Source organism: Chaetodon auriga, chromosome 16 (genome assembly GCF_051107435.1).
Source record: "Chaetodon auriga isolate fChaAug3 chromosome 16, fChaAug3.hap1, whole genome shotgun sequence".
In the NCBI taxonomy this organism is placed as follows: Eukaryota; Metazoa; Chordata; class Actinopteri; order Chaetodontiformes; family Chaetodontidae; genus Chaetodon; species Chaetodon auriga.
Window position 1 is genome coordinate 6,608,541 of NC_135089.1, and position 143,576 is coordinate 6,752,116.

General features: G+C 42.1%; 6 protein-coding genes across 9 annotated transcripts; 5 read left to right on the forward strand and 1 right to left on the reverse strand.

The window, feature by feature from the left end:
- Window positions 1-5,608: 5,608 nt before the first annotated feature.
- On the forward strand, window positions 5,609-8,466 carry psmg3 (proteasome (prosome, macropain) assembly chaperone 3). Its single transcript, XM_076752886.1, has 3 exons — window positions 5,609-5,729; window positions 6,491-6,719; window positions 7,800-8,466. The coding sequence occupies exons 2-3, from the start codon at window positions 6,501-6,503 to the stop codon at window positions 7,950-7,952; spliced, it is 372 nt and encodes a 123-aa protein (XP_076609001.1). The 5' UTR covers window positions 5,609-5,729; window positions 6,491-6,500; the 3' UTR covers window positions 7,953-8,466.
- An 810-nt stretch (window positions 8,467-9,276) lies between these two features.
- tmem184a (transmembrane protein 184a) lies at window positions 9,277-28,357 on the forward strand. 2 transcript variants are annotated; one of them, XM_076752521.1, is made up of 9 exons: window positions 9,277-9,715; window positions 9,903-10,105; window positions 14,034-14,199; window positions 15,062-15,152; window positions 18,245-18,320; window positions 22,225-22,316; window positions 23,733-23,902; window positions 23,984-24,181; window positions 26,770-28,357. In XM_076752521.1, the coding sequence occupies exons 2-9, from the start codon at window positions 9,905-9,907 to the stop codon at window positions 26,997-26,999; spliced, it is 1,224 nt and encodes a 407-aa protein (XP_076608636.1). In that variant the 5' UTR covers window positions 9,277-9,715; window positions 9,903-9,904; the 3' UTR covers window positions 27,000-28,357. The 2 variants fall into 2 exon arrangements, with proteins under 2 accessions (XP_076608636.1, XP_076608637.1); XM_076752522.1 differs by having other exon boundaries at window positions 9,277-9,668.
- A 1,938-nt stretch (window positions 28,358-30,295) lies between these two features.
- On the reverse strand, window positions 30,296-39,854 carry mafk (v-maf avian musculoaponeurotic fibrosarcoma oncogene homolog K). Of its 2 annotated transcripts, none has more exons than XM_076752525.1 (3): window positions 39,705-39,854; window positions 33,365-33,443; window positions 30,296-33,280 (listed from the first exon to the last, which is right to left on the reverse strand). In XM_076752525.1, exons 2-3 carry the CDS (start codon window positions 33,407-33,409, stop codon window positions 32,843-32,845), a joined length of 483 nt encoding a protein of 160 aa, XP_076608640.1. In that variant the 5' UTR covers window positions 33,410-33,443; window positions 39,705-39,854; the 3' UTR covers window positions 30,296-32,842. The 2 variants fall into 2 exon arrangements, with proteins under 2 accessions (XP_076608640.1, XP_076608641.1); XM_076752526.1 differs by having other exon boundaries at window positions 39,700-39,854.
- Window positions 39,855-45,235: 5,381 nt separating this feature from the next.
- On the forward strand, window positions 45,236-61,932 carry ints1 (integrator complex subunit 1). Its single transcript, XM_076752568.1, has 48 exons — window positions 45,236-45,376; window positions 45,766-45,894; window positions 45,994-46,284; window positions 46,369-46,565; window positions 46,953-47,090; window positions 47,171-47,330; window positions 47,442-47,547; window positions 47,744-47,930; window positions 48,302-48,447; window positions 48,526-48,667; window positions 48,824-49,000; window positions 49,096-49,204; window positions 49,293-49,413; window positions 49,509-49,586; window positions 49,672-49,829; window positions 50,124-50,220; window positions 50,303-50,394; window positions 50,489-50,549; window positions 50,634-50,831; window positions 51,213-51,342; window positions 51,445-51,624; window positions 51,782-51,931; window positions 52,012-52,191; window positions 52,282-52,386; window positions 52,500-52,667; window positions 52,840-52,951; window positions 53,034-53,192; window positions 53,283-53,429; window positions 53,532-53,630; window positions 53,778-53,902; window positions 54,101-54,355; window positions 54,451-54,610; window positions 54,690-54,821; window positions 55,089-55,257; window positions 55,953-56,076; window positions 56,184-56,299; window positions 56,410-56,497; window positions 56,633-56,883; window positions 58,318-58,447; window positions 58,873-59,006; window positions 59,110-59,302; window positions 59,424-59,548; window positions 59,675-59,784; window positions 59,889-60,002; window positions 60,088-60,158; window positions 60,250-60,341; window positions 60,481-60,590; window positions 60,798-61,932. Exons 2-48 carry the CDS (start codon window positions 45,840-45,842, stop codon window positions 60,908-60,910), a joined length of 6,555 nt encoding a protein of 2,184 aa, XP_076608683.1. The 5' UTR covers window positions 45,236-45,376; window positions 45,766-45,839; the 3' UTR covers window positions 60,911-61,932.
- Window positions 61,933-68,737: 6,805 nt separating this feature from the next.
- LOC143334542 (uncharacterized) lies at window positions 68,738-71,377 on the forward strand. Of its 2 annotated transcripts, XM_076753370.1 has the most exons (4): window positions 68,738-69,203; window positions 69,548-69,693; window positions 69,991-70,148; window positions 70,867-71,377. In XM_076753370.1, the coding sequence occupies exons 2-4, from the start codon at window positions 69,669-69,671 to the stop codon at window positions 71,287-71,289; spliced, it is 606 nt and encodes a 201-aa protein (XP_076609485.1). In that variant the 5' UTR covers window positions 68,738-69,203; window positions 69,548-69,668; the 3' UTR covers window positions 71,290-71,377. The 2 variants fall into 2 exon arrangements, with proteins under 2 accessions (XP_076609485.1, XP_076609484.1); XM_076753369.1 differs by having other exon boundaries at window positions 68,738-69,693.
- A 2,701-nt stretch (window positions 71,378-74,078) lies between these two features.
- Window positions 74,079-84,522, forward strand: micall2a (mical-like 2a). Its single transcript, XM_076752967.1, has 17 exons — window positions 74,079-74,221; window positions 74,595-74,643; window positions 75,894-76,035; window positions 76,193-76,359; window positions 76,545-76,675; window positions 76,765-77,268; window positions 77,411-77,595; window positions 78,309-78,366; window positions 78,821-79,014; window positions 79,391-79,496; window positions 79,672-79,738; window positions 79,921-80,044; window positions 82,210-82,312; window positions 82,621-82,694; window positions 82,768-82,882; window positions 83,006-83,052; window positions 83,141-84,522. The coding sequence occupies exons 1-17, from the start codon at window positions 74,079-74,081 to the stop codon at window positions 83,218-83,220; spliced, it is 2,289 nt and encodes a 762-aa protein (XP_076609082.1). The 3' UTR covers window positions 83,221-84,522.
- Window positions 84,523-143,576: the final 59,054 nt, after the last annotated feature.

The window sequence follows — 143,576 nt, forward strand, 5'->3', positions numbered from 1 at the left end:
AAGGTTTTTCATGGCTCAACACTTGCTTATTTCAATGTCCTCCATTGTTGAGAAGTTGGAAATAAATGGTAAGCAGATGGGAGCATGGTCAAGCATGAGAATTTGTTGTTGTTTCGTTGGAAAGTGATCTTCAGTTATTAATTCCAATCAATCACCGATTCTGCTTCTGAAAATAAGCTTACAAATCACCGCTTTGATTCTTCTTTTTCTCCCTGAGTTTGAAAAACCTGACTGGATGAACGAAAACTGGAAGAATCCATAAAACCAAAGTGAGTGTGTGGGTGGGCTGCGGGCACAGAAGGTAAATCACAGCCTGTTAAGGCTTTCTAACAATGGCCCTGAACATGTTGTGTTTTTCCCCCTTGGTTTGTCTTTGCCTGTATTTTAAAAACACTTAATGGAAACTAGCTCCAGTGGTTAATCCCACGTGGCATGAGTGCAACTTTCAAATGTCATACTAAAGTCGCTTTTGAGCTCTATCTGTAATACAGCACAGCACTCTAGTGGCCACAGGGGTAATATTTGTCTATGTGTGTTATGTGCGTGTGTATGTGTGTGTGTGAGTGTGAGAATTTGTGACCATGGAGTGATACTGAGGCATGAAGGTGCCTTTTTGCCTCCATCCTCTTCTATGAGCGTCTCTGATTTTACAAAGCAGCTGTGAGGAAAGTGTTTCCACCCTGGCTGCTATGTTGAAATCACTGACGGCCTAACGTTGAGGCAGTTATTATTCAAAAAGTGTAAAGAGAGAAAAACGAGCTTGCATGATATGTATTCAGCCTGTACCAAAGAGACTTGATGAGACAAACACAGCATTGCAGCTACTTTGAAAGTGAAGATGAAATGCAGGGTGGTGATGGGCAGGAACTTCCTCATCCAGCAAATAAGATATTTTCAACTGGGATGACATTCTGACACAGAGAGTCTGCGAGTGAGACAGACAGACAGACAGAGACAGAGAAAATGCTTGACTAGTCATACAGACAGAGATGGGATGTGCTTGTAAAATTGAGAACCCTTAAGCACCATCAACTCTTTTGGAAATGTGTGACAGTTGAACTTTCTTTTTCTCCGTGTGACGCCAACGCCTCAACTTTTGCGATGCAGCTGGCGTTTGTTGCATTTTTATTGCCCAAAGAAAGATCATGAAAGAACACCTCGCAAGGATGTCTTCCAAGGCGGTTTAAAAGTGCATCTGGTTCTTAAATTTGACACGTCAAAATGTCATCCAGAGTGCGTGCTGATGACTACAAATCTATTTACACAACCAACAACTAAAATTAAACGCCTGCCCGGCTTTGATATATAATCAGGGTTCTAAATTAACACCCGCCAACCCGCCAAATGCGGGTTAAAATTCATATTGGCGGGTGTAAATAAAAACTTACTAGCCAATTTGGCCGGTAATGCATTAGGCAATCATGTCAGTCAGAGCCGCTCTACAGTTCTTGGTCATTTGTCTCCCGGACAGTCCGTCCTACATTTCCCATGAACACGGTCGTAATGCTACGTGATGACGTACAAGACGCCCATTGGCTGTGCGCAGGCACACTATAGTTTGTAGTGCAACCGGCGCGAGAAACCACGGAAACACAAAGAAGAAGAAGAAGAATGAACGGCGGCGTGTAATAGGAGACTGAGCTAGCTAAAAGTAAAAAGTAAAGTTAAACTAAATGCGTGGTTGGGACAGACGTCTGGGGGGAGAAGAGGAAGGAGGCAGGGGATGAGAATGTCGACAAAGCGTGCGAAACGAAGAAAAGAAAGTTTAACGCTAAATGGCTGACAGGTCGTGAATGACTTGTGTTTGATCACGAAAATGCCGTCATGTTTTGTAACGATTGCCGCATGTACACGAAAGAAAAAAACAAGACGAATAATTTTGTGGTGGGGACTAATAATTTTAAAGTCGAGGCAGTAAAGGACCATGAGAGTGCCCGAAGTCATCAGGAGAGCCGAAGGAGTCTGCAATACTGACTGCTGCACTATTTGTGTTTTCTAGTTGTACATACATATATCAATTTATTACCAATGCAATTTTTTTGCAAGTGTTTAAGTCATGGCTGTTACTTATATATATTTCTTATTAAAGAAGGAAAGCAAAAACACTTTAAGTTGAAAGGAAAAATACATTTTATTAGGAATGTAATGATACTAAATACTTACTGGAAAAATGTCTTTTATAAAATAATAAATCTGACAGCATTTTTTATTTGTATAAATTAAATGTTTGCACTTTCTGTGTATATTTTGTTTCATGTGTTGTACTTTCTGTGCATTTTTCAAAAATGATCAAATGCATTCAGTGGCACTCATAATCTCTCTTATTTTCACCGGGAAAAAATTTGGCTAGTGGAAATTCTGATTGGCTGGTAACTTTAGAAGGTCACCAGCCACATTGGCTGGTGATCAAAAAAGTTAATTTAGAACCCTGTATATAATCCAAAGATTGTGAAATCAAAGCCCTCCAATGCGTGTGCACGTGCTACAGCTGCAAGGCTGCTATTGTTAGATGATTTTGGAAAAGGTTGGTGCAGCAAGTAGGAATGGAAAGAAGGAAAAACATTCATATAATTATTTTCAACCAGTGCTATCTTCATATGAATCGCCTAATAATGAATTAAACTAGTCCTCATTTTTCCTGGAAACAGCTCAAGGACCCTTGAACCCCTGAAACAGCCACTGTAACCATTAATGTTAGTCTACTGTAATTCATTATGCAAAGCAAGGCTTTAGTAATTCACAAGAAAATATTACACAGACTGAGTAATACAAAGTAGAACTCATTACAAAGTCTCTGCTGTGTTTTCCATTATAAAAACCCGCTGGATAACCTAGTGTGTGCTCTGTTCCTGAACAGTGGCTGACATTCGTGAATTTGGCAATGTTCAACCAAAAGCAGTGAAAAATGAGGGCAAGAAAACAGATGCAACATGTTCGAAACAGCTTCACAACACACGTCTGTGTTCTCATGCCAAACCCAGTGTTAATTAGAATAACAGGGGTCACTGTTACTGAACTGATATGAACTAAATCTTCACGTGTCACCTAACGTTTATGAAGCTGTTCCCGTGTGCCTTAAGCTAAAATGTTTAAAAAAGACTGAATAGCATGCCTCATGTAATAGCGATGCATATTCATTGCCAAGCATGTCGTAATGTCATCATTAACCAAACATTTTCATGACCTTGCTGTGGCCTCATTTCAAAAACATTTTTGTCCGTCACTAGTTGACACGGACACGTTTTCTGCCTCACTCCTGTCATTTTCAGAAATCTAAAACCTCACCTTTGAAGCACGCCCATATAAAGCGTGACCTTTAATTAAAGCGAAGAGCGTGAAAGGATTTCTCACAGAGCGCTACAACGGAGGTGTCGTCTGACTGTGTAAAGGATGACAGGCCAAAACAAAAGCACTTTTTGTGAATGGGACAATGAAACCCCTGTTGGCCAAGAACTTGAACAGAGATATTCTGGAGATGACACACGGTGATGGAATAATCTGAGGCTGCTTTGTATAATCAGTCTGAACTTGCACACCCTCAGTATTGATTTTTATGTGAAATTGGGAATGTTAGATCTGAATGTAGTTTCCCTCTGTGCTTTCAAAGGTTTCCCCATCTTTCCTCTTTGACTCTAGCTGCACTATCATCCCACCACAGGCTCTGCCATGGTATAAATGTGCATTACACTGCATTATAAGCCATGCTGAAATATTGTATATTGATATTTGTATCACTGCTTTGTTTTGATCAAAGTGATCAGTCAAGGACACAGATGGTCAGCCAGAGAGTATAGGGAGCGGTCCAACCAATTTCATACCTACTGCTGCCTACTCAGAGTGCATAACAATTCCGCTGAGCCGGCTCTATTTGACATTGTGGATGTGCCATGTTCAGGGATGGCTCCTTTTGGATCAGCCTGATGCAGCACTCACAGACTTCAGTGGAGTCTCACATCCACCTGAAAAAAATAATGTCATGCAAGCACTTTTGCGAATAGTGAAAATTCCTAAACTGCTCTTGTAGCGTTAAAAGCAGATGTGACTGCTGCAGTTGGCCAGTGTACAGCCAAAAAGGAAAAGTCCTACTAAATTATCCTTGCATAGCCTACACACAGCATTTAAATACAGTTCCCATATCAGGTCATTGGCATTGCTGGGTACTGAAAATAGTTTCCATTTGGTTTTCATCACTCATGAGCTAAAAATTTAAGCAATGCATGGACTATTTAAAATCTACACCATTTGTCAGTCATAAAGTCTTTGCCCTGTCCCCTCCATCTACTGTTTTTCCCTCATGTCATAGCTCCATGCACATTTTACATCTGTCCCAGTAAACAAAGGGTTTATTCAGTCTGTGGTGTAAAGTGCCACTATTTAATAAAACTTGCTGCTAAAGTAAAAATAATATTAGAAATAAAAAGCTGCTGCCTGCTGCTAAAACTAAAGCTCCATTTACTGTTAATTAAAAAAGCTCTTGCTTCTGTGGTTTCTTGCTTTGGAAGAGTTGTTTCTGTTACTTAATATTGATTGAAAAGTACCAGGGCAGAGGATCGGCTTATTTTCAAAGTTAAAGGAAGTCACTCTCGATAATACTTCAAAGTTCAGTTTAATTATCCTCACTTCATCACAGCCATTTCTGAGGAAAATGACAATGCAGATTAAATATAGTAATGCATTGCGAAGCCTTGGGTAACATTTATGAGAAAAGCAAAGAGAAACACAAAGTGCACTTAAATCTGTTAATTTTCAAGTCTCTGTAAACTTCAGGCAAGAAAAAAATTAATTAATTAAAAAAACTGAACATTTACAGTATTTCATTACTATGAATTTGTGGTGAACCTGTAAGGAAGGTTTATTGTGAGGACAATGCCAAGGACACACACACACACACACACACACACACACACACACACACACACAAAAAACATAAAAACACTTTAAAAATAGATTATTAGAAGAAAATGAATGGCAACAGTTGTTCCTATGAGTTCAGAAGACAAACTAAAATACAGTGTACAAAATACATTTACATTTATCAACTCAGATTCATTGAGTATTTTCAAACTTTGATTCCGTACTCTCAAGTTTTCAGTCATTTTTATCCAGTTAGACATTACTCACTTCACTGCCGGTGAAAGAAAATGATACAGATTAATGTTCCACATCATAAAAGCTTTGCATAAATCTAGAAATGGCAATTACAAAATAGCCATCAAAGAGGGAGTCTGATTTAGTTAAAAACAAACAAACAAACAAACAAACAAACAAACAAACAAACAAACAAAAAAAAACCAAAAAAAAAAAAAACAGTCACTTCTATCAATATGGTTTTATTCAACAGCATGTATTACTTGACCACCGAAATGCCTCATGGGAGCTGTAGTTGTCGTATTCGAACAAAATACTCGAAATCAGAGTCAAGTTTGCCAATCTTGCCGACACATGAAACCTGAAATGTCCTGTTTCAGCTTTTCATGGTGACATAATGATTAAAGCCTCTCATTTTTATTTCTTTGTTTAATTATTATTTTTAATTGAGCTGGAACTAACCCGGAAGTGAGGCGTGCCTACCTTACGTCATCACGCAAAGATAACCGCTCTGACGCTCAACAGACCGAAGCACGTTTGTTGTTGGTGGAGGGTGAATGACAGGGCGCTACCGAAGTTGCTGAAAGTGAAGTACACCAGTAGAGAAGAAGCTTTACACTGTGTACACACGAAGAAACGCGGTGAGGAGACTTTATTTCACACAGTCGCTGAAAAATCTGTTCATTGTAACGTCAGCTGTGGAGATTACAGCCGAAGCTAGCATCAGCTATTAAGCTAACGTTAGCCTCTGCATGCCAGTCCGAGCATCGCCTCTCTGGAGCTTCTCTCTCACTACCCAGCTGGAAAGTAACAAAATAACCCTTGTTAAACTTATCTGCAGGTGGTGGGATGTGGAGATTAGTAAGGAGACACCTCTCAAATAAGTTGCTTTTGGTGTTTGTTTTCTTTACTTAGCTGCTAACAGTGTGCTGCATCAGAGCTGACAGTCCCACTTGTTTGAATCGTAAGTCACCAGTGAAGCGTATTTCCACGTGTTTTGCAAATAAGTAAAGTGATATCTGACTTCTCTGAGGGATAGTATCGTCTTAAATGTATGTGAGTGCATAACAAACCTTCACCAATACATAAATGTTGGACGCATTGTAGTGCCATCACTTCGTCATTAGAACAGAGATGATTAGTCAATTGATTGATTAGTTGTTTGCCAGAAAGTTATTTTGAAACAGTTTTGTTAACTGTGGACTTAAGTCATTTTACTAGAAAATAATCCCCAAACATTTTCTGCTCCTATGTGATGGTAATTTGGTATGAGGGGAAATGTTGGAGCTCTGATTATCACCTTGGGCCCTGGGCAATATCTTCACTATTTAGATTTATTTACTTAGATGGAGCCCTACAAATAATCGTCATGTACCATTTCCTGTTTGTTTTTCTTCCCCAGGATTAACAAAATGTCTTCCGCCGAGCCCATTATCAGATCGAGACAGACGGAGAAAGAAGTGAAGGGGATTTCAACGCAGGTCGTCTGCACAGAGTTCAGCAATTACATTTTCATAGTTGTCACTCAGTACGGCAAAATCGGAACACTAATATCCATCACACCTGACTCCAGATCCAATGATATCAGCACTCCAACGTTCTCCACCAAAGTACTGCTGGGCAAAGACGAGGTACACTGCAGGAAATTGTTCAAAACATTTTGTATCAATGTGATATAGACTTGTTCACAGGACGTCAAGCAGACTTGTTGCAGCACAGGGTAACTCATCTCCTGCTGTGAAAGGGCAGATGAGATTGCTTCTGAACTGCTGCGGTAGATGGGGAGAAATAAAGTGTGATAGAAGAAATGTATTTCAGCTCTGCATTAGCATGTTTTTTTCTGTTATACAGTGCCGCGCATTGGCTCATCAGTGGAGAAATGAATGATATTTATGTTTGCTTGCGGAGCTATTTGGCTGTTTTTTTTTTTTTCACTGTACGCGCTTTAAAAAGACAACTTGCTCTTCATTCCACAGCGCATGGTTTGAGAGTCGAGGAGGGCTGCAGTGTTGAAGTCACACAGGCTGAATGAATGACTGTGATTGAATACGGTTATGTAATATAATGTCAACCACAGAGTCTTCATCTCTGTTATTGTCAAGTTTACTGGATTACACCGCAGCCAGATAATCTGCTACAACCACGTTAGGGGTTTCATTAAAATAGAATCAAGTTACACTGTAATACGTGCAAACGCTGCTTACTTTGGGAGAACTTCACAAAAATGAATTACGTTTCTCATGATTCGTGTGGAATGTGGCCCAATCAATAATGCTGCATGGCAGTAAAGGCAAGTTATAACTATTTACCACATATGCGATGGCAGCAGCACAGAGTGTGATTGGAAAAGTATTCTCCTCTGGCCAACTTGTTCAGAGTGTGAAATAATTTGGAAAGTGAGCTGGTACCTGTAAAACCTCACAGCGTTTGAAGGTGTGGAAAAATCATTTGTTAAACACTTTATAAAGGAAAAAAAAACTGGTTTATGTGTTAACAAGTAAGATTCTTGAGTTACATGATATCAAACATGAAGTCACGAGAAAGGATTGTGTGTGAGAAAAGGATGATTCCTTCATCTTATCAGTGAGGTTTCACAGTCCAGCATTTTAAAAGGGTTTTAGAAGTCGTTCATTCTCATTAATTCTCTTTCTTTTGATGTAAACAGCATTTCTATGTAACAATCTAAGGCTCGATTTGTGTTTCTGTTTCAGCCCCTCACACATGTCTGTGCCAAAAACCTGGCTATGTTTGTGTCGCAAGAAGCCACCAACAGGCCCGTCCTCCTGGGACTGGCACTCAAGGATTCCTCCATAGACGCCATAAAAGAAATGAAAGAGATCATCAAAACTTGTCGAGTCTGGTAGGACGTCAACACAAAGGACATGAAGCCTGAAAGCTTGAAATGCAGGCCGCCTGGATCCCCCCTAATGTCGCCTTTTTTCTTCAGCGTCTTTTTAAACTCAAAGGATTTTACTAAATGCCAATCTGTGATTAAAAAAAAAAACTCTTTGAGGCTGGTGCTGCAAGACAGAAGTGTATAAATCCAATTTCATTTACCCTGATCCTTTTGATTTGTTGAGACAGTACGGAATGTCTTCTGGAAAACACAATTTAGACTTTATCTGGTTTTAAAGACTTATTTTCTGCAAGCCGGTGTGCTCTGAAAAACTGAAGGCGGTGCATTGAAAAAGTTATATCTTGCAAAATGATGGCCAATAGCTCCAGTTTCAGCCCTGTACCAAATATGCATCAGTTACTGTTTTTGTTTTGTAATTTGTAATGCTTAATACTGTCTTATTTTTGTATTTTATAGTGCAGATGTTCTAAATTGTTTCAGGAAGAGAATGTAAAAATAAAACTGGTCATGTCTAAAACTTGTATTTGTTTCTGTCATCTCATCAATCATCTCATCCCCGGAGGGTATAAATATATTAAGCATCTCAAATATTCACATCCAACTGGAAAATTGCTCTTGACCTTCTTTAATCTGCATTTTTAATCAATTCGAGCTGTGATACACTGGAAAAATGCAGTAAAACATCATTTAGAGTCATTTTCAACATATTTCAAAGTGCCACAGCCTGTGCTTGCAGTGTTTTACTGCAAGTGTGTGTGTGTGTGTGTGTGTGTGTGTGTGTGTGTGTGTGTCAACAGCAGTTTGCGAAACCATTTTTTAAGAGCTGAACTATTTCAGGTCTTCAGCGGCTGTAGTGAATATTGTTTTATTGTTTTAGCATCCTCAGAATTTTGTAATTCTGTTAAAAGTAATAAAATTATTTTTCAATATCTGGAACTCATTCGGAACGTTTTATGAGAGCTTGGTTAAAATAACAGCCTTAACTCTGAAGAGTAGATTTAGTGTCTCAGAAGTTCTTGTAACCTCTGGCTGTTAAAGCGTGGATATACAGCATCACCTGCATACACATACAGTATCTGTTCTGAAGCTTATGTTCCGTGTTTGACTGCTGGGAGAAGTTTTCAGATCTTTTACTTGTGTAGAAGTACAAGTAAAAGTACTCATCATGCAGATTGGCTTAATTCTCTTACTTCTGACTTGACTTCAGTATTTGATTACACTGGATCACAGGTAATGTACCCGTGGCTGAAAGACGCCAACATAAAGGCAACGTGATGACGCCATACGTGCAGAGGACACGTGACCCATCCACCTGCGCCCAACCTGTTTATCTCTGCCGCTCCGCTGACTCGTCGCTGAAGGATAAATTCAAATCCGCGTCGTTTACACGCAAAGTTTGGCTTTTCACTGGTTTCGCAGAGCAAACGCTTCAGGCTCCTGCAGTACTTTGAGGTTTGTTTGTTTGTTTATTTGTTTGTGAAAGGTTTTGTTTGAGTTTTTACTCGTCGACTGTGTGGACTTCGACCTGGGCCAGGTACCTGTCTCAAACAAGGAAGTCCAGTCCGTCGGACCCGTCGTCGGGGAAGTCGATGGCCCGTTAATAAATGATAGTAACCGGGCTCGGCTGGCTGTTCTCACGGGCGCTTTTATCCTCCGTGTTGAACCTGTAACGTTTGGACAGAACCGTCAACACGGGACAAAGCTGCCCCCCCTCCACCGCGAGGTGAGCTGTTGCCGGTGAGGGAGCTGCTCCTGAAGACACTTTGACCAGTAAGACAGTCTGCCAGCTTGCTATACAGTAGTGCATTTGCTTACTTTGTTAGTATAATAACATTAAAATGTAGGTTTTGTTTGCCCTGAAGGCAGCATCAAACCCACAGGTGACATGTTCCTACACCTCACCTGTCAGCCCTCCTCTGACTGTCTGTGTTTTCTGTCTGTTTCTCTTCTCTCAAAGACATGAACTCCTCAGCCGCAAATAATTCCATTGTTCACCTGGCTGCACCAATTCTCCCAGACCAGTCAGACATCTCCAACATGACCATCATTCGGACGGGGAACGGCTCGATCATCGAGGACCAGATGTTCTTAAACACTGTGGCTGCTCAGGCCCTCTCAGGGATATTTGTCTGGTCCGCCTTGCTCATGACATGCCACCAGGTGAGTTTGTCATCTCACAGAAGTCCCAGACGAGAACACGTCTGAATACCTGTGTTTGAAGGAACTTAAATCACTGCGCCACATGGCGCTCAGAGTAATGCAGCTTGAAAGCGTCGCACACTCGGTGATGTGGTTAGAGGAGGACAGATTGGACCTCCTTTGCCAGAGGACAGAAACAAGCTCCTCTATCCATAAAGGATTATTACCTTACAGGACTCGCAGTGAAGTATTTCTTTCCGGGCTTTGTGCTTGTGCTGCCCCGCTGCATTGTGGGAAACCTTTTGCTTACTTTACAACTGATAGCGAGGAAAGTCTTTTAGCTGATTATAGGACTGTGGATACACACGGAGCTCGCTCTCCATCTGAGGGGGAAAGACGGTCAGGAAGAATAAATGACTCAACACAGCCCACCTTTACCCAGAAATCATTTCACTGCCGCTGTAAATGAGTGTCTCCTCGCATGTGGGTGAGGTGCCCACTGCGAGCGGATGATAGCTTATCATTATGGCTTTATCATTTGCAGAGAATGCGGTAGGGTGCAGTGTATTATCAGCAGGGAAATCAATTGATATTGAGATAACATTTACAGTGTAACAAAGGATGAGGGTGGTGTTTTCGTGTTTGCTCTTGTGTTAATGTTGTGCAGCTGCAGTAGCTCACAGATTTAGTCGATCGAACATGCTTCCATCCAGCATTCCTCAGGCGTGCACCTGTAATTATTAATGACACGCTTGTGGTCGGGTAACTTTCCCGGCTTTTCAACATCCTCACAAAGCGTTCACGTGTTGCTTCCTGTGGTCTGAAAACAATCCTTGTTTAGGGATTTGTGACTCAATATCCAGCAAATTGGTTTCTATCTTTTTAATATAGTGCTTGTTCGGCCAAACACTTGCCAGCAAGACATTTTAATTGAACAAATAAATAGCAAGTGTACCACAGGGAGAATGGAGCTGGCATCCCCTCTGTCACACAGGGAGAGTCAAATGGTCTGCAGGACTATAGTGTTGCAATGCTGGTGGTGTTTCATCTGACTTGGCTCCGGAGGATTGCTATAGACCGTTAAACTCCCATTCTGAATACTAAACACAGATAGACAATGACCTTAGATCCTCTCTGCTGTAAAGTCGCCAGTGCTTTTCCGACCGGTAATCGGTGGAGTGTGGCTCATTTTTCTTGGTGGGTTTATTGGTCCCTTTGCAACTCGAAGCATTTGGGATTGAGAGCGGCCGAACACACTTGTGGCGAACTGTATGTATGCGCCATGTTTGGCTCATGTGCTTCGCTCGGGCTTGAAGCCATTTTCCAGGAACAATTATGAATTACTCTCAGGTTGGTGTTACAGAGTCAGGAAGGATGTCGGTTTTTCTGGCTTTTCAGGCAAATGGAGGACATCAGTCTGCAGTCTGCTTCCCTTCACATGCAGCGATGGCCAAATGAATCACACCCCCACCCTCACAGTAATCAGGCTTTAATGTGCAGCCTCTAATGTGCATTTAATCAAGCCCAATGCGTCAGACAGAGTGAGACTCTCAGTGTTGTTAGGCGTGTTCTTCCAAAAGGAGGTTTTTTAAAATTTCAAAATGTTCAGACCCACTGAAGTCAGAGTGCTACAAAATGACGAGGAGCGACGATCGGTCGATTCATCGATTGACAGACAGTTAATCAAGGCAAGAATTCCAAACATTTGCTCCTCAGATGTGACGATTTGCTGATTTTCTTTGTCATACCTGATGATCTGAATGTTTTTGGGTGTTAGAGTGTTGGTCAAATAAAACAAGCAAGTTGAATAGATCGTCTTTGGCTTCAGGAAATGAGAGCTGGCCCCTTTCACTAATTTCTTAAATACGTCACAGTATTTGAGTTTGCATACATGCATGATTAAAAGAACAAAATGGTTTTATCTTTATTGTTCCCTCTTGTTATTTGTATGCTATTTTATGAGGAGAAAGTCCTTTAGATTGAGGAGCTGAGTAGTTTTCCTGACCCACGTTGAGATTTAGGCTGCAATAGATATTGATAAAATGTCAGAAAATCCTGAACGGCGCCTCAAGCCCAGACCGATGTCTTCGCACTTCTTGTTTCAGGCAGCCAGCAGAACTTTAAGATATTCAGTTTACAATCACATCAGGGGAAGAAAGGCTGCAAATCAGGGCATTAAGGAAGAGAATGTTGGTTTTAGGATCAGTTGATTACCAGATCAGTTCATCCTGTCAATGTACCGATCAGTTAAGTCATTTTTCAGCTGGTTGTCTGATGATCTAACACATGGACATGGTCGTGATGTGCTTCTCTGTGGAGTTATGCACCAGCTGAGGCTTGAGCTCACTGTGGTCACTTGGATCGTCACCTCGTACTCAATTAGCTGACTAATGGGTCGTGAGCATCTTGGCCCGCTTGTTTTTTTGAAAGGGTCTTTTTATGAAGAATGAGTCATCGGTCATTACCGGAGCACGATTGCCACATGTGTGCCATCACAATAATATTCACTGAAAATGCTTCGGTCCTTAATGAGCTCGACTCTCTCTCAGCTCTTTGTGCTCGACTGCAGGGGGACAGTAATCCTGGAGAAACTATCTGACAGACTTTCTTATTAAATATGCTAATAGTTTAGTTGAAGAGACCCCGTGAGCATTAGTCAGTTAAGAGTTATGTGAGGGGACGTTCAGTCTGCAGTATTATACTATTGACATGTTTCCAATCCGCGCTCTTTGTGGATGAGAGGTGTGATGGCAGTGTCCCCATGGCTTTATGTTGCAACGGCTTTGTTTTTGATTCGTTAACATTGGCCAACCTGCTGTCATCTGCGAGCATTAGCTGAGGTTTAACTGTACTTTACTTGCACAGTTGAAAGCATAGTATCTCCATCTGTTGACACACAGATCATACTGTGCTGTGTTTGCTTGAGATCAGATGGATAAGCCAGTCTTACCTCAGCCCCACTGCAGTTGCAAATTGTACATTTCAGTAGGCACTCAGACACTTAAACGCATCATTTGGATGTGTCTCATGGGTGTGAAAACATTACATCAGGTGTTAGTTTTATCTAAAAACTAAAGGTCACTAAAAAGAATGATAACCAGCTGTATGCTTTGTTTATTCTAATAATAACTGCACCACATTACCTTTATGGAGGCCATGTGGGGTCATGTGGGACATGATAGCTGTTCATTAAAGTGAGAGTCGGCTGATCTCTCTTCATTCGAGTCAACCGTGCTGCTGCTCTTTACACAGACGATAAGATGCAGCTATAAATAATATCATAAAGAACATATTTTGATTGTTAGCTCTCAGGTGGTTGATATGTCACGTTGATGCCTCATGTCACTTCACTGGCAATGCTGCAGGGAAATCTCTAACTTATTAGCCATTTTATAATCTGTATTTTTGTGAAACTTTCACAATTGCTATAAAGATGCAAACTGTCCTGTTGATTTTGTTAATTAAAGTTGTTTTCAGGCAAAACGGCTTCAGCTCTCAAAGCTGAGCCTTTCTGCCTCTGTTTGATATCATTGTTAACTGAACATATTTGAGTTTTGGACTGTTTATCAGATAGAAAAAGGTAGTTTGAAGATTTCACCTTTGGCTCTGAAAAATTAAAATGGGCATTTTTCACAATCTTCTGCTAAAAAAAGCAAATTATTTCACTTCTGAAAACCATTGTCTTCTCACGTTTCAGTGAAATCAGGGTATGTTTCCGTGGCAGAGCTTATGGGTTATGGGAAATACACGTGAAGGGATTTTCACATGTTGGCTATGTTATGTATTTACATTTTAATCTCACACATCATGTGCAGAAATTAAGCTCCCTAGTTACTTAATTCACAAGTCTGTTCTATGAATCTGCAACAGCATCTGCCCGCCAAGATAAGGGGTTTTTCATTTTCCTGTGAACTGCTGTTTTTCATGTGTTTTGTTTGTATTTTCTTAGATCTACACACACCTTCGATCCTACACTGTCCCCAATGAGCAGCGTTACATCATCCGCATCCTGTTTATCGTGCCGGTTTATGCCTTTGATTCTTGGCTCAGCCTGCTCTTCATCAGTAACGACCAGTACTACGTCTACTTTGATTCAGTCCGAGACTGCTACGAAGGTAAGTATCACTAGTGCTCCTGCTTAGATGATCTGTTCGCCTGCCCTCATAGTGTCAATGGCTGCCAACAAAGGTAACACAAGGAACTGCCCAGACTAGTTTTTCACACCAGCCATTGTTGACGACCTTATAATTTGAGGTGTCACATTTCTAGGAGTCCTTTTTTTGTGTGCACTGACTTTCAGTGTTTGCAAATGAGAGATTATGTCTATGATTTTTAACCATTTAATCTAAAATGTGCAATTCTGCGTTGATTTTCAATATTCCGATATTATATAAATCCCGTTCTGCGCATTGTATTTTAATTACCTTTGTACATTGTGATTACGTACTGAAGTTTTAAAACCAAAGCACTTCACCAATGGAAAAGGTGAATCATATGCAAAATGGATTACAAGTAATTTGAGAAAGGGAAAAGTAGGAAATACATTATTCAGGAGATTAGTTTCCAGTTTGCAGGCCAATTTTGTGGCTGATTGATAGTGCAGCGCTTTAGAAAGCGGGGAGAGCGGAATACCACAAGCGGCTACGACTAAAACATAATGAACCTTCTCTTGACTGGACACCATCTGCATTAGCTTCATTTAATCCCTCCTTAAATAGCAACAAAGGATTAGGAAGGGATTTCCAAGACACAGAACCCTTGGAAGCTTCTTAATGTAAGGACTGAAACATTTATTGTTCCAAAATGTAGGCCTAATTATTTGTTATCACATTATTCTCCTCTAAAATGATTTGACCTTTTTTTTTAAATGGAGTCATGTTTGAAGGTGATGAGAAATGAGTCTACAGCTGAACATCAAGCCGTGAAGACATGTATGGTCCAGGGTTTAAAGACGTAACTCTTCTCTTTCTGTTGCAGCGTTTGTGATTTACAATTTCCTGAGCCTGTCCTTTGAGTATCTGGGAGGAGAGAGTGCAATCATGTCAGAGATTCGAGGGAAGCCCATACAGTGAGTGCACTCGTTCCAGATGTGTGTTGATGTTTCAGGATTAATTTACGCCTCATGGATTTTCACTACCCGTTATCTTTTCATTTGCTGATCAATCAGGAAGCGGTGACATGTTCACAATTTGTCAGATTCCCGACATTTATATGACTGGATCTGGATCAAAGCAGTACAACGTGGTCCTTTTGGTAACAGCGTTTCAGCTGCCCACCCTGCATCTAAGGCTACCTGCATGTCCATACATGCATCCATACATTCATGCATTCACACACGCGCACAAACACACAACCACACACGTGTGAACAGTTGTCAGCTGTCCTTTGGCTCGTGACCAACCTTTCCACAAAATCTTGTACAAGTCTGGAAGTGTGTTTGGAAGTTATGTGCCTGTTTGCAATAGACGCTCCCATTGCCACACCCTTTTTTTAAGCCAATTGGCAAACACACACAGACACACACAGACACACACACACGCTTGACCTCCATGCCAAGTTTCAGCCAGCTTGGGTGAAACTGAGGCCGCAAAAAAGGGTGGGGACATTTTGGGGGACCGACTGACCAACAGAGGGATCTAAAGAGCTCCTGAAAAAGAAAATGTTTAAAAAAATAAGTTGACAGGAGGAGTAAATACGTCACGTTGCATCACGTTCTCTTCAGCTCGACTGGGGCTTCTTTACAATCGCAAAAGGTGCAAGGTGCATCTTGCTGCCCTTGAATTGGCATTAAATTTGAATGACGCAGTGAAAGAGGAGGCAATAAACGACTGCGTTTGTTAATCTGTGACAGTTATCCTTTATCTCGACCAGCCGTAGATGGGCTGTGTTTTATGGCTGACTCAGCCACGGGGCAGCAGCCATTTGCCAGCTTCTCAAGACAGTGGAGACACTAATGTTGAGCCCTTATAAATGATGGGAATTCTTAACACCAGCCTTTGGAAACAAGACATAAATTCTGCATCTTGTTTTTTGAAAACTCACTGCTCTGCCTTGCTGTTACAAGTGCTTTAGGATTTCCACAGACGTCCAGAGTTGATTAAATCATCAAATTCTCTCTGGAAAGAATTTCACATGTAGTCCTGTCTTTGTGCCTTTTATTTATTTATAAGGACAACACACATTAATCGACCTTTCTGCAATGTTTAATCTTGATTATAGCTGGTGTAACTCATACTTGACTGTGTTTTAATCAGCAGCATGGCAAATTAATTAGATCAGATCGTTCATGTATACGCGCCATTACCACGATCACAATCTGCATGTTAGCATGTCAGAAGCATGGTCACAGCATTTCAGTAGCACATTAATTCTGTTCCTATTCTAGTTCGCCTTGCACAGCAATATAAGATAAAGCTTAATATGCCATGTTCCCATTAACAACCTGGGTTAGAAGTGTGAACTGCCTAAATAATGCACCTCAGACATACGCAGGCTCTGTGGGAGTCGATGCAGAGAAGAGCAGATACTCTGCAGGCAAATCCCAATTTGTTTCTCAAATTCAGTTTGACTGAATACCCATGCTCTTATTTGCAAGTGATGAGAGTGCGTTTGAGTATCCGGGCATCAATTACCTACAGCATCTGTATTTCAAAGAAAAAGAAGAGACTATTTCTAACAATTGTTTAACATTGGAATAACACCTTTGAGCGGTCTGATGTTCGGAGCATGAAAAGCAGCTGAAGCGCCGTGAAGGTGCTCTGTAGACCGATTGTGAGCTGTTATTCAGGATGAGGTTGAGTTTGGTCTTAATCTTCCTCTCTGCTGCCTTCAGGCTCAGTCCCACAGGAGAGCCAGTCTTTCTCACCAGTTCTTTTATTCCATCTATACCCTCCCACATCCCCTAAACTGCACCAGTCACTTAGATTAATAATGCAATGAAGGAAGAATACTTATAAAAATGTAATTGCATACACTGAAACCAGAACTCTTCAAGAAAAAGTCTGATCTTTCTTTTTTTTTTCCGGCTCCTCAGCTGATGCTGTTGTTGTTGTTGATGTGCCTAAGATACATAACACCAAGAAGCCTTTAAATCCACTGTCTCACATGACACCTTGACCTACTGTACATGTTACATATGTTAAATAACAGCAATATTCATGTTTCCACTAATGCTCCAAATACCAGCATTCCCAATTACATACAATCCAAATTAAATTTGTAAGCAGCTTGTCTTCCAGTTTACATGATTGCTTTTTGAATAGCTCTCAGTACCTCCCAGTTGGGATTAAGTTGTGTAGGCAGCTTTGGATGAATAATATAGTCTCAATTTTTTCTCCATTTTGTAGAACTTATAAGTTGTGCTTGTGTTTTTCACACTTTTGCTCCTACGTAGACGTAACTGATGTGGTCAAATGAAATGTCTTCATGATCAGGCCTTGAAAGTCTTGGATAAAAATGAAAATGGTACCATCATTGCCACATTTTAAGTGAATACAAGATTTTAAATTATCATTTTACCAGCCTCTCTGGAAAAACACGAAGAGACGACAGAGCTGCAGCAGATCCTCTACAGCAGCTTCAAATGAAAGCTGTCAAGTTCCATTCAGAAAAAACAGTTTTTCTCGGACGGCTTTTCTGCGAAAGGTGCAAAGTCCTGGAACTCGTTATCAAACCTCTTTTTACGAGAGCTACCGAATGTGGGCTAATTCTGCAACAGACAGACTCATGTCTAGTTTCTTAAATGTAATGTTTTTGAGTACATCTCGCTGTACTCACTTTACTTTCTTTATACTTTACTACTTTAATCTCTTAATTTCATAAAATCCTTTTTAGGGACGGGTGTTGCAAATTAGCATCCCCTGTAAACACCTCAGCACTTGCATCGGGTAGCTGGTTTTCAATTTGTGTGTACCGTATCTGTCCCTGTCAAATAAACCATAAATAAATATAAACCTGAGAAAAAACAGCAAATCCTCACTGATACTGGAGGAGCTGGAAGAAGCACATATCTGGCATTTTGTTGGATTATACTGCACATGTTGGATTACATACTGTGTACATGTTTCTCACATGTCCCTCAACAAATATGTTTTCCATACTAGTGTGTGCGAGTGATATATGATGGTTAGTATAGCTCATTATTTCCTGTTGTCTTCATAGGTCAAGTTGTCTCTACGGTACCTGCTGTCTGGTTGGAATGAGCTACTCCATCGGCTTTTTACGATTCTGCAAACAGGTGAGTTTCAATCATCCCCTTATCTCAACTCCAGAGATTCTCCTTTTGACCACTGAAATAAATTTACACACATTGACAATTAGAATACATCAAATTGTCTTAAAAAACAATACTGCGCTGTAAATTGCCATTCTGTCCAGATCTCCAGCCTGCTTAAAAATGACAGCTGTTATAATTGGCTGTGTGCTTTTCAGAGGATAACATCCACTGGTTTCAAAAAAAAAAAGGAAAACAAAAGCAATTGAGTCCAGGTGAAAGCAGCTTGATAATAACACGGAGAGATGATATGAGCTGTCAGCGCAGAGCTCCCTTCCAGTGTCTTGGGATGCTGCACAGGCTCCCAGTCTAACACTGATGGAAATTGGAACGGAGAGTTATGTCTTCTCAACAAAATGAGCATTTTTTTAAATAAGCAGCGAGTGATAAACACTCGGCGTGTCTCCACTGGAATCCTACGTGAAGTGTTTTCAAAGGCAAACCTTCAAGTTCTCCCTGGTGGTTTATTGGAAAGAAAGCTTCATTATTTTTTGTGAGCGGGCTTGAAGACCAGCACAGTCGATTGAATAATTGTGCATTGTAGCATTGTGCTAAAACTCACATTAGTTTTGTTGGAGTTTGCCGGACTGCGTGCAGTAAAAGTGTTGGTCGAGAGCAAAGGCTTAGCTTTCTGCTTTTAAAGTCAGTCATTAACATTCATTCACCATGAAATCGCTATATGCATACACCGTATATGTATAATATATCGAACACTTCAGCCATTATTAAATGATGTTTTGCAGATCAGCTCCCACAAAGCGAGTGAGTTTAGCGGATTCAAAATGATAATAGATTACTAAAAAAAAAAAAAAAGATTATATTGATCACATGTTGCCACTTGGAGAAAGTCTTCAGGTGAGGCCTCTCTCTCATCACAGCCAAATACTAAAACCAGCTGATAGGCCCCCGACAGAGCGCAGGATCTGAAAGGCCTTGATCCCTTTTTAAAAGCATTAAAATTCTTTGCACAGTTTGGGGAAGCTTCAGTCTGTGATTAGAAGGGGAGTTAACAAATGAATCACTGATATGGAAAAGCAGCCTCGAGTTATGGTGGCTCTTGGAGATAAGGTTAGAGGATAAGCTGTTCATGCATCCAAAACTGTTTTTTGACATTTCAGTTTGAAGTCCTTTATCGTATTGTAGGACACTTTAAGGTCTTATTTTCCTGAAAGTGGGCAAAAGTGTAATCCTGTGGGCCCCCGGGCCAGCTTTTGGACTGATGAGGGCCACTGGAAAAACAAATAAATAAACAATAGAGAAGGTTTATGTGGCTGTGACCAATGTATTTTTGCAATTTTGGTGGCGTAAACCAGCTGAGACTACATTTATCTGCTATAATACATGTAATTCATTGTATGAGAAGAACTGAATCAGCAGGGGGGCCAATGGCCAATCGCACAAGCTCCTCTCATCCCCTTTAAAAGCAGCAGGTAGATTAAATGGACCAGGCAAACAGAGGCGACGGTTCTCTGTGGATCACCATGAAGTCTCAAAGCACAAATATACTGTACAACATTCACACATCCCAGTAGTCTTAATTGTAACTGTAATGACGCAACACCCACACTAACTCATCATAAAATAAAATATGTCTCTATTAGTGTTTATATGTTACTTATTTAGTCGTCATTTACAGAGCTCATCCTGTGGGCGGCAGAAAAAGGAGCGAGGACATTACCAAACATGTGCAAGTGCAAAACAATAGCCTGCCATGTGACAAATGTGCATGCGATTGCATTTATGCAACAGCTGCCTTTACAGCAGCACAGTAATAAGACCCTTGATACATCTGCCTTTCCTGCATTCTTTCACTGCCTAAATGTAATAATTTAGCAGTGGCAGGTGGTGTTTTTTTGTGATAGCAGCAAGAACACACAGTTTTATCAGAAAAGCCTCTGAGAGAGTTTCCCTGCAGAAATTAAAGATGCAAGAGTGGACAGCAGTGCATAGGCTGGGAGAAGAGTGCATAGATTTCCTAATTAAGCTGTTATCAAGTCGCAACCCTGAAAAGTTGGGATAAAGTTGGGATACAGTGCAAATAAAACAGAATTTGCAAATCCTTTTTGACATATATGCCATTGAAGACAGTACAGAGACAGCAGATTTAATGTGTTATTTCATCAACTTAATTGATTTTTGTGAATCCTTATTCTTAATTTGAAACAAGTTGGGACAGGAGCGACTAAAGACTGGGAAAGCTGGTTAATGCTCCAAAAACACCTTTTATTTAGGCTTCACACAGCGTCCAACTGTTCTGGAATCAGGGTTTGTTGAAGGATCAGCTTTGAGGGCCTGTATTGTAATACACAAAGTAGAGAGGTGTTGCTGTTAATTAGGACTCAGGAGAAATTTAAAAATCAGTTCTGTCATTAGTTACCAGCAGTGAACCATTGCAGTGAACTCTGAAGGGGAAAGAGAGAAAATGCTTGGGGTCATTTCAAGCTGTGGATTCTCTGTGAAACGTTATTCACTGTTGTAATGGAAAACACTGTCAGGTTGTGAACAAAAGGTGGGAGAAGTCAAATATGACTATGACAGATGTGTATGTTATCCTAAATTTACATAACCTGTTGGTGCACTAGTGTGCAGTAGAGCTGTTCAAGCCTCTAGTATGTAGAATTAACACGTCCTCTCATCCTGAACCTGGATCACGCAGTGTGCACTCACATGTCACGTTGTATTTAAAGGATCAGTGTGTACGCTTTATGAGCTTCTACTGGCAGATTATGGCCGGGTCCTCTTCCTCTATAGTAGCTCAGAAAGGACAAACTAAATACTGGCTCTAGAGAGCGCCTCTCCTATTTTTTGGAGTTTCGCAACCACAGTTTCTCCTGCACACTTTGAAAGGGATTGATGAGGCTGGTTATCAGTTGGTTGCAATCTGCAACTTCGCCACTAGATGGCACTCAATCTTACACACTGGCCCTTTAAGTTTATGACTAGGTCTGTATAGAGTCTGTGTGCATGGGTGCCATAACTAACTCACAGTTGAGCTTTAATCCACCAGCATTGTGAATGTGCACTGCGTTCTGAATATCGGGTCTATCAGCAAGTGTCATCCAAAATTCCTCACTTTCAGAATATTCAGAGTGACAGGCTGCCACCCGAACAGGCACAGGGCAAGCAAAGGCTGTCTGTCCCAAAAGCTTCAAAGGAAGCGAGTAATATAAATGATTATTGATGTCATTTTGTCAAGCCCACCACTGACTCCAGCCACCTCCCTCCAGCTACACTCCTGCTCTGTTGCTTTCAAGTGCTGCAGCAGTGATGGAAGTTTAGAGCAGCCTCTGTCAAATTGGTTGGTTCAGGCTTCAATACACAACACAGAGGACACCTGTCCTCCAGTCTTATATCGCATGCAGGTCTACATCCTCCTGCATCATCTGTTTTCACAGCCGGCCCTTATCCACGTCAGCATTAAGACGTCAGCACCAGATCTGACAGAGAGGCGGCTTTAACAAAGGCTGTATTCTTAGTGTTTTTTGTGACCTTTTTATTTAAGATCTTCTAATTAAATCAATAGTTTCCCAAAATGCCAAACTATTCCCTTAATTTGTAGCTGTTTTTACAAAGTAGGTCACAACATTTGTGGCTGAATAGCAGTCGCCTTATTTGTTTGGCTGTATACATAAAATTAAAAGAAAATCAGTGTATCGCTGTATAGCAAAGCGAGAAACGGCCACTGTTTAGGTGAAAGTGGTTCAGAGACATGGACTTGGTTGTCAGTGAGCAATTGAAGATCTTTTCCATCTAATTGGGTGTACAAACAGATTCTGAAGTCCTTCCTCATCCTTCATCCTCCTCCTCCTCCTCCACGGTGTCCTTGCTTGTTTGGGTGTCTCATTCTGAATTGTAATGTGTTCTCCAGGCGACTCTCCAGTTCTGCGTTGTCAAACCCATCATGGCAGTCATCACCATCATCCTGCAGGCCTTTGGCAAATATCATGATGGAGATTTTAAGTGAGCAGCACCACTCTTTCCATTTCGTTCTTTATGTATCTTGTGCATCCATGTCATTGCCAGCAGGCTTGTTTTGCTGTTTATGCGCACATGGAAACAATTTGCAAGTGGAGATAATTATATCACCTCGTCACACTTGGCACGATGAAAATGTTTGAAGTAAAAGGTTTCGTTCTCAAGCAGGAAAGTACGGGGTGGAAACTTTCCTGTGAGCGTGCAGGTGCTCCACTGCACGTTGTCCCAGTTGTGTCGCTATCCAAGCCACAATCACAGCCTCTTGAGTATTGTTGGTACCGCAAAGAATAATTGAGGGATTTTTGAAATATGGACTAAAGAAATTACGTCTCTTTATATTAAGTTTCCCGAAAAAGCAATAAGTGTTCTCAAATGAAGACCTTTAATTCTTATTGTGTGTTATACTCTAGTGAAGCACAGTGTTCTGAGGGAAGATGCATTGTTTCATTTCATACTTTTACTTTAGATGTCAAGTGATACAAAGACGAGGATAAATTGCAGACTGACAAATTTAATTTTAGTGTATTTCCAGTCGCAGCAGATGAGCCAATAAGGGTCTCAGCAGAATATGGAGAGGGTGATACATTCAATAAAATTGTCTTTTGCGTGTAATCAGAAGCTATAAAAGCAGCCCGTACATTCCGTCTGATTTATTTTCAGATGCTCTTCGCCGCCTCGCAGTTCGGCGTCTCTTTCTGAAGATTCAGCTGTGGCGACGCTTGTTTTTGAACTACTCAGGAGAAGCTCAGAGTTCAACAAGGGCTCGAGACAGAAGTTTCCAATCAGCTCCATATCATCACCCTCTTACTCTCAAGCTAAAAGATAGACACGATTAAAGTCATCCTGCTTATTTCTTCATATACTTCAACAGCAAAATTAGCAGGCAGAAATGATGTCTTTTTTCATGTCTTTCTTTAAGCTCTGTAGCAAGACCATGATGATTTACAGATTGTTTACTTTTACGCTTTCAGCGAGCCATGCACTCTATACTGCATGGCAGTAATTAGTGTAGTCACAGCTGAGTCCTCAGGGAGGCTGTCTGGAATGCAAAGAGGGTAGAAAGGCAGCGACAATGGAACAGAGACAAATCTGTGTATTGGATGCATCCTGAGACAAGAAGGCCATATGCAAACAGGCTTTATTAACAGCTTCAATAAGAGGACCAGAAGTCTGTATTTCCAGCTGCTCTTGCAATATGGAAGAAAATATCATCAAATTTAAGCTGCCAGCTATTTTTATTCAGCCCAAACTAATAGATTGATTCAAACTATGAGCACATTAAAAACCTTCCTGCATCGCCATGCGCAGCCTTGTCACATGGTCACAGATGGAAAAATGTCTTATGGTGGTGAAGTTGTCAAAATATGTCACCATGTTGCTTTTCCTACTGTTTCTGAGCAGCATAAATGGAGGATACCTGTACATCACAATCATCTACAATTTCTCGGTCAGCCTCGCTCTCTACGCGCTCTTCCTCTTCTTCTTCGCAACAAGTGACCTGCTGAGGCCGTACGAGCCGGTGCTCAAATTCCTCACAATCAAATCTGTCATCTTCTTATCCTTCTGGCAAGGTAAGTTCGCCCCTCCTGCTCGCTCTTTCGTATCAGCGCCAGCACATGAAAGTATAAACTGCAGATGAAAATGCTTTGTAGGAATGGTCCTCGCCATCCTGGAGCGCTGCGGCGTCATACCCAACGCGCTCTTCATCGATGGACAGGAGGTCGGCGCCGGCACCGTGGCGGCAGGCTGGCAGAACTTCATCATCTGCATTGAAATGTTCTTTGCTGCCATTGCCCTCCGATACGCCTTCACCTGCACCGTCTACCAGGAGAAAAAAAATGAAGTGCCAGGTGAGAGCTGTAGCCCGCGCAGCCGAAAGCTGTTGAGCTGATCATTACCTCTTGCCCTCGCCTTGAAAATATGTTGACATGTTCCGAGGCTAATTGGCCTTCTCCACTGCAGAATCAGGACCGACACAGGCTTGAAAGTGTGAGCAGGAACAGTAATTGCATTGCTCCGTGCATTTTGCTGGCACTTAGCCGAGACAGGCTGACTTTTAAAGTTAGATTTCACATTCAGTCGCTCTACTTCAACTGCAACACGAGCCGGAGTGTCTACATATTTACAAATGTGTGCTTACTGGATATTAGATGCAGTGCTGTTGGTATCAGTGTGTCAGTCAGGCCGGGAGTCATCAGGGACGTTCGGCGGTCTGAGGGCAAACATTATTACTGTTGGCCTAGAGGACAGTTGCCAGTAAAGCAATGTAGAGGAAGATGAAAAGGAATTCAAAGCAACGGTACAGTGACCAGCAGGGAGCGAGCGGCAGCCCTTTGACGTCAGTGCTGCTTCCAAGCAAATTACAAATACAAGTCATGGGAAAAGCAGCGATATCAATCATTTTGCCTTTTTCCCCCCCCCCGCCATAGGAAACCCCCTCCGTCCCCTCTGAGCTGCTTAGCATGCAGAAGTCCAGGAGGCGACGATGAAAACATTGCTGTACCCATTTATTTTTTCTAATCAAGATGAAACTCAAAGAAGATAATGGGATGAAATTACTGGTTTTCATCCTCGCCACTTCCTCCCATCCACATAGAAAGAAATCAATTATTCATCTTGCTGTCCAGTGAAAGGGTAATAATAATGTTGCTGTGTGACAGCTGATAATTACATTTCTTTTTTGTGTTTCGTTCTGTTGCTTCAGCCCTCCTGTAACTGAACCCTTTGGCACTAACACAGACCCTGTAGTTCAGCTCTGCACCGCTCAGCTGATTGCAGAGTTGGCCACGTCTCTGGTTTACAGTTCCTCTGCCGCATCTGCTTCAGCCCTGTGGAGCAGGCGGCCAGGCACTGAGAAGAAACTCAGCAGACTGTGCCTAACTGTCCTGTACCCCCCCACCACCACCCCCACCCACAAAATCCTTCTCTTTGCCACCTCCACAAGTCGATCCAGACGGCACTGTCAGTGACCCTGAAACACAAGGCTGTGGATGTCTGCCGGCTTTTAGTTCTGGGCTAAATTCAACCTGGCTCACAGCTGGGTGCTGAGGGACAATCAGTGGAGACTGTGGCTGTGACTGAATTCTGTCCAGTCCATTCATAGACTGCAGCTGGGAAAAAAGACAAGAAGACAGAAACAAATCAAGCCCGTTTGGTTTTTTTTTTTTATACTAATTGCTAAATATTACTGCCATGACTTCTCATGTTGGTTAGTTTGCAGTAGCACTGAAACAGGTAGGCAGTAAATCATTAGACAAAATTAATTTGATAAACCATGAAGTCATTTATTCTGCAAAACTGCAAAACCTTTTGTTGTTCTGGCTTCTGGAATATGAGCTTTCGCTGCTTTTCTCTTCAATATGATTATGAATCGAACTGTAATAGACAGGTTTTTTGCTTTAATGCATCATTATGAAGTAAATGTTAATTGCACAATGTAATAGCTATAGAATAATGACCCTATCAGTGTTTAGATTAGTTCCCTGTAAGCCTCATTGTCACTATGCAGTTTTGTCTGCCATCGGGTACCTTCTCCTGGGAAAATGAAGGCTGATTGGTGATCCAGTCCGACTGGCACCATTTCTATCTGCTTTCATGTCTCCATTATTGACTAATACTCCACACTGACGCCAGCCCCTGCTGTGCTTACTTGTTTGTGTGAAGCAGCACTCAAACTATGCTGTTACTCCATATGAAATAGTGACAATTTCACTTTGAACATGCTTCTTTCCTGTGTCTTATTTACAAAGTGGTGTTGAGCGTTTCGTCGTGGAAATTTGGAAACGTGGTGTACGTGAAAAGTTGTCTTGTTTCCACTTAGAATATCTTTGGGTTTGTTTTGACTGTTTGTTGGAAAAAATAAGTAATCGCCACCGGGGCCTTGGAAACTTGCGATTAACATTTTTTGTCGATGAATGAATGATTGAAATGATTGATCATTTGTTAGTTATGCACACTTAATTAAAATCATGAAAGCAGTGTAATTCTGGCTCATAGCATTTTACTGTGCTCTCTTTCTTTGGCCTTCAAGACGTCATATTACATTCTGCACTGAAACAGCACTATTTTTAATTCAGATGCTCAGATTTATCCCCTTGGTTCAGGATTTTAAGGGAATGTGCTTATTCACTTTCTTGCAGAAGGTTAAATTAGAGGCTACCCCTCTCACATCTCTGCCATAAATATGTAACTGGATTCAGCAGCTAGTTAGCTTAGCTCAGCATAAAGACTGGAAACAGGTAGCAAGCTCTGTCAAAAGGTAACAAAATCCACCTGTCAGCACCTCTGAAAGTCACCAGTTAAGGCACTATGTCTCATATGTTTCATTTGTTCAAAACCCAAACGTAAAAGCAACAATTCAGAGTTATATTCCTTTAAAACTGTAACACCGTCTGATCATGAATCTCCCAATGTCCTTGTTCTGATGTTACTCCCACAGAAAACATCCCACCTATGCAGAGCATCTCCAGCGGTCTGAAGGAGACCATAAACCCAGGAGACATGGTGCAGGATGCCATCCACAACTTCTCCCCGGCCTACCAGCAGTACACCCAGCAGTCCACGCAGGAGGTGGTCCAGCCCAGCGTGAACGGCAAAGTGCCCACAGGCAACAAGAGCTCCCGCAAGTCTGATAAAATCATGCTGATCACCTCTGATGATGAGTTCTAGGCATCTTTCCAGCAAGACCCAGGTGTTTGCGTCCTTGCCGCCCCTGTCAGTGACCCCCTGTGGAAACAGCTGTATCGCATATCGCACAGAGCTGGATGGAATCCAGGTGTTTAATTTTCATTATCCGAGTATTTAAGATGGACTGCTTGCTTGTGTCCTGTTTTAATGAATAATTTAAGCACCAAGAGTTTTTAGAATTGATAGCTCATTGACCAGAGAGCTAATGTGTCTCCATCTTGGCAGTAACAGTCACAGGCGTGTCACCTGCCCTCAGTCAGTCTGGAGCTGTGTATTTTCTGTAAATCAGGCTGCTGGTTGTGCAGCAGTGTCCCTGATCCCGATCCTCATTCTGTTTCTGTCATTATGTCAGTGCTCGGTCTCTGGCCGTCTGAAGTGTGCTCCGTCTGATTCATGTCGGTTTCAAAGAGGAGATGATTAATATGTGACTCCAGGTGGGAAGCAGGGAAGCCAGCGATGGCGGGGAATGACACTTTTCATGGACCGTCTCTCGCATCTGCTCGTTTGAAGAATTTGCTGAGCATTCCTCTGCGTGGCTTCCTGACAAATGGAAAGATTCGTTCAAAGACACATTCGTTTTGGAGCAGGCCCTTCAAACTGCAGACTATAGCACTTTGCAGTCCTTTGTATCTACCAGAGCACGGACAAACTGGATAAACCCGTCTCCTACAAAGTGGGAGTTTTATTATTCTCATTAATTTTCCCACCATGCTAAAGAGTGTAAATCGGTGCAACTAGCCAGCCTTTCAACGGGCGCTAACAGTCAGTCTCTTTGCAGCTTCTGCACTGTTGTAAATGCTTTTGGCAGAGCCTCGTCATGTTTGACACATTCACATCACATGTTCTTGTTCCAGGGATTATGAAGTATGTCCACCGTTTGATTGGTGTAAATTGTGGTTGTTTTTAAAATGCTCGATGTTTAATATTTGGATTATGAAGTGGGGAGATCTTAATGTATTTAATATGTGTAGCTCATGCGTAGTCAGACCAAACCAAAATCTGTGTGTGGGAAAAGAGGAACAGACAAACTGTGATTTGAAAGACTTTGTAGTTTCTTCTTCTCCCACTTTTTAACTTTCTACACACATTCGTTGTTGGACACCAGTTTTGTATATGAAGTCATAGGTTTTAATTTTGATACACTCTGTGCCAATGATAGCTGTCTTTCTGGGAAAGCAGAAATGAGTTCACAGTTGGGTACAAAGTAATTTCTGAAATTCTAGAAAGTAGCTGTCTTAGTCCTGTTTGGCACTCGTGGAAAAATGAAATTGTTTTTGCTTGTGTAACCTGTCGGACTGAGTCGATCTGCACTTCTCAATGAGGAAAAAGCTTTATTTGAAAATACAAAAACAGACACAGCAGACCTATTTGAAGGAATAATTTACCATACTTTAAATCAGAGCAGAAACAAATACAGATTTTATTTGTACATGAGGGTAGTTCATTGAGAAAACATGTAAATAAATGAACGTAAAATAAAAATAATTTAGGTGTCGTTTTTAATAAAATTACACAATTCAATGAAATAAATATAAAATATATATGAGCAGAGTAATGACAAGTTGTGAAGGGTACATAATCTGTTTATGCTGCCTTATTACCGTCCTCGTTTACAGTCACAATTGAGTCACTCATGAAGCCTCAACATGTTACCACAAGACCAGAACAAGGAAATCCATTGAACTCTAAAGTACAAACTTAACATAGAAACCTCTGCTGTTAAACTAACATTTAATGTATTTCACCCACAACCAAATCATCCATACACATGCTCAATTCTTTGCTTCTTTATGGAGTTTTTAGTCCAAACCTCTTCCATCTGCAACACTAAAACTGACTTTCCACATAGCTAAAATTAAATACTGTAGCTTGTCGGACTGGCGGAGCTTGTGTGTGTGAAAGCTTATTTAATCGAAGACATGTTTTCAGGAGGAAAATGTAGTCAAGATATAGGAGAAACCCTCATTTCTACACACACAGTTGCATTGTTATGGTTCATATTTAATGTGTAATATCTTATCATGTGTTGATATCTTTAACAGCTCCTTTACAGCTGCTTGCCTTCAGTCACATCAGCTGTGGCAAGAAAGAAGGCGGTCGAGAGCGTCCACGGCAGGTGATGTTTATGCCTCCTCACCCATAAACTTGTCTGCATTTCTGTGAAAATCTGATTTAAGAGTGATTTATGGAAGATATAAATTATGTCTGCACTTGTCTTTGGTAAGACGGCCAAAGAGAAGCGTGTTTGAGAGCATTCATGGACCTCTGCTTGGTCACACTGGATGTGGGATCAACGACAAAGAGTTTAATTCACCTGTAGAGAGGTTTGTCTTTTATTATGGCATGGTGTGGAAACACAGACTTTTACATTTTTAGTAGAGTATTATTCTTCAGGTGTGAAGCCAAAAAGCATCCACCTCGTATCCAAATACAGTAATAAGTGCTAAAATCAAACAATGCCTCGTTTTACAGCATTTTGTTTTGAAACTTGACCACAAGAGGTCACTGTAACGTCAGAAAAGGCTTCAAATACTATGTAAGATAATGCTCTGAAACATGACTTCTGTAAACATTTCCATTCCTCTGACTTAATCTGGACTTAAACAGACCTTAAGCAAAAGAGGTCTGGGTGAGCGGTCTTTAGCAGTGTCGCAGTTATTTTCCTAGAGGTTACAAAAACTTGTGCATCAATTGGCATCTTTAGAAAGATAGATCAGGTCAATCTGTGTTCAGAACAACTGAGCAGGTTCAGGTGTTGGTTAATCCTTCGACGCAGGAGCAAGTTTTTGATTTATTTTAAATGAAATATTTATTCTTAAACTAATGGAGCCCAAAACAGCCCAACTGAGAACCAAACATGTAGTCAATATCAGGCAGCTTTGAGTCTGATCACATCAGATCAGATCAGTGGGCTGTTGTGCTGAATTATGTGCAATTGTTTTGAATATTTCAGATCATTGATTTCTGTGTTAAAGTAAGTGATTGGCACAAACATAATGGTGCAGACATTATGTCGAATTAGTTGTCTTTTGCATAGATGGTTTGACTTCCAGCCTCTCACCTAGTTATTTTTTAATTTGTGCCTGTTGTGTCGTTCAAATGCTAGAGCAGATTTACAAGTTATGAAGTAAACATGAGTCTTTACTAATGATGTGAACCTGTAGTCAGGATGTCATTTCACTGTTTTTAAACAGTTCATTCTTGACTGTTAGCGATAATTAGCTGCAGCCTGTGTGTAACCCGAGTCACGGTCTGTCCAATTTGTGAATTTGACCGACAGTGAATATGCTGAGAAGAACTAATTCATGGGGTATAAATACTGACAAAGAAGACTTAAGTTATGAGAATAGTTGTCTCATTGTAAATGTGAATACAACTTTTTCAGAAAAGGGTCAGCATCAACATAATTAGACTTTAAAGATCGATTACATAATCACACCACTCCCAGGATAGCAAAGACATAAATATAGAAAAATATGTAATATATATTTATATATATTTATATACTGTATATGCATATAAAACTAAGTATCAGAAAGAGGACATAGGATGTATCAACATAGAAACCAAGTGAAAATACAAAATGAGAGTAAGAACACAGCAATGCCCCTGCTTAAAAATCACAGCAGGTTGTACAGCAGCAAAGTTCCCCATACTGTTCTTTGCAGCTATGGAACAGGGGAAGAACAGTCATGTCCTCTTAGCCAAGAGAAAATCCTGACATGAGCAATCTCTATCGACTTCACTCCAAATTAGGAATGGATCCTCGGTAAGAACGGCTTGATTTCAAGTGAATTTCATATTTAAATATCTCAAAATGTACAACAGGAGGATTTAACTGCATTTACTTGTCATGACACCGCTGTTTCTAGAGATGGGCGTCAGGAGTTCTCTTGCAGAAGAGTGTGTCAAAAGCAAGGTAAAGAGCTACTGTTTCAGAGTTACCAACACCAGCAGCAGCACTTCTCGTGACCCAGCAGTAGGAATGATTTCTGTTTGGACGGAGTTCTCAATGTAAAGTGACAACGGAGGCAGTGGGAGCTTCGTCATTTCGGTAATCTGTAATATACAGGAAGTAAGTTGAATTGCATCTCACTTGTAAGGACCTCTCTCATTATCACTATATCCAATATGGATTACCTACCAAAGAGTGGCATATATAAGAAAGAGGCACAACCAATCAGTGCTGCGGCATACGTATCAGAGAGTACACCATCCTTCGTTACGTCAGGCCCGTGCAGGAGGTGGTCACACCACATGTCATCACGCAATTAAGCCCAAGTAACTAAAGAAACGCAAGAACAGTTCCTGTCATCTTTTCCTATTCTAGGAAGCAGTTGCCCTGTGAATGATTTTCTTTTATACTGTGTCTAAACAGTCTCCTTTAAGTGCTGTATAATGAGAGACAAAGGGCAATGTCGAGTCCAAACAAATCCGGCCCAAAATGCTCCTTAATCACTTTCCAATTTTACATTTTACTGTCCCCTAATCTACCTTTTTAAATGAACAGCATTTCCCATCTGCAGAAAACGAGTATTCACTTCTTTCGCATTTCAAATTATTAGAAGCATTATCTGAGTAATTTCTCGAGTCAAAAGGGCCACAAAGATACAAACAGAGTCACTTGCAGCACCTGCACAGCACCCTCCAATGTCTCCAGCAACATGGCTGCACAACATTTTTCAGCCCCACTGACAAATTCAATAATTTCTCAACCAAACACGAGCACGTGTCAGGCCTTCCATGGATGAATCGCCAATAGAAGGGGGAAAAAGGCACACGCTGCCATCTTTGATAATATTTTACAGCGCGAGTCAATATCGTCCAGCAAGGGCTTGCATACAAATTCTGGCCTAATGGTTTGATTTTCAAATGAAAAATGATGCTTCAGAAGTGCCACATTAGACTCACCATCAGCACGTGTGTGGAAGCCTTTACTGGAGTGTCCTGACTGCTCCTCTCTAGTATCACCTCCTAAATACTAAAACAGCTGTTTGGTGTGACCGACCACCAAGTAAAAACTTTGCATAACCAAGACAGAACTATAAACAAGCAGAGCCCTTCAGCTAAACATTTGTCAGGTCTCAAACTGCATAATGCAGTGCTCTCCAAAGGGGCCACAGAGAGCCACGTGTTGGCAGGTTTTCACTCCAACCAAACACTACAACAGGTGATGTCACTGCTTATCACGCTCCAAAAGAGAAGAGGAAGTAATCAGCGAAAACATCTGTTGTTGTGTTTGGCTGGCACTTAAAGGCAACTGGTTGGAGACCACTGGTAACCTCAAAGCTGGAACGATAAATCCTTTGTGTTAAACTACATGTGGTACATAATAATTTGTATTGATCGCTCGCGGATCCTTTTAAGGCAACAGCTTCAAAGGCTCAATTTGCATTGAGACCCTTCTATGTAGATACAATGTGATTTGGCATAGGCTTTGAATCTTAAATCTCTGGTGAAGCGTACGAGCTGTCCTAGGCCAGTGCTGCCACAGCAAGGCAAATACGTTTCACACTGGAGTAAAAGCAAATCTCTGCTATCAGTCACGGAGGAAGGGTCACTGAGGTCCAATACCTTGCCGGTGCTGGGGGTCAGGGGAGGGAAGGGGGGGTTTGCACAGTGCACAGACAACGTAGATCGTGTAAGACAGACAGGCGGAGGGAGACAGAGTCGTGAATGCAGCATAACATCACATAGAGCTTGCAACCCCATTCCATCCCTCAGTCTAACTACTGAGCGTCCTCTCAGCACAGGATGAGTGGGTTCAGGCTGGGTCAGAACCAGGACGGACCAGGCAGGAGACGGAGAGCCCAGTCCTGTCAACACTAGGAGGGAGCTGAGAACGGGGTCGGGCTGGAGTTGTTGTGGTTGGCGGACTTGACGATGGTGATGACGCTGGTGGTGGCCACCTTACCCGGCGAGAGGGGCCCGCGGGTCACAGTCCGGGCGAAGCACTGCAGGGCCTCGTACTTGGCTCGCAGGGCGTCCAGCTCCAGCCTCATGCTGGCATTCTCGCGGGCCAGCTTGTCCACCTCCTGCTGCAGCTCTATCTTCTGTCTCTCCAGCTCCTCCTTCTGGGTGACGCGTTTGATGCGGCAGCTGGCGGCGTAGCCCCGGTTCTTCAGGGTCCGCCGCCGCTGCTTCAACCGCACGACGTCCTCCTTGGTCAGCCCACGCAGGTGCTGGTTGAGCTCCCGCACGGACATGGCCACCAGCTCATCGTCGCTGAGCGCCGGGGCATTCTCGCCAGTCTCCCTCTTGACCTGCGGGACACGAGCAGTGGATGAGGAAGAGCAATACATCTGGATAGAGTCCAACCAATCACCTCTCAGACGTGTCACGCTTACCTTTAAAGCTTTGCTCGTCTTAAAATGAGTCGTCATTCCCTGCATGCAGACAACTGGCCAGAATCTCACAGAAGACTCACTGAGAAGGAAAGGGAAAAGGGAAATAGTGTAAATATCTCAAATTAAGTGAACGAACATCATCACTGGTGCAAAGCAACAAAGTGCATAGTAACTTTCAACGGTGTTTGTGTGATTCCTCTCACTGCCAGAAGGGGGAGACAAACGCTCTGCACTGCAGGTTTGAGCACGATTTCCATTATATACAGCTGTACTGCACTTCTCAGACCACGATATTTATTTGACATCTTTAGCTACTTGTTACTTTACAGATTAAGATTTTACTCGTCAGTTTTTAAAATATGATGCATTAAAGATGAACCTCCCAGAAGTTGAGGGTAGTTTAAATCGGATCCCTTTCAACCAGCCACAACATTAAAATGCTACTTAGAGCTTCATGCATCAGTTATATTACTATAATATGTCATAATATAAAACTGCTGTAGAATTAGTATTTTAATTTTGGATATTTTAAATACATTTTTGCTTATAATACTTCTGTACTTTTAACTGGAATTTGAATACAGTAGTGATTAATGAAGTATTTTTAAATTGTGGCATTTGCTGTTTTTACCTGCGGACTTCTGCCTCTAATACATATTTCTGTACCTTACAGATACTGTGCATGTCATACTATTGGCACTCCTCCCTGTAAATCCACTTTCAGTCATCACAACAACATGCCAGAGTTCTGCCCTATGTCAATATTTGTGTTTGCATGTTAGAGCCTCAGATTCCAGCAGGGGGCAGCATGACACCATGAAACCCCCGCACTGGAGGGCCTATATTTACTTGCTCAGAAGGAGGGCCTTTACAATGTAGTTCACTAGACCAAGCAAGATTAGAAACAGGCAGCCAGTCTCCCTCTCTCCTCGTCGAGCTTCGTATTCAAGCTCTCCGCTGCGTTTAGAGAAAAGCCTGTCTGTGCTCATCACACTGACAGACACGGCCGAAACAAGCGAGAGCGCTGAGCTGAGGTCCTGTGAGAGGCTCACATCCCCCCAAGGCTCCATTTCAGGACCTGTGGACCAGCCTGACTTCCATGCTCGCCTGCTACCATGGAAACGCCCTGCAAATGGGCGTGGGAGTGGGAGTCACATGGTCACCCAAAGGGTAAACAAGCCTCATTCATAACCGCAACACAGCCTGCACATAGTAGGAAACCAGAAGCACTGACTTGTGCTGATAACTCGTGTCCTCAGTTCATCTGTGAGCTTCCTCTTTTTCCTGTCCCTTCACTTCAGTCCAGTCCTGTGTGGACTCTTTAGTCCTCTGATCTGACGTCTCTGGGTCTACAGGGACACAGTCAGTCCACTCTGCCTCCTCAGCACACATTAAAACAGACCCTCACATCAGCATAACATTTAGAGTTATGCTGAACTTTACAGGGCAGTAGATACGCATGTGGAAAATTCCTGGAGATAGAGTGTCACAGAGAAATAGTTTCCTTTATAGTCACTGATGTATTTTTGCTGTGAGACAATGTAGTCTATCGATTTAGAGCCCCGCGTCTCGCTGGTTGGATCCTCTTACACTGGGCTTTCCTGAGCTGCTCTATGCCCTTATTTAACTCTGCTGGATATATTTAGCTCACAGTGCTGACACAAATTTCTGCCAACTAAACAATTTAAGTGAGCACGCGATAAGTGATAGCTCAGTGAGAGGGCGAATATTCTCCACAGTCCTGTGCGCTGCAGCTTTCAACGGGAGAACATAGCCTGGGTGTGGCTGTTCTTTTGGGGATGTTTAGCACATTTTCACATGTTAAGGCTACATTACTAATGCAGGACGTCGCAGCTGTTGATTTACGGCTGCACACTGCAAGAAATAGCGCAGTGGACGTGAAAAACAGCCTTGTTACTCTCTGGCTTTGGTGGGACCTGAACATTCGTCATTGCTCTTATAATAGCCGTCTACAGAATGTGCTTTTGTGTTTTTGTCACCAGCAGATGAACCTCAAAGAATCCTGACATGGAAAAAAAACAAAGGAAAAATACATGTACAGACCAAACGGCTAAATCTAGAGGCACATAAACTCCCAGCTGCTGCTATCTGAGGTCATTCGTTCTGCAAAACACGTCGCACAGAATTGCATAATTGAGATTTCAGCAGCATCAAGTGAAGATGAAGGACTAAAACACGTCGTTCCTCGACAGCAAGTTGGCCTAAATAGCCTAATTTAAGTGCTGTTGCGTCAGAGGGGGGTCCCTGGGTTGATTCCTTACAAAGATCATGGAAAAGTGGTCTGGGGCCTCCCTTTTTTCATACAGGAGGCCTCCAGCTTAAACCAAGAGGCCAGGTTGTTTCCCTCAAATTCTTTGGGCATGTGCTTATGTTTTTGCAACTCGCGGAGGGACGAGGCTTTCCTGATCAAGATGGCAACGTTTCCTCAGAAGAAAAACAGCCATTATATCACACAGCCAAATCCACGCTTTGTGATTTTTGCCACAGAGACGAGACAGGCATGTTTCACAACAAGCCATGGCTCCTCGCCATAGTCAAGAAAACAAGTTGTATTAGGTTTTTCATAACAGCAAGAAAAGGACTCTGGGAAAATACCTCAAAGAAGAGCCACAGATGGCGGGCGAAGAACAAAACCACATTCCTGAGTGAACACACATGTGCAAACCCTCACATGCACGACGCAGGCAGATCTGGACTGGAGGGGGGGGGGCGCTCAGTCTCAATATGTCCTGCGATGCACTCAGCGATGGGGGTGGGGTTCAGACAATCCCACTTGTAAAACAACGGCTGCAAAATTCACAAAATGTCTGGAATTCAGAAGAGTCTCGCGTCTTTCTCTTGCCCAAACAAATCAAAGGCAGCCCGTGTGCACACGTGTGGAAGTCAGGAGTTCACAGCCTTCCTCTGTGCCAAAGCTTTAATTTCACTGCCTCACACAGCAGATTAGAATTTTCATTCCTCAATTAGATCATCTGATGACTGGTAGCCAGAAATTTACTCAGGAACAATGTTATCACCGATTTATGACACAACGATGCAGATTAGAGCCAAGGGATGACATGAGAGTAACTCCTGGACCGACTGTCCACGACAAACGCTCCACACACATGTTTCATGTCTACGGTTGTTTGTCGAGCCAGTGTCTTATTTGATGTGGAAAGCAGAATGTTTTCTGGTCCAAAAATTCGACTTTGTTCTTTGGGTGTACACACGGCTTTGAAGATGAGCTGACCCTTTCAAGACTATTTTAGAGAACGCCTGAAAAACAGAGGCAGAGACTCAGTTTTACATGCGCTCAGATCCGCCTGAGCTAAAGGGCGCTGATATCACAGCTCTGTACGTGAGACGAAGCCCGTTAAATACACCCATGTGCCATTTGTTCACTGATGTTTATGTTTTTAAAAGCAGACATCTGGTCAAGTTCAAGGCTGCACTTTGGTTACAGCAGGTAACTGCGGGGCCCCGGCTTCTCCTAAAATAAACAGCATATCAAAGACTGGTGCGCTCATGCTCCAGTGACAAATGCGGAGTTGGCTTGTCTGGACTTTGTTTTTCTTCTCTTTTCGATAGAATTTGGGAATGGGTGAAGCACAAAGCAGACTTGTTGCTGCCCTTGACAGCTCGATGCCCTCCTCTGAGCCAGCTCTTGCTTTTCTTGCATTTTTCTCAGGGAGGTGGAGAGATTTCTCCACAGAGCAGTGCGCCCGGCGCTCTGCTCTTTCTCCAGCGCAGCACATTTGGTGGGATATTATGTGAAGGAAATGGAGAGCATAGCTGAGCGGTGAGTCACGCTGTTTACTGGTAAAAGCGACGACCAGCGGCAGGGAATCACACCCTCCCGATCTGACGTTTCCTGGAAAATCCCGTTGTTTCACGGGGAGGAAGGAAAAGTACAGAGAACCTTGGAAATGGTTGGCGTAACCACCGGAACGTTTGTGCGGAAAAGGAGGAGAGGTCGCCGGATATCTGAGCGAAGATATTCTCCCCACCGGGGACCCTGGGATTCTAAGAAATGTCAAGAATGCAAAAGAAAAAAAAAGGCATACCTGTCCCACTTTTTAGTATCTGGGAACTAATAATACAAAGCATATTCTGTTTCCCACAAAAGCATATATCACATCTCCCTCAAACCAGACACAGCAGGACTCTTCACTTCATAACCCAATACTGTCCAGATCTCAGCTCGCTGAGACACTGGCTCAGGGCCAGGCGTGATGAGACAGCAAAACATACGCTTTTGAAAGCTATGGAGCTTCAGTGTTTGTTTGTCTTGCTGCAAACATGCAGTTTGAGTCATGGTGGATGGAATCGGGAAGTTGTGAAGGGAAAAGATCAGCAGTGGAAATGGCAAGTCAGCCCCATCGAGAACCAGCAAGGAATTCCCAATAACACAATCCCACAAGAGGATAAATAAAGGAGTGAACTCGCCACACCTCTGACCATAATGAGGTGACAGCAGCTGGCTCAGATTTGGTCATTCTGGCAGAAAAAAAAAGGCTGGATGCAAATGAGGGAGGGTGGGCAGCCTGACACACTGGGTAACTGTCAGGGGGTCACTTTGGACGGATGCACCCCGAGCCTGTTCACACATCCGTCTGCTGTTCCCTGTATACACTCATGCATGTTCAGCTGTGGGTGAAAAAAAATCACTGGCTCCTAAAGCCAATAATCAAAACTCGACATCTTTTTTCCAGTAAGAGGAGCAAAACACATCACAGCGAACGTGAGTCATCGCATCAGTAACCACAGCTATTTTACTTTCACAATCCTCCGCCGCAGAAAAACGCTTTGCATTCTGCGCAGCTTTCATCCATCGCCACCGGCCAGCGAAACCAGAAACGGTCCAGATCTGGTGACCATTAAACCAGGTCCTGTGCTTTCTGGGGGAATTTCGCCCGACGTGCCTTGTCACTGTCACAGGCTGCGGTGGTGAAATGAGTCAGCCGCTGATACTTCTCCATCCAGAGAAGACATCATCACTTCGGTGACTGGACCACATGTTAACCTCATGACAGAGGAGTGCGCCCGCTCCCACCGCCCCTGTGAAAGCAGCAGACAGCTGTGCACCCTCCACAAACGAAAGAAAAACCCCTCAGCGCAAATCTGCGTGCCCACCGAGGTGAAACAAGACAAATATTTTCCATATATTGATCACAAAGGCCTTAAAAGGTCACAGGTGCAAGCTGCTCCACAGAGGAAAAACAGCCTAAAAGAGCGTAGCTGCAGCGTGTCTCTGGTCTAACTGTTATTATTATGGCATTAGAATAAAATGAATCTGTTGTTGGCTACACGCAGGACAGTTTCCTCATCTTTGCCCAAGTCAAGATTTATCTCCACCACAGGTGATAGCTAATCGGACAGATAAGTCAAAGCCTTTTCTTCTTCCAGGGTGATTTATGGTTTGTGGAAATATGCGCTCCTCCTGCTGCTCGGTGACTGTTTGTTTCTCCTGTGGGGGCCAGTCAGCCCCGGTGGTCTCACTTCACGTCGTGCCCTTTGTCCCACATGTCGAAAATGCGCACCACGTGTTGTTTCCGATGTCAAAAGTAAGGCTGGTTATTTCTGCGTTACGGCAGCTTTTAATAAATCCCGCGTTGGAGGGCCAAAATTAAAGGGGATGTGAGAATGTTTCATTGGATTCGTTCAAACAGTTGATTTCGCTTCCATTTCCCCAGAAAGCTCACTCGAGTGACAGAAAGTCGCCTATGAATAAACGACTAACAGAAATCACCATATGTGCCTTATAATAACTCATAATAATGGACTTCTTTTTTTAATTGTAACACGAACTTTGACAACATAAAGCAACATTATAACATTAACTTTAATGTACTTCGGGAAAATATGATTTATATCCGTATTTCTTAAGGGAAGCGTTTTTTTCTGTTGTCGTTATGTAAAATTATTAGCATTTAAAAAAAGATTAATTAATCCACTTAGCTTTAAACATTTTTAACAGTCACCAGGCTGAAATATGACAAAAAAAAATAGAGAAAATAAAGAAAGCAGAAACAAAATGAGAAGTCACTCTAAGTCATTATTTGTTCTTATTTCCCTCCACTTCCTATAGACGAGCCTGCGAAGCCACTTTTCAGCATTGTGTTATGTTACTCCAACACAACACGTGTCTGAAACAGCCTACAAAGTCAACACCAGCTTTCAGAACCAGGACCAAAACCCCTCCGACATGACGGCCGCGCGTGGCCTGCGTGCGCCCGCGTGTCCCCGCCACAACCGGAGCGGTCTCGAGACGGAATGTCAAAACAGCTTTCCCCCCCAAAAAAGTGAAGAAATAAATAAATAAAACGCACCACCTCACCTCTGCGGACGCGGATATCTGCGGACCGGAATGCGTAGAATCGAGCCGAGTAGGTTTCCGACACAGCCGAAGAAGAGCGTTGACAGAGTCGGTAAACAGCGTCCGGCGGGCGGGCAGCGGCGAATCCTCGTACGAAATTAACTACAAAACAACAACAATGTACCAACATTCCACGCTCTGCTTCCGCAAGCACTCACGTCACCGATTCCTCGTGACCGCCCCCTCCATTCATGAAAATAACTTTCTGCTGACGTCAGTCTGGGAAGGGGGGGAGGGGGGCGGCGGGGGGAAGGCCATAAATAGAAGATAGATACCGCTGGCGGCGGCTTTTGCTTACTTTACAAAACTAATCTGCACAAAGTCAGCGCATGCTGCCAATATTAGCCAAGAGCACTCAAGGAAAACTCACTTCAAGATCCAAAATGGGGGTCCCGAAACGTGCTGCTCTCCCAGTCCGCTGACCCCCACCCACCCCTCCTCCTCCTGTATGCAGACTCTTTTATGGTCAAGTCCTCACTACAAGGTTTTCAAAAAATGTGCATAAACAGAGAGAAAACAGCGACCTCCTCCCTCCATCTGACTTGGGAGCAGCAGCAGCAGCAGCATTCCATTCCTGAGGAAAGTATGTGGCGTAGTAGCAGCAGTCACAGGGTTTTTCTCTCGTTTGAACTGCGCCTGCCAGCGGTGTCACAGGTTGCTCTGCGTAATTAAGCGCTGAACGTAAATGGGTTCAGTCAGGAGCCTCTGAAGGCCTGCGCTCATCAGGGCTCCCCTGTTCATTTATGTCACTTAAGAAGGATTCGACTAGGAGGTCGCTTCAGATGGTGCCTGTTAAAAACTGTTTATGCTCTAAACACTGTGGGCTATGCAGTTCAAACAAGGCTAAAAAAGAGGAGGAAAACACACTTTCTCAGACTGGATCAACACGGCTTAGAGCAAATTCTCAAAGACTAAATTTATCCCGTCAAACACCCACAAGTCTCTTGCAGGACGAGCACTAATACTGTGCGTGGAATTTGCACATTTGAACGTTTAGATCACAAAGCGTCCTCTCAGCACATGCACGGGAGGGGTAAACATCTGGATCTGGAGTCTGTGTGGCAGGAATAATGAAATTACACATGGAATCTGGGTTATTTTACGAGGAGCCACATCCATGATCAGTTAGTGCTGGCTCTGCAGCTCATTTGTTGATATCAGAGGGTTTGTGCAGATAAAATATCTGAAAAACACCTTTTAAAAAGTGTCAATTGACAGAAACAGTCCATCATCGCACACTGCAGGGGTCCGTTTGCCAGATGTGATGCACAGACAAACATCAGCCTGAACTCTGTCACTGTGGGACTCGTGGTTTAAGAGTTCAGGCGCTTTAATTTCCCATTCTGGGCCAAAAGCGGCTTCATTACTGAATCATACTGGTTCCACGGTGGCTTCTGTTTAACGGCGCTGTGTTTAGTGAGGAAACAGAGACACTCAAACATTGCCTCAGATGCTTGATGTCATTTTGACCTTTAGATAAAATGTGACTAGTTGGTGATGAGTCAATAAATGTTAAATGTGGAGTTAGAGTTGGGTGGTGTGACTGATCAGGCCAAAGTTAAGCAGATGCGCCTCTAACGTCAGGAGGCTTTACTCTCACTGACGTTAGAGAGAAGCAGTGAACGCTGACTGGAGCTCACAAATCAAAGACCAGCTTCCAGCAAAACTGACTAAACTCCTGAGAATTCACGTCTCTCACCTGGGCCCGGTGCCAGAGCCGCAGACTGGCGCAGATGAAGGATACTGTCATGGTTTACGGATAGTGACTCAACACACGGAGCTTTTCCTCTGAATCCCACGTGGACTTGGATTCTTCCGTCTGTCGCGTGTTTGGGATAAAAAGCAAATCAGCTTCATAAAATGAAACAGCTCCACCCAGACGGGATGGAAAGAGCTGGATTACAGATTACAGATTACACTAGATTCACTGATGGTTCAAAACTAAGTACATTTACTCAATACTGTATATTTCTACTCCTCTACACTGTAGCAGCAAATATAGTACTTTTTACTTCACTACATGTATCTTTAGTACTTCTACTTTGGGCCCTTTAAGTATATGTTGATGTTGCTGTTCATGTACTTTGACTGAAGTAAGATTTTAAATGCAGGCATTTTACTTGCAATGGAGGTTTTAATACTAAATAATATACTATTAATAATAGATGAGATGAGATGGGATCAATGGGATTACAGTAGAGTTGATTTGGGATGAGATTGGATTGTAATAGATTAGACTACAGACTGCATGAAATGGGATTAGATGATAGTGAGATTAGACTCCATTAAAGCAGAGATTAAACTTGATCAAATGAGATTGGAAATGAGTTTAGATAAAGAAAATGGGATTAGATTAGATTAGATTGGATTACAGGTGAATAAGAAACATAATGATATTACATTAGATTAAAGATAGTGACTAGATTAGATTCCATTCGATTAGATTAGTTTAGAGATGAATATAAACAAAAAGGATGATATTACATTATGTTAAAGATGAAATGAGATCAGATTAAATTAGAGATTATTGCATTAGATGAGATGGGATGAGACTAGATTGCATTAGATTAGAGGTGAGATGAGTGAGATTATATTCCACTACGTTAGATTAGAGATGAGATTACAGCAGATTAGAGATGAGATAAAGTTAAACGAGATGAGGCAGAAAATCTGGAGCAGAAACAATGTTGTCAGGAGAAAGAACCAGTCGTCGACAAAGAGAAACAAAACCCCGCCGCTGATAACCTCCATCAGTCAGCTGCTCCATCAGGGCCGCAGCAGCACCCACTTCCTGCCCATCCGCCAACAGGGTCCACAGATGACCTGAAATACTCCCATCGAGGCCAGCAAAACAAAAACAGCGGCCCCTGTGTGGCAGGCTGCTCGGGCTTTTCGTTAGATCAGCACGCTGTGGGGTCCAGGCTCCTACAGGCCGTTTTAGATTACAGGAAGTAACACTGAGTCACTAATCTTGCCCCTTTCTGACTCAGACTGCTGAACTCAGAAATCTGATCTGGCACAAAGAGGCCCCCTGTGGTAAGGAGAGCTCCTTTTTCCTGCAAATGCTCTCAAATTATGAGTAAAAATCTGATACTGACCATGCAGTTTTGTTTTGTTTTTTTTTTAGAACTGAAGTAATGACATTACCAGTGAGTCAAACACACAAATCACACTGGATGAAAAACACTTTCTTCCTCCAAGTCTCCTCACGGCGTTCAGAATATCTAAGCGAGGATGCCTGACACATTAGAGCGCTGCCTCTGGCTCGGCGCGGCCTGTACGTCATTTCAGAAGAAGAAGAATTGTTTTTGCAGATTTGTAGACTTCCCAGATGACACAAGATTTAATTTGGAGCTCTGACTGGACATTCCACTGACTTCACCAAAATGTGTTTCATATGAAAACACTTTACGTAACCGGCTGGCAGGTCAGAGCTGCATGGAAACGAACATGGTGGAGTTACAGTAGTAGTGGTGGCAGCGGCTGGAGCGGGCCATGGTGGACTGTTTACAGCCTAACAGCTTCACCACACTGACGACTACTGCATGAGCAAAACAAAAGCTTTGGATTTTAGAGAACAGCTTGTAAAGACGGCGGCTTTCTTATTTCTGTGCTTGACAGTCCTGTCTGCGCTAAGCAATGTTTAAGGAATGAACAAATCACTGCCGCCGGCCAGGGGCAGGACTAAATATGGACATTATGAAGGGTGGTAAAGCCACTTGGTTTTCCTCCAGGCGTGGACATTTTTACAGGGTGAAAAAAGTCGTTGGGATGAAAAATTGCATTCTGGAATTTCTCAGAAAAACTGTGCATCTGCATTACTTGAATAAGTGACTCATCAAGAGCATTTCTGATGACTTAAGACTGAAAACATCTGCCTCTTGTTTCTTTTAGGGTTCAGTCTGACGGTGTCATTGTGGCTGCTGGGGTGCTGAACGTCACCTCAGGCCTTTGTGTTGTCTGCACTGAGCAGTGGAAAGCTAACATCAAGTTGTTCTTATTGTGTTTTGGTGCGGCTCTTCTTCAGGTGTGTGTGGTCCTTGACGTCAGGAAATGTAATCATTTTATAACAGATAAACATTTCCTTTAGACTGAAGTCTTGTTTTGTTTTCATTAATGTTTATTTATTTCCACAGATGATAAAATCCTGCTCTGATAAGGTACAAACAGCCCATCCTGTGTGTTGAAGAAATACCATTTAAATGCAGAGTGGAGACTGCTGCCACCTTCTGTTACATTTATGCTATTTAAAGGAAGCTTGAACGTGTAAAGCTGTGTTCTCTCTAAGCAAGAAAATGAGTCTGTGAAAAAGAATATCTTTGTCAAAACTTGACTTCATGTACAATCACATTTCTCCTCTTTTTGTGCTTTTATTTTGTCCAGCAGGGCAGCAGCTAGCCATAAACAACACATGTGCTGTTTTACAAAGGTCCAATCTTTTCTTGACAAAGGATTCTCTTGTAGTGAATAATACTGGATGAGGTTATCCCACTTCTTTAATACAACAAAACAACAACAACAACAACAACAACAACAACAACAACAACAACAACAAAAGTCCCAGAGCTTTTGGTGAAAATGCAGGAAAAGCTTGTGATTTTCTTGTCTGTAGCAAAAGTAGTGGGACTATATCCAAAATTTGATTCGAAAAACAGATTATTTGTGCATGTATGACATCAAATGGATTGTTGATTATGAATATGAGATGGGAAAACATCTGCTGACACTGACACTGATGAGGGGGAGGAAAAGCTTTCTCATGCACTGACGAACCACATTACAGCAGTGGTGCTTCAAATGACTCATTGTTTTTCAAGCATTTGATACAGTCAAAATGGTGACATCTGCTGGACAATTCCTGGCATTTGTTGCGTAATTACAGCTCCGTCGATTTGAAAGTTTTACTTTGAAAGTGTTGACCGGAAGCTTTACTATGCTATTGTGTATAACTCGATATTGTAATTGCAGTCACTCTCTGTGACCACTAGATGGCATACGCATATCAACCAATTTTACCATTGACTTAAACCATGGTTCATGACTTACGATGAATACGACTCTTACACACCTGCTCATTGTTAAACCGGCACAGCAGTTCTCGTAAAACTTTACAATGACAGCCACATAAATAGCTTACTGAGCAATAACTTAGCTATTGTGTCAGTGTTACTGTAATTAACGCGAGTCGATGTTGATGAATCTTCTTGCCACCTGGTGGTCACAGCTAGTAACTACAGCTGTACTTCTCTAGCGTCAAGGTAGAGAAAATAACTATGATTCTGGTGAACAATTTCAAAATAAAACGTTTTGATATAAAGACGTGTAACGGTGTAGCGATGTAACACTCAAAACAGAGCTAACGAGAACTCGTGATTTTGCCGTTTCGAAGCGAGGCATTCATCTTACTTCTGCTATAAAGAGGTCACTTCCAGTGGAACAACCCCGCCTGACACTTCCTGGCACTAGGTGGCAGTATGCATATTATGTTTGCTAGCGAACAACAGTGACCCGGAAAAGAAGAAGTCGTCATGGCTCGGAGTGTCTGATAGCTTTGAGTCGGCAAACGTTAATTTTTTGCTTAAAGTGCATCGTTCGGGCTGACCTCGGTCAATTTTGTGCGGCCGAGTAAATATGTGAGTCCCATTTTTGTTTAAGATTGTTGATTTGTATGCTTATTAACGCTGTCGCTCCCTACGGTTAAGCTAACTAAAGCTGCTAGCATCCATGTATCTTTAGCCTAAGTTGTTGTCGTTAGCTTAGCAGTTTTTGTCCGGTATGCAACAAACGTAACTAAAACCATGGAGGTTGTCAACTCAGACTGAGCATATTGTTTTTGCTGCTTGTGCTTTGTAACATTAATGTTAACCTCCCTGCTAAATGGTTAGTTATTGCAATTTAGGCTCTTAAGTTGCTAGTTGTTGTTAGCTGTACCGCTAGGTGTTTAGCTACCTTAGCTAACATCTCTACATTTGTGCTGTACGTTTTCTAATCTTGTGTTTCTCGTGTATTTCCTCATACGCAGACCACTCTCAGCTCGGTAATGTCAACCGCTTGACGTGCTGTGAATTCGTTTTCGACTTGTGCCTGTTGGACAAAATGAATCGTCCAAAGCCCACAACTCTCAGGCGCCCCAGCGCTGCAAAACCGTCAGGTAGGTTATAGTGCCAACCCCGGTGTCATCTCAGTGTTGTTGTCTTCAGTAGCAAAGCAGAAGAAAACCGGAACTCAATTGGACGTCTGCTTTCTCCAGGTCACCCTCCACCTGGAGATTTCATTGCTCTCGGATCAAAGAGTCAGGGTGGAGAGCCCAAAGCCCCCGCCGTCCTCCTGAAGCCGGCATCCACTGGTTTACCTGCTGACCGGAAGAGAGAGACTTCCTCCAGTCTGCCCTCCTCATCGGGTCTGTCTAGCCTCACCAAGCGGCCCAAGCTGTCCACCACCCCTCCAGTCAGTGCCCTGGGTCGACTCGCTGATGTGGCAGCTGTGGACAAGAGGGCAATATCGCCCTCAATAAAGGAGCCATCAGTGGTACCTATAGAAGGTAAATCAATGCCTTTTTTTTTTTCAAAAACTTGTGAAATTTAACACAAAAAGCAAAGGTAACAGTCCTCCTTTGTTCTTTTAGTGTCGCCGGCAGTGCTGCTGGATGAGATTGAAGCTGCAGAGTCTGAAGGAAATGATGATCGCATTGAGGGGCTGCTGTGCGGAGCAGTGAAACAGCTGAAGATGAACCGAGCCAAGCCTGACATAACGCTGTACCTCAGTCTCATGTTCCTGGCCAAAATCAAGCCCAACGTTTTTGCTACTGAAGGAATTATTGAGGTAAGATTTCTGACACAGTGAAGCTGAAATACTTTTGTCAAGAGGAAGGTGAAGCCTGTGTAGTTTCAATACACATGTTTCTTAAGCCCTTACTAGTTTTTGAAAGTGGTAAAGTTTTGGCTAGTTTTGGTGTCTGATCAAAGTAGGGAATATAATAAACCTATTGAAGCAAATAAAGAAAATAACCCACTGTCTATGTCTTAATCAATTATTAATGAATGCACATCTAACCAGTCTTTAATTTCAGTCCTTTCATGATTGTATATACGTGGATCCTCCTTGAAAGATGTCTTTTTGGACATAGTTGTATAACTTATTGAAGAATTGTCTAGCAAAGACATCTTCTCCAGAGTGAGCCTCACAGGTGGAATTTGACTGTCTTTCCAGGCCTTGTGCAGCCTCCTGCGTCGGGACGCTTCCATCAACTTCAAAGCGAAGGGGAACAGCCTTGTGTCTGTCCTCGCTTGCAATCTGCTGATGGCAGCCTACGAGGAGGACGAGAACTGGCCAGAAATCTTTGTTAAAGTGAGAATCTCCTTTTTTCTTTAAACAGTGCACTGTGTAGCCACGCAGGAAGTCTTTGTCAACCTGAAATGTGTTTTCAGGTGTACATTGAGGACTCCCTGGGGGAAAGGATCTGGGTGGACAGTTCTCACTGCAAGAATTTCGTCGACAACATCCAGACTGCTTTTGGGACAAAGATGCCCCCTAAGAGTATGCTGCTGCAGGCTGACACCGGCCGCTCCGGTGGAGATCTCAGTGCGGGTACGCTTACATTGAGAAAACACACAAGCATGTTGGCTGTTAGGATTGCTGCTGCAGGGAAACAGTGCTGATCGGTTAATGCAGCGTTTGGTTTTTATGTTTGGTTTTTAGGGAGCAGCCCTCATCCCTCAACCCCCGATGAGGACGACAGCCAGACTGAATTGCTGATAGCTGAGGAGAAACTCAGCCCTGAGGATGAAGGGCAGGTCATGCCGAGGTATCAAAACTACCCATGTAGATGTGATCCTATGTTTTACAGTCCAGTAGACACCATTGAAATTGTTGCAGGTGTTTTAGATCCAATTCAGGTTTTTTGCATTCGAGATGATAAGATTTAAATATTTTATAAATGCACCACAATGAAGTTACTGGGTTCGTGGACCATTCTGACTTCTTTGTTTTGCATGCTGTAGGTATGATGAACTGGCAGAGAGCGTGGAGGACTACGTGCTGGACGTCCTCAGGGATCAGCTGAACCGCAGGCAGCCGATGGACAACGTGTCTCGGAACCTGCTGCGCCTGCTCACAGCCACGTGTGGCTACAAAGAGGCCCGGCTCATGGCTGTGCAGAGGCTGGAGATGTGGCTCCAGAACCCAAAGGTGAGAGACAGACATCCTGGAATAAACCACTTGGAAATGTTCAGTTTCCCAGTGTCTCAGTGGCTGTTTTTTTCTGTCCACAACCTGTCGTAACACACTGCATTTGGTGGGCGAATTGTAGGGTGATCGTGGCAGTCCTGCAACAGATAATTTATCACAGAATCTTTGTAAATGATTCATTAAATACAGATTATAATGTCAAAAAAAAACCAAAATGAAAAGATGGAATGCAAGAGATGCAATAATATCCTGCAGTATTGTTGTGAGTAATATGTTTCTAATATGTGAAATCATCATGAATATGAAGATGGATGTTTGTTGCTGTAAGTCATGAGCATGAACTCACTTTCTTTGTTTTTGTGTGTGCACAGTTGACTCGACCAGCTCAGGACCTCCTCATGTCTTTGTGTATGAACTGCAACTCCCACGGAGCAGATGACATGGAGGTGATCTCCAACCTGATCAAGATCCGGCTCAAACCCAAAGTCCTGCTCAACCACTACATGCTGTGTGTCAGGTCCGTGGGGTGTCTCTGTGTTTTACGTCTAATGTACAGGGACTTAAACTGACGGGTGCTTTGTCGCTGATTCTCCAGGGAGCTGCTCAATGCTCACAGAGACAACCTGGCCACCATGGTGAAGCTGGTCATCTTCAATGAGCTGTCCAATGCCAGGAATCCAAACAACATGCAAGTCCTCCACACGGTGCTGCAGCACAGCCCAGAGCAGGCGCCAAAGGTGAAACGAGTGACTTTTCAGTTGTTTGGAAAAACATTGTTTGGAGATTAGAAATAATGTTGCTGTTTTAATCAGCGTCTGTTTTCAGTTTCGGCTTCTTGGATTCTGCTGGTTTCTGAAAATCAACAATCACCCCGTCTTCCCTTGTGTGTGCAGTTCTTGGCGATGGTGTTCCAGGACCTGCTCACCAATAAGGACGATTACCTCCGCGCCTCCCGAGCTCTGCTGAGAGAAATCATCAAACAGACCAAGCATGAGATTAACTTCCAGTCCTTCTGCTTTGGTCTGATGCAGGAGAGAAAGGAGGCCAGCTATGTTGACATGGAGTTCAAAGTAAGTGTAAATGTAAAGCTCGCTCAGTCATTTAAGCTTTAATCCTCACGTTTTGATGCTTGACTTTCAGCTGTTTGTCCTCGTCTGTCCCGTAGGAGCGTTTTGTTATCCAGGTGACAGATTTGCTGACCGTCTCCATGATGTTGGGTATCACGGCTCAGGTCAAAGAAGCTGGCATCGCGTGGGACAAAGGAGAGAAGAAGAGTGAGCGCTGTGTGTTTTTTCTAATGCTCTATTTATTCACCGTGTCATGCACGATTTGGTTTTTCAACATGTGTCTGGTTTGTTTCAGATCTGGAGGTCCTGAGGTCGTTTCAGAATCAGATAGCTGCCATCCAGAGAGACGCCGTGTGGTGGCTCCACACCGTGGTTCCCACCATCAGCAAAGTTGGCGCAAAAGACTACGTTCACTGGTGGGTAGCTGCACGTGTCGGATGTGTGAATTGTTCATGCCGCTAATCCTGTTTTCAGCTACTTCGGATATCAACAATGTCTTTCATGTCCGCAGCCTTCACAAAGTGCTTTTCACGGAGCAACCGGAGACGTATTACAAGTGGGACAACTGGCCTCCCGAGAGTGACAGAAAGTGAGTTTTCCTCCCGTCTTCAACATGAATCATGTTTTCTTCTGAACAGCGTCATCTTACTAAGCTGTTTAATTTCCCTCCTCAGTTTCTTCCTTCGCCTCTGCTCCGAGGTTCCTCTGTTGGAGGACACACTGATGCGCATTCTGGTGATCGGGCTGTCGCGCGATCTGCCGCTGGGCCCGGCCGACGCCATGGAGCTCGCTGATCACCTGGTTAAGAGGGCTGCTGGAGTTCAGTCTGACGGTGTGTAGAGATCCACTTAGGCTGTTACTGTTTGTGATCACAGTTAAAACTGTGTTTATTACTCTCTGGAAGAGTATTTGGACATTTGGTGAACACGCATGCATCAGTTTAATGAGCAGCCAGCTGAAGCCTTTCAAGGAGTAACTGCTTGTTCACATGTTTTACGAGCATGCCAGGAAAGAATGAACAAAGTTGACACGGTGTTCATTGTAATCGTTTGAATTCCTCTCGACGAGGCTCTTGACTGCATCACTCTGAAACCACACAGCTGACTGACTCTTTCTTTTTAAACAGATCTGGAGGTCCTGAAGGTGGAACGGATCCAACTCATTGATGCAGTGCTCAATCTGTGTACATACCACCACCCAGAGAACATTCAGCTGCCTGCGGGGTACCGTTTTACTGGCTTTTAAACACATTTTCAGTCCATACAGTTTACACTCTCAAATAACAAAGGACTCTTAATGTTTAAGGTACCATCCACCAAATTTGGCAATTTCCACATTGTACTGGAAGGCCTGGCTGCTGCTGCTTGTGGTGGCTGCGTTTAATCCTCAGAAAATAGGTACAGCGCTCTGTTTTCTATGTTGCATACATATATGTATTCTAAGCTATTAAATATCTGTCTATTAATATATTGTCTGACTTTTCCCCTGTAGGTTTGGCTGCCTGGGATGGCTATCCGACACTGAAAATGCTCATGGAGATGGTTATGACAAAGTAGGTGAAGGTCATCCTGTACACTAAAACAGTTTCAAGCTACAGTGCCAAACAACTAACACACATCTCTCTGTGCTTCCACAGTAACTACACCTACCCTCCGTGCACCGTTGCGGATGAGGACACAAAGACGGAGATGATCAACAGGGAGCTGCAGATCTCCCAGAGGGAGAAACAAGAGATCCTGGCCTTTGAAAGCCACTTGGCAGCAGCCTCCACCAAACAGACCATCACAGAGAGCAACAGCTTGCTGTTGTCTCAGCTTACCAGTCTGGATCCGCAGTAAGAGACCAAGAGGAGTTACCTCATGCACCATCTAACTATTTGATTGATAAAATGTGTTCTCAAAGAAAAGTTTCTCAAATTGAGCCACAGGAGCCAAATCCTCAAACTCGCACCGTCCTACTTTTTATACAGCAGACTAAGATTAATTTAAAACTGTGCTGCTTTAGCTCTGATGTCACCACCTCTCTCTGTCTGTAGTCACCACTCTGTAGTCTTACTCAATGTCCCGCCCACAGCACATCAGGTTGGTTACACATTATATCAACACTGAAGGCCACTGTGCCTTATGAATCATGGGTCAACTACGTTTTGTTACACAACTAATAAGAGTTCTTACAGCTGTGTGACAGATGGACTGATGGTTTTTGTTGTGTTCAGGGGTCCTCCTCGCCGCCCCCCTCCTCAGGTCCAGGAGCAGGTAAAAAGCCTCAACCAGTCTCTTCGTCTGGGACATCTCCTCTGCCGCAGCCGCAACCCAGACTTCCTCCTCAACATCATCCAGAGACAGGTAATGGCCGTGTGACTGACTTAAATTTGGCCTAAATAACACATCATTCTTCTACTTTTGTCTTCAGTGTGTGTAACTGTAATGCATTTTCCATCCTCACAGGCCTCCTCTCAGTCCATGCCGTGGTTGGCTGATTTGGTGCAGTCCAGTGAGGGGTCCTTGGACGTGCTGCCGGTGCAGTGCCTGTGTGAATTCCTTCTGCATGATGCTGCGGACGACAGCCTGCTAATCGAGGATGATGAAGAGGGAGAGAGCAAAGAGCAGAAAGCCAAGAAGAGACAAGTGTGTTGATAATAACACCAAACCTCACTGCTGGCTGTCAGCAATTACTGAAACTGTCGTCTTTTGACATCGTTTTTGCGTCTTTGCTCTCAAATTAACACGCTAAACTTATTCTCTGACTCTGGACTAATCCTGAATTATCCTCTCTTCCTGTTAGAGACAACAGAAGCAGAGGCAGCTACTCGGACGGCTCCAGGATCTTTTGTTGGGTCCTAAGGCTGACGAACAGACAACATGTGAAGTGCTGGACTACTTCCTGCGTCGCCTCAGCTCTTCTCAGGTGGCATCCAGAGTGCTAGCCATGAAGGTACCGCGTTGGAAGCTGAAAACATCAGCACTGGGCTGCCATTAAAAAAGATTCCATTTACATGATGTGTTCGTGTGTAGGGTTTGTCGCTGGTGCTCAGTGAAGGAGGCTTGAAAGATGGGGAGGAGCGCGACCAGCCCATGGAGGAAGACTCCGCAGATGCTGAGCTGCTGCCAGGGTACCAGTGGCTGCTACAAGACCTCCCTAAGCTCCCCTTGTTTGACAGCGTCAGAGGCATGACGTCCACTGCTCTGCAGCAGGTCGGTGTCCGCCCGAACCGTCAGTAACAGCATATACACGTTAGCCTTTTATAAGTAGAGGTTTGAAGCGTGTTTCTTCTCTGCCTGAAGGCTATTCACATGGAAACAGACCCACAGACGATCAGCGCCTATCTCATCTACCTCTCCCAGCATGCACCAGTGGAGGAGCAGGCTTCTCATAATGACCTGGCCCTGGTAATCACAGCGAGTTGCTTAGATAACATCTACGTTTCATGCCTTTTCTTTTATCAGTTTTGTTTTCATGTAACAGTTCTGACTTCAATCCTTCCCTCGATCACCCTCGATAGGACGTTGCCCGGCTAATCGTCGAGCGCTCCACCATCATGAACAACCTGTTCTCCAAACACTCCTGCCGGCCTGAGTCTGATGCTGTGCTCAGCGCTTTCCTCACCATCTTCTCTACGTACATCAAGAGGATGAGGAAGACCAAAGAGGGAGAGGATCTTTACAGCTGGGTGAGTTATTCTACTCACTGAACTACACTGTAGTTTGTGATTGATCCTCTCACTGGTTCAAAAATTAGCTGCAAGTGCCACATAACCTAAAATATTATTGTAATCAAAAATAAGTGCAGACTTTTGGGCTGTGTTAATTGGATAATAGAACCACAGTGATTTTTCTTTTCAGTCAGAATCTCAGGACCAGGTGTTTCTGCGTTGGACCACAGGAGAGACGGCTACGATGCACATCCTTGTAGTGCATGCCATGGTTATCCTGCTGACTCTGGGACCTCCCAAAGGTAGTCCTGTTCGCCTGACAGTTCAGCATTTGCAAAGTTAAAGGGGCTCTAAGAACTTGTTTACCAATATGTGTTCTTACAGGAGAGAGTGATTTCTTCGCTCTTCTGGACATTTGGTTTCCTGACAAGAAACCCCTACCCACTGCCTTCCTGGTTGACACCTCAGAAGAGGCCCTTCTGCTCCCCGACTGGTTGAAACTGAGGATGATTCGATCAGAAGTTTCTCGATTGGTTGATGCAGGTACAGCTTGTCATAGTGCGCAAATATGTGTCGCCCACCATGTAAATAGATTTCACTTTTTAAAGGAACAATGTGTGTATTTTCCACCAGCTTTGCAGGACCTGGAGCCTCAGCAGCTGCTGCTGTTTGTCCAGTCCTTTGGCATTCCAGTGTCCAGCATGAGTAAGCTGCTGCAGTACTTGGACCAGGCCGTCTCCCATGATCCACAGACGCTGGAGCAGAACATCATGGACAAGCGTAAGAGGGCTGCAGACCTCCTGCTTTAGAAGTGATTTATTTTGACATGTATTGTCTTAAAGTATTTAGGATCGATCTCATTTTGTGTTCATCCTGCTACAGACTACATGGCCCACCTGGTTGAAGTGCAGCATGAGCGAGGTGCCACTGGGGGGCACACTTTCCATTCTTTACTGAGCTCCTCTCTTCCTCCAGACAGAGGTTTGTGACTTTAGCCTCCAAACGGTCTCTTATTATATGACACTTTACAGTGAAGTCATTGTCTCTCTGAAGTGTTTCGATTACTCTTCTTTGAAAGTATGTGATCATTCACGATATTGTACCACATGACCTCATCCCTCCTGACAGACTCTGCTGAATCGAGTAAGGCCAAAGTGACTGTGGAAATGCCCCACAGCAGTGTGAAGATGAGAGCAGCCAGTCAGCTTCCTGCAGTCGGGCCTGAAGATGATCTCACTGGCATGTTGCTTCAGGTGGGATTTACAAACTATTGTTGTCTATTTTCTTTGCGGTATTATTGTTGTTTTTTCCACTTACAGTTTTTGGATAACACTGGGTTAAAGCACAGATCTTTGTGGGCTAAATGTCCATCATTAATTACAAATGGTTCTTCCCTGTATTTATTCCAAGCTGTTGTTGAGACACTGTTTCTGTTTCCTTTGCTTCCCCAGATATTCCCCTTAAAGGCGGACCCTCGCTGGCACGGCCCCCCTCCCAGCCAGCTCTCTCTGGCCTTGCAGCAGGCCCTGGCTAAAGAGCTGATGCGGGCCAAGCAGGGCCAGGTCCAGCAGGGTGGGCTGGCGTTTCGGCTCCTCCAGGCCATCGCGGCCCTGCTCACCTCTGCACACGCAGGGCCTATCATCTTGTCAATGCACCGCAGCCACGCTCTCTCCTGTCCTCTCATGCGCCAGCTTCACCTCTACCAGGTTAGGCTTGCTCACAATATTTGCACAGCTCCATGTTGATTCAGAAAACATTGGAATCTAAGATATTTCTCCTGCTTGGTGTGTTTTTCCTCCAGCGTCTGGTGGCCCAGGACATTGCCTTCTCCTCGCTTTTCCTCAAGGTCATTGTTGAGATGTTAATTTGGTTAGACAACCCAACAGTGGAGGCGGGACCGCTGAAGGCTCTGCTCAAATCCTTCGCCGGGCAGAACTCTCACAAGCACAGGCACAATGACGGTGAGCACCTCAGCTCTTCATCTTCTTCGATTAATTCATTTTATATAACCAGCGAGTGACAGGTGTCTCTGCCCTGCAGTGCGCACAGGTTTCCTCCACCTGGCTGAGGCTTTGGCATATCACAGAGACACTGAAGTGCCTCTGAGAGCCATCATCGCACAGCTGAAATCTGGAGACAGATGTAACGCAGAGCCGGAGCTCATTGGAAAAGGTATGAATGGAGTCATTGCGTGGATGTGAACGTGCATGATTTCATTTGTCAGATTTAGTGTTTCAAACACCATATAAACGAAACAAAAGCAGAGTTGGGAACAAAAACAGAAGCTTGACTTGAGAATAAAAGCTGTGCTGAATTGTTTGATGGACCGTGTGAACTAAATCAAAAGCCTCGTACCGAACGCAAACTCTGCCACCACATTTAACATTTAGTTTTACATCAGGGTGCATAATAATACGCGCTGTTTTTATTGTGTTCAAGTGTTACAAGGGCTGATGGAGGGGAGGTCGCCATATTTGGAAGAGCTCCTGTCTTTGCTGATGACTGTCGGTACGCAGAACGGGACAGCTGGCCCTGTTGCCACAGTGATTTCCTTGCTGCTTCAGGAAAGCGAGGAGCGAGCTGTGAAAAAGGAAGTGGATTCCAACAAGTGAGCGCCGCATTTCTATTTCCCTCTCAAGTCATGCAAGAAACATTTATATTTGACGGCACTAAATGACAAACACGACCGCCTGCGACAGAAAGAGCAGAGCGGCGCTCGCTGTCCGCGGCCGTTTGCTCAGAAGCTGCTGTTGGATTTGGTTCGGAAAGGTTTAATTGGTTTTGCAGCTTCACATTGGCTTTACAGATTCACTTGCTGTGAATAATCACAGAACACTGTCAGTGAGGCAGGTACATACCCAAAGGTTGCTTTGACACATGGTCCAAAGAGAGCAAGTAGATGGAGTGATGGCATTTGTGCTGAATACTGTCTGTGTGTTAGGAAAGAGACTGTTTTGATTTCACTGTAGAAGCCAAAAGCTGGGAACAATCCTAATTATTAGAACACTGTTTTAGGGACTTTCTTAGCTCCTACCTCAGAGTAGGTACTCCCAGCACAAGAGGAGCCTTGAGTGATTGAGATTGAGAGGTTGAACACATGAGCCACTGCAGCAGCGGCAACTTCCATTTTTCATACCAGAAACAAAATACAGACAAAACCAGCAAATGTTTGGCATTTACTTGGCTAAATATTTGGCTATTAAAGTTCTGTCAACTAATCTTTTAATTGAGTAATCATTGCAGCTCTAATGATCAGTCACATCTCCGTAGACCTAACCACTTCATCTTCACCTTTTCCACCAGCTCTGAGGTGACGAAGTCAGGACTGACCTCTGGACTGCTGGTTGACTGGCTGGAGCATCTGGACCCTGAGGTCACCTCAGTGTGTCCAGACCTTCAGCAGAAGCTGCTGTTCGCCCTCAACAAGGTAAGAGAAGCATTGTACTTCCACCATGGACCCCCCTCGTCTTGTCGCTCTGGAGTCAGCGTTTGGCATCACTGATGCAGCCTTTCTTACCGTTTCTCTCGTCTCAGGCGCGAGGAACCCCTGCCTACAGACCGTACCTTTTGGCCTTGCTCACTCATCAGTCAAACTGGTCCACCCTCCTGCAGTGTATCAGTGTTCTGCTCAGCAAGCGCAGAGACTACAAGTACACCTTCTTTTTGTCAGCTACTGTTTTGTGCGACTGTAATATATGACGAGATTTTATTGAGCATGATGTTTCTCTCCAGTAAGAGAGATTATGTTGATGTTTTTCAGGCTCGACCCGTCGTCGGCGCTGGATTTCCTGTGGGCGTGCAGCCACATCCCGCGTATCTGGCAAGGACGCGACCAGAAGATCAGTCAAGTAAGATCACAACCCGCACACGAAGCCACGAGTCAAAGTCACCCTCTGCTCTGCGTTTTTGTTGAGTCTGAAGTCAGGGGGAGTCCACTCTGCTGAAGCTGATGACTCGTATGCTTTGCTTTGCCGTCTGTGCAGAAGAAGACGGAGAAGTTTGTGCTGCGGCTCAGCTCGGAGGAGCTCATCAGCCTGGTGGACCTGATCTTGTCAGAGTCGGAGCTCAACAGTCGCGACTCGACCCACGACGACAAAAGCAGCTTGGACCAGGCCTCCTGCTCCCTCATCCAGTCCAGGCTGCCCCTGCTTCACTCCTACTGCAACGGAGACCTAGAAAACATCAAGAAAGTCTCAGAGTACCTCATCAACTGCACAAAGAAATGGGACGACAGGTAAGGTGTCATCTGGTTTATTATTGCTTCAACACTCGCCTTCTCCTCTGTCTCCTCTGTCTCGGGCCTCCATATTTAAAGACACATATGCTCATCACACTTTATCGTACAAGGTTCATCAATGTGCTCAGCCCATCCTTTTTGACATATTGTATTGTTCTTCCTAATTAGCCCAAATACGGAAAGTCTTTTTTTTTTTTTTTTTTTAATGCTGTGCTGATAAACTTGGGGTAAATCACACTAGATTTTCCCTCTCAGTGCAGATGAACTTTTTAGACTTCCTCTGTCAGCCACAATGCTGTGGACCAGGGAAAACTCGATAATTAGGTCTATTGGTGTGAAATTAAAACCAGCAGAAGTCGTCTGTACTGTGATCTCTTTAAAAGCTCAGTGTATTATAATGAAGCCAAGAGGATTAAGGCTGAAGCTCTAAACTTGCCTGTGTTGTGAATTCCTGCTCTGACTTAGCTGTCAGAGATCAGGGTGCAACTCTTTGTGGAGGCAAACCCTCCTTTCATGAATATGTCTCTGGTTATTAAACCACTTTAATGAGGAAACTTTGGCCAAGGTCAAGCAAAATTAGCTCCCGAATTACAGTATTTTAAGTACAGCTAAGCCGTCTGGTAAAATGGTTGAGAGTGAAAATATGCCAGCGTAAAAACATGTTGAAAGTAAAGGGTTTTGGCCTTGTGTTGAATAAACACTTGATTGTGTGTTGAGCATTCTTCTTGTGAAACCTCGCTGTCAGATAAGCCGGTGTTTATTCCAATTACACAGCAACTATTGAACAACGAGCGAGCTCTTTGCTCTTTGTCAAGGTCGCTCTGGTTTGCTTAGTTCATAGCTGTTATCAACTCTTCAGTTAGTAGAGAGTGCATCAGTGGAGTCTTACAAGAGCCTTAGAGGATTTTCTGAAGCCGCAGTGACTTAGTGAGTTACATTACGCTGTTCATGAGCCTCCTTTCTATTAATGTACATTAATTATTGCCGCATGCAGATGGAAACAATAGAGAAGTGCTTTATCGTGCTGGCTAATCTGTGATCTCATATCAGATCTGTTGATAATCTGTTGAAAGAGATGGAGAAAGTGAATTTGACAAAGCCCAATGTAATTTTTCCATGAAACTGGGAACATTGTTTGTTTTATAAGGTTAGTCCCAGTGTAGAGGAAAAGCTCTGACAAACTTTCTGTGGCTGCACAGAATTGTTCAACCAGTCCCTGTCAATTAAATAGCTTCAAGCTGCACAACTCAATAACATCAGGGATTACAGCCTTGATTATTTTGTCACTAAGCTTCTTGCTTCACCATGGGCAGCTGAACTGTCCTAAGCCAATAATAAAATGTATTTTCCCTAAATTGAATGGCGTTTTCCTGTCGTCTGCCTTGCCTCTAAACCACAGCATACAGTCTACATGCCATTTTCATCTTTCAGTGCCATGAGTAAGCGGTGCCAGAACTTGCTGCTGCAGATCTATTTGCACTTCCCTGAGGTCATCCAGCACGTTACCCTGCCTGAAGGCACCTTGAGCAGTGGGGGGGCTGCATACGGCAGCAGCTGCAAGGTAAAGATGTCTTCACTGTTTCATAAATCACACAGTCCTTACATCTAAATGTTAGTGCTGTAACATTTGGATTTTATGTCCTGTTACCTCAATATAATGTTTGTTTACTCTTCTTGTGAATATAATAGAGATGTCATACTGCACCTGGAGTCTCAGCATACTGAGCATAATATTTTGTCTGGTTAGATTTAGTTGTAAGTTCATGAAAGGGGCATCCTCGAAAGGCTCAGTCACTCACAAGCACCACTTTGTGAACACATGGTTGTATGAAGGATATTACTCCACCGGAGCGACAACTCAAAGAAACGAAATAGCTTTGTTTTCTTTGCATTGAATGTTTTTGTGTACTGGCATTCATCTACAACAGTGGATTTATCCTGATACTTCACAGCACAGTGTACACTTGTTTTATGTATTGTCCTCAGCTTGATGTCCTGGTGCATCGCCTGGTCACACTGCTTGCTGATATAGGAGACTCAAAGTCTGCTGAGGGCCGTGCGTCTGATGCCAACCTCGCTTGCAGGAAGCTGGCTGTGTCGCACCCCGTCCTTCTGCTCAGGTGAAAAAAAGCTGCAGTATTTTCAGCTTTAGTCTACAAACACTAGATTTTCTGTTGCCATAGATGGTTCAACTTACTGACTTCTTTTTTTTTTTCTTTCCAGACACTTGCCTATGATTGCAGGTCTCTTACACGGTCGCATTCACCTAAACATGCAGGAGTTTCGGCAGCAAAACCACATGACGTTCTTTAGCAACGTGCTCGCCATCCTGGAGCTCCTGCAGCCACTTGTTTTCCACAGCGACCACCAGAGGGCGCTTCAGGACTGCCTTCTGTCCTTCATGAAGGTCCTTCGGGTGGGCAGCTCACGCTCTTCACCACAGGATTTAAGACTGAGATCATACGTAAGAATTCTTTAATGAGCCACAAATCAGTTTTGCAGTGTTCATACATGTTTGTGCATCTTTCTTCTTGTAGAACTTCCAGAGGACCCGTTCTCCGTTGGTGTTCATCAACAAGTTTTTGCAGTTCACTCAGAAATACATCACCCACGATGCAGCAGCCGCCATTCCTTATCTGCAGAAGCACTCTGACATCTTGCAGTAAGGATATCATGGCAAAGCTTCATTTGAGTGATGACTTTGTGACCTTTAAATGGGAAATTATGAATGAATTTACTGTACTTACAGCAACAGTTTGAGCTTTTTTTTTGCTTTTTCATCTTCCAGGGTTCTGTGTGCAGAAAACCCAGACCTGGTTCAACTGAAGTCTCTGCTGGCTGGACTCACTTTGCCCGTGAAAAGTTCTTCTGCAGAGGTTGCACCAGAAGAGAGAGATGGTGAGCACAGTCAGAATGTTAAAATACAAATAATCACTTTGCAATTATTTACATACGTCTTGGTAAGTGGTGACTTTTCTGTACTCTTTTCTTGCAAACCACAGACGACCTGCCCGCTGGCTCCCTGCCCCTCGTCAACATATCAGCGTCGGTTTCACTGAGCGCGGCCGACATGACGCTGTACCTGAAGAAGATGTCGAGAGGAGAGGCAGTCGAGGGTAACTGACACACTGCTGCAGCGACTTCGCATGCACAAATCCCGTATCGTAATGAGTAATATGATGTTTTTCCTGTCCGCCATAGACGTTTTGGAAGTGTTGACAGAGGTGGATGAGAAGTCGAGGAGGAGCCCAGAGATCATCCAGTACTTCACTGTGAGTCATGAACAACAGAAACAAAAGGAAAGGTCAAGTGTAGTATCTGTCAGTGCGTGTGTCAATCACCACTGTGCGTCACTGTTTCTAGAACGATCTGCAGAGACTCATGGCGTCCTCTGAAGAGTTGTGTCGGAACATGGCCTTCAGCCTGGCCATGCGCTGCATCCAGAATAATCCCTGGTAAGTTCACAGCACCTGCAGAAAACAAGAAAAGCCAGCGTTTCGAAAATAATGCTGAAGTGACACCCGTCTGTCTGTCAGTCAGTCGTCAGTCCGTCCGTCTGTTTCACTGTGTAACACTGTGTTTTCTCTGCTGCAGCCTGGCAACAGACTTCCTGCCAACATTCATGTACTGTATGGGCAGCGGCAACTTCGACGTGGTGCAGACTGCTCTCAGGAATCTTCCAGAATACGTGCTTCTCTGTCAAGGTAAGAGGATGCTCGAGCCACGGCCTTGTTGAAAGTGAATTGGTTCGCGGTCGCTCCCGCGCCCGCCTCAACTTAAAGCCACATGACCGTGCAGTATTTTTCAGTCGAGAAAAATGTGATTTAACGAAGCATGCAACCAAAGTCCTGCTCCGAGTCGCGCTTCCACAGCTGCATGTTGTAATGTGCATTTTTCCCCTCCTCTGACAGAACACGCAGACATCTTGCTCCACAAGGCGTTTTTAGTGGGTATCTACGGACAGATTGACACCAGTTCAATGATCGCAGAGTCTATGAAGGTCCTTCACATGGAAGCAACATAACAACAAAGCATGCAGCTCCACAGCCGATTAAAAATAGTGTCATTCATTTTCTGCATTCCAGAGCGAGACTATTTCCTTACTGCCTGTAGTTGAAACGTTACTCTAATTTGATCATGACAGATTAACGAACTCTGTGGCTCTTCAGTGGTACAGATTAAAGGATCCTGCACTGAGCTGGTAGACACCAGTACTCTAATAACTTCTGGATAAATTTAGTGACTTCAAAGAATTCATTACAATTCCCCCTAAATGAGTTGAAAATGTAATAATTAAAACTGTAAAATTGCTGCTATTGTAATAATGCCACAATTAGTGCATTTATTACTTCTTAAAGGATGTAAGTAACCAACAATGAAAAAAGATTAGATGTCATCATATAATGTGTTAAAAAAACATAGAATATACCAAATCTGAGCCAACAATACTTGTTAAATGAATATTCTAATAATACACATTACAGTTGTCTTGAAAAATGTTTAATTATATTGAAATTAAAACAGATTTTCGTGCATTTTCAGTCATTGTAGAGGGAGCTTTCACCTCTGCAGCTCCAGAGCTCAGTGTTTGGAAAATTGTGCTCTAGTTTCAGCTGGATTTCTTCAATAGCGTAAATATGAAATATCAGTGTTTTTGTCCAGTTAAAATGCTGACTGGACGCTTCATTTGTAGCTGTTTTTAATTAACATAATAAAGCCTAAATATTTCTGCTCTGGGTCCTTCTTCCAGTGTTGTTAGCAATTTAGCTATAGAGTCTGACTAGATAGCAAATACTGCTTCACTGTTTCACAGAAGCTGTAATTTAGTAACTGTTTATCACATTCAACTGTCAATCAGCAGACGAGAGTTTGTCGTTAGGCTCTCAAACTAAGAGGCTAAAATGACTAAATGTGTTACTGCCTAAAAACCACACTTATTTAGCTGAGAAGAGCCGGTTGTTTCATTTGGAGTCTCAATGCTTCTCTGTTACCTGAACACCATCTGTGAGCCACCTTGATGTGAACTGAATAAAATGACTTCTGGAATATGCCTGTTTTTTTTTTTATTATTTTTCATTCAGCCTTACCAAACAGAGTGAATGGCGTCGCAGCAGTTCGCCGCCGCACTTCAGGAATTCAATGGAGACGTTTTACCGCTGTTTAATTGGAAAGCAGTTTAATGCCGGAATGGTGAAAACACAAATTTCTCAAGAACCAATTATTACCTTTCAGAATACTATTTTAGCACCTCAAACAAGATGGAACGGGGGAGAATAAATGGTGCAAGGTTTGTGGCTTTTCATTTCATTCCAATAATTCTTGGATCCTGATAAAACTGGAAACAGCTGTCATAGGTACGCTCGCTCTTCACTGGCGTGTAACAGACAAATTAAAGGCGTGATGCACATGCTGTGATGGAAACCATTTTGCCATGAAAGTGTGAGTTGTTTTGCCCAGTGCCACTGACTTCATCTGAAAACCTCTTGATGGAGTCAAAGGGATAAGTTAAACAACGTGAAGGCATGCTGGTAAACTAGGAAAGTGGAAGTCCCCATTGATGGTAAATTAACCATGGCGGTAATTGTTCAATCACACAGACCAAAGGGTGCTTTGAAGACGTGATGTGGGTAGGCCATTTTACAGCCCAGACTGCTGCTGGTGTTTTGTTACATGGGAGGACATGAAGACGAAGCCACAGCGCGGTTAAGGATCCTCAGTGAGGGTGAGACATGTCCACACTGGTGGGTCAGTGGACTCTGTCATTCAGAAATAACAGGCGTTCAATAAGAGATGCTGGATGGCTGAACGCAGCTTGTCTCAGACTACATTAATGCTGCTTTTCTCTAAAAGCACACACAGTAACCCAGACTAGGGGTCAACAAACACAACAGAACTGTCTGAAGCGGGGAGCTTTATTGTGTAAAACGAGGAAATAATGAAAATCATGTTTCTTATTTGGGCAGCAAAAGATATAAATAGGCTGAGCTGTGACATGGAAGGAATACACTGAGTTCATTATATATGTGCCTTTGTCTTGTGAACCCTCGTGATGCCTCCAAATCCCCTTTAATGAATATGTATTCACACATCCATGCCCATAATGAACTTGCTCATATGTAAACCCAATCATGTCCCGCCTATCAGGCCTCATAGCTGCTGATCTCTCTCTGCTGGCTCCGTCCGATGTGTTAATTGCACCTGCATGGTGTCCTATAACTAGCCAAAAGCTCTGTTTATGGTTATCAATCAACTACACAAGTCTTAGCAGCCTGGGCTCTTGGTCAGGCGCCAGCATCCTATTGGCTGGGCAGCAGTGAGGCGGAACAGAGATGAATGACAGCTAACGAGGAAGCGGTGGGAGGAGGGGGCTGGCCTGTTGCTGAATAGTCTGACGGACCACTGACAAGTTAACAACCTCTGCCTTTATTCATCATACCAGGCTGGATGCCCTCAAACGCAGCTGCTAAGAGCTCAGCCCTCATTTGTCCACGCTGAACATGTTACTTGATGGTAGTAAAATATCCTCATAGTACATATTTATCGAGGAAACAATGGCCAGTGAGGGAAAGTAACATTTACATTTTACTCATTTACAGTATTTCTTTTATGCTACTTCATACTCTCACGTCTCCTCAGAGGTGAATATTCTGCTTTCTACTTACATTTATTTGATAGCTTGAATTACTAGTTACTTTACAGTTTACAGATTTTACATAAAAAAGCAATCATTAATCTTATAAAATACATTATTAAGGACTGAATCTTTGGTTTCTGACCTTCAACCCTTACAAACAACCCAGCGGTGTTGAGTTTTTAAGCAGTTCCAGCGAAGATTTGCTCTCGAAACGTCTCACATGAATTCATTTAAACAATTGTTTTGCGGAACAAAATGTTGATATTTAACAAAAAATAGCAAAGAAAAGTTCAAAATTCCAAAATATGAAGACAAATATGTGAAGCAGAACTTTATCTTTTATTGTTTCCTTCTCTGTTAATCCTCTCACGGCCCTCAAAGTTTAGCTTGTGACCCTCTGGAGGGGGCCCGACTCATCAGGGATATTTAAGTACATTTACTGTATCTGATGATACTTTTATGTAAAATGTTGAATCCAGGACTTTATGCATTACAGTTTTACATGGTTGTATCGGCTGTATCTTAATTGGAGTAAACCTCAGTCCAGCACTGGCGAAGGAGATGTTAGATAGTGAATTGTAGTTTCCGAGTGCAGGCTCATGGTTGTCAGAGGGTCTTGCTGCCCATGTGAGGGTGGACAGTGACTGAGCAGCGAGCAGGAATGTGACCAGCGGAGGCTTCTCGCTGTCTCTCTCAGCTACAGGAGGGGCCCCGATGTGCCGCTACCTGCCCGTGCACATCTGTCTGCTCTCCGTCTTCCTCTCAATGGCACCCTCGCCTTAGATCATCTCCTCTTCCTCCACGCTTGAGTTGCACTTGGCTTGCGTGGAAAAAATGCGGACCGTCTCTCGCCTCTCTTCTCGCTGGCACTTTGATGTCTCAAGTGTGATTGCTCTTGGATTGTGGCCGCTTTCCCTTGAAGGTTTTGACATGAAAAGCAGGCTGGGCTCTCAGGTTTATCCCATGGCCAGTGATCCAGGACTAAAACAATCAGCCCGCTCACTGTGGGATACTATTACCAGGGAGAGCGAGGCACCGAGCATAGGGGCTTCCTCAGCCATGAAATACACATTTCTTCCAACTTCCAAACACATTTTAGTTGTGCTGATTGAATTATACCAATCCACGCTCCCATTAATAGATTTTAGTTTGAAGTTTGTGCAGGCCGTTGACACTAAAGGAGGCAGCCAGAGAATACGTTCCCGGTGTGTTTGCACAGAGGTGGACGACTGAAACGACTCAACATTTGTAATGAATTAAAAAGAAATGAGGCCAGTAATTGCAGTTAAGATTGACCCGATCTGATAAGTATGATAATGTGACATGTCATTAACAGCAGAGGCATAAGTGACAACCCTTAAGCTTCACTTACACTTTCATTAAATATTGATCTTATCTGTGCTCGCTGCTGCTCCAGCCTGCAAATTACACCAGATAGATATACATTCCCATGACAGCGGAGCTGACGATTATCATCCATCTCCGCGTGACATTTGGCAGAACTCTTGTTTTATGAGCTGAAGTGCCATTGTAGTGGATGAGAAAGAATAATAATGTGCAGTGTTCGCGATCTCCATTATGTTAGATCGTATCTTATCACGGTGAGGGCAGAGTGTGAGAGCTAATCCACTTCAGCCATGTCTGTCAAGGCAACAAGGGGCAAATAGCCTGTATCATTTCATTCAAACTTCACCTCATCAAAAGTGTTTTTTCTACAACAAAATCAGTGAGATAGAAAGATTTCTACATCAGCATGATGCAAGGTCACAGTCTGAAAAGTCTGCTGATGTTTTACATGGATGCAAAATTGAGGTTAAACCTATTTTTTGAGTATTCTGGTAATTATTTGGCTTTTTTTTTTCTGGCTATACTCAATGTGGTTTTCACGTTCAACTTTACTGTTTTGGCCCTTGTTTTTGGCTGCAGCTGTTTTCAGCCAGAAAAGTTCTGAAAACGCTATCGGCTCAGCACCAAACAGCAGGCAGGCGCAGTGAGCGACCAGCTGGTGATCACAGTGAAGCATTCAGCAGATAAACAGGCAGATAATTCCCTCAGGTAGAGAGCAGAAACAGAGCTAATAGAGGCTAAACGTTGGACTTACAGTCATCACGCGGCCAGAATCACATCTCCAACTGAAGGACGATGTTGCTCTTGTAAGCAACCCTTTACTAACAAGGCTTTCAAACCAGCTGTGATGTCACAAAATCATGCTGGTATGTACATGTCCTGAAGATCTCAGCACAGAGAAACTTTCCCTCTTCAGCAGATAAGTGTGAAAACAGCCTTTCAGTTTCAACCTCCGCACATACATCCTCCTGCACAGTGAGGCCCAAACATCCAACAGAAGTAACATTCAGGAAAACGCACAAGGATTGTGAAGTGTTTATAAATTTGACAATCATTACGTTATGTGAGATCACTTTTGAGCAGGATTTCAGATGCAGTGAACGAACGCAAGCTCAAACACGTCCATTTCAAAGCCATCTGAAGGACATCCCGTTGGTGGCTCGCTAAACCCACAGATAATGCACGCTCTGTCCTCGCTGTTGAAGGTCTGCTAAATGATACGATGATTGCCATTGAAGCTGTGGATCTCCAGTGTTGCCTTGTCATCCGGGGAGCCAGAAATACCTGAGAGACCAATAAGGCCCGGCATTAGCCATTACTATTGTTGTCTTAATGCCTCCTTCAATTATCCACAAGCAGCTCTTTTGAGCAAGCACTGTCAGAACCTCCCCTACCGGTTTTTCACCAATTTTGTCCCTGATTATCTGGATCAATGGGCATTAAAGGACCCAGGCAAAGACAAACACAGTAGTTTGAGGGGGTGGGAGAAGGGTCTACTTTCAAACAGACCAGAAATCCCTGTAACTGCCTGTGTGCCAGGGACAAACGGAGATGGCTATTCAGTCGTCAGTCCCGCCACACACAGTGTTTATTTAGCCACAGCTCAGACTAGACACTTTTAATCTATTTTGCTTTTCCCCGCAGAACTTGCAAACCCAAGAAATGATTTCTTTCAATCTCTGTCCGTCTGTTCCATCCGACACGCACGCACACACACACACACACACACAAACAGACCGAAGTGCTAAAAGTTGTTTTTAATCGTCTGCTTATGTCGTCCACCGTTTGTGGTCCTCCCTGACTGCACCTACAGACTTCAAATTAATCTGAATTATTTATATTATTAACTCAAGACACATTTTCAGTCATGTGCGTTTTGCAGAGATAGAAGAAGCACTCAGGTCGACTTAGGTAGCATCAAAATAAACCTAAAGCACCAAAACATAAAAGCACTCATTATGCAAAATGGCCCATTTTCAGAATAATGTCTATTATTTTATTGAACTTTATGTACTGAATCTGGTGAGTATCTTTATCTTATTCTTTGATATTAATGTATGTGTTGATTATATGTTGTTATTATTAATCTGAATTAAAAAGTAAGTAGCCTAGTAGCTACTATTAAAATAAATGTGGAGTATAAAGTACAGTATTGTTTTCTGAAATGTAACAGAGCAGAAGTATGAAGTTGCTCAAGTAAAGTAGAAATACTTCCTAATTGTACTTTAAGACAGGGCTTGAGTACATTTAATTTCTTACTTTAAACCTCTGGTGTTTTTAGGTAATTATCTAAAAAGATGCTAATGCTAAAAGTCTCCTGCTAGCCAACTTTCACTGTAGAGTTAAAGAGCCGCATGATGTTCTTAATGCTGTTAAACTGATTTTTTTTTTTTTTCCCACAATGTCTACCATCAAATTTTGGATGAATCTTTGCAATTCTTTAGACTTAAGACACAAATTTAACTAAACCCCAGCTTTCAGTCTCAACACGAGCTTTAAAGGAATCCAAACCGTAATGCTGACCTCTTTGCAGGCTCCACTAAAGCCTTCATTTAGTGTTTGAACAGGTGCAGATGAAAGGGCCACAGGTGAGGGAGCCGCAGTCCTCGCTGCCTGCAGAGGAATGACCATCCTGTGACTCACCTCGGCTCTGACCAGCTGCCTCCTGCAGAGGTCCCGGGCTGATCAAAGCCGCCTCAGCCCGCCGGTTCAGCGGTGACGCCGCTGACAGCTGAGTGTTTTCGCCGCCGCCTGAGCTGACGAGCAGTCGGCGAGATGTGTTGTGAGGTGAGATGTATCTGCGGATTAATTGACGCACCTGTGTTTAATTCACGTCGACAGTGCTGGCGATCATCTCATCAGAGATCCATCAGCACTAAGCTACAGCTGCCTCGCTCAGAGAAAAAACGTGTTAATCATCTTCCTGTCTTGGCTGTTAATGTGTTGATGTGTATGCTTTGATCTGAAATGGAAAAATCCTGTAAGTGTTCAGCAAAACTGACTACTGTCTACATACTTTACAACCATGGGAAGAAAAAAATCACCTCTAATTACTGCAGTATATTTTTAACAAACACAGGATCTAACGTGGATGATAAACACAAACATCTGACAGTTTTTTTTATTTATTTTATTTTTTTTACAAATTATCAAGAGGAGCTGTTCTGAGACCCAAACTGGCAACCTCTTGCTAGTTAGCAAGTATCATAAAGTGGTAAGTTTGGTCCCAAAAAAGTAGTATTGAATTGAGTGTCTGCACATTTCCTCAGCTGTTTTTAAGCCTGCACCAGTTTGTGCCTCTCATCTGTTAAACTTACACTTGAGTCACAGTGAGAGGCACAAACTAGGGCCGGTGCTTCGTGGGCATCTTCCTTGAATTCTTTGCAGGATTTCGTCCTTTTAATGTCCCACCAATACAAATCAAAAGTACCGTCTGACGTTAAAGTCGCCAAGACCAGACTGCAGTGTGTGCTGTCAATGTCTCAGATATATGACATGCCAAATGCTCATTTGCATATCTGTAGTAGTTAACAGTAATGTAATTGTTTGTTATTCTTAAGTCAAATTATCATTGGCTAGTTTACCTCCTTTTAATATTTAATTAGTGGATGTGCATGGTGGTTGATGGACACGATCATTTTAGCACAGCCCGTTTCAGTGATGTGGAAAATAAAACATCACAACTTAAAAAAAACAACAACAATACAATGAAATCAACAGGAGTAAACGCGGGGTTGTTAGGAGGGATTAAGCAAATGAGCTTTCAGGTTTGTCACTATGCTGTCAGGAGGAGTGTGTTTATGCTGGATCCTGCTGTTCAAGGTCTGCTGCCTTTGTGCTTGTTTTCATCCCACAGGACTGAACAACTTGTGTTTTCATTATGTCTCCTTTGCAATAATTTGTCCTTATTATATTTGGCAACTGTTAAACCAGTTAGATAAGAGTTGTGCAAATCTTTGAGGTGAACGTGTCTAAACGAACGTGCACATCTCCGCAACTGAGGTCACACACACTGAGCTCCTGTCCATCTCGCTGATTGAAATTTCAGAAGCCAAAGATGTTGCGACTTGTCCCGGGTTGGCAGAGGGAGGCAGAGGGAGAGAAAAGAACAGGGGAAACGAATCGCTATAATGTGAGGAATAGTTTGTGGGACATAGTTGGGAAAGGAACGATGAACACAGAAAACACTGATGGAGTAATACTGATTTTCCACTGAGGGATGGTACAGGTGGGATTTGCACCTCTGTCCTTTAAACCAAGCCCTGCCGTCTGTTTGGAGGTCATGTGACCGGGAAAGGAGGGGAAGAGGATTGGAGGAGAAGAGCAGAAAGCTAAGGTGAGACCACCTCCACTACTCAAGTCCTACCTTTACTCTTCAGGCAACACCTAATAGCTGCACTGAGCCTCAGCCACACACAGCAGCTCGAACAGCCGACCGGATCCATCTGGACGATCAGATCTGTTTTAGCTTCTCTTCTTTTCACTCTGGACGTTGGGATGCTTTTCACCAATCCACCAGCATCCCTGTAGGAGTCAACCTGGCCCTTCTCAGTGGACTGACACTTAATATTGGACTCTTAATAGCTTGGACATGTTTGGCCCAAGGCAGCTGGTATCTACTCTCCTGCCTGCGGTTTTCCATTCACCGGCGGCTCACTTTTTCCCTGCTTTCCCAACCAGACTGGGCTCTCAACCTCAGATCCTGATCCCGGGGCCTTTTATCAGCTATGAATCCTTGAGGACTTATCTGCAGCCGGAGCCATGCAAGGAAGCTTTGCTCCTGGCCACACAGCCGGTTGGGATGGGGCCACTCACAGAGGGCATAGGTGAGTTCAAACCACGGCCACTGTGGCCAAAACGGGATTTATTGTCCAATGCAGGACTTGTGCAGAGAGCCAAACTGGCACTGCGTGATCACAGTCTCTAAGACAGACAGTCAGCACCATCTGATCACAGTGTAAATGTTTACAAAAGATTAGCTAACAGCTCGTAACTAACAATCAATTATCAAGCAGTGTTAAAGTGGGCCTAATGATTGCTGCGCTAATTATCCAATCTAGAGCCATTAGTTCGTTGTCACCCGTTGGCGATTGTGTAATTGGTGCTTGCGCCGTGCTTTCCAGATGAACAGAGGCCAGTGAAGCAGCGTCGCGCACGAGCCAACTACAGCAGCTGGCAGCTGGAGGAGCTGGAGAAGGCCTTCGAGACCACCCACTACCCAGACATCTTCATGAGGGAAGCCCTGGCCGTCAGACTGGACCTCATCGAGGCCAGAGTGCAGGTAACTGGCAGACTGAACTCCTCCTGGAAATGTTCATACCATTCAGTGAATATTAATTTTTCTGTGTAGGGTGCAAATGAATCTATTTAGGCTTTTTGTAGGACCACATGATTTAAATCTACAAATTTTTCTCAAGAATCAAGTTCTCAAAAGTACCAAAAAATGTCACAATACATTATATTTTGGTACAACAATGAATACTTCAATGAATGTAAGGGTAAGATAGGTTGAAAACTACACTCGTATGCCCATATGTACATTGAAACTGTCAATACTGTATACTGTAAAAGATGAGGGTCAAAAAGTACTTGTTTCATCCAAGACTGCATTTAGGAGTTCAGCTGAAACCAATATGAGGTCTCAGTGGTCGAAGTCAGTCAGATGAAGCGGGTATCTTATGAGGTTAATGTATTTTTAATGCTAAATTTTTAGTGTGTTTACATTGGGATCACATTAGAAATCTCTTCACGCCTAGCGTGGACGGGGGGAATGAGCGCAGCAACTAATAACTCTTTCTGTGCATATAAAGGCAAAAGTGAGTGGACTTTATCCTTTAACCAAGTCCTCAAAAAAGAAGATTCAGAGGCTTTTTAAATAGTTTTCAAAGAAATCTAATTTTGAAACAACTTAGGCAAGAATTCTTATCAACGTTTTTTAACTATTCCACAAAGTTTCCTTCTATTTTCATTTGCACTTAGTATTCCTTCATTGTGCCCAGGTTTGGTTTCAAAACCGCCGTGCCAAGATGAGACGACAGCTGAAGCTCCAGGGCCAGCTTGCAGGGCCTTATGTAAACACAGACAATGATGAAACCTCTGAGAGAGTGAGCAGGAGTTTAAGGCAGCAGACAGAGAGCTCTGACGGCGAGCACTACGAGAGACGACAGGAAGGAGAAGCAAACTATCCATGGACAAAAGCTGCGGGCGCGGCGCCGAGCGTGCGTATGCAGCCCGGGAGCCAGAGGTCGGGGAAATGGGAGAGGCCGGAGGGGCCGAGCTCAGATGAGCTCCGCTCCTCCAGCATCGCCAAGCTGAGGGCCAAAGCCAGAGAGCATGAGGCCGAGATCCACAGCACTGTAAACATGTCAGGAGGCGACACACAGGCACAAACACAGGAAGCTGATGCCACGCACAGTGATTGATCTTCTTCCTTCTTCCTGTTTGTACAGATAATCATAACCACAACAACAGTTTATACTTTTAAACAAAAATACTTTTAAACCTCTTTGGGATGAGGAGCTTTATTATTTAGCCACCACCAATTAAATATTTCTTACAGTGTAAAATGTCAGTAAGTTTCTTTAAAGTCGTCTTTGTGACATTTTCTGGACATTTTTTATTTAAACAGAACTTTTTAAAAGTTCGTTTAAAGTTCAGGTGGTTGACATATAGCAACGTTTTGGGTATTTGATTTGATTAAAAAAAAGAGTTTCCTTACCCTCCATTTTTTGCATTAATTTGTTAACATCACACACGTCCTGTTTAAGTCTAAACAGGATCTTCATCACATCTTAAAGGCGGTTTAGCTGTCGGCACTAAATGACTGGTGCAGACTGTGTGCCGGCTCTTTAACAGGTAACAGTGACAAAATGACAAATGCTGCCACCTTATCATGTCAGCCTATCAGAGCACAGCTGAAATGGGATACAGTAAAATAATTTCTACATGATTTCACTAATGACGAGCTCATCCCTGACCTCTCGGGTTACCCTCGCAGACAGGCAGGATGTCTGCGTGCTGCCACACGTCCTCACAGGAAACAATGGAAATAGCTGAAAAATGAAATCATGAAGAGTGAGTTTATAGAGGTGATGCATGTCTACTTTCCTTTAAGCTATATGCATCGAAGGCGTAGTGCACTGCTTTGCTTTGTTTGGTTTTCACTGATAGTGACAGAGAGTCCAGAAAGAGCGTGACAAGAGAGGAAAACCTGAGGGATGAGTCAAAAGAACAACAAATGGAGAACGATAAAACCAGCATGACTATTAACTTTTTAAGGGTTTTTTTTTGTTGTTTTGCTAAATTCAGGTCATGAAAACTGTCTCATCTGTCTTAAAACATCTGTCTCTAAACAAAATGTTTTGACAGTTTTGTATGTTAAATCTCCTGGTAATATAGATATAACCACTGATAATACTATATATATAATATAAGTATTAGCAGGTAAAACTGCCTGTTTGTACTAAATGTACACATTGCACAGTTTGAGTAATTCTATCTGAAAGCCTGTATGAGGTTTTCTGCAGACACTAACACTGTCTGTGAGCCTGCCTTGTCTCTGGTTGACCACAGGTTTTGAGTGGCGAGATAGTCCTCTAACAGTGTGACGCTGCCCCCTTCTGGGCATGACGATGTCCTCAGACGGGACAGATGAGACCGTTCAGACAGGACAGCATGCACAATGTCTTCTTAAAATCCAGCCAAAGCTCATACTTCCTTTTCTCTCATTAGCTTTGTGGAACTTTAAAAGCCGTGTCACCCTGCTTCATTTTGCTGGAGACAAATAAACAGTTGATGTCTTACAGTGAATGAGGTCACTGTGGGTCGCTCCCATCTCAAACACTCCAGTTCGACCCTGGTCTCACACTCGTTTCCCATGTCAGAGGTCTGAACCCTCTCTGATGAGGGCCCTGCCTCAGATTGGAGACGTCCCTTCAACATGGGTGGTTGAAGCGTGTTAGTTAGATTAGCTATTTTGTTTTCTGTTTAGGTGGAAAGACTCTCCGAGCTTTCTCACAGAATTCTCAGACAAACTTTACGAGTCTAATTATTCATAATCACTTTACTATGTGAAAGTTGCTGAGAAATCAACTGACAAGTCTTCCCTAAATTTTTGTGGGAACACCATAATATGGGCTAATTAGGTCAGAATCCTGAGATGACAATAGCTGGCCTCAATTAGTCCCCAATTAGACCCCACACAAAGATGACTGTGGTTACCAAAAAAAAAAAAAAAGCACTCCACACCACCACCACTTGGTTCTCAAACTGCACGCTGACCCCGATCTGATGGCTGAGATTGCAAGTCTGCTGTTAATTACTTCATAAATCCTACAGCATGCACCAAAAAAAGATGAATTTCATGAGGCACTGAATGAAAATATTACTGTAAATGTCCTTATAACCTAAATGCAAATGGAAGCTGAAGCTTTTGTCCTAGATTCCAACAGAAATAATAATTAAAAAAAAAAAATAATAATACAGGGAAAAACAGCCCCAAAGTAAAACATGATACAACAGAAGTCAATGCAGAGAGACATCTGTGGCTTTTCAGTTTGACTTCAAACATATGGATCCTGCAACCTGCATCTCCAAGCATCCAGATGGCTTCTCCAGCCTGCAGGACCACAGGTGTGTGTTTTCAACATAAATGCCTCTCTGTGTGTACTCACTTTCATATTTCATAGTGACATCTCTGAGTGACACAGGTAGCCTTTGTTAATTTGTGGCACTGTCTGCAGAATTAACTGGGTTTTTACCTTGAATGCTAGGAAACCAGAGTAAATGTTGAGTTTGAACACAGTGCAGCCAAGTGGAGGTAACTCACTTTGCAGAATTTACTTTCTGGTATTAATAACTAGCAACTCTAAACTCTAGAAAAAAAACGTGTTTTACCTCTCCGGCTGAGTTTTATGCAACTGTTGCGAATGACGCTTCAGCAGTCGGCGTCAATTAGTGTAATGAGCGCAGAAACGCACACCACCAGCAGCACCAGCACCATCCCACCAGCACCGCCACCGCCACCAGCAGCTCGTCTCGGAGACCCGGCGGTCATTCAGGTGAAAGAAGGAAACAGGACGCAGCTGCAGCGCCGCAGTTCACGACCAAATCCTGGACGGAGACGCTTTGTTTTTATCTGTCTTTCCTGCGGCTCCTCCGCGCTGAAACCTCCGCCTGTTGCGCGCTCGGTGCGCTCTGATTCTCCGGGAGCATGGCTGCCATCAAGGCTTTGGAGCAGTGGTGTAAAATGCACTGTGAGGGCTACCGAGACGTGGCCATCACCAACATGACGACTTCATTCAGGAACGGAATGGCTTTTTGTGCGCTGATACACAAGTACAGACCGGACCTGATGTAAGTATCTATGTGTTAAAATGTTTTGGAAATTCTCCTGGACTTTGGTTGAATACTTATTAGTTTTGAAACGAGTGATATGTCCTGGGGTAGCATGCCCCCCCTAAACTGCAGTTATTTTGTAGTTTTCTTCATGTGTTTTATTTTAGTACTCCTTGGTATTGATATGATGATTTTTTTCTAATCTTAATGCATGATTTTTCAGTAGTTGGGTGTATTTTTTTTCTTATTTTCTAAGAAAACCCATCATGTATAAGAAAACTGATGCCTTCAGAAATAGTACTAACTTTTTTTTATATAGCTAGTTGAGTCCTACAGTCAGTCAGAAGAAGTCTGACTTTCCTCTCTCTGTTCATTGTATCTGTTTTCTCAGAGACTATGACTCACTCAGAAAGGAGGATGTGTTCGAGAACAACAGACTGGTAAGATGTCAAGCTGTTGACTCTTTGTTGTATCGAGTGGAAGTGACTTCATACTGAAGCTGCACAATCCAGTGTAGCATAAAACATCCACTTCATTAACCCCACACACGAACACACATGCAGCAGCAGCACAGTGTTTGTTCTTGCCTTGGCATTTGATGGGTTCAATATTTAGCTATTTCAACATTTTAACAGCGCAGCAGTTTGAGCTAAAGCCACAACCAATTTTAGAGCTCCTCTTAAACTTAAAAAAGTTCTGAATCTTTTCTTTTTCCTCTGTCCACTTGACCTCATTTATTTTGTTAACCCCTGCACGGCACAGCCTGGACCTCTCCATTATTTAGTCTTCTTCCATCTCACCAGCTTCCTGTGAGGATTGCAGGCCCTGCAGAGTGCTACAGTCTGCACTCTGTACGACTTCCTTTGCTGTCTTGGATGCTGCCGGCAGTGTCAGCAACAAACCTGAGCTCAGGGGGGAGGCTCTCCGGGTTATTTATTTTGAATGAGGTCTGCTGTCATCTGCCACTCGATCCTCACGATGACAGTTCGCTGGGAGACGCTGCTTTTGTGTGCTTGAACGTACCACAAGAAGGAGAACTTTAAAGCAGATGTGTGGCCACAGAATGGTGTGTTTGATCATGTTTTTGTCTTGATCAAGTGTTGAAGATGCTCCCTGTGATGAAACACGAGAGCGTGTCCAGAGTGGTAATTCACCCTCTTCTATATTTCATGAATAGTGTCACGTTTCTTACAGGTGGGCATTTCAAGAGTTGTTAAGTAAGAATTTGTTTCTATGTGTTAGTGGCAAAAGCAGCTGTAGTTTTCAGCTTTCAGTGCTTTTCTTAAACGTCGACGGACTTGCTATTCAGTAAGGCTGTGCTTTAAATTAAATGAGCAGGTCCAGGCTGATCCTAAATAGTGCCCAGATACCCATCTCCCTCCATCCTTTTCCTTATGCCTATGAGCTCACAGGAAGTGTGCTATTCATTATGCAGCCCTTTTCAGACCTCTCTGGACCGAGCCACCACTCCTCTATTTTAAGGAGATTGTATTGTCTTGACATTTTTACACATGCTGTAATTATAGGAGCTGACATTACTGCACCCAGTGAATGCCTTGTTTTTATATGGCAGAAATGCTTTGGATTTGTTTACTTGGTCCGTCACACACTGCCATTAAATTTTGTCTTGGCAGGAGTTGATGGCTGTGGGTTAAACTGTTTTTTTTTTTTTTTTTTTTTTTCTGTCAAGGCTTTTCAGATTGCAGAGGAGAAGTTGGGGATCCCAGCATTGCTCGATGCAGAAGACATGGTGGCTTTAAGGATCCCAGACAGGCTGAGCATTCTTACCTATGTCTCTCAGTACTACAACTACTTCAAGGGACGGCCTCCCAGTGAGTACACGGCTCAGATATCCTTAGCTCCAATAAGATTTTCCTTAATTCAGAGCTTTTTCTAACATATTTCTTTTTCAGGTTTAGGTTGAGGCATAGTCTGTCTTTCCTGTTCTGGAGTGTGATGTTTGACTGACTGTGCTTTACTTTTCCCCAGTGGGAGGTGTAAAAAGGCCAGCAGAGGGCTCCAAGGAGGAGCCATCAGAGAAGAAAAATCTCCCAGTGGTTGCCAAAACCTTTGTGCCCAAAACCGCCATTGAGAATCATTTACCTTCCACTGTCACTGCCCAGACCTCACCTAAGCTGACCCGAGCTGCTGTTCAGGTCAGTACTAATGTCACAACTCAGCATCTGTCTGTGAAATTATGAGTCTGTGTTTCCACTTACTTTTTGAATTACTGTGTTGTAAAGATTTTGTTAGTTTTCAGTGGGTTAGGTAAATGTTTCGTAAGGGAAGTGTTATGCCTCTTTGGACAGAGCGCCACCTCAGTTTTAGTCTCCTTTCACAGAAGGCGGCTCAGGCAGAAAACGCCAACAAACATGGCACTCTGAACAGCAAGTGTGCTGCGTGCAAGTGTCACGTTCATCTGGTGGAGAGGCACTTTGTGGAAGGCAAGCTCTATCACAGAAGCTGTTTCAAGTAAGAATTTAATCTATATTCATTGAGACCTTTCTGTCATGCACTGTGTTTGTTGCATTCATAATTTCATGTTAATGAACCTCCACCAGATGCAGCGAATGCTCCAACGTGCTTCACGCAGGAGGCTACAAACCTGGTAAGAATCCAGACACTTTTATCTGTAGCGCCCACCAGAACAGTTGCAAGCCTTCCTCCACCGAGCCTGGGATCAGAAACGGACCCGCCTGTTCAGCTGGGCGATTAAACAGTGCCAGCAAGACCCAGCCTGCCCCACGCCCCTCTTCTGTGCTGTTAGCCCCACTGAACATTGCTGTGAAGGCAGTCAGTCCTACTCCACCCGCCAAGTCCTGGACGGCCTCAGCCCAGAAGACACAGTCGGCCCGGCAGAGGTTTTTCCAGGCTGCGCCGCCAGTCACGGAGGCCTCAACAGGTAACAGGAAGTCCACAGAGCCCTCAAGTGTTTTAGGAAGGCCAAAGGTCCAACTGAGTCCTGATGACGAGAAGAGCAGGACAGCCGTTGGAAAAAAACTGGCTGAAGAAAACTGCAATAACAACAACAAACGCCCGTTCACCATCCGGTCAGCAGAGAGGCGGTGAGTGTTGCTCTGCGTTCTGTCTGGGGCCACGAATAGTCTGTTTAACAATATGTGGATATTTATAATCTTTCCCACTGACTGTATGGTTTTGCGACAACTTTTGTTATCAAGGCTGATGGCGAGGGCTTTCCTCTCTCAGGTTTGGAGACGAGCCAAGTTCAGCTGTCAGCCCCGGTTTGAGAATGGACAAACGCAGCCAAGACCCAGCAGGAAACTGGGCAGGACAGCCCTCCACCAGCCAGACAAACAATAAGGAATCGCCATGTCTGAAGGCCATCAACAAAGACAACACGAGGCTAACAACTGTACACACAACCGCCAAAGGCAAGCGCGGCTAAATTTATTTCAGCTGTTCAGTCTTGATCCATTATTTGACATCTAGCCAACATCCAACCCCCACCTCCCCCTTATTGTCTCTGTCTGTCTCAGAACACATTCATAGAAAACAAAGCCCTTTTGTCATTTTTGCCCTATTTACACAGCCAGTGCATTACGCATGATGGTCGCTCAGTGTAGGAACTGACATTTTAATTTCTACCTCACACTTGTAATCAACTTTTCTCGTTGAACTGTCATCCTCTGTGGATGGATGTGCATGCACGGGTGCAGCATCTTGACATTCGGTTGCTTTTCAGACAAATAGTCTGGTTTTAATACAAATAGTCATCATATTATCATCTTTGATAGAAAGTCTCCTTATCGTGGAAAGTAATTATGCTTCCTGCTAATATGCACCACATATTGATCATAGACGTTACTGCAACTTATTTTGGAAATCAAGATCAGCTCTTGTCAAGGTTAAGAGTTTGTGCTTTTAGTGCAGTTTTGCAGGTGAAGCTCAGTTAGCGCATTGTTGAAAGCAGCAGCTGCGCTGATTATCAGCTGTGCGGCGAGGGTTGACTGCTTTGAGTGCACACTTCATCGCTGAAGCAGATGTTAAAGTCATTGTGATTTTGAAATTAAGAATGATTTCAAGCATTATGACAGATGAAGCAGCGATAAGCTTTCCTTTTCCGTCTGAATCCATTTATCTGCAGATCCAGTCTACAAGTGGCAATCAACGCTCAAACCTTTGAAAACCGAGCTCGCTCTCAAGTAAGTATCCTCTGTCATCCTGATAATCACCATTACCTCGTGACTCACATACGTGGGTCGGTCACACAGGTGGACACGCATGTCTTTTAACATCCCTGACCATTCAGCTTATTCACTCTCCAGAATGTGGACCCCTCGAGCTTCGTCCGTCTCTCTTAATGTTGACTGGTTCAGAGTGCAGCCGCTAGCTCTGTCCCCCATGCTAACAAGCCCCAAGGAGTGCCAGGCCTGAACTTTTCCTACTCTAACACTAGATTCTGCCATTTCTAATCCCTGCTGATGATTCCTCCATTGTTTTCACCATCTTTCAGTACAAAATTAAAAGGTGAGGCTTTTTCTTATATTTTCATTCTTCATGTTCAGCATACAGGTGTATGACGTCCGTGTCAGATAAATGCTTTTACACTGTTTTTAAACGGTGATGCAGAATCTTTTCATTGTGTCTTTGTTGCAGAGAGGCTGAAGCCTTTACTGAGCCGCATAAGGCTGAACTTACGTCCGCCACTTCCTCTGATGTCCCCATGAGTACAACCAGACCTCCCTCGGCTCCAACACCTGCAGTACCTCCAGTTAGCTTTCCTGTGTTTGATCCTGCAAACTTTAGGGGAGTCTCTCCCCAGAAACCTCAGCTTGGCTCTGGAGACCTGGGTGAGTCACTTCTTGCACATTATAATAAGAGACATTTGTTTATTATTAGTCAGTTTGCATTAGTTGATATGAAGCGCTGTTTGATTTAGCCAATAAGATGCACTGTGGCATAGATTGTAGATTATATTGCAGTCTCTGAATGAATGTCTGTGCAGTTTGATGGCAATCTATTCAAATATTGTTGAGATGTTTCAGTCTGCAGCGATGTGATGGACAGTCAGATCGACGGACAGACAGACCGACGTTGACGTCCCTCCCTCCTCCTCCACCCTGTGTTTTAGGATTCTGTCTGTTTTAGCAGAAAACAGAAAAAGGCGTTAGCAGATTGAACTTTCTGCAGATCTACAGCTTGTAAACCTTCATGTCCTTATTTTAGGTTTTAAACATGGCAGTCACTCGCCTGTGAAATCCCCACCCAGACGGCCAGCTGTGGAATCTATTAGCACTTCAACGACTACTCCAGCCAATCACGGAAATCCGTCAGATTGATTAAAAATATCATCATCAAAGCCACACATACATGGCCTCAGCCATCTTGTTGATTTCATATGAGCAGTCATTTTTCACTGAAAATAAATCAGGTGAAGTCATATGTGACAATGCTTTTCTGAAAAGCTGCCATGAAAGGACTATCTAATCCTATTTTATCTACCTCTTAGGCGCTAAAAAGGGAAAGTATTTGTCACCCACCAACGCCTCCAGGACTGAAATGAGGTCACCCTCTGTAAGTTCCCTCCATTAAGTCTCTTAAGAGATTAATTAACAGCTCTACAAATATGCTTTCATTACATTCCCAGTCAAAAAACTGGACGACCTTCTTTACATTTAAGTGGTCAAAGCCGGAATTTTCAAATTAAAGTTATCTATACTTGACTGTGTCTCTTAAGTTCTTTTGTTTTATATCAGGTGAAGTCTTATCACGTTCCAGTGGAGCAGATTGAGAAGGAGCTGAATGATATTGAGACAAACTTGGCTCAGTTGGAGAAGGAGGGCGTGGAGCTGGAGAAGAAACTCCGCAGCTGTGAGGAAGGTACTTTTTTCCCCGTCTCTCTTCCCCTGCAAACTAATTTTTACCACTTCCTTCCTTTTCCTTGTTTTGGACGTGCAAATAAAACTAAACGTTGACATGTCAGAAACAGTCTGCGCGGTCCCTCAGAAAGCTTCATCTGAGGCAGAGGATGTCAACGCTTAGTTTTACTGTCTTGCAGTGAATAACCTCAACACAAATGCTCATATTTTATTGTATTTGTGTAAACTGCTCAATCCCACTGCTGCTTCAGTCAGTGTCTCTGGTGCAGAGGTGTGTCCTGGCTGCTTCACACAGGACACACACATTCACTCACCGTCAGCTGGAGCTTCGTGTGTGTGTGTGTGAGCATGTTGGGGGGATTTACCTGCCATTTCTATTACTGTTTCTGCAGCCAAATGAGGTGAGAGGCGCAGGCAGCCCACAGGGATGTTGCTTCTCTTTTGAGGTAGTGGGAGTAGGGGGCCTGATTGCTTTGCTCAAGGTCAACATGACTTGGGTATAGTAATATATATTCTGGTCGATTGCGTACTTTCTTTCCTCGGCGCCACCCAGGAAGCCTGAGCATGCAATCGCTTGGCCAGAATTTGACATCAATTGCACACCACCTAGGAGATCATCAACTTCTCAACTGGAATTTGTCGCCGTAAAAAATAAAACCCCGGCACTCTAGTTGAATTCGGAATAAAATCACGTTTGTTCTGGTGATGGCAGGATGTAGACCGTCTCGTCCTCAGTCCCTGTCCCAATCAGCTCAAACATTCGCTCTAAAAAATCTATTGATCCACCTCAAGTAATCCACTTGGTGAAGCAGAAAATGTGTTGCAGTGCATATCATAATACTGCAGCGGAGGAAAAGGAATCCCTGAACCACGAATCCTGCTTTGCCGTTAACATTTTAGATTAGTATATTCATCACTGGTCTTTGTCAGAGCTGCTGTTCAGTATTTGGCAAGGACTTTTTGAGTGTGACTCCTTCCTTTAGAGTCCAAAACATGTTAAAAAAAAAAAAAAAATCAAAGCTAATCCCTGCTGGATTTTTGCTAAATCATTATTAAATAACAGATGAAGACAAATCTGCACTTCCTGTCCCCCACCCCATTCAAATAAAAGGTTATTTTATAGATGACAATTCTCGGGCCTGTGTGTTTAAGTTTTAAGTTTCATTCACTGCAGGGCTGCTACTAATGATTGTCGGCTAATCTGCTGATTTAATCAGTCATGTATTTTTTTTTTTTTCATAAAATTTCATCTTCGACAAACAAAACAGGCTGAAGCGATTTATCGATTACAAATCTAATGCTTGTATTTCTAATTTAGTGTTAAAAATAAATCGAGCCCAGCAGGAAAGAGGAATGTTTTGATCCATTTGGAAGTAGATGCAACAGCAGGGATGATTAATGGAGTTAAGTATTCAGTGGAGTTGTGTTCCTAACTGTTGAACGTATCTTTGTCCTGCAGGTTAAGGCAGTAATGTTTACATGTTTGAGGTGTCAGAGTTTAGATAGCCTACACCTAAACTACAGGGCTGTGTGTTATTGGCTGCTACAGTCCTTTAAGTAAAGTGTTGACATGGTCCCAGGAGGTGAGTCACCCTCCATCTCAACAAGCCTGCACCCTGCTGCTGCACGCCAGCCACATCATCCAAAGACCTCATTCCTTATCGTGCTTAATTGTATTATTCTGTAACGAATGCGGTCATATGAAAACAAAGAGGTGGAAATAAAATGAGCCGCGATCCTGGACCAGCAGAGGCTTCATGATTGTTACGTTCAATGAGATGATGTAAAATGTCTGTTTTTTGTTTTTTTTTTAATAAGCAAAATGTGAAACAGAATTATTCTACAGCTCTTCAGTCTCAGTTGCTGCATTGTTTGACTCCAGCTGTCTGAACGCTTTCTTTGAGTGTGATTTGTCTGTGCAGAATTTTATCTCCTCATGAGTTAAACTATACAAGTTAGCCAGAGCAGAAAAAACATGTGATTTTAAAGCTATTTAAATAGTCTTTATAGGTGTTGTTGAATACCTAAAATCAACTGATCATGACTGATTCATGAACCTTTACCCAACATGTACATATCCATTACGCTCTAATGAAGATTATACTGTATCTCATTAATCTGGTGTATTGCAGCCATATTTTCAGGGTTTAGTTTTGTGTCTTTCAGAGGGAGAGGGGGACATATTGATAGACCCACTGATGGTTGACTGGTTCAACCTCATTCGAAAAAAGCAGATGTACATCAGAAAGGAGTCAGAGCTTGTTTACACGTGAGTACGTCTTGTTTTCTAAGACTGAAGATGTACAGGGAGATGCCTTATTACATCTGAACTAATTTGTTTTGGCTATAAATGTGAACGTCAGACAGGTTTTTACTCCAGTTTGTGTTTTACTTTGTGCGATAGAAGCTATTTTTATTTTTAATTATTTCAAGAACTGGAAATATTTTCCTCTGTGAGAATGAAGCCTGTTGTTGTCGTCGTCACTCAAACTTATTTTTTGTCAAACCAAAGATGCGATGTGCACGATAAATCAGATTTAGCCTTTTCGTGATCATATTAATGATTGCATATCTCAGAGCCAGGACTCAGGAGCTGGAGCAGCAGCAGCCAGGTGTGGAGGGGGAACTTCGCAGGCTGCTGGAGAAGCCAGGTAGGAGACCACACGCTCTCAGCTCTGTTACTTTCTTTGTCCCACACTGACGTCTGTCAACTTGGTCTCACAGATCATTTAAAGTCCAGAGAGGAACAACGGCGGGAGAAAAAGCTGATGCAGAGACTGATGGAGATTGTGGACGGCAGAAATGCGATTGTGGAGGGTCTGGATGAAGACAGGCTGAGGTAACGTGGTGCACCTTTTAATCATTGGTTAGTGATCAATAATGCGGAGCAGCACTGGTAATGCAATGACGTGATACTCTAACAAAATGAAGTACTAAACGAGTAATTTTTGCTCAATTCCAGGGAAGTCGAGGAGGATCAGCAGTTGAATGAAATGATGCGAAATCTTGGTAAGTATTGTGTTGAATACCTCTCTTTTAGATGAGACTTTCCAATTTGAATGCATTATTCTAACACACACTATTTTTTGGTGAATAGGAGTAAAGAAAGCCAAAAATAAAAGGAAATCTTCCATCTCAAAACTGTTCAGGCGAAGAAGTAAAAGGCGAGTGGAGTGATCCTCAGGGCAGTTTTTACCAAGCGTTCATGCAGAACTGAAAGTCATCCTTGTCGTGTTTTCTTCTTCTTATTAACCCTTTTTAAAAAATTTTAAGGATTTTATATTTAAATAACGCAGCACGTAGTGTGCTAACGCAAAGGCAAATGAAGAGATGTCAAATTAGGAAGCGTAATGTGTGTCAAGTTATGCGTTTGTAGTTTAGCAAATTTCAAAATAAAGGTTCGGTTAAAATGGTATTTTTGTTCCACATTCACCTTCAGTTCTGTTTGCTGTCACTTAAGCAAAGTTATTTCGAAATAGCCGATGATTTAGTCTTTGCTTTTTTCACGAGGTGTTTTTTTTCACAATTTTTCAAAAAGGGGGTTAATTATGTTCCAAATGCACCAGCGAGTGCTTCACTTATATTTATTAGACCACTGTAGACGAGTGTCACAGGAGAAAATGCCATCATTCATGGATATGTTTGTCACGTGAAGACACCGTGTATTTATTCAATGATGTATCTAACTAATACTTTTAGCAAATCAACGTGCACTGGGTCAAAAAAATTGGATTTGGGGTGTTAAAAACAGAGACTATCATGATTTACACATTACAGAGGGAACACTGGCTGTTCCACATGCAAATAGGAATGAGCAGAATAAATGTGTAATCCTTCAACAGTCTTGATCCAAAATGAAATTATTTCAGTATGTATTTAATAATGGATTTTAACAAATTTCCTGTAAGGATATTAGCAGGAGAAAAAGCCTTGACAATTAAGTTTTGAATGGCTGTGGAGTGTAAAATGGAGAGCCACACATGTTGAGCTGCCTTGTTGCAGGCTGTAGTTCCTCTCTCTCACTGTACTGTAGGTGGCAGCCTGGGTATGCTGTATCACAAGGCGAGAACTTGGAAATCCAATTTGCCACAGTACGGACAGTTAATTTCTTTGCTAATTTTATAAATGCTGCAAAAATGTTCAGCTGTGCTGATGCAATAATGTTATGTGAAAGAGGATTAGGTAGAGCAGTAGCTTATGGCCGGGGAAGGCTTATAAACTATAGGTTGTATTGAGCTCTTTATCTTCAAACCGGGTTTAATTAAACATTACTCTTTACTAATATCTGCATCAGAAATGCTCCGTACCTGAGCTATTAAAATGTTCGAAGGACGTGTGGAGCCTCTCATGTGTGAAAATGGCATTCAGTGTTTATAAGGAATGTACTGTAATGCTGCATTTGAAGTGTTATTGAATGGTATGTACTTGGACTCTTATTTATAGTATTTTTAAACTTGAATATGTTGTCCAATAAATCGTTTGAAGATTAGTGTGTATGAGAGGGTGAATTATTTGCTTAATAACCACTTCCCTTGGTGCACTTCTTTCTACCGACCACATCCCTGAACTTTTTATCACTCCACTTCCCGTGTTACAAGCTTCACCAACGACTGTTGATCCAACAACTGCCAAGATCAGACGTTGCTTTCAGTAAGAAACCAACAATGCTGCGACTCCTTTGCGCGAAAGCTGTGCAGTGATCACAGAGCTGCATCAATGCATGCTTTTAATAAGGTTTTTTGTTTTTTTGTTTTTTTTTTAAGGATGGATCACGATAATTCACTGGCGTCAATATGTTGCAGCTGCTTATAAACTACATATCCCTCATTTTGAGATGCATGAAATTGTGATCATGAACTTGGAACACAATCTTTCTAGCTGAGCAGAGTTGGGGATGATATTGGTACAAAATGCCACGCGTGATGTGGGTGACAGTCGAGACTGAATGTGTGATATTAGAGTTAATTAAAGCTTTGCGCCCCATCTACTGCAAATGCTTGCACTTCTGCAATTAAGAATCAAAGGCGAGGGCTTAGTGTCAGGGGGGTGTCTAATACATGGTTTTAACAGGAATGGGACCTGATTTGCCAAGCTCCTAGCGACAAGCATTAACAACAGCCTCAAATTAGAGGGACATTAATATTCATAAGTAAAACAATTCATCCTGTGAATGTGTGATGAAATGGAATCCTCTGAGGTGAGCTCTTGTGTCCAGGCTGCCATCGTTCATTAAAATATGCCATTACCCATGAAGTGCTTAATCTTTATGAAAGGGTGGTAAAATCTGTTTGAACTGCTCCGACAGGAAGGTGGAAATTGTAATATTGTTCAGCACCTTGCATTATGTTAATCCTGTGCATTTCTTTAAATGCGAAGATGCCAGGCGGTATGGCTTTCTATACGTCTCATTACCTGAGTTGTTCAGGCTTCCTGGATGAAAATGTACAATGTATCATCTTTCCTTGTGCGCACTGATATTAGTTATTCTATTAATAAGACGTGAGTGCTTTGTGATGTTTTAGGTTAGCTGTTGTACGCTGCCACTTGCAACACATTCTAAATTGTGTGTGTGTGTTTGAGCGTGTGTGTGTCTCTTCTTATTCCAGTCCCTGCCAGAGTCTCTGCCACTAGCCTGTAATTATGATCCTCGAGGTAATTTTATCAGGCTCATTAGCTCTGATGAGTAAACGAGAAGCGTGCCTCTAATTTATTGGCCATCCAGGCTGGAGACTTAATTCTCATCAGAGAGATCATAATATTTGTACAGAGAGACAGATATACAGTACATATACTCAGTTACGAGGCTCCTAGACCAACGCTGAGGCCGAGACTTTTGTGACTTAAAGCTAGTAATTACGCTCAAAACATGACGTCTGTTTGGATAATTGGGCATGTGCTAAAATTATTTCAATCGATGTCATTCTGATGAGCAGGGGCAACAAAACATTGTCTCTTTTTGATTCAGGCATGATTTCAAATGAAAGCTATTGTTTGTATTCTACAGAGTCTTGTGACTTTATCTTCCTGCACAAAATTGGATTCTCAGACCTCTGCAAACAAAATTGCATTGTTTTGTTCCCTGTTCAATAGAGATGATCCATTTTCTGTGTCACAGAATGTGTTAAGGGAGCGGGGTAAATATGCTCACAATTTTCAGTGTGTAGAAATTTGCATTGAGGGCAAATTATGCATGCTGGCTAGTGGAAATGAAATGTATAAAGTGCATGACTGGTAGACTTGACAAGTGCAGCTTTCATCCATCTCAAATGAATAATTTTCACTTCCCTTAAACATCCTTAATCCAACCATGTTATCAGCGGGCATGCAGGATTCTGCCAGACTTTCTCCTTAACGGCACAGCAACTTTCAACTTGCCTGAGATGCTGCACTGCAGTTGCTTACCACATGGTCTTAGGGACTCACTCTTATCCTTTCCTGCTGGTTTTGTGGATCAGTAAAATTCCTTCAAAACACAATATATACATAGCGCAAGTCTTAATAGATAGCAGAATGTCTCACTCTACCCTCCTCTGTGCTGCCTCAGAGGTCGACTTAATGCACTGTATTTTACCTCTGATTCACATTGGCAGAGAACTCAGAGGATGGTGTCTAAAAAACCTATTTGCTCGGTGGCCCTTTGTCCTCTATTTCAAATTTCAGTGACAGACCCTTTCATGCTAGCATAACGTGGTTTGGAAATTCCTATGGCCGTAAAGGGATAGAGAAGGATATTCATGGTAAATTACTCATTTACAGCCCAGCATTCAGCAGTTTGACTTGTTATTTTGGGAACATTTCCTTGTCTTCTTCACTGAAATACGTGCTTATGATGACACTGCATTGTGGCAAACGCCCGCCTCTACATCCCAGTCATTCCACTTTATGTACTTCAGCATGTTTTCTAAATACTACTGACAATAAACAATTAAATGTGTAATTGGTGTTTATGCTGCTAATCCCTGTGATAGCCTCTAATATGAAGGGGTTACCTGGCTATTTTCAATATCCACTTTCACAGAAGCCTCAGTTAGCGATAAGAATATTAACCTCATCAATTTCAGGTAACTTTCAACGCTTTAACATCTTGTCTTAAAGACCTACGTGTTAGCAGGAGTCTCAGCCTTGGCATTTAGTGACATTTTAAGCCTTTTAACAGAATCCAGACAGGGATTTGCAGTTTCCACCAAAGGAAAATAATTTATATCCTCCTTTCTGAGAAACTGTGGGTAGAGGGATTAAATGCACCAGAGAGATTTGTATGTGGTGCAAGTAAAACAATATTGTGACTCAGTTAATACATTTTCTACCATCTACTTTCATGCTTTGAGGAAGTCAGGAGTTGTTACTCATCGCGCTGAAGTTGGCTTTGATGCTTTTCTTGTTTAATTTTCTCATTTTCTAGGTTTTAAGTGTATAGGTCATAGCGATGACAGCGCTGTGCACCTGAACTCCTCTTACAACAGTGCTATGAGACGCCTTAAATAAGTGTCTGAGGCAATGAGGAGTCTGACCCAGACCAATTATCTTACATTCCCTCCCAATCAAAGCCGATGTTTTCACCCCACTTAGAAATATATTTAAAGCACGATGATGTCCTGCACGCACACATACACAAAAAGCTTTTCTGAATGACAGTTTGGAACACAAAAGGTCTTTTCTGCATGTTGGATGGTTTGTGGACTGTGTATCTTCCAGTGTGTGATGGCTGCTGTGTAGTGGAGACATGCAGGGCTCTGTTCTCTCTGTGGGCAGGCAGCTTTGATGCACTGCTTCTCTTATCTCATGCCTGGCAAGGTTAATGAAGTGGTGGCACTTTTGGAGGAAGTAGAAATGGGATGAGTAGCAAAGACCAGAGGAAGCTTGGAGATGAAACGTCCTGCTCTTAGCGGCTGTAAGTGGCAATTTTGGTGAATTACATAGACAATAAGAAAGGGGGTTGTCATCCTCTTAAACACAACAGTCGTCTGAATCAGGAATGGTTGATTGCATCTCTTTCAGCCTGGTTCTTATGAAATTACATTAGCATTTAGGCATCACTTGTAACTTGATCGGTCAAACATCTCCTTATAAGGCCAAGTTAGTGTTTCTGTGCCACATGTAAGTCAGGTTTTGTTGCTCTGTAATGTTCCGAATTGTATTCCGAGGCACAAAAGAACATTGTGAAATGCTAAGCAGCCTCAGTTGTTTCGCGTCTTTGGCCGTCAGATCGTTCCTCATTTGAATCAGGAAGAGCTCATACAGTTTTCAGCAGGGTGTAGTCTGCTCTGGTCCTTCGAAGGACCTCTGAAAACCCACTGTGGCTTTGTCAGGGGCAACAAGTCTCACTTAAGTGACAGAGTTGGCTTATTTTATTTGTAATGAGTGTCGTGGATTTTGGCTCATGGTTACAGCTTAAACAAAAGGCAGAAATGCCGGCGTAATATAAATATAATAACAGCTGATGTAGTGCTAATGCCCTGTATTCCTTAGCTTTTTGGTTTTAATATTCCAATTCCCTTTGCATCTATAAGAGCTAATAGGTAAACAGTCCTGAATGGAAGAAATGAAGCAGGTCTACATGCCAATGAATTAGCATATAGATGAGTTCATCTCATACAAATAGTGCTCTTTTGCCCAGAACTCCCTGTGCTGAGCAAAGATCATGTATGTAAAGTATGCATGCAGAAAATGTAAATTAATCCATTTCAATCATCATTCAATCTAATAAGATTTTTTTTTTTTTTTTTAACCCCCCTCTCTCGTTTGTCCCTCGTTGCTCAAATGTCCAGAAATATTGAGAGGGCGGTCAAACTATTCCCCAAAGCAGCTTAATTGTTTAATGTAAAAAAACATCATAGAGACAAAAACACTGAATGATAGCAGATGTAAAATTGATGTCAATTACAAATAAGCACCGGGATCATTTGCATGTGGATCAGACAAAGGCTGAATTGAGTTTTACATATATAAAAGCACCTCAGTGTTGCTGAAATCAAATAATGCTTTGATCCTCATTATTGTAATTCCATAAACAAACACCACCTCTGTGAAACATAACTATTTGTTACATAGCTCTTGTTAATATGCTAAAAGAAGCTTATAGAATTGGGTCAGCTAATTAAGCAATTAGCTTATTTCAGCTCTGTGGTCAGGCTGTTACTAATCTATGGCATTATGAGCCTAGATCTGCCAAAACCAAGAGGCTTGTGTGTCTGTGGCTCCCATCCCGTCTGACAAAGGATCATGTTTGAAGTCATCCTTTCCCTCAGCAGAAAGGCAGAAGACTTGTCTCTGTTCACTAATGCTCACGTTTCTCATGCAAATCCCTGGAACTGAATAGGTTGTTTATTGTCTAGTTAATATATTGAGACATTTATGTAGTGCTGTTGAAGTGTTTGCTCTCTGCATTTGTAGCTGTGTTAACACACATGAAATCCCAGACAGATTAGAGTTTGATAGCATTAAAGCCACGATGAATGTTGGTGGCTTTCAGCAGAGCCCACCACGTGGCTTCTCACCAGGCGTCTGACGAGGGCAGAGTCAGGCAGCGCGGCCGTGGGACGTTAAGTGCATCAGCGGCGTGATTTGATGCAACTTTGTTATCCAGCAAGTTAAATTCTGAATGTTCTCCGTCCAGAGGGAACCGCAGCTACTGCAGGCCGCCACTTCCTGTTTGCTGACAGTGGATCTTAAATTTAAAAGGATTGTTCCACAATATTTCCTAATGATCCAAAATAAAATGTAATAAAATGGATTTATATCAGTGTGAAGTGTAAAGGTATGCTAAGTGGTGATCTTAGCTTAGCTCCGGGATGTCTGTGGGATCAGCAGCAGCTCTGCTAAAGGGCAGACAAATACACACTCTTTGTCGCTGAGGGTTTCATAGTTTGTGCCATGCAGCCTTGTTTTAACAAGTTTTATAACATTTAGAGCTTCATATGAATCCTATTAGCATTTGGAACTTTGGCACCGCTAATGCTAAAAGGAAGTGGATTGGATTTTTCTTTTAAAATGCTGTAATTAAATACATATAGGCAGCGTGCAGTTCAGTGGAACCATTCACCCATCTTTAGAGTTTAACTGTGTCTTTCCCAAGATGTTAGTAAGGCTTATGAGTTTAGTGCATAATAAACGATCCAAAATAGTTGAAAATTAAACGTTCTTTAATGTTTAGGTTTGAAGGTGGAAGTGCTCTGACACCTTTGCTTTTGTTTGAATGTGGAAAAAGTTGCCAACCACAGAATGATTAGCTGGGTTTCCATCCAAACATATTGCAAATGTCAACAGATTTAGAGCAAATCTGCAAAAGAAAATGTGAGTGAATGCTTGTTTTCCTTCCACTGCCATATAGCTGTTATTAGAAAACCATTAAATCATTGCAGGAGAAGAGGTCCTGGTGGACGGGAGACTGACATTCACTGTTCTCTTAGCTCTGTTTTTGGTCTCCACCAACATCTGAGATATCTGAAGTATCAGAAATATCTCGCTATTTATCTTGACTTGAGGCGGTTTATGTACAGAAAGTTTATCAGAGCTTTTTTGGAAGCAGTCGCTGGCTGCGTCCGACAACAACACTGTCGATAGCAAAGCTCATCGAACTGAGGGAGTGCATGATAACTCTCTGTGGGCTCATCATTACATGCAACCGCATTCACATTACATGAATTAACGGGGTCGTTGTTAATGTAAAAATATTGATCATAGTTGCTTTAAAGCTTAATATATTTGAGTTTCTGTTTCAGGTTATATATCGACGCTGGCACACTTGAGAACAACATATTAACTGGCTATGAAGGCAACACTTTGCTCCTCCTGATTGTCATCTGCACTGTTGAACGAATAATAATTTTGTCATTTACAATTGTTAAAAGCTTGTGATGCTATAGATGTCTAGTATATTTTCATACTATAGTATACTAATAGCATTTTGATGAGCAAAATCTGAGTGAGAAGTGTACCTAATTGAAGGAAAAGGCTTGAAATGCATTGTTAACGGGTCAGAGAGACACCACTTATGGCCATGATGATGATATGCAAGGTGTGGAAATGCATTTCCAATCTCCCTGGCTTGAGCCCATCAGTTTCCATTCAGAAGTGTGTGCACTTGTTCATTAAGCTTATGCGTATCATCAACTGGTGCACTCATTCTATCAGGCAGATATGGCAGGGATAAAACGATGTGAAGGATGGAAATTCAAACAACCATTCTCATTTGCAAAGGTCATTAAAGCCTGGCATACATTAGAAAATCTGCTAATTATGAAATGGCTTAACTCCACATTCAGTGGGATTATGTCTACTCATTTAGAATATGTTGATCCCCTCCCTTACTCGTCACAAGACAGTTGATGTATGGGACTTGTGGCACAGAACTAATGTTCCCAGTGCTTGTCGGTCATCTTAACTGACTGTAAGAAGTCCATAAAAGTGGGCATCTTGTTCTGAATGAATATCAGCATCAACACCACAAGACAGACACGAGTTTTGAGAGCTGCTGGGAAAATCTGGTGTACTGATGATATTTGGCTCAGCCTCTTCATCTTCTTTATTTTACACGAGAGTCACTGTGTAAACAAACTGCGGTTCAACAAATAGTAATCACAGGTAAACTGATGATTTAAACCTTTAAGCTGCAACTAGGATCAAGTTTTCCACCTGCAACATAAGTCGAATACGGAGCTTCTTCGCCTGGTTTTTAACTCTGGATTCAGAATAAGAGCACAAGCAGCTATAATCCGCTCATCAAACATTGATCTACATGGCATATAATATGAGCCAGAGTCAAATAAGTCAAAGAAGTCAAACAACGAGTCAAGTAATACAACATATACAGAAAGCAACATCCTTTGGCTTCCTTTATTTCACATGAAGAAATCGGCCCTTGCAATGAAATACATACTTCTGTTGACATAAAATGTGTAAAATAAACAAGTTTTGTAGTAAAAGACAATCCAGCCACAAAATAATGCAGCAGCAGAATAAAAAAAAAAATGTAAAACACATGTAATTTACATGAAATGTTCAGTAAGATCGGAGACAATGCACCCAACATGTGTGTCTCTGCAAAACTTGGCTAAAACAGCATTGTTATAACCCCAGTTTACACCAGTATCATGTCACTGAGTGGGCTGATGGTGTCTCAGTGTACGACAGAACACAGCACTAAACATCCACATCCTTCTGCATCAAAATTCAAAAAGATTGGGAAAAATACCAATAGTTTATTGATAAATTCATGTATCTTCAGCAGAAATAATATTTAATAAGCTGAATATTTGTTTTCAGTTTCATAAATGTGAGATATATTTGTTAAAAGTTTCTGTTTCCATGGCGGGAGCATCACTTTCACGGCCGCATAACTTTTGCATTTCACTTCATTTAGACTCAAATGAGTTGAATTGGTACAAAGCACATGTGTAAACAATCCTATGATATGAAATTAAACTATTGGCAAAAACATCTTCGCCCTTCATATTATTTAGCTGATTAAACATTTTATTCTTTACCTCATCTAAATCGCTGTAATTGGTCTTAAGTGGGGAGAAGATTGAACAATAAACAAGCTGTTTTTTTGTTTTTTTTTAACACTGCAAAGAAAAACCATCCAGGACTCAGTTACAAGTGGTCAACACAATTTCCATCATTTTTCTGTCTTCTTTTCTTACGACATGGATTTTTTGCTCTGATTCGTATTTCCTATCTGATTCAAGCTCTGTCCTATTGACAGTGTAATTCACCATTAACCTAATGACTTACCTCCAATAACGCTTGTTGCAGTCCTATAATTGACTGAGAATCTTCCCAGAGAATATACTTAAGAAGATTGAACCTCTTACATGGATCGGATGCACACATTGTCACAGACCGGACCTTTCAAAATAGCCTCCACATTGTGGACCTTGTTGGATCAAATCACTCTGAATTTGGTCTATTTAATAATCCAATTGCCAATTAAGACAGGCGGCAGTGCTTAGATCTATAAAAGGTTAATAAGCCTCAGCTGCAGTGTGTTTCTCTTGGGTAAATGTCACTTAGACGTAGGCCACCATGGGTCAAGATCTCCCTCCTGATCTAAATTTAATCACATAGCATCGCCTGGCCCCGTCCTCACCCTCATTAGTCCGTGGCTTGTGCAGGAGTATGATCTGCCCTGTTTTAGCCCTGGCACTCTCCTTCCAGCCCCCGACTCTGACCCAGACGTGCCATCAGCCAGCAGCATCCACACATTCACCAACTCACAAAGTCCAACAACTCTGTAGATCTACAGTAGATTTGCGTGACATGTGGGTCTGCAGGAGTGTCTTGCACCAGGGGATGCTATGAAATCCGCCCATACCATCATACGGTGCGATCTGCTGGCTGAGCCGTCACCTGACGCGGGCCTGTGCCACCTGTCGGCCTGCCCCAGATAATGACAGAATGACCGCAGTGATTCAAGCAGCCGTCTCATCTTAATTATCTCCTCAGAGTTTAATTAACTAGCTCATCTATTGGCCAAAAGAAGAAGAAGGAAAAAAAAAAAAAAAAAAAAAAGGCAGCCTCGAATCACTTCAAATCACAGCCACCGAGACAGAACGGATCATCGTAAGATTATTGTTTTGTTTAAGGCTGTTGAAACGCACGAGGTGCATCATGACGAATAAATCCTGAGAGGCTGTGCATGATTAGAATGGCTACATTTCCATATTGTTTGCGGGGCGCACCAGAGGGAAAGCACTGTCATGCGCTCTGTATGTGTTATGAGTGTGTCACTTATTTTACGACTGTACGCTGAAAAGATGTCATGGTGTAAGGAGTCCATATGGAGCAGAATGCAAAATCATTTAGTTCTGAATGTTAATACGAATTACGCACAAAATGGGTAATAATTCTTCTGCCCTACAGAAATGATTAACATAATTCTGATAAATAGGCAGATGGCAGAATGTGTGAATTGAGGTAGATTTATCTTAATTAATATCTTGAACCTACTTGGAGAAAGGTAAATGGCTCCACCGGGGCCAGAGATGTTCCTCTGTCTTGTGTGTGTATCTTTCTCATGGCCTGACATGTAGTAGTGGCCTGAGGATATTAAGTTGCTCTCCAGGTATGCATCAAACCCGGGCAGCCTGCTGATAATGAACATATATCCAGGCAAGTGAGCAAGCAAAGACACACACACACACACGCACACAGAGGGAAACACACCCCATCACATCCCCCATTTTTACTCCACAAAAAAAAAAAAAAAATCATTTAAACAGTTTTTCCTTCTCTCAGCTGCAACGAGCTGCACGAGGCTAACATTCATCATCATTTTCCTGCGAACACGTTCCTGTGAGCTCAGATTTCTTGCTTTATTGCTGGTGTCGAATACAGTGTGAATTTCTTTTACTCATCACAAATTAAGGCAATTAAAATGTTAATTATTACAAGTAGAAAAGGGACAAAGGAATTCAAATAAATTGATGTATTGACGTTTTTTTAATTAATTCATTCGGGTTCCTACTGTGTTGGATAATTATGCTTAAGTGTTTAATTACATATTTTGATGGGATCCTCAATTACTCTGGCTTAATAAAATATCATTAGCCTGTCTCCCAGGTTCTAAGCTGTGGAGACATACAGTATTAGTCGATGTATTTAAATAAAATATTAGATTACAGGCTGGTTGGGATATGTGGCAGGTCTCCAGCCCTCAATCTCCACTAAATCTCTGTTAACCTGCAGCCGCTCCTCACATCAAAGTTTGACACAGCAGCAAACAAACAATGTTAAATTTACATATTAATTAGTGGCAGGCTATCAGCACGGGTGATGAATTCAAATGTGTGGCCCTTTGCTGTGGCTCTGCAGCGATCCACTGCCACAGTGCCGCCTTGCGGGAGGCTCAGCGCTCAAGAACAATGAGAAATTACCTAGACCTGAAGGCCAACCAAACCCTCCCTCTCACAGGCAGGTTTTATTACATGGCGAGTGTAAATATTCAATATCTTTTCGCTGACTGTGTGTCTTACAAATCAATTTGCAGTGTCACGACATCCACCGCAAAATATGCAAAGCACAGATAAGTACCTGGTTGTCACCCATCCACTGTTGCTCAGTCAACCTCCTCTGTCAAAATGCACATAAGGAACGATAGCTGCCATCTGGTTGCTGTTGGAAATTATCTTGTTTAAATCCTCTAAAGGTTATTGCAGTTATGCAAGTGATCCTTCAGTGTTTCAGCTCTGTGTTACGGAGAGCCCAGAACATGTTTCCACTGTGTATTCTGCAGGCTTTACCACTTCAACATGTATTTTTTTTTTTCACGTGTTTTACATCTTCTTGCTATGAACGAGGATCCTTGGCAATGGCTCAGAGGCAAGATCCTATAATTAGAGCACAGTTCAGTTGGTTAGCAGGTAATTTACCTTTAGGGGGAGAAGTCTAATTATTGTCTTTGAAAAGCTAATTTAGCGTCAAACACTTCAGGTGTCTTTTCCCCTCTCTTCAGCAAAGGGAAAGGTATCCTGGAGCACTGTGGGGTGAGCCATCTCCCGTGCTCGGTGCTTTTACTGTTTTATGTTTACATGGCTGATTCCTAAAGAAGAATTAGGAGCTATAAAAGCAGTGCAAAGCGCCTTATCCCTTTGTTTCTTCAGCAGGTGTGTGGAGTGTTTTTTGAGAGGAAGGCACCACTCCTTGACCCGCCGATAAATGCTCTAAGCAGGCGGACCTGTTTTCTGGCAGATGGTGTTTGTGAGTGACACCGGTTCCCAGCAGAAGCAGGCCCAGGGATATGATCACAGCAGAGTCTCTGTAGAGCAAACCAGCCTGGTTACCTGACGGCATATGCTCTGCTGTGGCCCACACCTGCTGAAGGATGGCGTTTACACCACAGTCCCTGGACTCCACCTCCGAGAAGGCTGTTAATCACAGCTCACCACTCATTCAGGCACTTTTAAAACCAGAAAATAACCGAGTGGCCGGTGGGGCTTCCTCGCTTGAACTTAGCTTCGTGCTTTTTCGTTAGTTAGAAATAAGATCATTTAGGAGGCCCTGAAAGCTGTTACTCGTCAGTGGAATAAAAAGATGCACCAACCTGGACACCTCCTACTGTATGCGCTCCCTCTGACGACATCCCAGGAAAACTACTGTCCCTGCGTCCGATGAGCCGCGTCCCAATTCCGTACAACATACAAATTTTAACCAGGTTGTGTCGTATGTTCATACTGGCAAAGTGGAAAAAAAAAAGGATTACTCAAAAAAGCCACTATGCATATGAAAACATGCTCCTGGTGGATAATATTTTCCCACAGTGCATTGCACAAACAAAACAGAGGAGATACTTACAGCTGCGTAATATTTAAAGAAATCAGCAGTGGTGGTAAAGCAGCTCTAGAAATGTGTGACAGCAGAATAATCTTTACATTTAACCCAGAGAAGTTGCACTGATCACTGTCAGCAGAGGGTGGATGAATAAATTCAAATCATACATATAGGCTTCTCTCCTTAGATCCCCCATAAACAAATCTTTTGTCTCCCACATAAAGGAAATTTCTATTTCAAGCACTAATTGGCTCATAGTATTCTAATTAAATGCCCACTTCGTGTGGCTCCATGTTTTCTGTTATAGATGAATCCAATGTACGGAAATCCACAGCAAATGTAAAGATACAGCCGCGGCCACGTTTTCCTCTGGCTCTGACACTGTTTATCCCTCATTGCGGGTAAATTCCAGCCACACCAGCAGGGACTGAAGGACAACAGTGTCCACAGCCACAGGGATCAGTAACAGGTCCACTGCTGAAATATGTGCAAAGTGTCAATAGTCTGGAGCTCCTCTGTCCAACTGGAAGCCATTGAGCTGCTAAAACAGAACTGGTGATTAGGACACAGTCACCTCAGTCAGTGCCAATTCAGATGTCTTAGCCACCCTGGGCACGGCGGTTTGATCTGCCTTGCTGTCATTGATTCACAAGGCTTCCAGCTGGAGCAAAGATCCCCATTGAAGCGTGAGATAGAAACCTCTCCATCTTGGCACATCTTGGCTGGCTCAATCCCCTGCAGGCCATTAGGGATAGAATATGTTGTTTTCTATTTTTTTCCTCCAGAAGAAAAATACAGTCTGTCTTCATGCTATAACAGCCATTACTTAATTGTGCCGGATTTTCCGAGCAGAGTGTTGCTTTAATTAAGCAGCTAATTGCAATGTAGCTCTTGATTAGCTTTGGGGGATGGGAATGTTCAGACAGGCTGATACGTTGTGCACACTTCAGAATCATTTACAGAAATTGAAGCTAATTTCGCTCTCTGTCTATTGCTGCATTAATTTAATTTGGGTTGCTTTTAGCTCATTAACACTTCTAATTAATACGTTGACATCACTATTAAGATGTCTCTTTGAAATTGGTGTCTCCTGATAATCAGGATGGAAGAGGCTGATGGATGGAGTGAGAGGCTGACTGGGGAAAATGTAGAAAACTCCTTCAGACTGAAGGGGAGGAAGACGCTGTCCTCATTTATAAACCTCTAATATTGTATCATAGTGGACACTAATAGGAGGCTGTGGCAGGTGACTAAATTGGAAATGAAGGGAATGCTGATTGTTTTAAAATTTGATTGGGGTTACACTCTCTGTACGTGTGTGCGTGAGTGCGTGTGTGTGTGTATTTGTGTGTGATGCTCTAGGGAGTTGGGGGCGGAGGTGCGTCAGGGCCAGATGCCATACACAGCTGAAGATCACGCCTGAGTAACTGTGTGTTTGGGTTTGTCATTTTAATGAGCAGAATTTAGTGACTATGGGCTGGTAACACTGCATGAGAAGCCCCATTACATTACCATCACTTTGACCAATCTCCACTGACTAGTACATATTATGGAGTATGATTTTTTTTTGTGTGTGTAATTTTAGAAATAAAGAAGTGATTTTTGGATTTAGATCTATGGGTGAATTTTGGGATGGCAAAATGTGCTCCCTGTATTGCAAATCTATAATATTTACCTCTTGAACATAACAAAAAACCAGCTGATATTCCATAAAATAATCTTAAGAAATTAATACACAGCCTCAGAATTTACCCTATATGACATTCACCCCTTAAACAGCAGTGAAATTACCGCTGAATTATTCGGACCATTAGCATGAAGAGGTTAAAAAAAACTGCAGTGGTTTTTCTCCACATGACAACCACACACTCAGTCATGTGCCCTAAGCAATATAATGCCTCTCTGATTGACTTTCTCTCACGTTGTCTTCTATTAGGTTCCATAAGTTGAGAAATAAGCATTGATTGGGAAAGGATTCAGTTATTTGGCATGGCGATCAATAGAGGACCTTGTTTTCCTGTGAAGTGCTTTCTTTGCCGAGTATTCCTGAGGACAGGCCACACTGTAGGAAAGCCTTCTGTTTAGCACTTCATTAAAACTGCCTCTAATAGGAGCCACCGGGGAGATGCTCCCTGCATCGTGTGTAAAAGCGATCAACATCTGCATCAATTAACCCCTTCGTCCCCACGGGGCCCATTAGGAAGAGGAACACCCTTTAAAGCTGCATATGGTTTTAACTCACAATGGAGAGTGAACAAATATAATTGCCTGTTTACTTTAACATTTTTTGCTGTTTGTGTATTTCAAGAACATGTTCGTCTGATGTTTTTTTCTTTTTTTATTCAAATTGGACGAAGGCTAAATATAGAGCTGGAGCAGTCACAGCTTCCTGTCGTTCAAGTGGTGAACTAATGGAACAATGGACACGAGTCAAGAAGAAAGAAATGTCGAACTTAAAAGCTAATTATTGTTGTGATATACAGATAAAGGTATATCTAACTTTTTCTTCAACTTATTGTTGTTTATTATGACTTGTCACAGTCATCCAGACTTACAGCTGTACTACAAGAGACAACCGCTGTTTAGATCCTTTTATCTGCCCTCGATCAACAGACAGGTCCAATTAGAGAGTCTTCACGAGCAGCAACAGCAGAGTGGACACCTGAAATCACTCTTGGCAGAGGATGTGAGAGGAGCAGTTATTGGTAAGAGTTTTACCAACAAAATGTTTGAGGAGCTGCTGTGAGTTTCAAAGACAACCGAGAAACAGCAGGAGAAATCCTCTTTGAATTTACATTATGCCACATTTTTCAGAAAACGGTTTATAAATATATATATAAAAAGAATAAAACAATGTTTTATTACTGAATTAAATTTGTGGATTGTACCGCTGTAACTCATTCACATTTCCAGCCCTGATAATTTATGCAACAGATATTAATAGAGCAATTTTTCATTTACAGGAAGGCGTTATGTTATAGCAGCACACCATTTCACTGAGGACTTCCGATGGCACGGGCAAGTGTGCGCGGGAACATTTGCTTAATTAGACAGAACTTGTTTAATTTTGAGCACAACTCAATATTATGTTTAAATTGGGAGCGACTCTTTGCAGTGTGATAAGTGACATTAAACTGGAGTCAGCCTTGCAGTGTATCTGTGTGATTAAACTGAATAGAAATATATTTTTACACAGGGAATATTGTTAACTGCACCCCAAAGTAGTACACTAAATGACTAAAGAGCAAAAAAAAAAAAAGTTTATGTATGTGTATGTATATATATGTATATGCTGGAATTGATCTAAGGAAATAAGAATCAGTGGGATGTTTGTCTCGTCACCTGTCCACAAGTGTTTATCCCTCAGTAAACAACGACAGCTGAGCCCTGATACGTTCAACAAACCCCAAACCAAATCAAGAGTAATAAAATCACTCATTTTGGTTAATGAGCATATTAACAGCAGAGGTAGTGTTTAAGCACAAACAAGAACAACAACATTAATAATTGCAACTCTCTTGTGCCTGGCTGATGTAAGCTTTAATAATTAACAAGTCTTTGTCTTATCCCCTAGAGGCTGTATTCCTATTATCCAACTAAGTTACAAACGAGTAATTACGCTGTCACTGAATGGTCACAACTGTTTACCTCAGAATATCCCCTGGTCCACATTTAATACCGACTTTCAATCTACACATATCCAGCTTACCTGACAGATGCCTCAGTTAAAGGCAAGGCATGGCATTTCAACTTATTTATTTCACTTTTTCTCCTCTTATTAGAGGATTACTCCTCTTACCTCCTGTGTTTACATATTAGTGCTAATCCAATTGAGTCAACAAGGGCACTTAGTGCAGGCTATGAACTGAGTCTGAGGGACTTAAAACGAGAGGGGAGGGGATATTAATTTACTTCTTCAGATTTTAGGCTTCCAGGGAAAATAGTTTTGAACATCTGCTATGACAAATGAAGCATTGCGAGAGAGTGTGTTGTCAGTATGAGACTGAGCTGCCTGCTGCTGCCGGAGGTAGCAGTCGGCCTGTAGAGGGAGCCCCTGGTTATGAGTGTGTCTATGAACTACACTAATGTAAACTGCACTGTGTATGTTTTTGTGGATTTTTAAATAGCCTTTGGGGAAACTTACAGCACATCTATGGAATCTGATCTTTCTATTTCCGCCCGTTCCCGCTAAAACACTCACCAAGGGACGAGCCGTTCCTGCAAACAGCCCAAAGTTCAGATCTTTTGAAAGTGTAATACAAGTGATTAGAATAGGAAATGTGTTCGTTTTGAGTTTAGTCTGGGATCGGATGTAGGCGCAACAATTTCTGGCTAATGAGGATTCAGACCTCTGGGCTCTCCCTTGCTTCTCCCTCTCTCTGCCATCATCTCCATAACATCAGTCATGATCTTTGACCTGAGGGCCGTACCCCGTGTCAGCTGAAACTAATTAGCCTTTGATCGCTGGTGACTGCACACAACACGAGTCACACCGGAGAGGTGGTTTTTACCATGGGAACTGGTTGCTACACTGGCGTAAGAGCACAAAACACCTTGATGTGGAGATTAGGATTTTTTTTTTTTTTGACTGTAAGGTAAAATATATACACATAAATGATTTTATGTTCCAGCTTTGCTCTGGCTTCAGGTATCTGAAGAGTAACATCAGTCACATTAGGTCTTGCTTAACACCGTGCAAAGTCTAATATAGAAGAATAGCCTCGTATTATCCTGAACTCAATTAATATGCCTTGCACTGTATCGGCTCATTATAGAGCCTGTATTTGTTTAGTTGAACCATTTATCTTCCCCTAATTAGTTATAGATCAATAAAGAAATTGATTTTGTAGTATGCTCAGAGATTCAGTGGAGGAGTTAAAGCATGAAAAATGCAATATAACCTGACCGTTACATACAGACAGAGACATGACTCCTCAGATTTCCCTGTAGACTCTGCACAGTCAGCCATTATGTGTGTCAAAAATACCTCATGAATTAGTGATCGTGGGGGGGGGGGGGACGACGTCATTTAGAAATACAAGCAGTGTCCTAAAATGTCATCCATGTTTGGAAAAGCAGAAACGAATCTGAGCTTAATCATGTTTGTGAGCATAAATGATCTTCGGCGGCTTCAAGGAGGGTAAATCACAGCCAGTGGTTCACGTCTGTAGAGGACACGGGATGACATGTTGTGTTTTGTCAAAGGTTTTTTTTCCAGGCGTTTTTATCATTAATCATTAGCCTGTCCCTCTTTCTCCGGGGCTCAGAGATGATGGCAGCTAATTAAGTATAGTGGCTGGTGTCAAGTATACTAAGAGACCATGTTAGGCAGGGAGCTGCTTCCTCAAACCGCCGACTTTAAAGGCGTTTGAGTCTTTTTCCCTTAAACTTCTCTTTTTTTTCCCACCTATTTCTTTGAAACGTAGCAATCTACATTTCCTCTTTCCAAATTCTCCTGCTGCAAAATAAAGAGCGTTAAATTATACAGCATGAAGGGTTCAAACACGCAGGCATGCAAAATGGTTTGGCTTTGTTAACAGTAAGCTGGTGGAAGACAAAATTTGGCAGTATGAGTTGAGGCATTTCAAGTGTGGAGGGAAAAGAGTCAGAACATAGTGTCATAACAAAATGAATAAGCATTTTTTTCCTCTTGAGAAGTTGAGCTGCTAATGTTTATATTTTATTTTGGCATTGCTGAAATGACTCAAATTGTAATTGCTTTTTTTTTTTTTTTTTTTTTTTTCCTAAGAAAAGGTGCAGGAGGAACATTGAGCGAAAGGGCTTTGTGTGTGGTAGAGGCAAGCTAGTAAAGTAACACCCATTAAAACGTAATTTGCACCTTTAGGCAGTTCATTAATATAGTGAATGGTAGAATCACACCAATATAGTCTGTCCTCACCTTAGGGCACCATCTCTATTCATCAAAAGACACACACACATTTCTCATTTTCACTAGCATTAGTCACCATTGCTGAGCTAAGGAGCAGCACTTGCGAGACAATAGACGCACATGTGTGCAACGTCCTGCACTTGCTGTCAGCCACCCTGAAAGTCCCGTCCAATGTCATTGCTTATAATTTGGATGCTAAACAAGGTTTGATGTGATCTGTGTCTTAAACAGCGACACGTTCGACGCTTGCTGACATGAATTCCTGCCAGTGTGCACTCTGCCTGCCAAGAGATGACATAAAGAAAATAGAAATATTTATCATGTATTCTCACCATTGTGGGAATTTTATCAACGTGCTGCAGGCGTATCAGAATTTTTTGAATGGTTCACATTATCATTTGACTTAAATATCTATTTCAGGGAGGTTTTCATTTGAGTAATTGCCACAGGCTGCAGTGATCCAATCAATCAGCGAGACTGAACTTCATAGACTTCAGTGTTCTTAACTCTCAAACGCAGGCCTCCTCCTCCATGAAGGCCACACATAAACAAATATGACTTGTACATGTGCGCACACCCTGAGGCCAGACTACAATGACTGCAGTTCTGCTCTCCACCAGCAGATGACCAATTCTCTGTCTTTTCCCCAGTGGACCGTTCTGTCTGGGTTCTCCATGAATTTCCCTTTCTTTTCATCACTCTCTGATGTCCAGCTGCTCCTGTCAACACCTTCTTACAGCAAGCAATTCATTGCAACATACTGGCAGCTGAGACCCCTGTGATGAACTTCAATCTGCCGTTTGCAGAGGGGGCTTCACCCTGAGTCGGGCTAATCAAGGGAAACACCCCCTTCCAAGAGGGAGGGCGTCTACAGACAGATTGAGCCCAAGTTACCCCGTAATTACCCTGCCACTGCCCCTCTGCTGCAAGCTGCTGCATCTGAACCCAGTCAGCAGAGGAACAGACACTTTGGTGATTACTTTCCAATCTGTTTAACAGTGAACAACAACAACCTATGTGCTTCCATTACGCTCATAAACCACAACTTTTTTTTTCCCTCCTGAAAACATTTTAAGGGTTCAGAGCACCAGGCATTTTGTTATGCCTCCTACGGTAACACAGTGCAAATGTCTCTTGCCGCGGGTTTCGATTATTTCCAACTTGGTGCAGTCCCTGGGGGGAAGTTCTCGGCGCTTTCTGAATTTTATTAAAGCCTCTACAGCTGATTACTTGGAGTGAGGTGCACAGGTTGGTGCATTTTAGGAGTGGAGTGGAGGCCTGACAGGGTCATGTTTAACATGTCCACAGGCAATCAATTCACCTTAACCCCTCCTGGTACTCCAGCCCTCTCCACCTAAGCTGTCCTTAATAACCAGGCAATGGCGAATTACTGATAAGGCACTGGGGTCTCTGACCTATATATCCCTCCCTGTATGTATTGGAAAAATCCACCCTGAAAGAAATGTACATTTATAATGCATAGAAATGGTGAAATTAAACAATCACACATTGCACGGCTGTGAAATTCACTTTATTCTTCGGCTTGCTGTACATGGAGGATTTGTTTGGTGTTTGCTGGGTGAAGCATCGGGCCAAATTGTCTAGATGGAAATATATCAGGCACTGCAATACATGAAGGGTTGAGTGAAAATCAACAAATCCTACACAAACATGGAATGAAGCATGATATGAAAGCAGCAGTGTCCAGATTCTGTGATATGCCAGAGGGCTGTTTTTGTCTGCAGTTACTTTATGCTAAATGTCTTGGACATAATCTAAAATTCATTATGAGGAGAACAAAGCTACATGTAATATTATTACACAGATAGTGGAAAAATTGAATTTGTTGAATTGTTTAGGTCTGGAGGCTTATGTGTTCTGGCCATCGACATTAAATGTTGTGTGTCACGTATGAATAAATGCGATCGATATCAGTCAAAGCACCAGAGCCCATTGTGTTGTGCCACTTTACATGTGTTTAATAAGACTAAGCTAGATTAGATCTAAAATCACATGGACACAGATTTATTGCAATGGTGGAGTTTTGTCTGGCTTATTTTACTCTGGAAATCTTCTATAGCTCAGTGGTTACACTGCATTTCTCTTACATGTCAGTGACCTCTGTGTAAGTTTTTACTTAACAAGCATGCAAAGGGTTCTACATTTGCCCTCATATGACAGTGACTAATTGCCCTGAGGATGCGAGCTGCTTGTTAGGCAAAGGGAGGATTCTCTTGCTCTTCACCCGGCTAAATTAATTATTTCTCCTTTTCAATTCACTCCACCTCATCTTATAAAGGTTAGAAACCAGATATGAAGATTTTCTTTCTCTAATTGTATGTTGCTAATTTTCCATGTGGACTTGCTCCCACTTGTGTTTTGCAGCACGGATACCTCACATGTTGTGACGGTTAGAGGCCAATTTAATGTATAGCAGCGATTTGTCAAAGCATTCATTTGTACATGTACAACAATTCGAAAGTCGGAGAGCGAGGTTGTTTTATTTTTTTGTTTTCGGGTTGAATTCTGCACATGCGAGTTGCTCACAGTTTTTTGATGGTGCGCGCGAAATATGGGTGTTGTAGGATTTTCAGAATAATGCAAGGAAGTCTTGGTTATGTTAGAATTTATGCTCATCAGTAGTCAGCTTGTTTTCTCTTAGGCTCCACAAACATAGCGGCCTGTCATGTGTTAACTGTGCTGGCGTAGGCTATGTACAGGTAAAAAATCTGGGCTTGCTTCACTTGCTAACATGTATTGAACCTATATCAAAAATTAGGGCTTTTTAAGATTTCCATTGATATTACCCACCTAATTCTCCTTCCTAAACTTTATCCTAGCATTTTATATCTTTCACTCTTGCTCAAAATCTGTTCAAACAGAGTATTTGTATGGCATAAAGTACATGTGTAAACACTCATTTCACTCTTTCCACTGCTGGAAATGATGTTTTACTGCTAGTCTTGCCCCCTTCCCATCCCTCCAGTCAGAGGCTTGTCTTTTTTTGTTCTGTCAGTGAGGTACCTGTGCAGCTGTCAGGGTCACGACTGTTTAGACAATTAAGAATGCTAGACGGAGGGGGTTAGTGAATCACTAAGAACATCAATCTGGCTGGACATTGTGCTCTCACATTACCACCCTGCTGTTTTGGTATTTATGCCCACTGTTTACACAGAGCACACAGAGGGGGTCCTCCAATCAATGCCATTATCTTTGCTAATACTACTGGTGCAGGTCTACCAGACTTTCATCCCTTAATGACCAAAATTAAGGTGTGCTGCATCACAGGAACTTTGCACACGTATAGCAGTTCACATTCATCTCGTGCACCTCCTTCCGTTGTGTTGCATTATATAATAGTTGGTTTTCTGGATTTGTCCTTCTTCAGGACCTCCTCCACTCTGCACATATACAGTGTCTCAACCACCTTCCCTTGTGTTCAGCACCATTTCACCCCACCTTCCCCCAACCTTTACCGCCCCGTGCCTGTCCCTGGACAGGTTTCAGCATATAAATTTGAAAATGATTTGTCCTGCCCTCTTAATAATAGATGAGAGAGCAGAGTCAGGGTCCCTTCAATAAACTCCATCCTCGCTTTAATTAGTGAACAAAAAACGCCAGGCCTGCTGAGGACTCTGGCTTTGGCTCTGTGTTAGTAATTAAAACTGAAACCACCAAAAGGAGAGGAGAGGAGAAGGCTCTATTTTTAACGGGCAGGCTGTTTGGTGCCGAGTGCCCGTATAAGGTTCTGCAATAAAGAGTGATAATGAAGGTGTGAGACCTCTGGGGGCTGACTGGGCGCTCGCTACAATGGCTGCTCTCACACCAGACTGAAATACAGGGAGCAATTAGAGGAGGCAGTGCATAGACTGGCCACTAGAGATTAGTTAACACCTCAGGAGCTCCGTTTCAGGACAGGCACATGCTTGTTTTCTTTCTCTCTCTTTTGCTTTCAAGATAACGCACTAAGGTCTTAATGATGAGATTTATTTTATTCAGTTGTCATCGCGGACAGATAACGTTTCACCTGGTCTTGTTGCCGGTTGTGTCGGTATAGAAGGGGTCATTGATCCTTTCCAGATTTGTAGTTTTCCTTTTAAATTATTCACACGCGTATAAAATCTCTTACTGTCACAAGCTTTTTCGCCACATATGGGTTTAAACACTATGACAAGCGCTTCCTGAGTTGGAGGAGACCTTAAGCCCAAGAACCAATCAAGAGGACATTGTTAATGGAGGCCACATATAAGCCGTTAAGCCAGTATATGCATAATGTTATTTAATTGGAGTCATAAAAAGCCAATTAACCCCCTCCCCCCTCTCTCTTTTTCCCACTCTCTCATTCTCTGTCTCTTTCTCTCTGTCAAATCACCCTGAATGTGTGTGCATGTGTGACAGAAATTTGAGTACGTGATGCTGTTGTGCAAATTTGTTTTGTTACGTAAAACACTGACGAATATTTTTAAGTCATTTTGGAAATTCTTGAGGTCTGCATGCATTCAGATGTGTATCGGTGGCTATAAATAGGCAAATAAAGAACGGAGTTTGGTCCTATTGAAATATTCAAAAAAAAAAGGGGGGGGAGCCACAATCGTGTGGGGCTCCGTGTGATCTCTCTCTCTTTTTTTTGCTTTCTCATTCTCTGAATATAGGGATTTTGACAATATATTTGCTCCCAGGAAAATAGCAACAGTGGGTCGCAATATTGGATCTGTCAGGCTCAGGCCATTTAAATTTCAATGGCAGTAAAGTGGGGGAAGCAGACACTGTTAAATATGATGCTTGAATGAAAATCTAAACCCTCCAATACCTCTAAGCAATGTAACTCAATGAGATGAATTAACTGTAAATGCCTCATTCTCTGTGTGAGTGTCTTCCAATTTAAAATCTCATTATTCATATAAGATCCTGAACAAGGTGACTCTTAGGATAGATCGAATAAGTGAAGATAATCTTACCGGACAGTTTTATGCAAATAGGAAATGTATTGAATCAACTATGAGGAGAATGGGGAATCAAATAAGCTAATAAAGTAGAGTTAGGATGAAAAACACCATGAATAATGTTTCCTCCCTATCTCGGCTCAGTGCTTATGCCGCTGCCTGCGAAGTTACAAAGTGTATTAATTCAAAGGATGCTGTCATTTAATGTGCATTCTCTTTAGTATTTTGTGAAAAGCATTAACAGTTCGCTTCAATAAGCCTTTCAATGTCACTAAATCAGTGAACCGCTTAATCTCTGTTGCCACAATCTTTAAATCATCACATTTACAATATCTTAACAGTTATTCCCAAATTACTGGCAATGAATTTTCTGTGAATAGTGTAATTTACACCTTGAGTGCAGGTAATAATAGCTCCTATTATTGCTCTGTAGCAGTTAGTTAGGTTTTTCCAAGAAGACAGAGTAACCACTAATAACTGTTTGTTGGAGAGGTCCATCAGACAAGGATTGATTACAAGCCATCCCATTCAGGGCTGCGCAGGTCTGCACAAGTTCATCCATAATTCATAGTATAAATAATGTAACATTCATTACACAGAAAATATGAACTTTTGTTATGGTTTGTGTTGCAGACATTCTGCTTATAAAGCTAACATACTCAGTGCTTTAATTTGTTCTTCATCCCAAGGGTGAACGCAAATGACAAATGCAGTGATATAATTATATAATAGCCTCACAGACAAAGCCTTTAGATAAAGGAACTCTGACAAGGCCATGCGTGCTATTAAGAGGGGGGTGCATTGTATTTATTAACCTGCAGGATTAACCTTGTCCAGTAACTATATGTTAGAAGCCAGACTTGTTTACTTATTTACATTTGGTCACACACACATAATCTGAAAGAATTGCTCCGTGTTATTAGAGCTGCAGCTGCATCTTTGACCGCCTTTCTCCATTGGACTTCAATGATTCGCTCAACGGTGGCATATACAGGACGATTCTTACTACACTTACTTTTAGAGCTGAAGCAATTTACCACTCAAAAAAGTCTCAAGAGAGAGATTTTTTTGTGTGTGTGGATTTGCAAGATTTATAGCAAATACAGCTGTGTGTCAACGGCTCTGAGGCTACTGTAGGCCCACCCATCACTCCACATTAGGACTCCTTTGAACATAAGTATGTTTCACTCTGAGTTGGTGACATGCCGTGTGAATCTGAGGATGTGAAATTATACATATTCGAGCACAACAGTGGTTAGAGGAAGATAAGCATGGAGGAGGAAGCTGGGAATTATAAAAGGAGATCACAAAAAATTATGTGCAGTGTATTTTATGGGTTTGAACTAATTTCCTAGACAAAAATGCGGACGATTTTTCTCGGCTTTTACAGCTAACAGGAGCACTTTGTCTGATGAATAAGTTCTCTCCGAATGCGACACGTGTTTGTGAACATGGTGCGTTGTTCCTTAGCTTACAATGCTTCCTCTGGAGGCTCAGAAAGAAAATCATCATTCGCTCAAGCACAAAAGTAAACAATTTCACTCGTGCTCAGAGGAATGTGGCGAAAGTTGGATTGTGAAAGGGAGTGAGGAGAAACACTGTAAATCTCAGGTGGCGTGGAGGACTAAACATGCCGTATAGCTGCAAAAAGACATAACAGATTGAGCGAGGCTGTAAATATGTCAAAATGAAAGGAAACCTGTGGTGAGAACAAGAAACCTCTCCTTCCTCTTCCCTCATCCGTCTCCACCACACTGACCAGGTCCATCTGGATCAAAGCGGCTCACGCAGGTTCGTCATCTGCAAATCCCTCCGCACACATTAGCCCAACATCAGGCAGCGTTCCCTATACAAAATTTACCACAAAGCTTCCCTGGCATAAATCTGTCACAATGCTGGGCATGATTTACTAAAATTAATTCCCAGAAACTTCTGGGCTTGAGCATCACGAGTGTGCTTTGAACTAAAAACCTTTGCGGTTTGAATGGAGCATATTTCCTCTGCACAGAGGCACTTCCTGGCTGTCCATCCTGTTTGATTTGATGGGTTATTAAACACTTCTGTCAATAAAAAGCGTGGTGAATGCTAATTTCTGAGCCCTCCATCGATAAATGACCATGAAACCAGTGCAAATTAACCTCCAAATGTCATGGGAAAAGCTGGTGCCACAGCTATTACTGTATGCGCTTCAGGTAAGAAAAGCTTGGCGACAGACCCCACTGAACTATACTGTACATAACACATGCATTTGTCAATTGTATAGTAGCTCTGCAGGACTTTTATATAGATTAAAATGCATTGTATGATTAAAACACCACATTATCAAAAGGCAGCAAAGGCTTCATTCATCCACAGCTGCTGGTTTCAGCTATTAGTTCAGCCTGCTGCTACAAGCATGAGTCTCTGACCACTGGTCCAGCTTGTGCATGGCTGTAGAAGGCCAAAAGTGCTATTGGTGGTAGTGGAAGGGAACTGTGGGTTAAAGAAAATGTCTGTATCTTCCTTATTGTTGGCAAATCCCATGAAAAGGCCAAAACCAACAATAAATTGATCTTGTGAGATGTATTGTTTGTGTAGCCAAAGCCCAATACAGACCTTCATTGTTGTCCAAAGGCGATTAAAAACACATCATCGCACCGGCTGACATGTTCTTTCATATCGGTGTACGTGGATGCTGTAGTTTGACTCAATCCCACATACACAGTCCTCTAAATATTCACTAGCTCATTATTCTGCAGCTGGAAATAGTTCCAAACTTATTTATTTACTTCTGTTTGAGTAACTTTTGTTGAAAATAAGTATCCTGCTGTACTGAGCCTTTACAAAAGCATTAAAGTATATATTCATGACCCATTTTTAGTTGCATGTCTTCAGTGGAACCCAGTGGTCTACAGGCAATGAGCCACAGACAGGGCGAAGAAGCTGGAAAGTATTTCGAGGTGTACTAATGTGTTGTTATTTTTGGTGTTTTCATGAGATCATTTGACAGTTATGAGACTTGTCCTTTCAGTGTAAACATTGCTAGGTGTAATTAGATCTAATTAGTCTGGAGTCCTTATGGGACTCCGGAGGGAGGAGGTGTCATGTGGTTACAATAACTAAAATATCAGTGTTTCTATGGATGGAGGCTTGATCAGCGGCAGGTCTGACTCATCTCACAGACAAAATGTTCATCTACAAATCATAACTTTGATATGTCTCATATATAATAATGATGCTTGGTAAATTACTTTTGTGCATCTAATCTCAATGCCACATGTTTGTGAGGACTCTAGACAACTGGAGATTTGTTACAGAGTTTAATACACTACAGTATATCGTCTATGCCACCACACAGGAAGGTGTGAAAAAATGTCCGTAATTGTGCATTTTTCATGTTCAGTAATACAAAATTATTAATTCATAGTCTCTTAAGTTGTGCTTTTAATATTGCTTTGTATTCATGAAAAATAGATTTGCTTTCACACAGAATTATGTATGCTTTCAGCGAATATTCAGTAAAATAAAATCCATTAAGGTAAAAAAAAGTGAGGGAGATGCTAAAACTGTGGTTTTAATGCAACAAATCATTCGCCATTAACCTCACCTGTTATTTTATGGTAAGTAGGGTCTGTGTTATTCTAATAATAACTTCTAACAGAAACCAATCAGGTTAGGATCAGACTGCAATGTAAAAAACAGCGACACTGTGACCCTCTATCCATTACACATACTACTTTTTGACATGCTGCTCTACAATGGGGCTTTTACGTTTTGCATTTGTGATGTTTCAGCTGTTCCGGGTGTCAGGCCTGACCGCACAACTGTGATGACAGAGAGAAAACAGCCCTGATGTATGATGCCAGGCTGTCACGACAGGTCAGAACCACAGCTCATTCAACTGCCGATGATACGCTAAGTCCTACAACACAGGCCAACAAAGAGGAAAATGCATCTATGTAAGTCCTGTAAGCGGTGTAAGACTCCACCGTTGCTGTCCTTTTCATTGCCAATATCAACAGAAATGTCAACAGTGAGAGTCTGTCAGCACCTTGTGTCAGATAATCACAGGAAGTGGGGCTTGTTATGGCTGAGTTCATAATGCTCACCTAAATCCCCCACTGGGCATCAAGTATGGCAGCACTATTCTCTGATAAGATATACATGACGCTCATCAAAGGCTCACACACACTTAGTGAAGCTCATGCTTTAGATACACTACATACGACTGAGCTGAGACGCACACACAAAATATTCCGTTGTTTATTATTCCTTGACATTTAAAAAACAACCAAGTGTATCTTTTTTGAATGTTAACGTCCGTGATTCGGGAATATGAATCGGCCGAGTGCGGATCCTCCATGATGTGCTCTTTAGAGTCATATCTGAGTGCAGAAGTAACCATTTATTTGCACGGCGGATGAGTCAGAAGCAATATTAAATTTCTTTGCATAAAGTGCTCATAGGAATTTATTCAATAGATCCAAAGTTTGTTTTCTCGCTACTTCTCACGGACTCTGAATAGATATGGGCACAGCACAGCCTGAGATCTTTCACAGTGGGGAAGTTATTAATTTGGTTGATATTGATATTGTCCCATTGATATCACTATAACGGCTGAGTTAAGTCTAAGGGAAAATCAATCCGGAGTGCATGCTGTCTTGGATACTAATGCTTTGGCTGTGCTTTCTCAAGCCATACTGTCCTATTGTTGCAGGGACGTTGCGTATGGATACATAGGCTTCTTGTACTTTTGGTATGGTTGTTCTGCAGCACATGCAGATGTTTCTCTTTTCAGCTCAATGCAATATTATGCTGACATTTGGCAGCACTGTTTGAAATGAAAAGGTTATTTCTCAGCAGTCATCTGAGATATAACGTGCTTACAGTCTCTCTGCTTTTGTTTCAGTGTTGTCACTCAGTTCTGCAAATCCTGCAGCTCGTTGAGACTTTGGAGATGCGATGATCAGGAAATCAGAGCTCAGGTACGTTCATCCGAGAAAAATGACAAAATGAAGTACCTAAAAGTAACCAGCATGCAAAATATTGCTCCAAAATGCAAAGTTTAACAGAACCGAAAAGAATCTATGCAAAGCAGGTTTGAACTTTGGTCTCTTGTTCGGTGGTGCCCCTAAAAAACGAAGTAGCTACAAATTTCAGCATGCATAATTTTGCTCTATGATGCAAAGTGGAGAAGCTAAATATAAGCTTTTTTAGGGGTGTGAATATTTCTGTGACAGGTTGCTAACAGCAAAACATCCTTGAAAAGATGTGTTTCTACTCTTTTCCCTAAAGTTTTCAGATTTTAAATAAGATCTATTGACTCTTAGCGCACATTAAAAAAAAAAAAAAATTTTTTTCAATATACAAACTGCTTAAAGTCGTCAACATTCATGTGCATGGTATTTGCCTTACAGGACTATGTATCTGGATTACCGGTTGTGTCTAGACCTCAGAATTAAAAACACCGTCGTGCCTCTGTGCCACAGCCTACCAGACTCAGTAAATAAGAGTAAGTTTACCATGATTATTGTCTGACACAATCAGAGAGAGTCCTGTGCACACACAGCCAGAGACAGGCTGATACTGCACAAATCAGCTTGCTAAAACACCCTTGTTAACATTTTAAACCTACAGAATCATAAAAGGTGATGCCGGGGAATCTTGGACTTCCATTCCCCCTAAATCACACACTCTTGATTTGCAAGTCCAAATCTAGAACATAAATAGGGCTTCACGGCAACAGCGTGAATCCAACTAAAAAAACCTTGAATAGATTTTGAATTTTAAAAGCGAGATCAAATGAAAATCACACAAAGGCACCAGCAAGTGGAATTGAAAGTGTGATACAGATGAGGAGGGTGTGGGGGGGGTACGGATGAAAACAGGATTAGACTCCACAGGCCTGGTTCCCACAGATTGCCTGAAATGGGGAACAGATTTAAAGCAGGTACTGTGTGTTGACAGGTTTGGCTTTTTTTTTTTTTCCTTTTTTTTTTTTTGCACAGGCATTTCCCTTTCCTTTTTTTCAGCATGTCTTAACATTTAACCAGACCCATGTCAAAACCTGTTTACATGTCATGAAAAGAAGCGGAACATGTTCAAATCGGGTAAGCTATTGAAGAAGAAACTTGGATCATTTGACAGTTTGAGTCTCTTTAATAGTGCCCACTTTGAGCAGGCTGAAACAAATGATATGCATGTCTACGGTCTCGCTGTTAAGTCTGCCGCTAAACGACGCAGTAATTGACGTTGATTAAAATAATGCTATTTCTGTGTTGAGGCAAGTGTAAATTCTGCTCTTGTCTACACATGTTACGCACACACAGAAGCCCACAGTAGTTCAGAGGCCATGTTGTTGTGCCTTGATTTTCTTCTTCAAATCAAATACAGGCTGCATGCTTAAGCGTTTCCTCATATGTCAGCAAGTTTTAGAGATTAAACTGTTTCATGTTTAATGGGATAAGGAGGAACATGAGCTTCTATCCAATCCTGGCCCAATTGAGTGTTTTTAATGCAATTTGTCAACTCCCTCTGCTAGTGGGATTTGTTCCATACTGTTAGATGTGGAGTCAATTACATAGTATCTCTGAAGAGTATTTTGCTTGAGAGATTGCTCATCTGGCAATATTAAAGCTACTTAGTATATGTTTGGCTGGAGTGAAGGAAATACAGTTAACAGGTTTTTTAAAATCCACATCCACTTTTTTTTTTTTTAAACACAATTTACTGGATGCAATTTGAAAATGTTCGGTGTGCCTCTTGTTGTATCTGCGCACGTTAATGCAGGATTATATGTGACAGTAATAATATGGATCGCTCCTCGCAAAACAGCAGAGCAAATAAAACATTCACTTAACTCTATATGATTCTGAAATGTCCAATATGATTAATTATAGACTCAAAGCATTACAAATGACTCACCAGTTAATGTTAACAAATGTTCTCCCTTAAGGCCCTCTATTAATAATTTCATATTCTCTCCAAATATTATTCTTTCCACCTGCTGCGTGTGATCCTATTTTTCCCTTTTTTTCTCCCCGTTTTGTGATCATACATAATTTAGTCCCTGGCCACATCTAATAAATGATGTTGACATATGCTCTTGCAGAGAGCACTGCCTGCAAGTGTTGGTTGATAAGCTTCTTTGCATTCTCACTGGATCCAATTTTGCCCTATCAGTACATGGCTCTGCTCGCATGGTCCACTAGGCCTCGAGATGTCCCGAGGCTTCCGATTAGTGGAAACTGTTTGAGGGGGAAGGAGATTTGTGTAAAATTCAAATTTGTCACCAATAGTATGTTTTTTAAGGGTCCTGTTTTTTGATTCTTGGCCCAGCGTGCACAAGGTGGCATTTCTAAAGTTCATATTCATATGTGGGTGGGTTTATTTTCATGTTGCGCTGATGAAACTCTCTGCTTTTTGCTGCTGTTTGGTTTCAAATTAGATCCTGAGGACAGTTTTTGTGGCATTTAGGTGAAAAGGTTTATGGTGCGCATTGGAGAGCAACATAAAAACTATTGTTTTCGGAGGGGGGGATGGGTGTGTGTGTGCGGAGGGTCTGGGAAGGGCTTGGTGTGGGTGGGCCCTGAGCCAGATTCACACCCACAATATCGCGAGCATGTGTTGAATAAACTGCCCCCATCGAGCCCCCCGGAATGTGGAGATGGATTAAAAATTGAAATTGCTTTAAGCGCTTATATCCAAATATTTGTCCATTCTCAGCCTGAAATGAATTCCTACAGTTCCAAGTCAACACTGCCCCACCCTACCCACCTCCTCCTCCTCCTCCTCCTCCTCTTCTTCTTCTACTTCCTCCGCCAGGCCCCGAGCATTACGAAAGAATCAATTCGATCAATTCCCCTCTACCAATTGTTTGTTGGCTTTTTTTTTTTTTTTTTTCTGCTGACCACACCTCAAGGATTAATATTTGATTAGCCTTTAGGAGAGGTGGAAAGTACTTATTAACCTTATTTGTCAATCTGTCAGTGCCACTGTGCGGATTGTGCCTTGCGGCGGGGGAGCGCGGGGCCGGAGGGGGGAGGGGATCACTTCAGGGAATATCATGTCTTCCAATGACTACTCTCCTCTGGATGTTTCATCATAATTATCCATTTTAGGCTGCTGCCACAAGCATGACATTCATTCCTGCATTTTGAATACATTTGTTAATTGATAATATAATACGTTGTCCCGGAATAATGTAATGGTATTGATGTTTAGCTTCTGTTTCTGGCCACAATTTGGCCAATTATGTCAAATTCTTTACAGAATAAATAACAAGTGGGTTTGTGGTCACTAATTTTATATATAATGATTGTTTGTAAACAAAAAAATGGAGCATGTTGCCATTTAGGTCATTTTCATTACAGCCCATGCAGACAAAGCATTTACTCATTTTGAAATTGATGAGTAAACTTGCACACTGTAAGCAGTCCTTTTTTTCATTAGTAATTTTAATTAAGTCTTCTGCACAACATTGAAATTGACTTTATGTATAATTGTTCATTATACGTCTTGTTTTCTACAATGGGGAAATTAAGGGGCCTCAAATGGATGAATCCGAGACATGATTAGTCTTGTTCATCCCACATGTATAATTTTTTTTAATGCCTGGTGTGAGCTTTGCTGCAAAGTGAAATTGATACTCGGTATATGAAAACATTTAATGAATTGCCAATTCTGTTGTCAAAATCAAGCTAACAGATATTCTTTGGGGAAATTTAAGGGGAGGATGCACACTTCAACAGTCGAGCTTTGCAGTAAGGCGTTTATATTGAATTTATTTTATTGACAATAAAAGCACGGTTTTCCAGAATTTAAAACAATGAGAGTTGCTCAGATGTGTGGAAGGCAAACGCGCGCGCTCTTACACACGGTGTTTAATAACCAATGGCTTTATCTGTCTTTTGTTTACCGGGTGCAACTCTTGCATCACAGCCTGAGTAGAAAGGTCTGACTGTCTCTGCCTTTAAAGTGTTTGGGTCTGACTCCGGTTGCGTCTAAACGATAACACCTCTCCGTGCTCATTGGAGGCCTCCCAGATCCGTCTCCTCAACCTCGGTGTTATCTGTGATCATACGCCCCCACGCTATCGAGCTCAGTCAAAGACCATCCCATGGTTTGCAGTGTTAATTACAGATCCTTTGATGTGATAGAACACAGCCCTGTAGAGATTGATTACTCTTTGAGCTAAGTTGTCTTCCAATTACTTAGACAATTAGCCAACTAATTAAAATACTTACCCTGTGCATTGAAAAAGGAAGAGGAGCGCTGCTGTGAGGATCTCCCTTGATATATGAGCTGCCAGGGATTCTCAGAGTGTCTCAGCTGAGCAGGAGAAGGCCTGGTGTGCTGACTGCAGCTCAGGAAAAAGGCCCAAAATGACTCACTGCAGTCGACTGCGATAATAATGTGGATCAAGCATTTGGAGACGTTTATCACTTCCTGTTGATTGAGGATAAGGACGATAGATCAGGGGATGAACTGATGTGTGACAATCCACCATCTCCGGAGTTTTCTTTAGCGTCTGACAAACGCCACTCTCTGAATGACAAGCTCAGATATTAGACGTTTCTGAACCGATGGTTTTTGTTCTGTTGATCTTCTTCAGTTTTTATCTATGCAGACAAAAGGTAAAGAAGCAATGCTCAGCCTGGAGTTCGCTGCTGACAAATAATTAGACAGCTGACTGGAAGTCACCGGAGCATGTCTGAGTATTTACATCCGAATCATTTATAGTTAGTCAGGAAATAGTCAGTTTGAGGCTCTTTATTTTAAGGGTCCACGGAGGAATTTGGTCCTTTGATAAAAGAAGAGAAAAACAATTTTTGAGATTCTCGAGAGGCTCAACAATATTAATTTAATAGCAAACAGTTACTTTTCCTTCACTGTTATCAAAATATTGAATATGTTGTTAATTTTCTTTCAAGCAGTGGCCGTGTTTGCCATATTTCTGTCCCTCTTGTGCAAAATAACTTCAGTCTGTGCGTACTGCAGATTGTTTCTTCCACACCAAAGCAAACAGACTTAAGAGCTGTTTGTGTTCATCATGGCGACTGACAAATGAGCCTGTCTGACTGAAGCCGTCGTTCCATATGATGACGGAGGAGTTATTCCAACCACAAAAGTAGAAAAATCCTACACGGTCTGCCGGCACACTCCAAAGATGCTGTAACCACATTGCAGAGTGACATCATCAATTGCAGTTCTCACGATTAATTGCAGTTCCGGTCGGAGTGTGAAAATTTGAGACTGACTTTGACTTCCACTGTTAATGTTTTGAAGGGTATAATTGTTGAATATTACCAAAATTGTCAAAATAGTCCTCCAAGTTAAACATGGTGTCCGCTGTTAGTGATCGCCCTTCAGAACGACACCAACTGATCTGACACTGCTGTCTGCAGGACCGCATCCCCTGTCAGTGCCTTCCAAAGCCTTTTCCTCCACTGACTTTTGCTGCTGAAAGGACTGACGGTGAATTTGTGGTGTAAAGCAAAGATTATATACGTTTTTGCAGGTGTTTAAAATCTGTATTCTGACACAAACTGGAACAGGGCAGCACATAAATCGACAGTGAGCAGTAACAGATCAATCCTGGAGGCCCAATCATGTAATAGCACTAAAACATATTAGCCTACTAATCTCATAACTATTCTATAAGATATCAACCCTGTTTCTTGCTTATTTGTTTTATTCATTTGCTGGACTCTTTCGTCCAAAGCCACACAAGGTACAATAAAAGCAATCAGCCTCCAGCTAGATGGCATGAAAAACTGCTAAGCGTTAGCAGGAAGTTTTTTTTTTTATTATTTTTTTATTATTAAACCTTACGGCTTTCTAACTGTGCCTCTTTTAGGTACTGAGCACATTTACGTTGACGCGTAAAGTGTATGTTCAGCATGGCAGCTCATCTCTGAAGCCACGATGTCTGTGATTCATTTGACTCCACACACCCACATTTGAATGGGATGAAAAGTTTTTTTTTCCTTCTTCTTTTTTAGTGTGCAGCATCTGACTGAGGCTTGTCACACTTATTGTCATGTCCCTTTAACCCCAGCTGGGCAACTCCATTATTCCCCCTCCATTGTAATGTTAATGCTGTTTTATCAGTGCAAGGGACAAATATGCAGGGGACAATGGGGATGTAGACATGCATTCAATTTATGCATCCATAATTGCTTTTGATGATGTAGATAATTATGTTGCACTCGGGAGAGAGTTTTTGCACTGGGCAAATTACAGAAAAACCTCCAAACCTTTGTGTTTCCTGATGAACTATCCCATGTAAATATTATTTTAACAATATTCTTGAGCTGAAAATGTTTTTTTCACTTTCATGGGACACTATCAGGCTTTAAAATCACTTAGTTGCTCACAAAGTGTGTGTTCATCTCTGGGACACTTGAGTGCAAATGCAACTGAAAGTAATAACTGCGAGCAGAATAGAGTGATTGCAGAGATCTTAGATGCAAGTTTTAAGTCTTAGAAAGTATTATTTTTTTATCAAAAAGGAAACAACAAATACTTATATTTAAGGTATTTGTGCGAGGACAGATTTGAAAATGCATTCAAATCTAAGTTGCTCATCAATTAACCATTTTTGAAGTCATAGCCGACGACGTTAATGCCGTTTTTCCCGCTTTGACTCTTGAAAACCAGTCGTCTGTTTGCTGACTGGAGGTTTATCCAGACTGTAAATCAGTCAGCTAACACCTTGTAATGTAAACAACACAACACCAATCTTTAAAACAAATACCAGCATATGTATCCCTGAAAATGTAAACCTCCTTCCCCCGTTACTGTTTCCCTTTCCCTGCTGCCAGTTTCAAACTCGCAGCAGTGTGTCTGATTGAAGTTGTTGGGGCAGGTTGCATTGAAAGACCCCCTGTAATTAGGGGGTCAACAAGTCTGAAAGATCAAACTCTCTTTCCTCATCCTCTAATCATAGACTATATAAAACAATCTTAGCACCACTTAACCTGTGCAGGAGCCCTGATATGGCTCGGCATGCTCTGTCTCTATTAATCAATCACCTTCAGGCCTTCATGAGATCTGGGATGCAAATGTGTCTTACAGCTGAAGGTCCTGTTTCGCAAAGGTTTTATTTTTTTGGTAATCATTCGTGCCTCAGGTGCCAAATTCCTCTGACAAACATGTAGCTTAAATACAGGACTAATACAATCAATTGCAAAACATCTCTTAATTTAAGAATTTGCAAGTCACAGCTATTACATCTGGGAAACACTAAACACGACCAGATACTGAAATGAGTTACTGTTTTCCAGCTGGCAAAGAATGAACTGACTTGTGGATACATGCAACTGTGTGCTTGAGGATTTATAATCAAATAAGCTTTTCTCTGTTTCACTCAACATCTTCCATGAAAATCATCCTGGTGTCTCACTCTGTCAAATTTGTGATTTCTTTCCCCCCCACTTTATTCTTACTGAAGAGGTGGAGTGTGATGAGCTGACAACACAATTCACAGACAGCTGTGTGCGCTCACTAACACACACTTAATGGGTGAGGGGAATCATAAATATGAGTGCTGAAATTCAATATCATTCACCTCTGTTGCCAGACAAGAATAGTGTCTTACAATAATAATCTGACAGTGACGTGTTTTTAAAATCTGGCAGCGTGATGATTAAAAGAAAAATTAAGTGCCATCCATCTCCAATGGTGGAATGGAAGGTTGGACTTCAACATTTTTGGTGGCTTTCCAGCAGAGTTAGATGAGAAGATTGACACCAGTCTGTTTAATGAAAGGTTACAGCTAGCAGGATGTTAGCTTAGCCTAGCACAAAGACTGCAAACAGTCAGTACCACTTTCAGAGTGGTGTCGATTTCCTCATCTAACAAGTGTATTTCCCAAAATGTCGCACTATTCCTTTAAGTACCAGTGTGTTAAGTGAGCTATTATTTTGCACTTAGAGCGTTAACTTTGGTATGTTAAGTATATTTTACTAGTAATACCTGGGACATGTAGAACTGAGAATCAAACCGCAGTTAGCTTTCGGAAAAGATCGTGGTTTGGGTTTAAATCATTACTGTTATGTAAATTATAGTAAGTAAGTTAAAGTAAGTCAATGTTTGCATGAAGAGTCGTCTCCTGGGTGAAAGTCCCTTATACGCACTTCATCTGTATGTGGACTTTCTTGCTCTTTATACTACGTCACCTGACTTCATCCTTTGCTCCCGTCATACTTACCACAGCCACTAGAAGACACAGTGCAACAATAAATGTGAATATCGGTCATAATAGCCTACTTGCACAGACTACCTACACGCCTGTTTTTCAGGTGCGGACGGGCTGAAAAATATCAAACACAACTGCTTAAAGTAAGATTTTGAATTTACTTGTATGCAGTATTTTTACAGATGGGAATCACTACTTTTACTTAAGTAAATCATCTGAATACTTTGTCCACTGTCTGTGGCAAAAGATCAAATGTAAAAAACAAGACTTGCAGCGGTGAATCTTGCCTCCTGACTTTCACTGAAGTGTAATATTTTTTATGCTTCTTGTGCCATTAAACTCAGCAGTTTTCTTGTCGCCATAGCTCGTTTTTAGTTTTTCAGCCCTAAATGTGCATGTAATGATGCAGCCGAGGGTCAGTTCCATTGTGAGAAACGACTCACGTTCCACTACGCACTTTGAATCTGTAGGCCGCTTCGCCGAGGCCGACCATGTAATGTCCCTCCCTGCTGCTGTGTACAGTCAGAGAGCTGCATCGAATGGCTGCTCCATCTTCTGAGGCTGGCTGGGCTGCTTATGAGAGGAACATAAACTACCACGCAATATCCCATTGTCTCTGGCCACTTAGTTCCTCTCAATGTTAGAGGTTATTTTGCCCTTATGAGGGGCAGAAGGTTTTCAGTGTCAGTGGCGGGTGATTAATGACTCGCTGTGGCTCCCTCCTGCTGAAAAGTGCACACTCAGTCTAGACTAAGATTTCCCCAACCTACCACCTCCTTACTGAGGGGACATCCATGGACCGTTTGACGACTTTCAATTCCCATAGAGACCTTTGTCCTCCTGAACTTATTTAACACATTTGTTCCTCTGACTCCAAAAAAATGTAATTGATTTTCAAGTGGAAAGTCACATTTTCGTCACTCCATCCCCTCGTGGTTAATCAAATCAAATTAGCCGGAGAAGGTGTGCTTGTTTTTTGTGCAGCATGCGTCTTTGGAAGCTGCAAAGACGTCGAGACGCAGCACTGGTGAGGAGCCGTGCTCGTGTCAGAAATCCACAAAAATGATGTAGAGTGTGTAGAAAATGAGACAGCCCTGCCTCCTGGATGGCACCCTCTGCAATCCCTCAAATCTCTTTGTATTTTGAGCAAAGACCAAAGGAAACACTCCTGAATAATGAAAGCAGCGCTCCTCTCATATGAGGCACATTACAAAACAGGAAGGAAATAATGAATACATTCGGTGGCTGTGGGTGTTTCACAGGGACGCCGTGTTTTCCTACTATGGAAACCATGCAGGGAGCCACCTTTGTTTCCTGACCTTTACCATCAAACACTATTCTTGTTTCCAAATCCCTCCGAGTGCAAGAAACAACCAGACTCTGCTGGGGCCTATATGACTCAAATTATATCATTTGTCCAATTTGCTATTGTTTCATCCATGTCAGGATAATTTGCTTTGGGTTTCTCTGTAATGTCTTGGGCTTTGTCTACCCCCCCTGAGAGACCTGCTATACAGTGTGTGCCCTAGATAGACTGTTTATCAAGTGCCCCGTGTTCTGTCAAGTTGACTTTCCAACCATGATGCACAGATAAAATGTACAGCTTCATTTCACTGGTAATCTCAGGAGGAATAAGCCTGTGACCACGGCAAGAGCCTGTTTACCTGGGGTATTAATTGGGTCAGAGTTAAAAGCATGGCAGAGACGGTCTCGCCGAGGATAAAGACAAGGCAGTCATCATTACTCAACACCTACTGTATAATGACAGCTTCATCTCTCCCTCAGTAGCCATCCCACTCCTAATTAATCTCATCATCTCTACTAACAGTTGGACAGTCAGCAGCCAAACACTTTCAACATATGTTATCATCGCAGCTACCACTCTGAAACCGTTTCCCCTGCAAAGTGAGTAGCAGATCTGTCATTATATTTTCTCAAGGATCCAAGTCAGCCCGTCAGGATCAGGGTTTGATCTGCTCACAGAATCAGCCAACTCTGCAAAACCTCCACATCCGCTCTGTTTGCTTTTGAGTCTAGGCGGCACACGTTCCCTTGAATGTGTGGTCCCGACCAGTCGGCGCGGGTCCTAATTAATTTCTGCTCTAAATTGATTCATCAAAGGATATAGTATTTTATTTTTTTGCCTGGTGAAAAAAGCTTGAAGCTTCACAATCAGTGTCAGATTTTGACAACTGGTGGCAGCAGACTCATTAATCAACTTGTGAACTCGGTCATTTTCTGCCTCCTGGGTTCACTAGGCACAGACAGCAGTTACAGACAGCGACCACCAAACGCAGTGGACTCCCTGACAGCTCCGTCTGGCTCCTCCAAATCATACAGACAGCCTTTCCTGTGATGACTGCGGCCAATTCACAGGAACAGAGAGAAATCAGTAGTCTTTGCCATTAATAATGTTGAAGTGTTGAAACATCATCTTCTGCCTCATCTTGTGCAGGCAGGGTGTCATGCTTCTCCAATTAATTGCTTGCTTGCCAAATGTATCTTTGCACATTATCTTGTTCTATCTTTTGATTGCATGTGCTTAATCCTTATCATAATTGGAGTTGCACACTGCCACTGGGCCAGTCATGTCTCATACCAAATTAGGCTTAAAATTGTTTACTGAAGTTTGGATGCTGCTCACTTTAGCTCTGAATTTAATATAGCAGAAACCAATTATGCTGCTGCATAAAAGATTACAAATTAGAAGAAAATCTAGATATAGTGACATTTACTATGGCTATATATTGTTCTCTTTTTTCAATTCTGACAGGCGCCGATGTGCTTCCAGTCCAAACAGCCCAGGCTCTTTGTGTATTTTTTTCATTCTTGATGGCACGTGAACAATTCCCAGGGCAAACAAATCAGTCCACTCAACCATCAGGGTGCCAGCAATGCAGTGAAGCTAGTCCACTCTGGAAGTGTTTTAAGTCTCAGGCAGAGCACAAAGAGAAATAATAATGATAACCATGAATAGGCTACATGGGTAATAGAGCAGCACCACTATTGCAGCTTGGCATGTGAAGGTGTTGTTTTCACACAAGTTGCAAGATGTTAGCACATTGTAAAGGCAGCGAAAGGTCAAGACAGCTCCGAGAGTCATTAGCGAAGCTCAAAGGTGAAGCATTAATTCCATCAAACATCCTTGTTCCATAGTGTACATATACACCTGACTGTATGTTCACTTTTCTTGAATGTGATGGAGGCAACTGTTAAGTAAAAGTGACCATCCGTTCAGACAAAAAGGAAGAAAATGTCTATTTTTAACTCGATTATAACTATTTCTGGAGCTCTTGAGCCACATCTTATTTGTTAAAAGCCACTTTTTAACGATACAGATTTGAACTAAAGTCACGTTTTTAATGGAAGTTTGTGTTAATCAACTGATCATAACAAAATTAACATAAAACTGCTTGTGCTATACTTACAAAATATTACGTCAGCAAGCATTTAATGATGTTAGACTGTAATAATTTGGATTTAGTTGTTTGATTTTACATGAACACAATATTTTCAGACTTATTTAATGATCAATATTTTATAGGGAAATACTTTAAAGGACAATTTGAGTTTGATACTTTGGAATTTTTATTTACATTTGGATCATGGGTTGAAAATCACAGTGCCAACGACAAAACAGTGAATGTAGCTACCATTAAAATGTGTCTTAAAGTAAGTTTGGCAACCAGATGAATTATATTGGATTAAAAAGTACACACATAGCTCCTCTGAGGATTTTCAGTTTACTTTGGCACAACAAAAGCAGCAAAGAAGAACAGCGATGAAGTAAAGTGAGCAGTTTTACAAGTTAAAACACAAAAGGCTGATAATACCAGTGATGATATTTGAGTTTCTACTCTGCCGCTGAAGCGCAGAAACACTCTGTTGTTCTCTTGTTGTCCAAACTCCATCCATGCAGCTTTCATGGCCTCATGATCTTTTGTGCGTTAGCTGTATGTACAGTGGACCAGTTCACTTATCTGGATTAATGGTGTTTTAACGTTGTGAATTGAAAGCCTCGCAGAGGTTTGGTGCCGTGTGTCCAACTGTTGGTCCATCCTTAAGACAGTATTGCAGGTTCTTGTGAAAGGTATTTCTTATCCTCTGCAGTCTCTACGGAGGCATATTGGCAGACGCCGTTTGCTCTGTTAATTAAATTTCCTCTTTGCAGCAAATGAGGTCATATTCCACCATTGGTGTAATGTCTCTCTCATGTACAACAAAGGGAATGCAGAGAGTCCAAGAATCTTTACTGAAACAATCAAGTATATCATTGTTTGTCTGTGGATCTATATTTCTGAAGAGCATTGCCATGGCGGAATTTGATGCCACTACTTGTGGTTTTTATTGCTTCAATTTTACAGACAGTTGGGATTAATGTCAGTCTCTATAGCATCCAGAAGAAAATGGGCAATAATGTAGGAGTCTTTTCCATTATTCGGAGGCTATACAGGATGAAATCATTTGTTCTTAACTCAGCTTGCAATACTGTTAAGATTGTAACAGTGTGCCATTTAAAGTGTCGTTCATCATGATTCATGTCATATTGACTTACTTAGAGCTGATCTCCAGGGTGGCTGTTTGTGCCAGGATCATTTTTCTGAGCTATAAATAAGTATATGTTTTATGTTATTGAGCAGTTTTTTTCTTTTTTCCGATGAGTGAGACTGAATGACATGTGTCTTATAAACCTGGGAAAGTGATATTAGAGTATATGTGTTGACAAGCACATTTGACAGACAGCGGGGTGAGGAGAGGACATCGCCGAGCGTCTCGTTTTTTTACACTTGTCCATTGCCATCATAACTAAACACAACAGTAAAAGACATGCTTTTGAACCGAGAAGAAATAGCTATTTTCTCTAATTGGAAATGCTCACTTCTAGTGAATGAGTTGGGCTGCAAAGATAAGTTAAGTAAAAGTGGCCATCCAATTAAACAGCTAGGGAAATTTCCATTTTGATATCCATTTTCTTTCTTTGGCCATGTCTCTTTTGTTAAGAAACACTCAAGCTGAAATGAAATCAAAGGTTTTATTTACCTGTTCTTAGCCATTCATACAAATTCAGCCCCCTGTGTTATGCAGATATGACAATGTCATTTTGCTAAAAGCCGTTCTGTGTGTGTCTGACTGTTTTAATTACTTCAGAATTTAGCATGACCAAAACTATTTGAGAGCGCCTAAAAGCTAAGAGGTCCAACAAGTATAAACAAAATGAAATTCAAAATGTTTGGAGTGTTGAAACAAAACAATTTAGTGTTTGGCTGATTAGAATGAATGTTGTCATTTCGAGTTTAACTGGTTTATTAAATTGTTTCTGGAAAGTTTGGGAGATGTGTCTCGGTCTCAGTCTCAGGTGAGCGGGACTGTCTCACCTCTGTCACTGCTGAAGTCTCTCTTTTTGACTTGATTTGTGTCTTTCATGCGTGATGCTAATGAACTCTGACATTTGTTGGATGTCACCATCAGTCGATGGAAAGCACTGATGTGTAGCAGCTGTTGTCTGTTCACTTATTGTAAAAGCAAAAGATATCTACAATACTTAGTTTCTATGTTCTACTGCATATATAAATACTGCAGCATTTAAATGAAGGGCCATAACATCCTTTGCTGCCTCTCCAACACCAGTGGCAGTGCACTTGTTCATAGGGAACTTCATTAATATACATTTACATAACAATACTCCCACTGGAGACTACTGATGCATATGTGACTGGTGTAGTGGCATTGTAGAGCTGCATTATGAAACAACAAAGGGCCTGACAGGGGCAAAGCAAATAATAAAGAGAGGGACTTGGCAAGACAATGTCTATTTACTGTCTGTGAACAAAGGCACAGAATGTCCTTTCACTAAGGAGCAACACTGCTATCTTCCACTTCAACTCCTCTTTCCTCCACATTTTCATAACACACAAGCCGAGTAAAAGGTGCAATTGCCGAGCCGGTGGTGGACTAATTAATGAATGAAAATAAAATACTTTGACTGGAGACAAAACAAAAGGTCAGTTGTAAACTGGAGTAGAAGCCACTTCTTGCCTCAACACTGAAAGCATTAATGGGAAGAGGGATGTGTTTGGGCTGCAAGGCAGAACAAGGGAAGAAATAGTTCATGTGACAGATCTCTTTTTCACGTTTACTGTAAAAGCTTCCAGAAAGGCAACCGACCAATCTCCACTTCACTTATAGCCAAATCAAACGATCCGAATCATCATAATATCATTTCAGTGTGATGCAGTCGCATATTGTAAAGTGGGAAATGATTCATGTGACATATATGAGGTGTTCAGGGAACACGTTTTGAACTGCATTCGGAAAACATGCACTCTGCACATGTTCAGTAAACGTCTCACATTTTCAAAGTTTCACATTTTACAGCTGCTCTGCCCCTTTGCAGGTCATCGTACATTCTGCTAGCGTTGATTTATTTAAACGATAGGTTCACTGTCCTTCAAATGTCTGATATGAGGACAAAACGTACAGCCCTCTCTCTGTGAAAAAATGTATTAAAAGTTTATCTGAAGCTAATATGGGGCTCCAGCCATCTGAGTTAGACAAATCAAATGCATTTCTGCAAAGTTACAGTTTTTTGGTGCAAAATTCTTTCGTTTTGATATTGATCTTCCACTGGACACAGGGAAACACAGCAATTTTAGACTAAAAAGACTCTTACTTTGGACAATGTCTTCCTGATTTGCCAAACTGTGAATCAGCTAAAGCGTCACATTGGCTTTTTTACATAAAACTGGGGGTTTTGTCCTCCATCACTTACACTGAAAGCATTTTAAGAAGGGGTCTTTTAATGGCCAGTATGAACAGAAGGAGTGCTTAAGGATGCACCAAGACAATCATGTTTTGTACTGACTTGATATAGAGCAATGGTTTGGCAGCATAAATGAGCAAAACTGTTAAACGTTGTTTCCTGGTAACTGGTTCTACTACGTGATAAAAACAGTAAAAGCTTGTGGGAAGACTTGCCAGTAAATGCTCATAAAGTTGCTTTCCATGTTTACTGACTTTAACTTCTTAGACTAACATTTTAGTGTAAACACAACTAAAGACAATAGGGTTAAAATTATTTCTCCACGACTAATAATAATAAAAAGATGAATGATTTCTGGTTCCTGGAAAGCAGAGGGAAGAAGACAGCCACCATAACCAAAGAAAAAAACGTAGAATAACCAAACAAAGCAAAAACAAACACAAAAAAACAAGAAGTTGAATTGTTCCAGGACTGTCTGTGTCTTAACACACTGTCCCAGCATCCAGCTATGAGATGTGTTATTGCTGCAGTACATTTTGGGACACTTCAAGGAACCGAATCTGTAATTTCTGCAGTAACGTGAAACAAGAGCGGATTTTCCACACTCTGTAATCTGTGATGTCACACTGATGTGGCCCTCCGTAGAAAATGGAGTGGAAAAATGCAAAAAGGTCACACAGAGAGCAGCCAGGATAATTTTCTGGTGATCAGACTACATATTATAGCTTTGAAAAAAAAAAAAAAAAAAAAAAAAAAAAAGCACTGCAATAGTAAGGCTGTGTCCCGTTCACTGAGCTGCCCTCAGGCTGTACGGCTGCTCTTTGTTTTCTGTCTGAGAGATGTTTAAGTTCATGATGCTGGACGCACTTTCCATCACTGACATTGGTATGTTCATCCAAATGTAACACAATCTTAAACTTCCCAAAATCTGTCAAGTGCAGTTAGACAAACTATCTGATGACAGATTAAAGAGTTAAAAGAGCTCACGTGACCTCGTACGTTAGTGTTTTTTGCACGCTTGTCTTCTGGTGATATTGTTACAAAGAGACAGACGCAGGCACTGCACTATGCAGCAAACTAACTAAGCCAAGGGTGAATATGATTTTGCAATATTTAGGATTTTTTTTAGTCATTTCAATCAGATTTGATTGTGTTGTTTTTATTATGCACACATTCAAAATGCCCAACATTTCCCTAATTGAAATTAAATATTGTACCGGGGGAGAAAAGCCAATACAAATAGAGTAGAGTGAAAGGTGGGGATAATATTAGGGGCCCACAGCTTGAGAGGGGCCGTAAAAATCTTAGTAGGGTGTATGAATTAATTAAGCAGAGCCCAGAGCAATATTCTTTCAAGGATCTTAGAATTTCTAGCTATGGCCCTGCGTGATATATTCCACTTTAATGAATAGAGGGAATAGACATAGTTTTGTACAGCATCCTAGAAATTAGTGTTCAGGGTTCTCACAGAAGAGTTCCAGTGGAAGTCTTGTGTTGGCTTTTGAAAGCAATCATTAACTACAACCTATAAAATGTAATTCATTAAACGGCTGGAAATGTAAATTGAATGAGGCTATACTGACGTGAAAGAACAATGGCGTCAGTTGCTGGAGTGTCATTACCTGAAAAGACAACATATTTGTTGTTTGGTGTCTTGGGCACAAGTTCAGTTCACAGTTCAGTAAAATCAGCAACTCCTACAAGTCTGGCTTGTACAGCAGAAGTACAAGTCAAGACACGACACATTATCGACATTATTTAGCATTTGTGTTGCTGGACTACAAGCAGAAGCTATAACGCTTAGTTGTGTAAATGAGCCACTGAATTCCTGTATCTACAGTGTTTCTCCATTTCCATATTTTGACTTGAAATGCCATTTACTGCTTCTCCACTCATGATTAAATACACGAAAATCATATGTAAACAAAGACAAAGCAGCGTGGACCTGCAGCTGCCGAATGCATCTGCAAGAGATGAGCATGATTTCCTGTTGTAGTGTAGGTTTTGGTCAGGCTGACACTGAGAACACATGGAAGATTAAAGTGGCTGATAGGAAGTCTCTATTAAATTTGCATTAACACATTGTGTAAATCTGCTGATGATTGCCTCACAGAGACCCCGTGGTTCAGCGTTCCATCCCAGGCTTCTGTACACTGGCCAGATGGCCACTTCAGAATGAGATTGACACAGTGTTTTAAACTGATTTCATGCTAACTCTCAGGAGAGGCAGACAGACCATCCGCTCTGTTGGGAATCGGGATTACAAAATAGCCAATTAAAAAGGAAAGTGGTGAAATCTTGGCCTGATAAGGTGGAGATTAAATCGGTTATAGTTTATTAGGCAAAATTACTTATTAGAAACTATTCCTCTCCAAACAGATTTCCATTACCAGCCCAACTCCTTTTTATCTGCACTCCTTTATCTGATGGCTGCACTCTGTAATTATGAATCCTCCAAATAGCAATTATGACACCAATTGGACAGCATTTCCTCATACATTTCATTCATTCTCCATTATGGCTTTGAAATACCAAACATCTTGAAAATTCTCCTTGGAAGAGAGCAGCTAGTCCTGACCCCACTTATACATACAAAACATCATTTAAATTATTAAGAAGAAAAAAAAAGAAGAATCACACTTAATTTGTGGCCATTGAACCTTAAAGAAAAAGCCATGTCAGATTTCTGTCCTTGTTTCCCAGCATCCATCATGTGCCCACCCGGTGCCACGTGTAATTACTCCTAGAGAATGGCTGAGCAGATGCGAGGGCTGTGGGTGAGACGGAATCAGGAGACTCCAGCGGGTCCCAGTGTCCCTGGATAACTGGTGCTTGCTCTGCTTCGGAGGCATCTGTGCAGCACCTGTGGACAGAGCAGAACCCCACCTGCTACCAAACATCAGCTGTCTATTTTTCCACTGAAGCCCCAGGCCTCCCCTACAGCCTCTCCCCCAGGTCACCCAGGTTCATGAGAAAGCCCCCTCTAAGCTTTTCTCACCTTCCAGTAGTTCCTGAACATTAAAGAGCTCCTCGGCTTGTCTGAGGTTGATCTGCTACCTGGGACATCCTCTGACCCTGACGCTGCTCGGCCTGCCTCCTTAAACATTGTCAATCTCACACCATACCTGAGAGCTCAGCAGCTATTGGCCAACTGCAAAACACACAGGCGGTTTATTATACCTTCCGTCTTTGCTCTAACCAAACACTGAGCTCATATCTGAAGGCTGCCGCTGGATCCCTTCATTCTCCTCTAAGGGCCCGGAATAGTCGCTGAATCAGATTGATATAGATTGAATTCTTACCCTGCCTATTGTGAACAACCATTTGTATTCATGAAATCAAAGTATTTACCTCTGAGATGAGCATCTACAATGTATCAGTACATATACTGGAAGCTGAAGTGTTGATAACATGAAGCAATAATACCCGATCGCATTTCCATCTCACCTTTCATCTGAGGATCTCAAAGCCCTTTACTTTGTGTGGAGATAACCAATCCTCTGCCAGTACAGTGCACACCAGAGTAATTGCAGCGGGGAGATGAGGATTCATTAATTTTTTAGAAAATTGCAGCAATGTGGTCCTGACGGTGAATTTAATACCTGTAAATGCTATGGCACGTTTATTTATTTTTTTATCATCTACTCGGCTTGGCTTGCATTTTAGCTGCATATAATCATTTCCTTCAGGACATTGAAGAGACTTATTTTGGAATTATTGGGAATCAAAACGTTTTATTTGCAGTAAAATGCGGGAATGAATATTGTGGCTGAACATCTTATTGTTGACAGTTTCTGTGATCTGGGCTGAACTCAACAACGTCGAACAGCGTCGCTGCTTTTTAAATGATGGAATTTCATGTAGTAATATTTGTTGAAACTTGCAAATTCTGGAAACAAAATTGAAGAGCGATGCAACAAAGCTGTAAATCTTGAAATCACAATATTGTTGATACACTGCATTAGCATCAGCGCTTTGGAGCCCGGACTAGTAATTGTTGGCAGGTCTTAAAAGTCAGTGTTTGCAGTCCATCAGGCTGTTGGCATATCCAAAAAAAAAATGCTTCAGCTGTTCTATCAATTCAACAAAATGGCTTAATGAAAAACTGGCATTGTTTCATTGTGTCATCTATGGCACAATAGCATATGTGATGCTGCTGCCTCTGGTAATTTTCATATGCATGTTCATATGTTACTCTATACAGAGAAAATAAAGAGGGGGGACATCAGCAGTTGGAGCAGAGGCTCTCGGTGCAGATATTACACAAAGCATTGTGATGAGGGATATTGGGAGACCCTATTTGATTTCATTAGAAGGAAAAATTAGATGAAAGTCTTGATCTCAGAGGACACTTAGCAGTGCCTCTGGCAAATTGACAGACATAATGCCGTTTGATTTGCAACCAAAACTGAACAGCTGACTGGCAATTAATGTATTTCACAAACAGAGTGTTTGGTTAAGCAAATTATATCCCCCTTATTGATAAAGAAAAGTGGAGTATCTCATGATAGAAAACCAGCAGGGCATTATTTTTTTTTATGTGTAACTGCGGTGTAATGTTTTCCAGGCGTATAAGGCAAGAAGGCATGCCTCATGACGTATGATGATGATGAGATGTTTCATATCTCCATCTGTTTGAAAACTATAGATCTTTACAGTGTTGGTAGGGTCATTTCTGGCAACGCATAATAACTTGGAAACTATTTAAACAGACAACACATTCATCTGCCACAGAATTGCAAAGCAGTCTCACGTTTAAGAAAGGTGTTTATACACGACCATCAAAACAATCTGATAGCGAAAGGAATAATAGCATGAATAATAAAAATTCAATAAGCTTTCTTTACTTATCGTCGCACTGACACTGTTGTTGCAGCTTTTTCTGTTCTCTATATCGCTTTGATGTGCTACATTTTTAAACTAATGACCCATCCTATGCATAGTGGCCTTTTGATGAAGACAATTGTGCATTTTTGCACAATTACAGGTCACATTTGCCAGCGCCTGGCCAACACACAGATTTGTTTTCACACGGTGTTCTGGTCTGAGTGGCTGTCAGGGTCTTCTTTATTCATCCGTGGCTGACAATCATACTTTATTGAGAATGGAAAAGTGACGGCTAATTGATTTTACAGTGGTACCGATGGAGAGACAATGAATGTGCCATCAATTCAATCCGCTATTTAATGGTTCCAATTTAGTCTGTAAATGCTCACTAAACTAATTTCACTGGGTGCAGCAATCTGAAAAGCTATCATATCTCTAATCTCCTCCTATATATTCATAAGGAAAAGGGAATTTACCCAATTCCAAGGTGTGGAGATGATCTGTTAGTGCAGTGTAAATGTTTAGAACGCGGCAATTGAGTTCATTTATAAGGATATGAAAAGTTTTATTGGCAGGGTCACTGGAGTGGAACTGTTGGATAATAGGCAGTTACCGAGAAGTGTTTGAAGGCTATGAAGCATAGAGATGTAGGGAATAAAATGCCGGGACATACCGTAATCGGAAGCTAAACTGAAATTCTGAAACGGCACGGCTGTTAGATTCCCACTGATAAAAGGTTCAGTGGCAGAGGCCATTGCTATTCAACCATCTATTTATTTTCCTCTGTGCAAGCTCTTCAATTTTGGCCAAAAGTGGGAAGCAGTGAGCCGCATATGCCAATGTGGTGTGAGATGGTGATGTGGATGCAATGGGCTCTATTTTTCCATCAGAGCGTTTCCCAAACCCAATCATCATCGGATATGGCTTTGTTTCGCAAAGAGAACAGGATGTTAATATGGCTATTCTCTCAATAAAGGGAAAATACACAGTAGTCTTTTAAAGATGAGTTCATTCAATTCACAACACAATTCAGTGCCCATCACTGTGACCCCAATACTTCCTTCACTTCTTCTGTCATCTCCCGTCTTTTTAGCCCCATCTCCCCATTTATTTCTCCCTCTTGGCCTTACATGGACTAATACACACCAGCATACACACACATATTTTATCCCTCCCTCCTCTCCTCTGTATTGCTACCCCCTTCCTCGTTTTCTCCAAGGTCTTGCCTTTGTTACATCTTTGCCAGAATTGCTTTTTTTTGTTGTCTTTTTTTTTTTTTTTTTTTTGTAGGGTACATGCATTTAAGGTCAACAGCTGCACAGTTTTTAAAAATTCAGTCTCCTTTGCTGTGGGTAACGTGTAACCTGGATAGATTTCAGCAGGGACGTCTCTGATCACATCCTGTCACTATGGAGATTCCCCCCCAGAGTGCAATGCTTTGCTCCACAGCAAAGACCATTCCCACCCTGCTGCTGTTTGTTTACAAGCAGCCGTTTAGGCATCCATTTAGGGCTATTTTAGCTCTAATGTGTCTTAGCCTAAATGGATGGAATCAGGGTTGCGGAATTGGTGTTTGCCTGTTATCCAAATCAAGGCCTAAGATGAGATCCCCTCCTGACTTTGCCAGATGATTGTGCAAAAAAAAAAAACCTGATTTGATGATTTTTTTTCTTATCATAAATGTTAATAAAGTGGTGAAGCTATGGTGAGTGATGTCTCAGTGGATGTGCACAGCGCGGCTCATGTTGGCAATTAGTCTAGAGGATAGTATTCCACTTTGGGATGCACAGACGTGAGGGATGCTGGTGTCAGAGCTTCATGATTAGTTTACCATGATATTCCTTTTGGGGATGGTGGCCCTACATGCATGGATGTTCCCATGAGGAAGAAATGTAAATATACCACATATATTGTTAGAGACAACACTTCAACCTATAGCAGGCCTCACCGAGTCCCTTAAACCCCCATGAAATATTGATGAAAACCATTTTTGGAGGACATTTTTTTTTTTCACAGTTTCACAAGCTCCACTTCATAATTCAGTCCTTTCTTGCATAACAGCGACAGCAGATTCTTTTTAAAATAAATACATGAAAAATACATCATGCATTCACAAAGTCGTTTGAGTATTTTTAAGTTCAGTGTGTAATCCGCCACAACATCGTGCAGCATGCCTTCAGTAATTTCACTGAGGTGCAAAATCATTTCTTTATTCATAAATTAAAATTGGAATTTAATAGGCTCTTCTTTCTTTTTGAGGGACTTGATTAAAATATCCATTATGAGATCAGCTCTTTAGTTTCTGTGTTGTGGATTACTTTTATCTTGGCAGACATAAATTATGGAACTCTGCTCTCTGAGGTAATTGCCTAAAATATATTCATTGTCCCATTCTTTTCAGTCATATCCGTGAAACATTTCTCCCATAGCTTTGATCTCAACCCAGATTTTTTCATTTTCTCATGATTTTAACACATATAATGACAGAATGTCTGCCATTAAACTTTTATTTTTAATTTCTAACATTTTATTTTTCTCGCTGGGGCAGTTGGCTGCTCTGATGTTTGTTCAACATGATTTGCACAGGTTTATGTGAGCCAGTGTAACTTGGAAAGTGGCCTACAGTTTGCTGATGAGAGCGATGGCACCATGACCTGAATTAGAGGGCTGCTGTTGCCAAATAAGGATGCTGCGACAGAGGCAGGGAAAATACCTTTAATCCCTGACAAACAAGCATCTTTGGCTGCGAGTGGTTTTTGTGTTTGGTGGTGAAGCCATGTGAGGGCCAGGGTTAAACGGGGGCCTCCAAGTAGCCAGGGGAGCCCAGCTCAACACAGATAAGGGTGATCATGCTGAAAATGACTCATAGGTAAGACCCCTATCTCTGGATACCCAGCTAGAACAAGCTTTATCAAGCCTCGTCCTGATCAGGGGCCTCATTTATAAAACTTGCTTACGCACAAAACGGGGCTTGAAAGTTGCGTACGCAACTTCCTACGCAAAGGTTGTGATTTATAAAAATAAACTTAGCGTGAGAATGTGCGCACCGGTACGCCAACTTTGATGCTTGCGTACGAACATTTTGGAGACGGGGAAACTGGCGGTGCAGATGGTGAGGTGGTGAATTGAAGCCAGATTGATCTCATACATTTAATGTCATCACATATCAGACTTATAGACCCGCGTAATCATAAACACCCAAGTCTGCAGTGTTATAGATGTGTTCCTTTAATGAGCCGTTAGGCCTACTACTGTATGCACAATGTTCATATATCATACTTCCATCTTCAAATGATACAGAGCGGTGGATGGCACTGATGGATTAGTAGTAATTCTGACAAGGTGTGTAAAAATCATTCAATTTGCTGAGTAAGCATATAAATAGTGCGGTGACACTCGTGCGTAATGCTGCACAATGGATGCGCTGGCACTGCTGGAAGATCACGCAAATGGTAGGATCAGGATGGAGAGAAGTTTTAGGAACCACAGAGATTTCCTGCCCCATGATGATGACTGGCTAATAAGCCGATTTAGATTCCCTAAAGCGGTGCTGTTGGATCTATGTGCTGAACTGGGCCCAGTGTTAGAAAGACCCACCCGCCGGAACCGCGCCATCCCGGTGCATATCCAGGTGCTGACCACTCTGGGGTTTCTGGCGACTGGCTCCTTTCAGTGGGAATTAGCCGACAGGTAAGTGTTTGATATGATTAATATTATATAATGTCACATTGTCTGTCTAAAGCCCCTTTTGGGTATGATATAATTCAGTTAAATTGTGTCCTTAGGTCTGGGATATTTGCAGCAATGTCCGGTTTCCCAAATATAATTGACGCAATTGACTGCACTCACATTGCTATAAGAGCTCAGAGTGAAAATGAATTTGCTTATGTGAATCGAAAAAATGTGCATTCACTCAATGTACAAATTATTTGTACCTCGGACATGATCTTGACGAATGTAGTGGCACGGTGGTCTGGGTCAGCACATGACTCATTCATCCTGACGCACAGTAGTGTAGGGATCTGTAATTTCTGCCACAGATCGCTCGTTGGCACTGGAACTATTCACTGCGGTGACGACGTGCCGCCACTCTTTTTTTTTTTTTTTTTTTTTTTTTTTTTTTTTTTTATTGTATTCGTGACGCCACTACTGTGACCACCAAACAAAATATCCTTTCTGGCCTCCACCTCACCCACAAGCACCTCGATTTCAGTCTCCGTAAAATTTCTTTTTCTTTTCTCTGCCATGATCGAACGTAAAATGCCATTGATCAGCAGGCGTATTTATATGCAAAGACATTCATGAGGTACTTTGCATTGACCATTCATGGTAAAATGTGGGTGTGTCAGGGGCGGGATGTGAGGTGAATCCACCTGCGCAATCTTCCAGGTGGAGTGTGATTTATAAAGGGAAAATTGCGTGCAGGTGTGAGTACGCACGTTTTATAAATCCGAATATTTTTTGGCGTACGCCATTTTCAGCTTTTGGGCGTACGCACACTTTTAGTATGGATTCTACGCAATGTTTTATAAATGAGGCCCCTGGATCTTAAAGACCAAACTGCATGAATTCCCCCAGCAGAGAGGTTATAGAGGGGAGTGATGGATGCTTTGCTGCTTTTAAGATGGAGGGCTTACCTTTAGCCACATGGATGCAAGGATTGCCAGGAGAGGTCATCTTCAACTTACAGATCCATCTCATTTATCTATTTATTTATTTTCTCCACATTCTCAGAGAAGGATTTGGCGCTAAAATTCAGTGGTTGGCTGGGAATTTTGATTTAGCATTTTCACCAATCTGGCACATGTGATAAGGTTTCTGCAACATGATAATGCCATGTTTGTTTGGCCAAAAATGAAATAAATAAAAAATAAAAAGTAATGTTATTTTTGAAGCCCTGCTGAGATCTGGCTTTAGCCCCTTCTCCTGTAATTTCATTTCAGTTTAAAAAGATGGCAGGTGCCGATTGAAGGCTTTTACTTTCCGTTATATCCTTCTACTTTACTTGGAATACATTGTACTCCAAAGCACCCAGCTCAGGCCATCTGAGTGTGTGGTGCTTAAGTGCACAAACCTCATTTTCAAATTTATTTCAATAGTGGAGAAGAGATAACAGTGTTTCAGTGAATCAAGAGTATTCCCTTTCAAATCACATCATCCAAGTCCCAACACACTTGACTCTGGATTAGAGGAACCAGATTAAAAACCTCAATTTAATTAGAGTGAATGGATAGATCTACCACTTGAAAGAGCAATAAGTAAGGTCCCACTTATAGAGAGATATCTGCTGGCCCACTGAGGTCTATACACCCCAGGTAAAATTGAAGATGTAATCTTTCCAGTGCAAGAATAAACTCCTCTGGCTGCCAGCCGGGGATACACAGAGCCTCATGATGTGCCCCGCTTTCCAATCACAGGCTGAAGCCTTGTAGCCTTAATGTAGATCAATTATAGGGCAGAAGAGTCACTGTCACATATGATTCACAATATCAATTTCATGCTCTTGGAAACTGTTTGGCAAGTGTTCCCTCTTTTTACATCTGCTAACCAATCGGAAGGCAACATGTCAACGTGAAAGTCAATTTAATGGTGTGACAGTTAACCAGTGAGTGCAATGTAGAGGAGATTTTCCCAGCAGTCTCTGTCTGTCATGGGCTGATATTTATTTATTTGCTGCATAGCCTCGCACAAATAAAATGTCACATCTCATTTACACATCCCACCCTTTTGTGATGCAAAGATACGCTTTAAATGCTAACTGTGGGGACCGCTCGGGCTGATTAAAGACCCCTTGAAGCGTGCTCAAATAATACATTGAGGATGTTAAAAGAGGGACAGCGGAGATGTGGCAGCAGTGAACATCCTCAAATCTTCTGTTCTGAATGAATTTCAATAAATAAGCAACCAATCACTCATGGCTCATACTGACTTGATGCTGGTGTGACAGCAAGAAAATATAAAGCTCGTTGCTTAAAGGAATAGTTTAACTTTTTAAAAAAATGTTTATTTGTCTTCTAGCAGAGAGTAAGATGAGAAGATTGATACCACTCTCACGCCTGTTTGTTAATTTAAGACTACACCCAGCGGCCAGTTAGCTTAGCTTAGCTTAGCTTAGCCTAACTTAGCTTAGCATTTAGAGCTAGCCTGGCTTTGTCCAAAGGTAACAAAATCACCTTCCAGCACATCTAAATCTTGGCTGTTTAATCCGTACATAAAGCAAAGTGTAAAAACAGCTGTTCACCATTTTATGTGGGGTTATTTCTTGACAGGATGCCGGTAAGCTAAGCTAACTAGCTAACTTCCTATTTAGTGAACAGAGTGGTTTACATTTTTTTTATTTCACTCTCGTCAACAAAGCAAATAAATGTTTTGGGTTTTTTTTCCCAAAAAATGTTGAACTATTCTTTTAACAGAGGTCGAAGTATTATTAGTTCTTATGCGCATGAACAATTTTGTTTTTTTTTGTTTTTTTACAGGCAAACAGAATACAGGCTAGATTTACTTAAAATGATGATACTTTTCCTATCACCCATACCCTATCATGTATTATCTCAGGAGATCCACCGAGCAACAAGAAGATGCAACAGTATTCCTCAGTGTTCGCGGTCCTCACAGATTCACATAGACAACAGAGGCCACTGATGTCTGTGTGCATGTGTGAGGCCAAGCGGTGGTGCTCTCAAGAAAAGGACAAGATGCTCTCCTCATCCTTGGAGGCACAGGTTTTCAAAATAAACATGCAGCGGTGCCAAAGCCATTTCACATTCTGAAAAGGCGACAGTCCACTAATCTATGAATAGGGCGCCGAGGAACCCCGGTGACAAATGTTATCTCAGCATGGCATAGAGGGTTCAAACCCATTCAGCCCCCGACTCACAGGCCACTGCTAAGATTATGTCACCATAATCCCCAAGCAGGCTTTTTGTTGCCTAGATGGGCAGGTGATTCTATGTGTGAGCAAAACAGCACTGCAAGGGCAGCAAGGAGAAATTATTATTTATTCTTGGCATGACAATAGAGGTTTGGACAGTCAGAGTGTTGTCATATTGTATGTACACATTTGAGGTTTGGGGAGATGTAATTCCAAAGGTATAAAAATACAGTAGAAGATGGATTATGTTTTCATATCAGGCCTTACCTTTTACCCTTATCAGTGAGGGTGTGTCTGGGAAGAGGAAACAAACGTTTTTTTCAGTTGATTGATAAAGTGTGTGTCTCCTGTTTCCTATCAGTGAGCAAACATTTTTGCGGCGGAGTGTGGTGCATGTTCGGAGGTAATATCGCAAACAAGCAAATGGAGGCACGGGGGAGTGGAAAGAGGTCAGCGTAAACGGCACATAGCGCTTTTCTGATCCTGAGGGGAACACAGCTTTCCGTGAGAAGGATGTTTTAATTGATTGCTATAGAACTATTGATAACCTAAAAGCAGCCAGTTTTATAATCGCTTGTCTTCTCACCCTCAGGAGACATAAAGGAAATTCCCCAGTTCACCAGCACCTATGTGGAATACACCATTCACAGCCATTCAGCTGCTGGTGATTTCACCAGCCTTATATGATTTAATTGGGTTTGTATTGCCTTTAATTTAAATGATGATGCAGCCTTGGATGAGGTCACTCACAGGGTTGTGAATCAGTGCAAAGTAATTGAAGTTCCCTCATTTGGAGGAGGTTTGGGGAATTAATCGCTGGACGCTCAAGGACACAGAACCAAGATGTCCAGAAATAAGACAGGATTAATTGAAAATCTTAATTACTTTCTAAGGGCATAAACATCTCAATATCAATTAAAATGTGTTTCTACTGCACTTAGAGGATATGAGGTGCAGCAGTTAATTAGATGTAGAGACTGACGGGTGAGCTCACCGGTTTTCAATATAAGCCCTTCAATTGAACCGCCATAAGGGCATAAATAATGCATGTGAGGCTTTACTTTTTGAGCATTTTACCTGTTATGTGAAAATGTTCAGAGTCACCAATTCAAAGTTGAACAAAGTTGAAGGTTAGATAGATAATATAAAGCAAGGCGTATTCGGGTTATAATTCAAGTTTCTTAAATTATAGAGTGCATATTAAGCAGAGTTATATGACTGGGGCCAACAGGGAAATAATATCCTCCAGCCGCTTCGCTAGTGCTGTGCGGTTGACTGAGCAGATAAAAGCTTGGGTAAAAATGGCTAGTGGATGAGGAAATGTTTTGGAGGTGTAACAGTGATTGTTATTCAAGGGACACCCTTCTACCACAGCCGCCAGTGTGGCCTTGAGGCCTGTCTGTCATCTCACTGAATTTCACACTTCCTATTTTTTCCTCGTATTTATTCATTTATCTATCATTCTTCTTAATTCCAGTTTATCTTTTGGGAATTGTTCAAGGCCCTTTGTTTCACTGTATGTTATTCCCCCCCTCCTCCTGCAGTAGCCACTGCTTTTCTGCTTCAGCTGAGAAAAGGGACCAGTCATGAACCATTTAACCATGGGAAAGCAGGAGGGCCCCTCTAAACTGGTATTTCTGAACCAATCTAGGTAGTGTATTCGAATTGCAGAGTAACAAATGGACAGTGGAAGGGGTTTGTAATGGTGATTAGAGTCTGAAATTGGTTCAGATTTACAGTGTCAGTCAGAGATGGAGAGAGAGGAATAAGCAGTCTAAGCGGTCTAATGGATCCATCAGCTTGCTTCGGCTGCTCAGTGGGCCGAGTGGGGTCACCAGCCATCCGCAGGCACCACAAAAGCACTTCAATTTTGTTAGGAAATGTATCAATTTAACTGACTCGAGCGGCACACTGAAAACCTAATGAATCTGGACTCAATTTTCCAGCACACTGCCTCTATGAACCGGAGGAAACAATGTTGGTGGTGAAGAGGTGAAGTCAGGCCATCGTGATTGGCTGGCTCTGACTTCCCAGCCCTCGGCACGACCAGTCAGGAAAACAGGGGCAGGCCTCCGTTTATCTAGCGATAGTGGCAGCACCGACTGCTGTCACTCATCTAACAATCACGTCATTAAAGGTAAATTGGCTTCTATTTCAGCGGGATGATAATGCTAATTGAGTGGCAAAACATAATACCAGGAACTGTTGTGTGCCGTTAAGGGGAGGAGGGGGACAGATTAAATGGCCATACAATAGTGGGCGTCAGGCATGGCAGATGTTGCTTTGTGCTGAGGACTGCATTGACATATCTCTTGCTTGTCAGGCTTGGGCTTTAGAAGAGACTTACAGGACAGGGGACCAGATGGTCTCATACAGAGGCTGAATAAAGCAGTTAAACAGCGGCACAGTTTAAAGACAACTCAGCTACAAGAAATGTGCTGCTTGGTAAATAAAAAGCAGTAGCACCGCTTTATCGATCCAACTACCACGAGCCAGACCTGATGGCCGGCTAATGAAGGGACTCCGGTCTGTGGTTAGGCTTTTATTTAGCAGCCAGACCCCGATAACCACTCACCCTCCCTTCAGTTGAGCTGTCAGCCAGCTTTTTCCTATTGGCATCAGAGCGACAAATTCAGGGGCCAGCTCATAGCCGAGGTCAAGGAATATTGTTAAATGGCTTGTATTCTCTTCACGGGAGTTTAGCCCTTTGATAGATAGAATCTAATGTTGCATAAGTAGATTAACTAATTCATCTGACACCCATTTGCAGGATTACGTTGACACTTTTTTAATGATACGGCACACCTTGGATATGCGTCAAGTGCATCCGTAGTTTGTAATGTGTAGGCCTGCGTATGTCTATGCGCTCTATACTTACAGAGCATAATATAATGCTCGCTGTCAGCCTGTTATGGAGTTGAGAGGCTGCCCCTCCACTTGACCTCACCATTATGGTGAGCACTGATCTCATTTGACAAGGCCGGCTGGAGCAGCACTCAATGTCTGACAAGTCTTTGGAGAAAATCCTCCTCAATGCAGTATTAATATTAAATGGAATGAGAGTGAAGGTCCAGTTATAATCAGGAAGCATCAGATCCTGGAGTGTAGTAGACTGTGGCCCCTTATTTTTCATGCTGAAGGAGGGAAAATAAATGTATTAGAGCTTGTTATAATCAACTGGTGCAGCAGTGAGGAAATTGCATGTTCATGGCTCAAAATGTCCTGCTCACTATGATACTATACTGGCTGCACTAAGAAAGATCTATAAATTGTGGCACATGTAAAAACTCCTGAGCAAGTCAAGCTGATTTATCTTTAAATCTTCTATGACAGTATATTATTCAGTCAATGTTTCCCTTGTTCTATTTGACTATTTACAAGACTCTTACGACCGAAATCACACTAAGATTGCCACAAAAAACAAAACAGGGTTTCCACTTTGCAATCTGTTTTGATAAAAGGGACAGATAGACTACTCATGATCTCACCAAACCTGAGTGTGAAGTGGGATTTCTGGATATTTCGCTGTCCTTTCTGTTTTTCCTCAACGAGAGCAGAACAGGAGCTTTGTTTATTTCAGCAGGAACAAACACAAACAAGCAGATAGATTTGTGTCGAAGCCCCACGGAAAAGAGAAGTTAGAGATGCTATTTTACAGGTTCGCGGTGACTATTTTATTTTTTCTCTCCTGTCCATCCCCTAGGTGTTTGACTGTGAGACATTTAATCGAGGGACTAGCAGTTTCATATCAGTAACAAAAATCAAATAATGCAAGATGATTTACTCCCCCTAGCAACTAGGGAGCGTACTCTTAGCAACCAGCCAAGCCCCGGGCTTCGGTGTAATCAGCTTGAAAATATTTCAATTATTGTGTTGATTTTAGTGGATTTGAGAGGCGGCTGGTGTGCGCCTTAGTACATTCAGCCCATGACCTGCAGAGGAAGGCATTGATTTAAACAGGTGTCAGAAAGGAAACGTAGAAGCAATTTAAATGGGAATAGGATAGCAAAGTCATTGAGCATTGTTCAGTGTATGTGTGACATCCACCCGATGCTGCCAAATCAATGCAGCTCAGCTGAACTAAAAAAATCTACCTGGAGGAATCATCTATCTGCCATGGACCACTGGAGCAAAAGGATTGCTTTTCTTTTCCTGCGTAGCCTTGTCTCGTCTATTGTTTGTACAAAATAAAATGAGACTCTTTAGCACATTAAACTGATTGAAGACTACTTGATTCTGTCACCGAAACAGTTCCAGTACACATTATATAGACTATAAATCCTGCTTATCCCTGTTATTATCGTTCAGTGCGACTTGTGAAATTAATGCTTACATTTCTTTTCAATGAGAATTTACTATTCCGGACATAAAACAAATTTTTGTAAACTTTGCTCTCTGACGTAGATTTACTCTCAGGTGCTTCAGTGATGGGTGACAGCAGCCTGACAGCGGGAGCCGGGCTCCAATCCTAATGACTGTATGTCCCAAAAATTCAGTTAACAATATGTTTTGTGATGTGATGAATTCAATGTGAATAAGTCTTCAAATAAGTAAAGTGCTGAAGGACACATCTGAGCTGAACCACGCAGCAGCAGTATGTAAGTTAGCTTCACCGCAACCAGCTTCAATGTTAAAAAGCTGCCGACACGTTAGTGTGTGGTTCAGGCCGGGCGATATTTGAAATCAATATCAAAATACTGTGAGGAGTGTAAGAACACTTTTCCAATAATGATATGTGTCGCAAGATAACAAGGGTTTGCAAAATGACTTTCAATAAGTAAATTTTGCTGAAT

Coding starts and splice junctions, on each gene's coding strand:
- tmem184a (XM_076752521.1), top strand. CDS start 9,905: ATGAACTCCTCAGCCGCAAATAATTCCATTGTTCACCTGGCTGCACCA. Junction 18,321..22,224: donor TTTTACGATTCTGCAAACAG/GTGAGTTTCAAT, acceptor TGTGTTCTCCAG/GCGACTCTCCAGTTCTGCGT. Junction 22,317..23,732: donor TATCATGATGGAGATTTTAA/GTGAGCAGCACC, acceptor GTTTCTGAGCAG/CATAAATGGAGGATACCTGT.
- LOC143334542 (XM_076753369.1), top strand. CDS start 69,459: ATGTTTGGCCCAAGGCAGCTGGTATCTACTCTCCTGCCTGCGGTTTTC. Junction 69,694..69,990: donor GCCACTCACAGAGGGCATAG/GTGAGTTCAAAC, acceptor CGTGCTTTCCAG/ATGAACAGAGGCCAGTGAAG. Junction 70,149..70,866: donor TCATCGAGGCCAGAGTGCAG/GTAACTGGCAGA, acceptor CATTGTGCCCAG/GTTTGGTTTCAAAACCGCCG.
- micall2a (XM_076752967.1), top strand. CDS start 74,079: ATGGCTGCCATCAAGGCTTTGGAGCAGTGGTGTAAAATGCACTGTGAG. Junction 76,036..76,192: donor CTTCAAGGGACGGCCTCCCA/GTGAGTACACGG, acceptor ACTTTTCCCCAG/TGGGAGGTGTAAAAAGGCCA. Junction 76,360..76,544: donor TGACCCGAGCTGCTGTTCAG/GTCAGTACTAAT, acceptor CTCCTTTCACAG/AAGGCGGCTCAGGCAGAAAA.
- mafk (XM_076752525.1), bottom strand. CDS start 33,409: ATGCAGGGAATGACGACTCATTTTAAGACGAGCAAAGCTTTAAAG. Junction 33,281..33,364: donor AGACGAGCAAAGCTTTAAAG/GTAAGCGTGACA, acceptor CGTGTCCCGCAG/GTCAAGAGGGAGACTGGCGA.
- psmg3 (XM_076752886.1), top strand. CDS start 6,501: ATGTCTTCCGCCGAGCCCATTATCAGATCGAGACAGACGGAGAAAGAA. Junction 6,720..7,799: donor TACTGCTGGGCAAAGACGAG/GTACACTGCAGG, acceptor TTTCTGTTTCAG/CCCCTCACACATGTCTGTGC.
- ints1 (XM_076752568.1), top strand. CDS start 45,840: ATGAATCGTCCAAAGCCCACAACTCTCAGGCGCCCCAGCGCTGCAAAA. Junction 51,343..51,444: donor TCAACATCATCCAGAGACAG/GTAATGGCCGTG, acceptor CCATCCTCACAG/GCCTCCTCTCAGTCCATGCC. Junction 53,631..53,777: donor CTCTCTTCCTCCAGACAGAG/GTTTGTGACTTT, acceptor CCCTCCTGACAG/ACTCTGCTGAATCGAGTAAG.